Source organism: Mustela lutreola, chromosome 6 (assembly GCF_030435805.1).
Source record: "Mustela lutreola isolate mMusLut2 chromosome 6, mMusLut2.pri, whole genome shotgun sequence".
Taxonomy (NCBI): Eukaryota; Metazoa; Chordata; class Mammalia; order Carnivora; family Mustelidae; genus Mustela; species Mustela lutreola.
The window spans coordinates 73,924,607-74,068,785 of record NC_081295.1 but is presented as its reverse complement, the minus strand read 5'-3'; the positions used below and the strand labels follow the sequence as shown (position 1 = coordinate 74,068,785).

The 144,179-nt window shown below is 38.2% G+C and overlaps 1 protein-coding gene across 1 annotated transcript; it reads left to right on the top strand.

The window, feature by feature from the left end:
* Positions 1-26,704: 26,704 nt before the first annotated feature.
* Positions 26,705-116,921, top strand: RSPO3 (R-spondin 3). Its single transcript, XM_059177628.1, has 5 exons — positions 26,705-27,322; positions 60,810-61,001; positions 62,542-62,688; positions 68,303-68,500; positions 114,565-116,921. The coding sequence occupies exons 1-5, from the start codon at positions 27,226-27,228 to the stop codon at positions 114,756-114,758; spliced, it is 828 nt and encodes a 275-aa protein (XP_059033611.1). The 5' UTR covers positions 26,705-27,225; the 3' UTR covers positions 114,759-116,921.
* Positions 116,922-144,179: the final 27,258 nt, after the last annotated feature.

Below are 144,179 nucleotides of genomic sequence, written 5' to 3'. Positions count from 1 at the left end.
ATATTTTTCACTCTCTCCTATTCATGAAATAAAAGTCATTGATCACCTACTCTCCCTATATGTAAATAGTTTTTTAAAATATTTTATTTATTTATTTGACAGAGCGAGAGAAGGAGCAAGCAAGAGGAGTGGGAGACGGAGAAGAAGGCTTCCCAGCAAGCCGGGAACTGGATGTGGGGCTCCCTCCCAGGATCCTGGGATCATGGCCTGAGCTAAAGGCAGACACTTAATGACTGAGCCACCCAGGCACCCCGATCACCTATTATATTTAAGGCACTTTACTCACCACAGAGTACCAAATGATGAATAAAACAAAATCCCTGCCCTAAAGGAACTTAAAGCAGGCAGTTATCTTTGGAAACAGACCATCATAGAAGCACACTCAGATTGCCACTCCAACAAAAATATTTAGGTTGTTAATTGGTTTAACTTACTACATTTATTAAATGATTTGACCTATCAAAATAAAGTTTATAAATATTATATTTACATAAAATATATTTATATGTATTTACATATATATGTGTTACTATACTTCTGCAAAGTTGAAAGTGAAGCAGAATTACAAGTGGCCAGACTCATTCTTGTAATCTACTTTTATTAAATTGTAAGGTACCAGAAATTTTTAAGAACTAGCCTATATTAAAAAATAATAGCAGTAATAACTTAAAGTTTTTCTATAACCACCATGATCCTCATTCTCCAGTTAAGCATCCAGCACTTTGACTTGGTCACTCTTTTCTGCCTGCGTAGAGGTGCTGCTAAGTTACTCCCATCTGTGAATATACTGCCATCATAAGGTTTGTATTTTTGAGAAACTGAATCCAGGGAAAGTAATCCAAGGGAAGTTTCAGATAGCATGGTCAAGGTAGACAATATACATGTAGAAGACTCTTCCTACAGCTCTCAAACAGCATCAGGCACTCCTCTGATTTATTTATTATTGGGGTTCATTCTCATGAAAGCCGCTTCTGCTACTGCACACAGGATAATTAGGACATTGCTCTATCAGGTCCTAGGCAAACAGCAACCAAGAAATATGCATAGATCTATTTGGTGATCCCAGGCCACATGGATAAAAATGGAAATATCACATTCTAGAGTATACCACTATCCTATTGTTCTCTGCTTCAGACAGTAAAACCACCGTATATCATTCATATGTGGTCTGCACTTATTATCTGGCATTGCCCTCGATAGAAAGAAACTGAGTGAATGAGATCTAAATACAAACATCTAATTTTTACCATTCATTGCAACTCTAGCCCCCTCCAAATTTTTGTGAGAACTAAGACACATAGTCTTTAACCAAATTAGGTCTCTGATCCCTTTACCTAACTTTCCTCTCCTAGAATGTTAGCTACCTCCCCCCACCGCCAACATACATTGTTTCAGTTGCTTCCGTACACAACTTGCACCCCTACCGTGTCATATTTTCATTATGTTTTTTCCATTTCATGGTCCCTGGTCCTTTCGTAGTGCCTGTCTAGAAGGTATCCAAACTTTTATCAAGGCAACAAGTCTACCTTTTTCCTTCTTAACAACCAAGAGATAGAAAGGAAATCACTTATTGTAAAAATTGTGACCCCCTACAAATTTCTGGTTTCTGGCCTCAGTGGGGCTTGTAATGTCTCATTTGAGCCCGAGTCTTTATTCTTGCTTCCTATTCTCTCCTGTTGGAGATTCCAAGTTTTCAGTTCTTTCCTCAAGCTCTATGCTCTGTTGCACTTGCCACAGCCCAAACAGAAGCTTTCTTCCAGTTAGGCAGTTAACTTCCCTACCTTGTCCTTAATTGCACATTCAAAGTAAGCCTCCTGAAATATGATCCTTCCCTCTCTTTCCTTCGTTACTGTTCTGGAGAAATCAGTGATAATTTCTTTCCTGGAACACTGCACATTCTAACTGATCTCCCTGCCCATAGTTTCCTGCTTTTCCATATCGTGTGCTCCCTTGCATACAACATTCATTCACTCTAATCCTACTTCCATATGCTGGTAACTTCCAAACCCTGTCCTGACTGATCTCCTAAACCACAGATCCACAGTTACAACTACCTTCTGAATATCTCCAAATGGACATTCAGTGGACTTGGTATGCTTAACATGTCAAAAACTAAAATTTTAAATTTCCTGCCCTATAACCTACTTCTCCCTGAACTGTTACTAAATCAACAGCGCAAGTTAGAATCTGTTAGCCACTGTCAGCCCCTTCTTATTCACCAGTCTCCCCAGACATCACAAATAAATGACTGCTAAGCATTGTCACTGTACCACCCAACTATCTTTTCAATCTTTCTTCTTCTCTTAAATCCTCTTACTAGTTAATGTTCAAATCTTGTTCACTTGGGGTTAAAGTAATGAATGTCGCCTACTAACAACGCTTGTTTCCCCAGCCTGACTCCCTGATACCAAAGCATTATTGCTAAAACATACATACATAATTCAGTATGAAAAGCCTGGAAGTGTCTAATAAATCTTACTATTCACCATCTAAAAGAAAGGAAAAGATGACATAAGCCTGGAAATTAAGACTAACAGTAAACTAATGCCAGAATTTAGGAAGCATTTGGGAAGAATCCTCACTAAATGCAAAGTCAGTGACACTGCCCACCATAAAGAGGAAATGATGTACATTTGTACTTACCATATATCAAGTACTATAGTAGGAGCTTAGGTAAGAAATCAATTCATCACAACTCACTGGATCAGAAGTGTACTCTCCAGAAGCAATATTGCCCTCACCATAGGTATAGGTTCTCAAATCAGGCAGAGGGCTTTTTCCTATTTTCACTTTCCAACGCACCACTTGGAGTTCCCTTTCTACATCTAGTCTAATCCTGAAAACTCTAGGGAACTGGATAGGGAATAGAGTGTGGTCACAGTAGTAATGGCACATTTATTTCTAGAAAGTATACTTCTTACAAGTGAGTCATTACAGTTTAGGTAGAGATTTGTGAAAGCAGGATATATTGAGGATTGTAGTTTTTTAAAGGTAAGTATGTGCTCAAAATGACATAGCAGGCAATAGAATGAAAAGGAAAATCATATCCTAGATAGTGACATTAGATTAACAGTTGCAGATGGTAAAAACTGAGAACAAATTCTCAAAGTGACCAATCAGTCACTACAGCCGTAAGTCTGAGAAGTAAACTCAACCATCACTAAAGTCAACAGGCTCTGAACCCAAAGAGCAAGACACAATCTGTAGGCAAACACCAAGAGTGAATAAATCAAAAACTAAAACAAAACTAAAGAAAGGAAGCTGGACTTCTGGAAAAAGAAGAAATGGCACCTGAGAAAGGTGACACCAAATGTAAGGTCCAAGGGAAGGAAGAGGACTTTGAAAAAAATAATTGAATATGTGTATATTTGGTATTCTAATAAGGAGATGAAGTTAGAACTTTAAGAATAGAAGAGAAAGCCAAAACACCAGCAGAATCACAAATCAAAGATATAGGTCAGATAAGGAAGAATTATTCTTCTCAGGCTAAAAAATTCAGTAACATTTAAAATGTACACTGAAAGATGTGATGATAGTAACACTGTGTGATGTGAAACCAGTGACATAGTGGACATACTTGAAATATCCCAAAATACTGTGGAAAAAGAAAAAAAAACTAAATGGTGGATATTTGAATAAGATAAAAGAAAAATTTAAATATGCAACAATAGTTAACACTTACAAAGCATCTTTTAAAGCACTTTACATGCATTCTACCCACTTAATTCTCTCAATACTCCATCCTCATATTTATAAATACAGAAACTGGGAAAAATAACTAACCTAAGCTCACAAAGCTAATAGGGAGAGAATTACAACCAAGACCATCAGACATCCTCAGCTATTAGTCATTACACTATAATAGCTCTCAAAAAGAGTATCTAGAAGAAAAGAAATAGTCAAATAAAAGAGAGAATTTAACTAATAAAGGATTTGAAAAGTACATTATAGATTTATTATCCATAAAGGTAAAAATAACTAATAAGGGATTTGAAAAGTTACATTATAGATTTATTATCCATAAAAGTCAAAATAACCTAGACAAAAATCTTACATGATGACTATAAAGATAAAGAATCAGGGGCACCTGGGTGGCTCAGTGGGTTAAGCCGCTGCCTTCGGCTCAGGTCATGATCTCAGGGTCCTGGGGTCGAGTCCCGCATCGGGCTCTCTGCTCAGCAGGGAGCCTGCTTCCCCTCTCTCTCTCTGTCTGCCTCTCCAAGTCTACTTGTGATTTCTCTCTATCAAATAAATAAAATCTTTAAAAAAAAAAAAAAAAAAAAAAAAAGAATCACTGACACAGCATATTCCCCCCTGTAATAATAGTTGGCAAAAAGAGTTGAGAGAAAACTTTTTGTCCCAATAGTTTAATATTCAGCCAAGTTATTATTCATCTATGAAGGCAACGGAAGATATTCAAATATTCAGAAACTTCCCTCCTTTACAACACTTTTGAAAAGAACACACATACTCAAGAAATGTTTGCATTACACAGTTAAATGAGGAAAGCAGCTTATAAAACAATAGGCATTTTGTAAGCCATTTTTTGAAAGAAAAAAGTATCTTTGCAAATATATTCATAAAAAAATATTTATAAACTTTCATGGAAAACGTTATCATGTAAGAAAGGGTTTTTTTAATTTTCCATATTTGGAGTATGCAATTGTTTATGCCATAAGAATAATGAAAGTTAAAAAATGTTTTTGGAAACAGATTAATAAAAGTTAGGGAATCATAATATTAAAAATCATGATGAAGCACTGAACTCTGGCTCCATGCTGGTTGGGGAGTCTGCTTGAGATTCTCTCTCTCGCTCTCTGCCCCTCCCTCTGCTCCTTTGTGTGTGTGCTCTTTCTTTCTCTCTAAAAATACATAAATAAATCTTTTACAAAAATAAAAAGAATGAGAATGAACACTATATACTGGCATAGAACACTGTTCAAAATTTATAGTTTTATGAAGAAATCAAATCTCAGGAAAATACATATAAAATTATTCCATTTATTTTAAAAAAAACTTTACAAAGCAAAAAGATACATATTATTATCTGCCTTAAGTACATGAAAGTGTCTATTAAAAATCTTGAAAAGTAGAGAAAGAATGGGAATTATTTTTTTTAATTCCTACATTTTATAGTTCTCTGTGGGATTTATTCTAAAATAAAAATATATCTGCCAAAACCCAGGTTTCCTAAAACAAAGAGGCGAAGGGAAAGCTTGGTTCTTAATGTTTGACTGAAGGGAAGAGTGCAGTCAATGGCTGTAGGAGGGAGAAAAGCCAGAAAATGAGGCCGGGAAGTAAGGAAAGCAAAAACAACATGGGGCAGTAAGGAGCTGGCACAGCTTCCCGGGAAAGCATAGCTGGGGACAGGTCCTGGCAGGCCACATAGAACATCTGCACCTTGGAACAGAGGGAGGTGGGCTGGGGAGTAGACTACAGAATCAGCTCTCTCTCATCTCCTATTCCTCAGTGGTCCACTTTTCCCCCACAAGTTAACTCCCCGGAATTTCTGGGTTGTGTTACTCACTGCATGTGAAGAATCTTTGGGAGAGACAGATCTCATGTGCAGTACTCAGTGCTCATCTGAATGCAGAACCCATGGGAAAGACAGACTGGTCAAATATTTGGTGGACTCGAGCCTGGTATAGATACTGCCACAGGTCTCCCCTCATCAGGTACTGTAAAGACCAACTTTCTGCCAGGGAAACCTGAGACAGTAAGTGTTATTTGGGAATAAGGTGACTCCACGGAGTCATGGAGATCTCCACTGAACAAGTGCCCAAGACCCCAGGAAACAGATGGGGCCACGTGAATACAGGAAGGTATGTGAATGCTTAATTCCACCGTCAGTATATTAAATTACGTAAATGTGCTAATTATAGAATTAAAAATGAGTAAACAGATAAAAGCTATTAATACGTTTTTACATTCTCTGTTAAGGGAAATAAACCAAAGACAGAAGAAAGAAAAGAAGAGAGAAAAGACGATGATGACACAGTCTAAAATCCTGAAATACTGACAGAAGATCAATTCTATGATAAGATTTAAGTCCTCTCTATTAATATTGGCCATATATATGCTATGCTTTACCACCACTTATAATCATTACCATTGGCGTAAGGAGCCAGCCTGAAATTGAAATCAGTTTGGAAGCCAAGAAAAAAGAATGATACCGACTATGCCATAAGGACAGACAGTCAGCTGCTTCTTAGTGTCACACTGGCTTTCCTCTGTAATTTTAAAGGCACACCTCAGACTGTGAGAGAAATTGCCAAAGATACAGAAACTAAGACTCTAAAATCATAGATGATACTAATTATCTCTATTATGAAATTCTGCTCAAAGTTTTCTTGTAAAAAATAAAAATTTTTGTTTTCTGTCCCATCAGGAGCTTAATTTCATATGGAAACATCTTCATTCTACAATGAAGATTTAGAAATTAAGCTGGGAAATTTTTTCAAATTGTCTACAGTCTATGTTTCTGTTAGATTTCACATTCCATACTACTCAGTTCAATGCAACTCAAAAAAAAAAAGCCGTTGAATGGAACATGGATCCAAGGGACAGAGCTAAAATCCAGGCTGCCATAAACTCCTTCCAGAGCTCATCTTTGCAATGACATCTATTCCCTCTCTAACACTGTATTTCTCTTTGACCTTTAACATCAATCTGTTTGACACTTCTCACTCTGTGACTGGTCAATGACCCTACTTTGCTATGCAACCTCTAACAATAAGATTCTATTTTCAGGTATATATTTTGGATAAGGATAAAGACATCTTAGCCCAATCACAGCAGTCCAGAAAGGCATGAAGGGTTAAGGGAAGGAAAAATGAAGCAACCTGGCAAGAGCTCTGCCCCCAGGCCTGAGCTGAGCTGAGAGGTAAGGAAGCCACAACTAAACCAAAAAGATTCAACATCACTGGAAGGAAGAACTCTCTGCCCACACCTGCTGGTAAAACCATATATGTTCATGGCATGATGATATGAAAGACATGATAATGCACAAGGAGTTTCGGCTCAAAAATCTCAACCCTGCTCCTCGGCATTGTATCATCAGGGATTTATGCCTTTGCAATTACCCAAGCTAACACCCAAAAGTACTAGAATGCCAGCCACTTGAAAAAGAAATACAGAAAAGCTAAATATAGTATGAAAAGTTGGCAATAAAAAAGGCCACAGAGAGTGTAAGTAACTGTAAGTAAAAAAAAAAAAAAAAAAAAAAAAACCAAGACAGGGGCACCTGGTTAGCTCAGTCAGATGACTGAGTGTCTGCCTTCAGCTCAAGGGCCCTGGGATTGAGCCCCACATTGGGCTCCCTGCTCAGTGAAAAGCCTACTTCTCCCTCTCCCTCTGCTTCTTCCCATGCTTTCTCTGTCAAACAAACCAATTAAAAAAAAAAAAAAAGACAACTATTTCACATATGTCACTTTTTTCCCTGAATTTTCGGTACTTGGTTAGGAAAAAGGAGCAGTGAGAGTCAAAGGAAACAAAGTATGCATTGGGTACCTCGTCTGCAAATGCCTTGTTGTAGCTGTGAGCTACAAGGAAGAAACAAAATGTAGAAATGCAAGTAGGAAGATAGAAAAAAGGAATAAAAACAAAAATCAAAGTTACTACAATAACTAAGAAAGCATGAGCAAAATCCTAAAACACATTTTGGACTAAATATAAGAATTTTTAATTTCATGTTGACTCTATTTGGAAATTTGATCCTAATGAAATATAGAAATAAATTTGTACCTGATGAGAAAAATGCTGGCTATTACTCATCTCCAAGGGTTATACCTACAGAAGATGATTTGTATAAAAATGTTATGCAAATCTTAAAGACATTCACTCAAAATCTGCTTTGAGTAAATACCAGCTTATCATTGCCACAGACCAGAATCTGAAGTTGTATGATTTCTTAAAATATGTAAAGTACTAAAAAATATATATATAAAATATTTTTTCCTCCCTCAATTCCTAAAGAGCAAATGTCCTAAAACTAATTTCCTCATAAACACAGGAGCTGTCTCACCGTTCAAGTATGAAGCAGTTAGTGGCACTAAAATAGAGTCCATGTCTCCTTCAATCAGTTTTTCTTTTATTATTTCTAGTTATTCTTTTCCAATAGCTTTCTTTTATATATTCTGTCAGCACATTTTTGTTGAGCATCTCCTATGGGCAAGCCATATTGCTTAAAATAAAAAATGTAAAGCTTAGAGCACTTGATCCCTACACTTAAGGATCTTGAAGATTTGCTGAAGAGGTAAGATGCATCCAGAAAAACAACTATAATGCAAAACAGAAGATATCAGAAGAAAAATTAAATATTAAGGCAAAATCCACGGATAGTTTAGAGGAACACAGAAAACATTTGCACAGTGTTGGGAGAGGCAAGGTGTTTTTCATGGAGCACACACCAGCAGAGCAGAGCCCTGAAGAACATGGAGGATTTCTAGAATTATAGCTAAAAACTGAAGAAATTCCAAATGAAATAATGCAATACTAGGAGCAAACACGAGAAAGCCCAAAATTTGGGGGAAGAGCATGCAGTCTAGCTATGTATGTTTAGTGTATATGTTCAGTATATTAAGAACAAAATGCTAGAATTCCATGATTTTAGAAGCTACTGGCTCATACTCAGATTTACAAGGCATGCTTGTATACAAACCATAAGCTATCTTCTGTTGGAATAATGCCATTACATTTACATCTGATACCTTCTAGATCAACCCTTCATTTTAACTGAATTTTAATTGAATTGAAAACTGAATTTCAAAGAGGATAAATGGCATTTGCAAGTTCACACAGCTAATTAATGGTGGCTTGTAGTGTGGAGTTTATCATTCTGGTCCAGAAGGAAGGATTTATCCAGGCCATAAATGTTCTTTTGCTCCACACCCTATCTCCCACTCTCTCCTTATTCTTGCCAAAATATGCGTTGGTTCACAGGCTTACCCATGCAGTTTATGACCAGGGGAGAGAATATTTTCTCTGTAAGATACTAACTGGTTCATATAGTGAGTCCATCTCCCCCTTGGCCTTGTTAGCTCCCAGGTTCTAACTAACTCCTAGACTACACCTTAACCAAGAAGGTCAAGACAACATTTTCACCAAGAAAATTTCTGAAAGAACCAATAGCAGTTGAAATGCATTAAACATAACTTTCTTAGATTTGACTCCCTCTAGAGTATGTTGGAGGAAAAGACTTGATCCAGTGAATTCTTTTTCAATACACATTTTAAAACATGGAAAGTTCTTGATGCAATACTCCCTCCTCTCCTATGAAATCTATAAGTTTTCTTTAAAATAAAAAAAAATAGGAGAAACAATTCAGTTTTTCTTAATAGATTGAGCTAAAATGCTTCTGCTGAATAAACTACTGATTTATATCTCTAACTCATTCACTTACTGGCACCAGGACCAGAGATCTCTAAAGTACATCATTAAATACTGGCTCTGTGATTTAAAGTATTAAAATTCCAAATTCACAGTAATACCTTTAGTATGGGGCAGGTTGTGTTCTTTTTAATGAGGTAGAATTTAATAACTGCTTATCAAATCAAATAAACTTATTGTGAAAACTTTTTTCTTCCTACAATTTCAACAGAAGTTCATTAACCCAATTCAGTGAGATTAGCTTTTTCACATATATAAAAAACACATATTCATTTGTAAATGTGAAAATGTCATAAGTTCTTTTATGGCATGGCAGGATATGAATGTATTAGTTTCATATTGCAAAAAAGAAACTCAAGAACTTGCTTAATTCTCCTAAAATCTTAATCCTTGAATACATTTAAGAGACTTCTTTCACATGTTTTGCATTCTCTGTTTGAGGTAAGCTTATTCAACATAAAAATTTTCTCAATGTCACTGAAGCATTAAGTATGATACATCAATAATAATGGAAGTATTTATGAAATCCTTCGCAGGGATAACAGTCAAATTACCTCCAGTCTTTCTTGTCCTTTCCCATTCTAGCAAGAAACATACATAAAGCATATACATATACATGCATATACTTTATATATATATATATATATATATATATATACACACAGATGCAGTAGTTATGGACATATATGTATATTAGTGAGCTGCTGCTAGCCTATGTTGGTAGACCCAATTACAGTGTTGTTTTCCTACCTACCACCTCCACATTTAAATAGTGTACTTAGAAACTTGAATATAACATGGGAGAAGAGACCATAAAATCTTCATTTGCAAATACCTTAACATTCATCTGAATTTGTGCAGCAATTCCACTCTGCTGGAAAACACATTCCATTTTAGGCAGCGCTCATGGTCCAAAATTACCCCTTATGTCATTCTTTCACAGTAATGTTCCCTCCAATACAGAAAGCTCTCATTAGGCCTTGGGTCCCCAGCTATTAGTTGATTAGTAAAGTGCTTTTGCTTGTCTACTAATATTAATTATTAACTTGATTGATTAATATACATTAAAGAGGCAGAGGAAAGTCATGCTGGTGGGAACCTGTAACAGATTGGTTATTTATTTGGACACTATGGGGCATTAAGTGTTCATTATGACTTCCTTGAATACTGCAAAGCAGATAACTGCTCACTTTCTGTAGGACTGAGAAAAAAATTCCAGTTTTTCACAAGTTGCAAAATGTAGTGACTAATCCTTATTATGTTGTATTACACAGTTGTATGATGACTTCTGATGTCAATAGACCATTTCCCATCCCACAGACTAGACTCACTTGACTTTCTGTTTATTTAAGTGACACTCTTGTTTGAAATTCTGGGGGCTTCTTATCCCTTTGAGTCACACACTGTGTCTGGGAGCCTCTGCTCTGGCACTTTTAGCACCTCATTAATTACTAACTGTAGCAAAGTCCTGCTGTTTTGCAACTCCTCTGCCTTTGTTGGGAAATCACAACGGCTTGCTAGAATGAGAAGGCCGGACAATAGTTATCTGCCAAATGTCCAGTTGTAAGCATATTACAAAGGCTAATTATCTTAGGGTCTTGTAATTTCCCTAGATATTCAAACTCGATAAGATAACTCAAAGTGTCCCTGAAGTACCTTTAAGTTTAGCACCAGGGGAAATCCAGGAAGCATTTGCATTCAGCTAACTAACATTCAGAGATTTTAAATAATTGTTACAGTTGTAAGTGAGGATAGGTGATGAAACAGAATATAGTCTCCTAGTTAACATGGGCATCTTAGAGGGAGAGTCCAAGGCACAATACCCACAGGCAAGCCAAAAGCCCTCTCAACTTCTTTTGCACAGATGATCTGAATCTCGCATTTGACTTTCAGTCTGTGCTCTGCTACACTGTTGTTTTTTGAGCATACTAGTTCTGACACCAATCCCCACTACCCACGCCAGTAAATTTTAAGTCCTTCAGAGGCAAGGGCTATCTCCTAATGTTTTTTTAAAGATTGATTTATTTGACAGAGAGCAAGAGAGACAGTGAGAGAAGGAATACAAGCCAGGGGGAGTGGGAGAGGGAGAAGCAGACTTCCCGCCAAGCAGGGAAACTGACGTGGGACTCGATCCCAGGACTCTGGGATCGTGACCTGAGTGGAAGGCAGCCACTTAACGACTGAGCCACCCAGGGGCCCCTCTTCTAATATATTTCATCTGTAACACCTAGAAGAATGCTCTACACATTTCTCTATATAGATACTTAAAATACAGGGTATTTTCCTATTGGAAAATATAACAAGTAAAAATATAAATAATTCTATAAATCAATGAAAGATCTTGGATGACAACTGACAATTTTTCTGCAGAAGAAACCCATCAAACCAACCTGGTGTTTTACGTCAAGATGGCAGATATACTGAATATAAGCGTTGTCCACGCCAGTATTAGAAATGGTGTCTTTCCCTTTGTGTCACATTGATCAAGATCACATTGATCTTGAAGTCAGTATTCTTCCACCTGGGGTGTAAATAAGAGTGAAAGGAATCCAAAGGATAGCTTTTCAGTACTGAAGAGTCCTTACCCCTTCCCTTTAGAGTGAATGAATGCTACAACTCAGAGTCAGTTTAACCATTCTGATTTGCTCTCCCTCTTCCGGTAGAAACTGTGGTTATCTTGTCTGCAATGTTCCCAGACAAAGAGACTTAGAGGTGTTGAGAATCGTTTACTGATCTAGGAGGAGCAAAGGCTCTTGATAAGGATAAAGGATGCCTCATTTGAGTCCTACCTGCACCTCTGTTCCCGCCCTATCAGATATTCTGGAATCTCATCCCACATTCTCTCCTTTAAATGCTGATGTCCCCACTTTGTGAGTCCATTCCCTCTTGTCACCTAGAACAAGGATAGAGGGCCTCTGAGACAAAAATTATCTCGCCCAAGGCGACCAGATAAAAGGAATGGAACGTCTTAAGATTACCAATGTTTTCCAGGCCTTCTTGTTAATGTCGCCTGGGTTGCTTATTCAATACACTGAAAATAGACTCTAGACTCTATTTTGTTAATAGGGTCTCTAGGTGATTCTTATCTTTAGGCATATTTGGGAAAGAGAAGGGAATGTATTTTACCCTGTTAGCATGCTAACATGGTAAAGTATTCAAATTATACAGATGCCCCAATCACCAGAGATTGTAATTTAATTGTGTTGAAACAGAGCCCATTCATCAGTATATCTAAAAATACTACAGTATTTCTAAAAATCCCAAATGATTATCTCATGAAGCACTTCTCAAGCTTCAATGTGCATATAAATCACCTGGGAAATGGTTAAAATGATTCAGTAGATTGTTACTCAACACATCTAGGATGGCCCCTAAGAGTCTGGGTTTCTAACAAAGTGATGTCTGTGTCACTGGTTTGTGGACCACATGTGAGTAGCCAGGACTATTCATGGCGATCTTTGGGACTGGAGCCAGAGCTAGAGCTAGTGCTTGCTCACTCACCATCCCTTTCCCTCTCCTTCTCCCACACACATTATTCCTACTTACTTACTTATATTAACATATAATGTATTATTTGCTTCTGGGGTACAGGTCAGTGAATCATCATTCTTAAAAAAATTCACAGCACTCACCACAGCACATACTTTGCCCAGTGTCCATAACCCAGCCACCCTATCCCTCCCCTCCACTCCCAGGAACCCTCAGTTTGTTTCCTGAGATTGAGTCTCTTTCCAGTAGTGAGTGAAGTGAATGTCATGGAAGAAAAGATTGAGAGTAACCCACCACCCTGCCTCCAGGGGAGAATTAGGTGAATGAATGTGACAACATGCCCTAGAACCTGACGTAGGGCCTGGAATGGGAGCTCTCAGAAATGGCCTCTGAATAGGAATCTGAACATTGTGAGGGGGCATATGCACAGAGTGGATCATTCAACTGGTCTCAAGAAAGAGGGAGAAATTTTGAGCCTTAATCTTTCCTTTGAACAGTAATAACTTTAACATCTAAACTTCCCTTTCCCTAGAACCCCCTCAGATTTGCTTCAAAATATGGCTCTCACTCAAGTCTTCAAAGTCTGGTATCCTGACCGAACTGCTCATTTATCTGTAAGCTACAGAGTAATCTTTTTCTGGGAATAATAAAGATACACAACATAAAATCTTCATTTTTAATTTATTTCTCTGTATCTTCTCTTGACTAAATTATGAGCTCCTGGAGACCTATGCCCTTCATTTCTTCAGTGTTACTCTCACAACATTTAATAAATTTGCACTTATTGCCCACACAGTAGACACTCAACACTTTCACTAACTAGCAGTGTGGAAGTGGAGTTCAGGTGATTTTGCACATTGCAGTAACCTGAAAATAAATGAATAAATGTCAACACTGTAAATTAGTTTAATACATGGAATAAACACAGCGCCTTATTTATTTGAGCAGGTTATAACTTTTTCTTCCTTAAATAGGACTGAAAAAATAAAAAACAGGAACACTCGTACAGCAAATTCATGTTGGAGTGCTCTATTGTAAAAACAAATATGGGGGGCGCCTGGGTGGCTCAGTGGGTTAAGCCGCTGCCTTCGGCTCAGGTCATGATCTCAGGGTCCTGGGATCGAGTCCCGCATCGGGCTCTCTGCTCAGCGGGGAGCCTGCTTCCCTCTCTCTCTCTCTGCCTGCCTCTCCGACTACTTGTGATTTCTCTCTGTCAAATAAATAAATAAAATCTTTAAAAAAAAAATATGGGTTTCAGTTCCAAAAGTAAATGCAGAAATATTAGAACTTCCTTGTATTATATCCAGAATTCACTTGACCCTAGACCTTACAAATACAAGTATATCGATATCAATGAAGAATTATTAAAAGAAGAAAAACTAAAGAGTTTAACCCAAGGATATGAATCAATTCATAATTATTTTAAACTCTGTGAAGAATTCTTCATTTGAAAATGGTAGTGATGGACCAGGTCAATGCCCAGAGACAGTACAAAAGGAATACTGAGTAAATGTGAGGGCGCAAATGAATGAACTAGGGAATGAATGGGCTGTTCTGAAACTCCATTGATATGAAACAAAAGGATATGAATTTTTGAAATAGCATAGCATGAGTGATGAAATGGCATTCAGAATTCTGGTGTGGGCAAAAGTATCCTCCTAATGAAAAGGAGAGGGTTTTGGTCTCAGCTCAGCCAGGATGGCCTTGGGCAAGCCACTTAAGTTTTCAGGCCTCAGTTTCCTCATATACAAAATAAAATAATATATACTAGACGATCTCGAAGAGTCCTTACAGTTCTATAATTTGATGAAGTTCACAAGCCAAGTTAAACTGAAACTTCCATTAACAATCGAAGTTTTACCAGCTTCCAGGCAAAGATTCTAGTTTGATTTTGAAATTTCAATTCAGGGGGTGCCTGGTTGGCTCGGCTGAGTGTCAGACTGAGACTTCAGCCCCTCTCAGGGTCATGAGATGAGCCCCTCCTCAGCCTCCAGGCTCAGCAGTCGACTTGAGATTTTTGCCTCTCTCCCTCTGACCCTACCCCCAACTCTGGTGCATACACTCACTCTCTCTCTCTCAAATATAAATCTTTTTAAAAAGAGAAATTTCAATTCAGTACAGAAACTTTATGCTGGCATAGCTTGTATTAGTGGGAAATAAAATTTGTTCTGGAACTTTAAAAGCCTGGAAAGAACATTGAAAATTCCCTCCCCCGAGGTCTTTAAAAACAGTAGACAATTTCCTCTCTCAAAGATGTTTAAACTTCTGCTACCTCAAGTTTAAGTAGCAAACAGGTTTATAAAGGATCCTAAAGCCCCTTAGCCCTTTGTGATTCAGAGTACCGTGATCACATCAATGTTGTGCCCTTCACAGGGAAGGTTCATGGTACCAGAATAAAACATTTGCCAAGCAGGAATGATTAAATTAACTCCCAAATCCTTTGAATTCTCTAAAATACATGTATTTCAACTTAGTATTAAAGGTAATCATTCTTCAACAATGTACATAAAACAAAAGAAGCCATTCTTGTATTTAACTTTTAAATACCAATTAATTCAACAACAGAAAATATATTTTATTCCAGGGGATTCGGATGTTCCATCTTTCAGTCAATCTTGTCCATTATCAGTACAGACTTACTGACTCTTACCCTGTAAATTATCCATTACTTCCCTCTTTGTTACCTTAATGCAAATTGTCTACTTTAATTCCCTCATTTACTCACCTTCTGCCTACTCATTTGGTTTACTTACTCTAGTTACATGCGGATGGAAAGAATCAGAATCTGACTTAAGGGTAATCTCAGAAGCCCAATAACTACAAAGTGTGTTTCTCACTCATGAAATATATCCAGCATAGTCAGGAGGGGCTAGTGAGTGAAAGGGCTGTACACCATAGTTCCACAGTGACCTAAACTGATGAAAACTTAATTTTCTCAGTGCTTCCAGGATTGTCACAGCATTAAAAAGAGAATGTGGTAAACCTGACCCTGACTCTTAAAACTTTTTTTAAAAGCATTTATTTATTTATTTATTTATTTATTTATTTATTTATTCATAGGAAGCCTGGGATCATGAACTGAGCTGAAAACAGATGCTTAACACACTAAGCCACTCAGGCATCCCTGACTCTTAAAAACTTTTCTTCAAGTGACTTAGGATCACTTCTGCTCTCATTCCTTCCATGTATACATTCTAAACCTAACTTTGCTGAATGGCCCCCATGGCTACCACACAAGACTATGTCAGGACCAGCATTATAGAAAAAGCTCTTTTGGTCACTTTTCACCAATACTTGAATGCTGTATGAAAGGTCTTTGGCTCCCATGTAAACCTGTTCTTGAACTATTATACTAGGTCCCACCAGCACGGAGAGGAATTTTGTTCCTGCTCTGACCTTTGATTATAAGTTCCTTATGGACATTGTGCACAAGGTCCTAGGTATCCACAATAGTTCTGCCCCTACTGTACGAAAAGGAACATGAATGATTGTGTCAGAGACTGGACTGTGATTTCTTTGTCCTACTCTCCCTTCCTCTCTCCTTCAGTTCCAGAAAGGTTCTACACGTCCACTTCCTTCTGATAAGGAAACCTTTAAAGTACTGACTTCTTACTATGAATTTCAGTGAAACTCTATATTTAGACCTCCATACAAAGTTATTACAATATTATTGGCTATATTCCCTATGCTATACTTTTCATTTCTGTGACTTACTTATTTTATAACTGAAAGTTTGTACCTCTTCATCCCCTTGGCCTCTTTCACCCATCCCTCCCCCACCTCCCCTTTAGTGACCACCAGTTTGTTCTCTCTATTTAAGAGTATGGCTTTTTGTCTGTTCATTTGTTTTGTTTTTTAGATTTCACATATAAATGAAATCGTCCAGTATTTATCTTTCTTTGTATGATTTATTTCAATTAACATAATACCCTCTAGGTCGACCCATGTTTTCACAAACATTAAGATTTCATTCTTTTCTTATGGTTGTGTATCTATTTTATATATATGTAACATATATAAATATCTCATAATCTTCTTTATCCATTCAACTATCAATGGACATATTTGTGTTGCTCCTATATCTTGGCTATTGTAAATAATACTGAAGTAAACATAAGGGTACATATATATTTTTAAATTAGTATTTTCATTTCCTTTGGTTAAATACCCAGAAGTAGAATTATTGGATCATAGGGTATTTCCATTTTTAACTTTTTGAGGAACCTCCTATTTTTCATAGTACACTAATTTACATGCCCACTAAAGTACACAAGGGTTCTCTCTTCGCCATATCCTTGCAAACACTTGTTACTGATCCTAGTCATTCTGACTGTTGCGAGGTGATAATTCATTATGGTTCTGATGTGCATCCGTACTCACCTACACTAGATCTGCACTACTACTGGATAACCTTCCTGTGTCCTAGGATATCCCTACGCAGGTGAATCTGCATCAGGGAATTTAATTTTTTTTTATAGAAGTGCATTTTATATACTAACAGAATCTCCTCCTACATTAAGGAGACTGCAGTGAAGTGTCTAATCCAAATTTTTATTAATGCTTTACTGGGCCATTCATAGAAAAAACAAGTTCATACTTGAACTCCACCTCCCTTCTACTGTAGCTTTTTCTTGCAGTTTCTGCACTCACTTTTCACCTCCCATAATCATTAAGCATCCTTATTAGATACAAATCTCCCAAATACTCACATTTCATAATGCCCTGCACAGATTGAACCTTCTCCCCTTACCAAATGTTAGAGATCTGTTACAAGGAAAACAATCTAATTAAAATAATTCACTAGTTCTGAACTTCCTTGAGAATATTTGTACTTAAAATAAATTTCTAATTGTGATAACTGCAAGTAGTATACATAAGGATGTGCATATTTTCGTCAATGAGAACCAATAGATGAATAAAAGATATACACATTCATATACGCAGAGGAAAGCAAGCAATATGTATAAGTATCATTATTTGGGGGAACTATCCTCAAGCTCTTACTTACCTATTAGAAGTTAGGCTATGCATTCTTAACAAAAATGTGAAAGACCATATTTCATGTAATTTATAATATTACTCAAAAAAGCAATGATTCTTATGATTACAAATAGGAAAATTCACCTTAGAGTCATGCAAAATCAATGTATCATTCCTAAGAAAGTTAGAGAATTAAATAGCAGTGGAGTAAACCCATTAACTTACTTGCCCCTTTTCCTAAACCCTGAAGGTGTATCTATTTTGTAGTGCACCTATTTCTTTGTATCTAAGAATTATGGAATGTAATGATAGTAACTTCATGTTCATATGCACAAAAATGGTAAGTCTTTCAGTCAATTTTAGTAGACAAAAGAAAGGCCTCCCAGCAAGAAAGCATTTACACAGTGGCTCTTTTTAATGAGGAGACTTCTATGTTGTATTCACAAATCTTAAATAATGCTATCTTAGCTCTTGAGACAAGAGAGAAAGGAAGGAAAATAAAAGGATAAAGTTACCACTACATGAAGGAAGCCCTTATGACTTCCCCTACTATCAGAATGCCCCAGTATTTTTTTTTTCTCTGAGTTCCAAATCATAACAGCTTTCTATTAATGGACTCAAGGCCAAAATTTTATCATGAAAGTAGTCTCAAACTTTGTACTAACTTGATAGTCTGAGGTCTCCAGGCTAGAATTTAAACTTAATCCAGAGAAAGAACTAATCTAGAACCAGAACAATCTTTACAGATAGAATATATGGTAAACTTCATTTTGTTTTATTTCAATTCAGTGTCCGTTTTCTGACCTGCCAATGGGGTTTGAAAGCTTGGCTTTATACAAAGATCAGTAACCTATTCACCAGCTCTTTGATGGGTTAAAAACAAGCCAATAATTCTCATATTAAAGAGGGAGTCTATTGGGTAAACTGTGGAATCTTGGCTAGCCCTGTAACTTGCTTTAACCAACAAAATATATTGGAAATGAGAGTGGAGGACTTTCAAAGGGCCTTGCAGCTTCCCTTTTTTATCCATCTAGAATCCAAAGGGCTCCATGCGCAGAGGATGAAAAAACCACGGGAGGAGAGCTACCTACCTTCCCAAGCATCTCAGATGAACCCAAGTTCAGTGACCAACAGTTAAATTCAGCACAGAAATGGAAGTGTCTGAGCATAGGTAGGGAGACCAGCAGGAGAACCAATCAACTAACAAAATTGTGAGAAGCAATGAATAGTCAATAATTTCAGGCACTAAGTTTTAGGGATCATTACAGCAATATGTAACAGAATACAATCTGCCTGGGAGGAAAGTCCTTTGTTTTCCTTCATTTTCTGGCAGAATACTTCTCACTGAGATAATTGGAAAGCATGGCAAGCCAGTTAGCATGCAAATGTCAGAAGCACCACCCAATGACAACCCTTTCTATTCCACATAATGGTTATAACTCCCTCCCTACATCTGTGTCATATCCCCAGGTCAAGGTGAAATCAAAGTATGTTTCTAGAAAGAAAGAATTATATGGAAGAGAAGAAGAAAGAGAGGAGGGCAGAGCTAGGCCAACCCTTTATCAGTACTACGTGAGTTAAGGCTAAGTTTCAGAGCTGGGATCTCCTAATATGCACAGGGCTAGAGACCCAAATGGATGAGTCTTCCCGGTAAGGTTGGGGCCATAAAGAACTGGGGAGAACAAGTTGCAAAGGAATTGTAGAATGTGCGGCAGGGGTGGGGGTTTGGGGGTAATGGTGATGCATAAGGCTGGGGTTGGAGAACAAAAGCACCTAGAAGACTGACCCTCATTTCTTTGTTACTCTAAATACATTCAAACACTTATAGGAAATAGGAGAAATGAAGTGTCATTTTTCTCACATGAGAAGAATCTACCCACAGAGTATCTACAAATAAACTAGTCAAATCATTAACCTACATAGACCCCCGCACAGGTATCAGCCATTAACAGCACTCCCACATGGTCAATACTGAGCCACATTGAATTGCTGGGGGAGGAGGAGGTCTGATACCACTCCAGGAGCATGGTTGCCTCCCTAGCAAGCAGGCAGCCAACTGTGACCACTGACCTCCAGAAAACAAGACAGAAGAAGAGCTTCTACCTCCACCTCTGAATCAGTAGCACCCTAGAGCAGAGGAAGGAATCCTTCCTTATCCACATTAAGACTCACCATCAAGTCCTTCAAATGCTGTACATCTTAGATACAGAGTTTATCTCCACCCCACCCCACCCCCGCCCCACCTTTGTTTCTCTTTCCTCTTCCCACAAATACCACACATCCTTTATTGCGCAGCATTTATTTCATGTAAGTGTCAGTGGTTTCTGTGCCTGCCTCCCTCCCTGAGGGTATTTTGCTTGAGGGCAAGGCCCTGGTCTTCATGGCTTTGTATCTCTAGAAGTCAGCATGGTGCTTGCCACATGGTCAGTGAATTTTGAAGGAAGAGTAATCAGCTGACAAAAGTGGCAACTCATGTAGCTGTTACTATGTCAGTAGTAACAAATATAAACCATAAATGATAGGTAGTTATGTGGATGGAAAAAAGCATTTTATTTTTTAATATAGATGCTTTAAAGAGATATTTCCTAAATATAAAAAGCCTGTTCTTGAGCATACCCATGATGCCTCTACATGTCATTTTATTTGTCATAGACTGTAACACTGCTTTTCACCAGAACACCAACACAAATGATCACGCCATCTCTTCAGTATTCTTAAGGACCATAAATAGTACTCTGCTTCTTTGTCTAGCCTGGAGTCCCAGCAGCAGGCAGCATCAACAAACATTTGTGGGATGAATGCAAACTGACTTACCTTAGCCGCTACCCTTTACTATGTCCTTTCCAATAAGGTACCCTGTGGATTGCTCAAGACTGGTTTTAGATTTAACAGGAATAAATAAATAAATAAATAAATAAATAAATAAAAATGACTGTCGCGGCCAGTGCAATAAATCAACCAGGAAATGTGAGGGTAAGAGGATAGTGAAAAGAAATTAAGAAACAAAGAGATGGAGGCAGGAGGAGCACTGAGGAGGATGTCCAACAGTGCCGATTTTATTCCACATCTTACAAGCATTTATAAGGCAGACCACAATAGGAGTAATACATCAGTACCTAGTCAGATAACCGCAAGTTTTTGTAACAAGTTTACATTAACTACAAGCAAACCTCGTGATGCCAGGTAGTCTTGGCTAATGCCATTAGCAAGACAATCAACCAAGCAGTGGGTCATGGGAAGTACAGGAACAACAAGGACCAACTAAGAATTCATGACCCCGACCACATTGTTCCCTTCTGTAGGGAGAGCGTGTGGAAGTCACGTAGGCGAGCGCACGACACGTAGCACAGACCCTTTCTCAGTGTTACTCAACTTTCCTGTCCTTGACTCCTTATCAAGATGTCGGGACTTGAAACACAAGTTACACAAGTCAGGACCTGGTTTGATCCACGACTCCAACCATGCCGTAGCCTCCAACAAGTGACTTAGTCAAAACAGCCTTACAATTAATGTCATACATCTTTTATTGATACTGTGTCCTGCCTTACTCCTTCTTTTTCCTGTTTCTCACCTTATTTCTAATGCCTGGTTACAATTTTGAACATGAACTTTGCTCATTGCCATTCTGATTCTAGTTACTCATTCTGGTTTAGGGCATGACCTTAATCTGGTGGCTGTTGTATGCCATCTTCCTTACTTGAAAAGCATTCCTGGCTTGTAACCTTCCAGCCTCCCCTGATCATCCTTCCCTTCACCCAACTCAGTTTTAATCGCAGTGCATTCTCTGGAAAGGCCAGAGAAACATGGCCTAAATCACTGGCTTTAAACCAGACAACCCGGTTGCAAGCCCCAGCTCTGATATTTATGTGTCACTTAAAGACCCAGCAAAAAGTCCTGGAAGGTACTTTTATAAAAGGACTACTTACAATAGTGCGGAGTTAAGGGTTCTAACAGGAGATGCTGAGGAACCCAAGGACTAGGAATAGTGGGAAACCATTTGTACTCCTAGGCCTAAAGAGGCAGGGCGGGTAGATGGTGTTATTGAAAACTGGTTAAGAGCTAGAGCCAGGGAATAGGGCTTGTCAAAGCTACAGTCACCCTGAGTGATACATCAGTCTCCAGAATGATGCCAAAGCAGGGAGCAGAACCTCTCTTCCTTGCATGCTCCCACTGCTGTCCCCATTGACTGAACCTAACCAGAAAGCAGGACAAAATCTCTGATGACTGGTCCACAGAAGTCAACATCCTAGGGTCAGGGAGGACAGAGAAAACAGATGTTGAGGTAATATAAAATAACAAGAATAGCTTCTATATAAGTTTAGGTTAAGTGACTTTACCTTGCTGGCTTGTCTCCTCTATGAAACAAGTGTTTTGAGGCTCTACTGAGATAACATGGGCAAAAACAACTATTAAAAAAATGCTCATTAAAACTATCCCTCACCTAGCCTTGCACACCCAATCTTCCAGTACTTTATATCTTTGATAGTAACCCCTCAACCTAAAGCTGAGGCCTGGATATAAACCCTCAACCCAAAGATGTGGATAGAAAAAAGAATGGAATAACACAAAAGAAAAGGGAAAGTCCTATTCAATGAAATGCCTATTCCTTCCTCACCTAGAATTCCTGAAAACAGGAAATGAGACTGAGTGGGATCTGTAGGAGGTTCAAAAGTCTTTTTCCCTATCCACTCCACGCATCTGCCAGCAATCTGAGGTTTAAAATCTGTTCTTCCTTGTCCCAAAGTCTAGAGACATCTAGAGAGATTAAATCAGCTCTGGACATACTGTACTAGGCCAGAGTCATCTAGGATTTTAATGGATTAGGCATTTCCAGAAAATCAACAAGTTTGTGAGAAGATTTCTAAATTTGGGCCTATTCAATTAATCACAATCCTGTAAGTGAAAGCTGTTGTTGTCACATAACTAGAAATAGCATTGACATTTGCAATTACAAGTCTGCCTTTCTTTCTTGGATATGTTGCCATTATTTTCAGAGCTAAAAGGCACTTTGGAGATCATTCAGTTGAATTTTCTCATTTTTCAGACGAAGGAATCTAAAACACAATGATAAATACAGATCAAGAACTTAACCTTGATCCCTAGATTGCCAGTCAATCTTCTTACCACAACACATAGCCTCTTAATACTAAAGCTCTATAATCAAAAATTTCTGAGGTATTAAATTCTTTACATTAAATACTAGCAGAAACTCAGTTTTAAATGAGCCCAGAAATTAGCTTATTTGTGAAAAAAAGAAGTTTTTAAAAACAGGCACACCAGACAGTGCTCACCACAATTTTCTAAGTGTCCCATAACTTCATCTGGGAGGAAGAACATTCCTTCTTGTTGACAGAAAGTAATCCATCATGGGTCTTGACTTTCTCATTTTCTTAATGCTATATAACCATTTTTTCAATTGCTGTAATAATTCTATCTCCTATATTTCTCACTCTAAAAATAGTAGCTGTCCTTCATCTGCTAATTTCAATGGCTTTTAAATACTGCTGTCTGCTCTATGTTTCAAGGATGACTTCTAGCTGCGTCAGTTGCACAGACCCAGCCAGCAATACCCTGTTTGACTTACTCAGATGCCTCCACATCTGAGTAACTAGAGAGTTGAGCATTTTCAGGATCTGCATGTTAGCTCTGTGGTATAATGACTGATGTCAGCCTGAACTTTGCCAAAGATCTCTCATCACTGCTAGTTATATCCCATTCCAAACGACTGGGCTTGCTCTCTCTTTCTGGAGCACACCCCCTTTCACATATTTGAGTATGGATTCAACAATATGACAATCATTTTCTTTCCTTAAAGTGCCAGTCCTGCAATGGACAAAAATAACTTGTTGTCACTGCCTGCTGGGGGAGGCGGTAAAGGGGAGATGAGAAGTTGTAGTAACTAGTCTGGATGTGTTTAAGCCCCCATCTTTATCCAAAAGTATTCTATTCTCCAGGCCTGACTTTAAGTTCCTGGTTATTCAAACTCCCTGGGATTTTCACGTTTTCTGGGGAAAAACAACAAGCAAATGTTGACTTCTATGCTGAGCCTATGGTTTTTAACTTGCTTTAGGCTTGGGCCCCGTAATCCTCTGGCAGGCACAGGCTTCTATAAGTGTTGTTTTATTGATTAAAAATTTAAAAAGGTCCTATGTTGCACAAAAGTAGGCCATGGCATGCTTTTCTTAAGCTGCTAGAACAGTTGAGGGGATGGGCAATTCAGCCAAGCAAGTAAACACACATTTAATAGTACGGTTACATGGATCAGGAAAAAGTTATTCTAAAGCATAGCGTTAAGAGAGAAAGAATACACTCTTCATTTGTTTAATGTTTTCCTTATGTTTCCTCAGAACCGTGCTTATTCCTTGACAAGCTTTTCCTGCATATTGCATCTAGTACTTCTTTCCTGGGGTGGATCAAGACCTGCAGCTTCTGGCTCTGCTTGTTTATTTATTTACACTGTCATTTCTATTCTCATCCAAACTAACGTATGTCTGCACAATACAGAGTGAAAAGTAAATGTCTTTCTTCATGTTTATTTCCCTGAAGTTGTTCACTAAATTGCTTTTTTTTTACATCCCTTTTGCAATCTCATCCCATCCGGCTCAAGTATCCTGGATTAGAAAGGCAGTCTCTGGAGTCCTTTTCAAAGGGAGCCTCCCACAGCCTTTAAATCCCCCACATTTTATGGTGCAGATATTCAGGATCTGAGGTATTAAGTAAGAAGGAAAGCAAAGCTGACTGGGACAGACACAGAAAAATAGAGTAGCTTCTTTTTTGGGTAATCATTATTGGAATTGTCCTGTTATCTGAAATTTTTCTGGTTCAAAGTGCTAAACTCAGTCATTTGCAACTGGACATTATGCAACAGATAAAGACGGGGAGTGTGTTTATGTGTGTGTGTTGTGTGTATGTGCACGTGAGTGCGCGCTTGTCTGTGCCTGCAACGTACAGAAAATACCATTCTACCACAGAGAAATAATTGCAAATAAAAATTATTAAAAATAAGCCAAAAAATCATATCCTTAATGGGATTGTTGTCTTTCCCATAATATAAACTCTAAGGAAAACTACTCCTACCTTCAAAATTCCAACACAGGTATGCAAAGTAATTAATAATATTTAATTAAAGAATTAGCATGGAAAGGCCAGGTTCTCAGATTCTAATTTTTAGCACTTTAACAAGAAGGTGTATTCATCTTCCTTTTCTTTTGCTTCCAGGCCATTTCATCTCCTCAGTCCTCTCTTCTGGACTGTATAACCACACCACTGAAGACTTCAGAGAAATACAATCTGAAGCATTGCAAGTTTGCAAAATGGGATGGGTAGGAGCGGTGACCTTCTTATTCCAATTATTAATAAAAATAAATAGAAGTTTAGGGATTATAAATGGAGGAGAAAGAGAGAAATACAATCTTACTTGCTTTCCAGCAGGGCTTTGGCTGTCTTCTAAACCTAAATTATTTGAGCATAAGAATTAGCAAGGTGTTTATGAATCAGGGACTTTTTCAAAGTGACTTCTCAGGGGCTGTGTAAAACTGTAATGCTATAAAGTATAGCCCTTCGGATATTGTTAAATACAGCTACCTATTAGTTCATATTAAAATCACTTCGGGGGCTTGTGACTTTCAAATAATACTTTTTCAGTAACGTCTGGAAGCTCATCGACTTCTGCTACTGGAGAAAATTGGTGGGAAGCCTACCACTGCCTAGTCACAGCCAGAGTGTACACCACTCAGAAATGCCGGCCCTCCGTTCTCCCATCCCTGGGTGGACCAGAGGCCTTTATTTCCCACTGCCATGGGGCCCTTACCTGCGCTGGGAACAGAGGAAGTAGTGGACCTCCCCCATCTCCCCTTAGACTGGGAAAAATCTTTCCGAGTATCATTCTCTGCTCCCTAGACGACAAACGAAATTGCACAACAGATCTTTTCAAGACTGGGAGACAGCGGGTGAGAGGGAACGCGCGCGCCGAGCGAGGGCAGTCAGTCTAGGGAGTGCATTGCCTTCGGAGTGGAGGGATCTTCCAGAGCCGCACGCAGCAAAGGCTCAGTTTGGACGAAAGCCGCAGCACAACCGAATTTCCAAAGGGATGGTCCTGAACGCACACACGGCGGGGTCCTTCCCACTCGGGGCAGGTAACCCGCCCGCGAAGTGACCGTCAGCGCCCACTGAGCTCCTCCGGATCAGTCGCCCGGGAACCAACTGCAGCTACCTTTAGTGAAAGGAAGAAAGCAAAGGAGTGGGTGCTCAAGAAAACCGGAAAGAAGCCCGCACACAGAAACCCTCCAGCAATCTGCCTAGGTGGCGAGGGGCGAGCTGCCCTGGGGCCGGCCAGTCGTGGCGCGCCGGTCCTGGGGGTGGAGGCGCGAGGTAGCAGGGGCGCTCAGTGGGGAGAGCCTGGTGCGCCCAGCCTGATGCGGTGGAGACCAGCCGGGCTCAGAAGTGGGGGGCGGGCGTCTCGCGCCCGCGGGACCTTCGGCCTCAACACTCCTGGCACTAGGGCGCCCACCTCTCCCCGCGAAAGCTGCCTTCTGAGGGGCTCTTCTCGCCACGCTCTGCCTCCCCCGCTCCCCCCCGCTCGCGTTCTCCGCCTTCTTTGCAGTGTCCAGAGATGCTCCGTCGCAGACCCGGGACCCCTTAGGCGCCTCTTCCCGTCCGTCTGCCAAATCGCAACGCCTGTACTTTTCCAGCTCCCTCTTTCCCTCTTGAAATTGAAAGTTATTGAGGTCGCTCAGGGTTGTTGCTCCAGCAGTTTCCTTCCCCGCCCCCGAGCTCCCCCCGCCCCCCGCAGCCATCCCCCCTTCCCCCTCCCTCGTCCCGTCCTTCCCTCCCTCCTTCCCTCCCTCCTTCCACCACTGGAGCGGCTCCTACTCGCGAACAGCAGAAGCAGCTCGGGGTCTCTCCGCCAACCCCTTGGCCATGGCCGCGGTGCCGACGGCGCCCGCTCCCCTACGATCCCCGGGCCCCCGCCGTGGTCGCCGAAGCCGCCGCAACCTCTGAATCCCAGGGGCCGCTGCCGCCAGTACCCGCCCGCCCGGATCCCGCCCGCCGCCGCCCCTCACCATGCTACCTGCGGCCGCCCCTGCGAGGCCGCTCGCTGCTCGTGGAACCCTCGCTCGCGGTGTTGACAGCCACCCCTGCGGAACGGCCGCGCTTGAGGGCAATTTGAAAATACAGTAGTTGGTTTCCCTGCACCCGACCCGCTTCTTCGTTTGCCATCTCGGCACGCCTATCGGATCTGAGTGGAGAAGTTGTCCGCTGCTTGGGGTCTCCCTCTCTACACGCCTAACACTTACCTATATTTCTAGAACATTTAATATAATTAACAAAAGAAAAGGAAGAAAGGAAAGGAAACATTACTGGGTTACTATGCACTTGCGACTGATTTCTTGGTTTTTTATCATTCTGAACTTTATGGAATACATCGGCAGCCAAAACGCCTCCAGGGGAAGGCGCCAGCGAAGAAGTAAGTGCAGGGTTTTTTCTACACGTTTGCTCCCTCCCGCCGCGTTCACCTGTAGGGTCTCTCTGCCGGTCCTGCGTCGGCTCCCGGCGTCAGCGGTCCTCCCTCCCTGCACCCCACGCCTCCGAGATCCAACGCGTCTTTCACGCCTGCCTCTGCGCGCCCTTCTCTTCCTCCGCATCCTCGCGGGTGCCAAAGCGGGCGGACCGGCCGTTAACGTGGCTCCCGCCCCCTCGTTACTTAAGGTTCGAGAAAGCGTTCCGGTTTTCGTTAGACTAGCTCTAGCTATTTGTGCTTTCCTTCCGTGACTGGGACGGGAGGCTGGAGCCCCTGGCATCCTAGACACCCGGCCCGCGAGATGTCCCCGAGCGCTGAGGAAGAGCCGGGGGGAGGAGCGGCCGCGGCGCCGGTTCACCTCGCGTGGCTGCCTCGCTCAGGAACACCTCGCTCGGGTTGCGAACTGCCCCCGGGCCGGCCGGGGAGCCAGCGAGCGAGCGCCTGCGCGGCTGCTACTCGCAACCACGCACGGATGGAGCAGGAGGGCACGCGGGGCGCTCAGGGTTCGCGTGTCTACGCGCTTGCAGAGCCGCTCGCGATCCCACTGCGGGGAGGGTCAAAGGACCGCCGAACCCTCCACTGGGAGCCGGAGATGCCCAGTTTCCAGTTAACGATCTTGCCTGTCACGCGTGAGCGCTTGCACCGTCTCAGGCTCTTTCAAGGGTCTCCTGGGGCAGACACAGAGTGAGGGTGGGGTTCCCCCGTAAGCGCTCAGGCTCGCCTCCTCACTGCTTCGTGTCTCCTGTTACTTGGAAGGTTGGCTTGCGAAGTCGCCCTGAAAACAGTGCCCTAGCTGGGATTAAATGGGTGGGTACCCCAGGGCACCCTCAACCCCGGGTTGGTCTCTCTGAAAGGTGGCGTCCTCTAGAGATTCGGAGACAGACGGGACGAGAATGGCACCTTTCCCTGCTCCCGGGGTGCCTGGCGCGCTGGGGTCTGTGCCAGCGTGGGCAGCCTTGTTCGCCAGTAGCAGGGCTGGGGGCGACCCTGGTTCCGATTCGGGGGGCGCTGGTGGGGTCAGGGAGGGAGAACTCTTCCCGGAGTTTGCGGGGCACAGAGAACGAGGCTACTCCCATAGCCCCCCAGACCTCCGCCGCGGGGGAGCCAGTGACGCTTGGAAGCCACGGGTCCCGCGCGCGAACCCAGTCTTGGAGCGCCGGCGGGCTAAGCCCCTCCGGGCTGGCGCGGGTGCAGCTGCGGGGACATAGCCCAGGCTTGAGTGAGATGGAGATTTAGCAATCGCTTCTCCGCCGCTGTTTGTCTCTGCCCTGTCCCTGGACGTGAGGGTCCCCAAAAGCTCCCTTTGTGTCATTAGCCTCTGGCACACAAAGTCTGGTTCACCTGAAAACTGCCTTTAAAAAAACGTAGCTGGGCCCAAGTGCCAGGGGCTCCTGCTGGGTCTCACCACCCCTGGGACCGCGTAGCAGGGGGCAGGAGGGCCCAGGCTAAACATGTCAGGGCATCCGATTTATTATTCTTGGCTTCTGAATGGTTTGTGTTCTTCGTAACTCCTCCATCCACCCTTTCACTCAAGGCGAGAGGCCGCCTCACCGAAGGGGCGGCCTGGGGCTTAAGCCTTGCCCTTGCGCCTTGGTGGTCCCTGCCTCCTCACCTCGCGTGCCCGCGGACACTTCATCTCACGTCGGTGGGGAGAAGGATGCCGAGTGAGTCCAAGGGCAATCTCCTGCTTTGCATTGCTCTGACACACTACTTCTTCACCCCACTGAGGACCCCAGGGCCAGTAGCTACAGAATTCAGGGGAGGGGGGCAGGATCCTGAGCAACAGTGTAGAGGTGCCCCCCGATTGTAGTTGGGGGCCCCTGGTTTTGAAGGAAGACACGCGAAAGAAACCTGGCCATCCCTTCGTTCCCACCAGCCCCAGCTGCCCGGTGATGCTGCCCCAAGGCTGCTGGGACCAGCGGGATGGCCCACCTCTAGTTTCATACTCCAGAGAAATCGCAGTCAAAAGGCGAACTGCTTTTCCACCTGTCTCAAGGCCAAGACAGAGGCGCCCTCTGATTGTATAGTGGGGGTGAGGGAGGGAGTGCGTGGCGCTGGGTTGAAATTCCAATTATTCTGTGGGAGTGGGGCTGGGAGAGAGCTCCCTTAAGGGATGGACGCTCCTTGCTGCTTCGCCCTTGAGTCGCCTTTGCGGCTGGGTTTGCTGGTACAATCCTGGGAGAGGGGCGACCCCTTGCGTCCTTCGAGGAGACAGACTAGGCTCTTGGCAGGTGCAGTTTGGTTTTTGGAGAATGGGAAGGAGAGATCTTTGTTAAATGTCCAGAAACTCAAGGCCAAATTGCATGTGCACATACTTGTCTTTTGGAAATTTCTGAAAGAAACGTATAAGAACTTTGTCCTCCAATGAGGTCTAGGAAAAAAAAAATTAATGAAAGGTAAAGTAGTAGTCAAAGGTATTTCAGAAAATAGTTGTCTTTACTTTTTCCTAAAAGAGACAACTAAAGTGAACATTTAAGAGTACCTCCCTTTGGCCTGTAGTTAAATAGCTTCACTTTCCTAAACTTCTAAAATACAAGAGGTAGAAAATTAAGGTGTAAGAACTGTTTTTTCAAAATTTTTTAAAGTGGTCTCTTGAATGTTTTAGTAGAAATGTTTCTTGCAAAAAAAAAAAAAAGTAATTTGTTTGTGGTGTTCAGTATTGTCAAGTCTAGGGAATCATGGCTAATCCTCAGATGTGGCAAAAGCCACATTACTATTGTCCTGTTTTCCTGAAACAACTTCTATACCATTTGTCTATACTTTGTGAAAACTAGTGATCTTAGAGCATTTTAAAGATTATTTATTTATTTATTTGACAGATAGAGATCACAAGTAGGCAGAGAGGCAGGTAGAGAGAGAGGAGGAAGCAGACTCCCTGCTGAGCAGAGAGCCCGATGCGGGGCTCGATCCCAGAACCCTGAGATCATGACCTGAGCCGAAGGCAGAGGTTTAACCAACTGAGCCACCAAGGTGCCCCTCTTAGAGCATTTTAAACATAAATGTTGCACCTTAAAAATTATCTGTGGAGTTATGGGTGAGTAAATACACAATAACTTTTTACCTATTTGGATTCAAATATAGCTCCTAGAAATGACTAATTTGAACTTATTTATGATAAAAATGATATGCAACCCTTATTCAAAATTCCCCAACCAGCAGTATTTTCAGAAGCAAAGTTTGGCTTTAAGTACAGTGTTGAATCAAGAACCCCCAAATCCAGTTTTTAACTCTCTTCCAGGTCAGTCTTTGCAACTTAGTAGTCAGGTTCTGAATTCCAGGCTATCTGCTAATAAAAGTAAATGTCATACTTGCCATAATGATAATAACCACAGTACCTTACCATTGCACTGAATTTCCCTTGAGTTATACCTTCAGACCCCTAAATAGTAACTTGAAGAGCGGATATTTATATTCCCATTTTGCAGAGGAAGAATCCGAATAACAGAGGCTAAGTAACTTAATTAAAGCCATACAGCTAGTAGGTAGAACTTGTCTCCTGCTGCTTACACTACCTGCTGATCCATCAGAGAGAAGATGTCGGGAATGTTAAGTAATAATAATAAGTCTGATGTCTTCAGACCATCATTTATCCACTTTGTTTGAAAAATAAGCTGTTGTGGTTGACTGGAAATTTTTGAAGTGATACTTATATTATTATATATTAGTGACCAATGTCAAAAAATTAAATATCTGGTAATAACAGCAATAATGAATAGTAATCGTGCAGCTTGCTAAATATAATGATATTATTCAGTTATTCTGAAGACATTATAGGATCATATTATTCCAGAAGATTATTGTTAGAAACATCAGATGTCTTTATAGTATCCTTTTTATCTGATGCCATCTATTAATTGGGTTTTAATTATCTGGGTTCTAGATACATGCAAGTTTTAAAAAGCCATTGTGTGCATTGCAATTACAAAGCTGTCATTGCACAATCTGTGAAACTTCTAAAAATCCTTCATAAAAATGACTGAAATAAAGGAGTAAGAAAATAAGGGAAATAATTTTAATGGTAATAAAATAAAACCATCCTTTTGGAATATATTGTCATTGCTGGACATTGTTTCAGACATTGAGCCATTCTTTGAGATTCTGATACACTCTTGGTAATTGCACTGCCAATTATGGTAAATATCAAGTTAACTATAGGATAAAAAATCTTTCATTCTCCTTCACATTTTGTAATATTTAATTTTGAATGGAAGTATGGTTTGGAAATTGGCTACAGTGCATTTTCTCACCTGTCTACTTCAGTTACCAGTGTATTTTGTTTTTGAAAGGAACATTAATAGATAGAAGATAGGAGTAAAATTTGCTGGAAAAAGAATATTCTGCAACATATCATGTGATGTTTGTATGAATCACATATCATGTAATGTTTGTACTGCATTTACACTCTTAGGCAGTAATGGCAATATCTAAATATAAACAATTGTAAATTCTAATATATTTACTATTACACCTCAATTTTTTTAACAAATCCTGTTATACTATTTTAATTCCTTATTACTTCAATAGAAGGATTTTACTTAGAACATTAAGGATGATAATTTTTAAATATTGTCTTTTTAATCCTCAATTACTCTACGTAAAGTAACTGAGAATATAAGAATGAGTGTGAAACTGACTTAATGTCATCATTTCATTGTTCCTCTAAACATGAAAAATGAACAGTATTTCAACTTACAGGTAGATAGCTTTTGATAAAATCATTCCTTCATTAAATATTTACCCAGAATTTAATATTCCACAAATTAGGTCCCCAGAAAGCAATGACTAGAAATTACATGTAGTTAGATTTGATTTTCAAGTTATGGGGAAACCATACATACCACCATACTACAAAACAAATTTATTAGTCGCTGGATCATTTTAAAATATTTAAATCTGGACAGAGATCTCTGGATTACTATTAAATATCTAAAGAATATTTTCCAATTACATGGTTAATCTTTTTTTTTTTTTTTAATGCAGTTGTTCTTTTAAAGTCTATGTAATGTTGGTGGAATATCGTGTGGGATTGTCAGAACCCTAAATAGAGTTAAGACCAAATGGTCTTCCTGCAATTTTAAGAATGAGGTATCAAAAAATAAGACTGTTTTACGTATAGTGATTTCTTAAATCATCTTTCCCCGCTTTATCTAAATGTTTCATTCTCGATGTTGTCCTAACCCTTTTTCCTACTTCCCCGTTATCCACTCATCCCACCCCCCAAAAATCCTTTTCCAAGTAGTGAATTCTTGAAATGCCATCAGAGTGGGTATTATATTTCATGAAATGTAAGAAGCAACTTTGGTTACCATTAGGAAAACATCATTCAGTTCTGAGAGCATGGAAAGGATCATGCAAGACAGTGTGTTGAAATTACGTGTTTTACTTGGTTAGAACTATTTCTTCTCTGAACAGTGCATGGTACATTGGCATGCTTTGGAGAATGAGCATTTGAGAAGTGTTGCATCATAAATTATATAGGTTTCTTTTTTCACCTTCCTTTTAATTTTGAGGAAAAATGTGGGTTACTTTCTTAATTGTGAATGTTTTCTTCAGGTTTAAAATGATTGGATTATCTTAAATTTACCATCTGTTGGATAACCTAGTAAGTTTGAAATGCTTTGCAGTTACACCTTAACAAAATATGTAAAGCATAAAATACACATCTGCAAGAATTTACTGACCATTTTTTTTTCTATTTAATCCTGTCCACCAGATCTTTCCATTCAGGAGTATTACTAGCATTCTGCTTAAAGTACTTATCCAGCAATACTGAAAAGAGTGGAATGTTCCATTCTCAAGGATTGTGGGGGTGCTGAGGATGCTTACTGTCTAAATGCCATTGAATGCTATGAAATCCCATTTTCTGCTCTAGAGAGTTTTCAACAAGATGAAATTTTAAGCAAATTACCTACATTTTTTTCACATTTGAAAAATTTGAATAATTTCAAAAATTCATTTTTAAAAATATGGTTACAGGTGCCTCTTATCTGATAAAAGCTTTTCTGCCTTATTTGTAATCTTGGCGAGGGACCTAGTTACCATCTGCTGCCACTAAAATTCTTCTGGAAGTTTTATAGAGAAAACTCAATGGTACTAAAGAATATGATTGCCCAATTACATATATATTTAATAGCTTTTAACTGTTGTCATGCCTCGTGCAAGAATCTAATCCAGTCTTCAAAACACTACCTTATTTTAGGGCTTCATCTGACCTTTAAGAATTTGATGAGTAGCAAGCATCAAAAGTTCATGGTAGAAACTGAGACTTAAGGTGCCATTGAGGGAGAATCCCCAGTGTCTGTTGGAAAAAAGTAGATTCCTGTCTCTTCAACTTACCGTCTTTTGGTCTGAGAACATATGTCACGACTGTGACTTAAATAGTCATAGTTAAACAGTTCTTCTAAATTTAATTTTCTTTTTCAACTAAGTTTAGTGGATAAAGATTGAGAATGCAAGAAAATACAAATATTCCTTTATTATAAGGAAATATATATAAAGATTAATTAATAAGAGCTTTATCAAAGTAAAGATGGAATTAATTATGATATTTCTCATTTTTCACAATATCTAGTGCCCCAAAACCATAGCCATTGCACAATGAGCATACTCAGTCTTTAAGCAGGTGCATCTTGTCCTTGGGCTTGGAGTCTCAGGAAGCTGGTTTGGAATCCAGCTAGAGAGAAGCTGTAAGACCCCTCCACATACACCTTACAGGCTGTCAGAAGTGGCCTGTACTAGGGTGGAAGCAGCAACTGTGATGACCCAGGTTTAAGATAATAAGGACCTGTGTGATAATAACAGAGATTGATTGAGCAAGGGAGTATATAGAGCAAGTGATTTATATGGATTCAAGTATTTGAATTAGGTCTTGTCAACTAATTGGATATGAAGGGAAAAGAGACGGAGTCATATTTAGCACCTGATTTTGTAGTGTAAGGACTCAGATCTGGGTGAATGCAAAAACAATGGAAATAAAAAGATGGGAAGTTAGGGAAGCAGACTTGGTAGAAACTTATTTTTCTTTTGAGCTATCTTTACTTTGAGGGCCAGCATCTAGTAAGTCAGAATCAAAATCTCATAGTATCGGGGCTGAAGATAAGTATTTAGGAGTCATATAAGGGAGATAGTTGAATGCATGAGATAAAATCTAGTGGTGCCATATTTATTATTATTAAAAGTGTTTTCATAGCTGACATTGAGACTCTTACTGGTAGTACCAAAATAAGATTAATTACATTAAGTTACTTTGTCTATTTTAAAGAGTCTAATGTACCAATCTCAACTGAAGCCTCTCATTTTTGTAGTACTCTTTGTATTATATGAGACTGGCCCCTAATCATTCCATTTGGATCTAGCATGTACTCATAACAGTGGCATTCTCCTTTCAAGCAGATTTCTCTACAAAGTGTGCTCTCTTACAATGAGAGGTTCTGAGGATGGGATGGCACTTGAAGGAATCCAGTCCATCTGTACAGTGTATATATTCTGTACAGTGTATATACTGTACAGAGGTAATCCGTATTACCTCTGCAACATCCCCACTGAGTAATTATCCAGCCCTAGTAACACCGAGGCCCCACGTCCTCTTTCTCCTCCAATTCAATTTTGGCCTTCCTCATCAGAAGCAGGTAATATTTTCTAGTGTGTTTATCCTCCTAGTTGTCTTCTGAGCACTTTGCACTGGCATGGGATTAGATTCAGTTACCTTAAAACATCTTTCTAGGATGAATGCACAATAATCCAGTACACTATATTCATTCCTAAAATCTGGCCTCAGAAAACTAGCTAGTAAGCATATTTATAATTATACCCCAATACAAAGCACATTCCTGAGAGTAAGTGGTAAAGCAGCCCCCATTTTATAACCACATAATACAAACCACCACCACACAATATAAAATAACAGAATTTGTGAGATGCTTATTTTAGAACACTGTTTTTTTAACATATGCTTGATAAGTTGGTAAGAAAAAAGAAAGAACGTAGTTTCTCATCATTATGTTCTTTTTTCTATACAAAGGGACCGCACAGGTATGAACATAGTAATCATGACAAAGGGTGTCATAAAAGGAAAGGCAGTAGAAGTCACAGGGTGGGATTATGGACATTGGGGAGGGTATGTGCTTTGGTGAGTGCTGTGAAGTGTGTAAACCTGGTGATTCACAGACCTGTACCCCTGGGGATAAAAATATATGTTTACAAAAAATAAAAAATTAAAAAAAAAGAATATAACAAAATTTATATTCATGATTTCAAAAAACAGAAAAAAAAAAAAAAGAAGTCACATTTCACTGATAAGAAAGAGACAAAACTTTTATGCCAAAGTGTGTGTAAGTGCCTCCCGGCAAACTGTAGTTTCATGGTTCTCAGAGCCACTGTTATATTCATATATATGTTATTTTACTCCTCATTTATATTTATTTGTCAAAGTGAATGTTGAGATACTGGTTATTATTTAAATAGCTGCCATGTTTTAAATCACCTGTGAGGGCTAGATCCTGTACTTGATGTTTTCGCAGAAGTTTATCTCATCTAGTCCTCAGACTTACCCTGTAAGGATGGTGTCAGTAGCCCCATGTTAGTCACCTGAGGTCACTCAACAAAGACGTGCTGGGCCTGGGATTTCAGCCCAGGTTAGGCTTCAAAGCCTGTGTCCTTCTCTGATTTCTTCACATCTCCTCAACTACTGGGATTAGTACTTAGGGCAGTCGTAAGTTCATTTTCTCAAACCCCACCTCACCTTTTCTTTCCCTTACTCTCTCTTTGCTCATTCTTTCTTCCTCCTCATTTAATCAACCACAAGTGTTTCCCAAACATTTACTACAGAGGTTACTTCTGGTATTCTAGTACATTCTCCCATTTCTCTTTCTTTTTTTTCTACCCCTTTGCTCTCTTTCCTTAAACTTACCCTATTGATGGTTTTTAAACATAAGAAGTTGCTGATTTTCTTCCTTAGGAGCAATAGAATAGCACATTTTATATGAAATACTGCAAGACTATTCTTCTCATCTGCCTTGTGCATATCCAAGAGAAGATTGACTTAGGCATGAGGATGTGGCAAAGTCTATAATTTCACAGTTAAATATCAAAATCCTTCTATGTAATTTACAACCACAATAGATATTTCACTGGCTAGTTTTTTGTTTTCCAGAAAAGTCATCTTTATGGTGCTTCATAAAATCTGCTATTTATATTACTTTTACCATGAGTATTAAAAGTAACCTCCACTCCAAATTCTTTATTTATAGGCCTTGGCACAGTGATTTTCAACCCTGATTTCAAATTAGAATCACCTGGGGATCTTTAAAACAAAAAATATAAACACACACACACACACACACACACACACCCCAACCAGAAAGACAGACTCCACCCTTGACCAAATGAAACAATCTCTGGGGATGTGGCCTGCACATTTGTGTTTTCCTAGGCAGTCCTGATGATTTTGCACCCAAGACTGAGAACTACTATTGGACCCTTAATTCAAGAATAACTATTACAGCTGGGCAACTGTTAAAAACAATGCCAGTTTCATGGGGGTTAGACAAACAAAATGGACTTGTGTGGGGTGTGGTAAGAGATGAGATATAACATCATCTGAGCAGATAGTGGTTTAAAATATAAAGTAGTCTGATAACCTCGTATTGTTTATCAGTAGAGTATTGTTAAACTTGTGGCACTGACCAGTGCAGACAAGATTGTCTGATAGGGAATTGTCTCAGCCAGAGAGTCTAAGAAAAGAGAGCAAACAAAGTGCACACAGTAAGACATGATACTGAGTTTAACAGACACTGACTTCCTAGGACAAGAACAGTGCGACTGGGCAAGGGGCAACCAGAGGGGGATGTGCTTGCTGCTGAATCCTCCCGTGGCTGAGTGAGGCACTAAATGGATAAAAGATGGGGTATCAGCCATACCAAAATTTTTTTCAAAGCTACTTAATGATAAACAACTGTTCTCAGGTCTTACCAGATGATTGGTAATGTGCCCCAGAGTACTCTTTGTCTTCAGAAAACACGTCATGGTTAGAAAACTGCCTAACAAGAAATAAACATTCTTTTCTTTTATAGTTTCTACGATTCCTGACTAACTCCAGATTGACTACTGTTGATCGGTAAAACTACTATAAATAACGTAGTTTTAACTCCATCTCAGTGGGTTAAGTTTTGTGGTGGGTTGTTTATTTGTGAACTTACTGCTTTTACTCCTCTCCTAATGTGCTCTCCTTTGGATGGTTATCTTCATCACGTCTCATTTATTATTCTTTCCTAGTCCATGAAGGATTTCCAAACCTTGTCATAAACCAGGGAAGTCTCCATGTAAAAGCAAAGTGGAAGTCTGGGCTTCCTGTCAGACTTAATTCTGCTTGTTAAGGGGGCTCCTTGGGAGAATTCGGGTTCTAGTGAGTCACTAGGCCAAATCCCAATAACCACAATTGCCAAAAGTAATTAGACTGAGGAAAGCCAGGCTCCTGGGGAGGAGGGTCATCACAGCACACTTGAGCCACTGCCCCGTGGTCAGACCTAGTTACTTGTCCCTAAGGATTGGGAGCAATCATGAGTTATGGAGAGCTGGAAATCCACCAGAAAACAATGCTTTTCCACCAATTTTTTTCTTCAATAGATTATTCACCTTAAGCAGGCAAGAGATCAAAATATGCCCTATACATGCACAGATCATGTCACCATCATCTTAACAACCACTTTGTCTGCCTGCAGGGGGGCAAATGCACACATGCAAAATTCCTGCTGTCTCCAGTTGCAAGTTCTCTCCTCCCTCCCTCAGTAGATAAAAAGAACCTCAGGAGTTTAGTCTAAGGCTTTGTAAAAGAAGTGTCTGATTAGGATGGGAAGGAAAGAGATCCCCTGTAAACATCCTAAAGTCAGTTCATATGAAGTAACATTTGGAAATAAGAAAATTGTAGTACATTTCCAGGACAGGGGTTCTAAAACCTCCAGAGCTCAGAAAGGGTCAAGAGTGCACTTAGGATTTCTTGTACTGAAAAGAATACCATTTAGAAACATGATGCTGTAAGTAGCTAAGGAGAAGTTATCAGTAAGTGGTGCTCTAATTTTAAACTTTGAATATGTTAGAAATTAGAAGATTGTTAAACCTTTTTATAGGAATATATTCATACAGCACAAATGCCATCTGTGCTTAATAACCTAAGTGCAAGTCCGCCTTGGAAACTACTGGCATTGCCTCAGACATCCAGAAAAGATACGCTGTCTACCTCATGTGATGGATCCCACTGTTCACTGCCCTTAAATGTGGTAGGTTAACATTCCTTTATAATGCAGAATAATTTCAGTATATTTCAATATTCCTATGACTTTGGGTCAGTGGCTCTTTTTGTTTAAACATGTGGCTGGGTGATATTGTTTATCTTAAGTCTACAGAGAGGCAGGCAGGCAGGTTTTTTTTCTGACCAACCTTCTGGGGCAACTAGCAATCTCCAGGTAACATTTGGCTAACAAACCCTGACCTCCTGCGCTGTGCACACTGAAGAGTTACAATGACCAGCAGTCGATATGGTATCACCAGTTTAGTGGCACTATATTTTTTATTTTCTTTGGTCTTGAATTTGACCATGAGACAGACTAAGAAAAGAAGATTCTATTTTTTAAAGACTTAGCAGCAAGACTATAACCTTTAGGGGTGCCTGGGTGGCTCCGTCAGTTAAGCAATTAAGCATCTGCTGCGCAGGTCAGGATTGGAATCAACCCCCCCCCCCGTCTTACTGTCTCATTGTACTCACTGCTCAGTGGGGAGCCTACTTCTCCCTCTGCCCCTGCCCCCTGCTCATGCTCTCTCTCTCTCTCAAATAAATAAGTAAAATCTTAAAAAAAAAAAAAGACTGTAGCCTATATTTACTTGTGTCACTACTTTTTGGTGGCATGTCGTTTCTGCCAGGAAATACAAAAGATACAGACAAATGCTGCTTGGCCACAAACTATGTGAGCACATACTGAGCTGCTGAAGATTTGTTTCTTACAGAATTCAGTCATGCTTTTCCAATTTATGACATATTTGTTGATCTAAGTCCAAATGGACCTTCATTACTGTTTGGTAACAAGAGAAAAAGCCCACAGGTGGCATCTCCAGCTCCTCTGCCCTTCATTTACCCGGTCACTTCCTGTCATCCTCATAACTCGTAAGCCCCTTCTACAAAGAAAGGGCAATCTCTCTTTCCTATAGCACATTTCCAAGACATCCACCCAGCTTTCCAGTTCTGTTCAGTGCTTGATGCAGATCCAAGCTGTAAACATAAATCAATGGGATTCCCTTGGAAGCCATTTACACTTGCAGGATCATGTCGATGCATACTTGACCCTAGTATCAATAATCAGTAGCATGTGCCATTCTACCCAGCACTGCGCTTCCCGGACCCAGCCCTGATTCATGTGTGTTTTCAGACTTGTGAGCATTCTGTGTGCATACCTCAAAGTTTAATTTCTCATAGACTAAAGGAGAGTTCTAGAAGAAGGAGCTCCCAGCCATTTCAGGCTACCACGGCCATTTTCAGCACCCATGTGGACATCTCACTGACATTTCAGAAATTCATTAAAACTGCCTCCGACTTTAATATATTGCCCATACTATAATGGAGAGCTTTTTAATCCCAGAAAGCTTTATGTAATAGTTTTTAACCAAACCTCTTAACAGGCTGAGGGGCACAAGTGCTACCGTTCATCAGGTAAGAACACGTTTCAGATGATACTTGCCAAGATTTTCCAGTGCAGGATGTTTTCTCTACCCTTCCTAGCCCCAAATCACTTCTTCAAATACTCTCCAAATTCCAAACCAATACGAAGATGAGTTGAACAGTCTTAATTTTAGAATCTTCCAAAGAAAAAAATAAATAGACAGCTGAGTTAATTTATAAAACTGCAGCATTTATCTTGGCAGATTTCAGTTCTCTCTTGTCTAAGTCTTGCATGTTAACTCTTACTCAACAGCTCATGGGAGCAACAAGTCATTTCTATATATTAAGCACCTTGGGAGCCATTGAACAAAACAACTTTGGTGTTTCTTCACACTTCGTGTACACATTTCTTTTCTCATACACAATTTATTTGCTGGGTCGCTGAAACCTAAATAATCCCTTTAAATCTGAAGCAAATGGAGAGTCATTTTTACAAGAAGAATAAACAACAGAACAACAGTGGCTGTTGAAATACTTGACTTGAATTGGGCTACACACTGAAGTACCTTTTTGTTAATACAAACCCTTCATATTCTATCAGTGGCTCCCTGAAATTCTAGGACTGCTTAAAATTATAGGACCAGGGACCAGGAATCTCCCTTCCCCCGTGCCAGTTCCCTGCTCCTGGGAGTATGCCAGCAAGTTTGCAGGATTCATTCTGACAACTGTTCTGGTGTAAATATTTAGAGAAATCCTTTCCATTAGAAACTAAACAAAGTGTAAGTAGCTGCTCCTAAATGATAGATCTTATTAATGTTTGCAACAGCAGGCTTTATGCTGTCTGATGTACAGATTCCAATATACTGGAAAAGACTAAGGGTAAAAGAATCAAGACAGGAATTACATTAACTGTACCAAATGTGAATTGCAAAATTTTATTTTAACTTATCACTATAGAGATGTGGTTTCATTTGCACAGAATATAGGGGAAATGAGTTAATTTAAGCTAAAAATAATAAGAATTTGCTACTGGTATTCTCGTGGTTTAAAAAGATGGGGGATCAGTGATTACAGCTCTCTTTATCAACATGTTCAAAAGCTGTTCTTACCTATTTCTCCATGTCCCCTCCCAAATAAAGGAATACATCTGAGATCCTGTCTTATATACGCTCTAGTTTCTCTATTATTATTTAAAGACTATGAAGAGGAGTAATGGCTAGGCTCTGGTGCTTACATCAAATATCACTTGTTAAAATAGGTTGCTACCCTAGGCTCAAGGGGTCAGAGCCCCCCCCCCCCCCGTGTTCCACTCTGCCCTTTCCTGTTTGCATAGTATTTTCAGGTATTTATATGTACTAGGGGATAACATAGCTAAGTAATTGAAAGCTTCAGAGGCTTCATTGACTGAATTTTAAGTTATTTATATACTATTAATGAATACTATGATACTGACTAGAAAAGGTGCATATTCTTTTGACTAGTTATTATTTCTCCCTACTTTTGATGATTTGGAGCCTACACTAAAATCTAAAAAGCTTTGAATTTTAATTCACTTCCTTTATTTATTGTTGTCACTATCTCAGATTTCTCATTAGTATATGCTGTTTCCTTTCTTCATAGGAATAGGATTTTTTTTTTTTACATGGGATTTTTCCCCCCCTGTGGAAAAGCACTCTAGAAAAAAGATGCTATGTAAATAATGCTACTAAAATATCTACAATGAGATTTTACTTTTCCTGTTTTGCTTCAAATGTGTAATGACAATCACTCACTGCTGAGTCTTCACCTGAATCCCATTTGAATCCCAAATTTATCCACAATTTAGCAAAGAAAATAATGAAAGAAATTTAAGGGAGAAGAAATGGAAATTTCATAAACTTAATTGCAGAAGAATAACATCTTTCTGGTTGCCTTTTTCGGATCCAGATCTTCTGAAGTTTGGACTATAGTTCAAAAAATCCCATGTTAGGGGGCAGATGGTTTGATTTCTAATAACATTCTGCTGTATATTTCTAATAACATTCTGCTGTGTACTAAATAAATACCATTTATTTAGTCTATGATTGCATTGCTCCCACTATAAAATGAGAGTCCTGATCTTTTACTTATCCGAAACCAAGAGACTGATCTCAGAGTCACCCCCAGCCCCCCCACCCCCCGCCACCAGGAAAATCAAAGAGCTCTTCCTTTTCCTTCTTGTAGCATGCTGTATCCTTAGATAGTTGTCAGTCAGAACTTCAAGAATGTGGAGTTAGGGCTTCAATTCAGAAGTGTGAGTTTTTCTTTATACTTTCATGGAGTTTTTTACATGATTATTTTTTTAAAGCCAACAAGTGAAAACGAAATTCTTTTGGGAGAAAAATATGAGGAAAAATTGAAATTAAACTTGGTCCTAATTAAAACAGCATAAATTCATTCAGCAGTGATTTACTGAACATTTAGTATGTGCTAAGATTAAGTCAGCACAGCACACATCAAACCTACCTTTGTGGCATGTCACAATGCTTAAAGAAAGAGAATTAAACATTAATTTAAAGAAAAATTTAAAATTTAAAGAAAGAATTAAACATTATTCGGCTGAAGATTAATCAGAGCTGTTAGATATTCTTTCTAAGTTGTATAACATTTCTTTTTAAGGCTTGTTTAAACAGAATTGGAAATTAATGAGAAGGTTTACAAATGAGCCAATGCACACCCAGATTTTTCTCTGGAAAACAAGGATACCAGACAGCACGTGAGGATGAGGCAGGAAGGTGGAAGGAAGATCAACAGAAAACACTGGAATTTATTGGGCCTCCCAGTATTATCTTGTCTGAAAATTTATGACCAATGGATAAGAGTCATCGTTCAGCATGACGTCTGTGACAATCATAGGAAGTATGCTATGCATACTATAAACGTAGTTGGCATTGTTAGGTAAAGCTTGTAAGGGAATGACATAGTTTGGCTGAGCAAATTTCCCTTTTCAGCACATTGACTAATTTCTATAGTTGAACTTTCCATGCTAGTTCATTAACTGGAATTACTTTTACCAAACAAATACTAAAATATTGTGTGTTTAAAAATAGTGCATTTTTGTCCATCTCACGGAGGCATTTTTCAAACCTCTCATGGTCACCCCTTGACATAGGACATGGGACATAGCTTCCAGACTGCTTAAGGCACCACTTTGGCCAACACATATCAACATGTTTTTGGATTTCTTATGTAAGTTTGTTGATGACCTTTCCTAACATCAACTGATAGCTTTAAAGAGGTCAGTTGCCAGAATTCAGAGCCTTGGAAATAGCACGTTCTAGTTCTTTTCTGTATGTTAGTACTAACTTGTGAAAGCCAGGTGCTTTTATGGGTATTATCTCTTGTAAACCTCACAACATATTTTAACTGTTTTAAAAATGAAGAAACTGAGGCCCCAAACCATTAAGCAACTGACCAAAGTGGCAGCAGCCAGCAATGGTAGACATAAGAGTATACCCAGATCTTCTGACTCAAAGGACAGCTTTCTCATTAAGCTCTGCTTTTCATCAAGAAGACAGTGCAGGAGGTTTAAATGAGGGGGAGTTCTCTCTGCACCTGAGAGGGTACTACAAATGGCTCCTTAGACAAGAAATGAGGTTGAGAGAGAGTAAACTGAGCTGGCAGAAGTGGTTACTTGGGAAGAGCAGTGAGAAGCCTTTAAGCCATTTTTAAAGCAGGGGCCTGATAAAATCTTAACGATTGTTCCTAAAAGATCGCTCTAATTGCTAAACGGTAGCAGTAGTCCTGGTGGGAAGTGGAAAGATGGGAGCTCTCTGAGCTAAAGATGTAGACTCCATAGGGAGGAGTGGTTGGAGTTGAGGGTGAGTGGGGCTTCTAGAATCTTAGCTTTGGGAATGGTTTGATGCCATTTGTGTCAATAGAAAATATTAGAGAAAGAGCACGTGTTTAGTAGGTAAGTAAAACAACATGTTTTAGTAGGTAGGAAGATTTTGGTGAGTAGTGTATGCAGCATAATCCCCTCAAATTACTTAAGGAAAAAAGAGTCCAGGGAAGTAGGTAGCTGACTGTAGTCTTTTTGTAGTGGACCCGAGAGTAGAAACAACTCCCTTGGCCATTCTGTAACACCAAAGGCCACAGAGCAGATAGGTTCGCAGGATGGCCTTCCAGAGATGCGTTCTGTGGCTCTTCTGGCAATCTGATTCTTATTTGTTTAATTAATGGTCATTTCAAAGAGAATTATCTGCTCACTGGATCAACACTTACTTCACAGACTCCTTATTTCCTTACTCCATGAGATCCAAATCTAAAAAGTTAACTACAACCTGTTACCCTAGTCTAACATGACTCATATCAGGGCACAGTTTAAAACAACAAACCAGTTACACATATTCTCGTCAAATACACTTGTCAGTTTTCTCATCAAATGTATTCCTAGTCTGTTCTTGGGAATGATTAGATTCCAGTCTGGCCCTAGTTGGTCAAGTATCACTTACGCCCACTGTTAACTATAACATATCAATATAATTTTGCACAGTTTATGAACATTGTCTCATTTGAGTTTTTCAATACCCCCCTGAAATGGGTGAGCAGGTTTTACCATTCTCGTTTTATAGGTCAAGCTTAAAGATGTTAAGTGATTTGTATAGTGTCACAAAGCTAGTAAATTTGAGCAGAACTCAATCTCAAATTTCTGAAAGGGGCATATTTGTTCTGTTTTACTACAGTCCATGGCCTTTCCTTTGTGACCACGATCCCTATTTATCTCCTGTGAAGTTCCTCCTATTAGTATAATTTCCTTGGTGTGTGACAATAAAAGCATGTAAATTAGGGAAATCTCTATTATGGATTTCAGTATTCTTACTGGCTGATAAGGTGAATTGGTGGATCATTAAGGTCCTTTCCTTTAAATATCCATGTGTGAGCCCATCCACGGGAAAATAGATGCTGAGGGAAAAGGCTGCTAAATAAGCCATTTTAAAGACTGAACAAAAATGCTATCAAATCTAAAAATAAAATCTAAGCCCATGGCTCCTCTAATGGTCCTTATAAACTAAAAGAAACTAAAAATAGAGACTTGTAGTAATATACATTTGTCCCTCCTTATCTTCAGGGAACACATTCCAAAACCCCCCAAGTGGATGCCTGAAACCAGGGATGGTACCAAACCCTATATGTACTGTTTTTTTTTCTACACATACCTACCTATGTTAAAATTTGTAAATTAGGCACAGTAAGAAGTTGAACAGCAATAACTAATAATAAAATAGAACAATTATAACGACATACTGTAATAAAAGTAATGTAAATGTGCTCTCCCTCAAAATATTTTATTTTACTCTATGCTCCTGCCTTCTTCTCGTGATGATGTAAGATGACAAAATGTCTACATGATGAGATAAAGTGAGGCGAATAACATAAACATTAGGCTACAATAGACCTTCTGTCACTATGTTAGGAGGCTCGTTTGCTCCCAAAATATGGTTTCCACAGATAATTGAAACTGAAAAGCAAAACTTTGGAGAAGGGAGAGGACTGCCAAAACATTCTGTTAAATGATTTTAAAAAGACCATTCCTATTTTGCTATTTCACCATCTATAATTAGTATTTTTGTTAGATATAGAATAATGAGGGGCGCCTGGATGGTTCAGTGGGTTAAAGCCTCTGCCTTCGGCTCGGGTCATGATCTCAGGGTCCAGGGATAGAGCCCCACATCGGGCTCTCTGTTCTGTGGGGAGCCTGCTTCATTTTCTCTCTCTGCCTACTTGTAATCTCTCTCTCTCTCTCTCTCTATGTTAAATAAATAAATAAAGTCTTTAAAAAAAAAAAAAAAGAATAACGAATTAGGTTCCTGAAATCAGCTCCCTAATAAAAATTGATCAGTGCACTTTCTGGTGGTACGGTGTCCAAACCAGCATGCCTGTCGGGGATATGAAGCAAAATGAGCTATGTTGTGTCTCTTTTGTAACAAAAGGTTTTGGTTCTGTAGTCTCAATGTAGAGTGATTGTTTTTATTTAAGAATTTATTTGAGAAAGAGAGAGAGAGAGAGCATGATATGGGAGAGATCAGAGAAAGAAGCAGCCTCCCGGTGATCAGGGAGCCCAATGTGGGACTCAATCCAGGGGCTCCAGAATCATGACCTAAGCCAAAGGCAGTTTCAGTTGCTTAACCAACTGAGCCACCCAGGCATCTCAAGAGTGATTATTTATAATGGACCATAGGAAAATATGTTTTATCTAGTGAGGTAGGCAGAAAGCCAGAGGAGTATTTGGCAGGTGTCTTTGCTCCTACCCTGGGCAGTTTTCCTGACTGACTTCACAGGTCCTGTCTCCCCAGTGACTGTCACCAGAATTGAACATCAGGGATCTCAAACTCTGGAAAATGTAATTGGATATTGATGCCGTAAGAAACTAAGCTTAGCTCCAGCATTTGGCTCTCTGGCTTTGGAAAGCACTCAGATTCCACACCTAAATTCATGCATACTCAGGTGCGGTGGCTGAAATGCTGGGTTAGAAGAATCCCCCCAACTTTGTTTTCTGAATTCCTATAATGTATGAACGTTCCCTAAAATTCCATCTTTCAAAACCGTAATGTTTCCTTGTTATCTTCACAGTAAACTCCATAGCCTACTATTCATGATCCTGATGTTTGGTCTTAACTTTTGCTCCCCTTTATTTCTGTCCATAAATTTTATGTTTTAGTGAAATCAAAAAACCTCTGAAGAGTGCCACCAAGGCTAGGTGATCCTTTCTTGTGAGGGCACCAAATTTCTATAAGTCTCAGTTCTTGATTTTGGATGGGTTTATTTTTTATAAAACTAAGGGATTTATTTGTTCTATATGATTTATTATGAACGCATCAATATGCATAGTCCTGGGCTATCTCTTTGGGATAAAAAAGGAGAAAAGACAAGTCCAGCCCTTAGGACCTCAATATAGTCATTTTTACCTGCTTTTTTCCCTCCTTCAGGCCCCTGCCCTTCTAATTGGATATTTCTGAATCCCTGTATCTCAGTCAATTACATCATTTTGTTCCTCATCTCCCCACTTAGAAACACAGTCAACATTTGTTATTCCTTTGTTTATCCATTTATTAGTTTTTTTTTCATTTGTCTGTTTAAAATTGATTGTCAAATCCTGTCAACCTTGCCCATTCTTCTTTGGAGATAACTTTAAAATCCATCCCCTCTTCTCACATTACTCCCATTAGTGCTGTTCTAATTCAGCCAACAGCAGTGCCAGTTATCAAACATAACATAACATCCCATTAACTTTTTTTTAAATTTATTTTTTATTTATTTTCAGCATAACAGTATTCATTATTTTTGCACTACACCCAGTGCTCCATGCAATCTGTGCCCTCTCTAATACCCACCACCTGGTACTGCAACCTCCCACCCGCCCCCCGCCAATTCAAACCCCTCAGATTGTTTTTCAGAGTCCATAGTCTCTCATGGGTCACTCCCCCTCCAATTTCCCCCAACTCCCTTCTCATTTCCATCTCCCCTTGTCCTCAATGCTATTTGTTATGCTCCACAAATAAGTAAAACCATATGATAATTGACTCACTCTGCTTGAATTATTTCACTCAGCATCATCTCTTCCAGTCCCATCCATGTTGCTACAAAAGTTGGGTATTCATCCTTTCTGATGGAGGCATAAATCTCCGTAATGTATATGGACCACATCTTCCTTATCCATTCATCCATTGAAGGGCATCTTGGTTCTTTCCACAGTTTGGCGACCGTGGCCATTGCTGCTATAAACATTGGGGTACAGATGGCCCTTCTTTTCACTACATCTGTATCTTTGGGGTAAATACCCAGTAGTGCAATTGCAGGGTCATAGGGAAGTTCTATTTTTAATTTCTTGCGGAATCTCCACACTGTTCTCCAAAGAGGCTGCAGCAACTTGCATTCCCACCAACAGTGTAAGAGCGTTCCCCTTTCTCCACATCCCTTCCAACACATGTTTCCTGTCTTGCTAATTTTGGCCATTCTAACTGGTGTAAGGTGATATCTCAATATGGTTTTAATTTGAATCTCCCTGATGGCTAGTGACGATGAACATTTTTTCATATGTCTGATATCCATTTGTATGTCTTCATTGGAGAAGTGTCCGTTCATATCTTCTGCCCTTTTTTTGATATGATTGTCTGTTTTGTGTGTGTTGAGTTTGAGTTTTCCCCTCCCCAGAAATTCTTCTATTTGTCATCAGAGTATTTGCTTAAAACCAAATTAAGTCGTGTTGCTGATTTGTCTATAAACAGTTCCTTCAAGTTCTATGAAAGATTAAATTCAAGCCCCCATCCAGTGTCCCCATATTTCTCAAAATCCAGCTCAAACGTCAGGATTCCCATGTAGGTGGTTCCAGATGGTTAGTTGTCTCCTTTCTGCTGAGGCCTTGTATGTAATATTTGCCACCCTGGCTTTACTCTGTTTATGGTCTCTCACCATACTTCAGACTCAGGTTTTATCCACCTTTCCATCCAAAGCACCAAGCACTATTTAACAAACTCTCTTAAAGAAAAAGGAGAAAATGTATTGGGTGTGCTCTATGGTACTAGAACTTCCTGAAAGGCAGGTTTATGTTCAAAATAGGGAGATGTTTTAAGATGTTCAGTATATAGAGATGCTATAAAATAATTATACTGGATGCCCCCAAAACACAAGATTTGTTTTACTAGACATGATTAAATGGACTCTTCTGGGGAGGCTGTTTGAACTAAATCCCTCTAAACTTCCAAAGTTTTACTATTCTATCACTAGAAGCTAATAAACTATGTGGTCCACAGTGTTCTCATCTGAAACTAGAAAAGGAAGAGCTCTAAAATCCTTTTAAATTCCACAGTTATATTCACCGTTCTCCCAAATCTTCTTTATGTATCCATGCATAACACTCTTGCTCCTAACACTCTCTTCTTCCCTATTTGTCAAAGTTCTTTTCCTTCAAGTCCCATCACTGTTCCTGACTGCTGCCTGGCATCTTCACATACCTTAGCCATCCGCAACTGCCCGTGCCTTGGAATTTCTGCTGTGCTACAATTTCTAGTCTATATATTGATGGGCCTTAAAAAATAAAAAAGACTGTTTTACCAACTGTATTGTAGGCTTCTTGGAGACCATGTTTTGTTTCTGAGTCCCTGTAAGAGTTATCGCTGAATAAATACTTATTCATGAAAATGGCAAGGATGTGATAACTAAAAGTAAGGTATCTGTATCACCTGTGTCACATTCACATGAAGAGCTTCTTATAGGTGCCCCTGGGCCCACCACTTCACTCCTGAATCAGAATTTTTTAGAATGAAACCTATGCATTCACATTAATAAAACGTACTCTGGCTCAGTTTTACACACAGTAAAATTTTAAAACCTCACTGGCAAAGACTGTCAGGTTCTTTATACCATTCTGGTATCATTTCCATGGCACACTGTACCTCTTTCGGTATGTTTGAGCACGTCCTTGTCTTCAGTGGGTTGCTAGAGTCCCAGAGGACTTCTTGCCCAGAATGTGGGGTGAGAGCACCATATCTGATACTCACTAAAAGCTGCATCTGTGATCCTTAAAAAGTAGTCTCTTATTATGACTGTTAGTGAGTCCTTGGCTCTCCAAATTTCCCCAAATCTGTGTTAGAAGCAGCATCAACATCTGCCCTCTCTCCAGTCTCCTTGCTTGAAGGTTTTTGAGTCCTTATTGACTGAAGCTTCACAGCTGCCTTGAAGAAGAGTGGAACTAGTACAAGGTTATACTTAGTACTTCCTGGGTAAAACAAAATGCCTTGCGCATACTGACTTGTTACAAGTGCTTACAAGAGTGCTAGGTGCTTACATGTGATCCCATTTAATCCCTCCAGTACCTATCAAGTAGATATTCCCACATTACAGATAAGAAAGCTTAGGTTCAAAAAGCTACTTGTGTCTAACCAGACTGTGAACTTCTTGATACAGATGATTGGTTTTATTCCTGTTCAGGTGTTCATTCACTGTGTGTGGATGTTGGAGAGTTTAATTGTCTAAATGAGTAGCTGAATAAAGAGATAAATTTTGGCTATTCAGCTAGTAAATCTCAAAACTCTGTTTGAGTCCAAAGCCAGCCCACCACCTCCCAGTCCCTGTGCTCCTCTGGGAAGTGTGTAGGACTCATGAAGTACAAAAATGAATCAAATTCACAAAGGTGTGTATCAGCACCTTCTGCTCTGTCAGCAATTTTGTGACTCTAGGAGAAACATCCACTTATTTTTCCTGCTCAGGATTTTAGATGGGTCGCATAAAGCTGGATTTATTTAATGGTATACCCACTATTTTCACATCTCCTTGTGCCTGTTAAAATACCGCAGGTCTTTCGCCTGCTGTCTGCTTATGCTAAGACCTCAGCCATCAATATGCTACTTCAGCATGCTATGTGGCAAGAATATCCAAGTTGATTCATCATATAACAAAGTCGAGTTTGTTTTTAGCACAAACTGAAGTTTGTTTTGTTCAAGAATGCAAACTTAGTAGTTATGGAATAACACGCATGCAGGTTCATTACCATTAAACTATCACATTTTCTGTTTATGTTGATTTCTAATTAATTCTCTCCTTTAAAAAAAAAAAAAAGGTGGGGGGGAATGGCTCACTCAGCCAGACCAGAGCACATAATGATTCCCACTGTTGGATGAACACTGTTGGATCTGTCTCCTGAAAAATGCTGTTATTACCACCCACTAACTCATCAACAGGTCCTGGCTCTCTATGGAATCTGGGTCTTCATTACCCCTATCCACTCCCTCTTGTCCTCTCTTCACCTCCACTTGGGAACATGGCCACTTGGAAAAAGGGAAGCTTTCCCTCCCTTAGCTACAGCTGGAGATGCTGATTTAGTACCTTACATTTTACACCCGTAGCAGGGTGCATTAACCTTGTGATAAATTTCGACTTGTGGTTAGGAAAAAAAAAACACTATTTTTTGGTTGTACAAAATGCTTTCTGTTGCAGTGTCAACAGCAGAATCAACTATAGCTATCTGGTAGGTCACAGGAAAACTAATATGGTTTTCACTACTTTTGAAGAATCAGCTTTGGAATTAGCCCACAAGCTATTAATCTATTTAATGGAAAAAAGAAATAACATAGACATTCTAAAAGGAAGATTAGAAATAAAAACAGTAATGCTGTTCCTCTCAATTACCTAGACTTTGTCAATGTTCATCACTAATGGCAAGAATTCAGGAAAATACAGAAACGATTATATGTAAGATTGCAAAATGTTTTATTTTTATTCTCCTTATTTGTTCTTATAACCTCTTATATATTTCATAATTTTCCTGTGTGTCTTTTCCACCACCACTATCCCCCCACACACACACACTCCAGGAAAAGAGAACAAAAATGTAAAACTCCGAAGCAAACTAAAATTACTGCTTGAGAAAGGAGAAACAAAGGAGAAATGAACTATTTCCAAGAGCAAAGAACATGTAGATTGATGCACAGTCTCCTCAAAGATTAGAATCTGACTATAAATCTCTATGTTGTCAGGCCAGTCAGAACATTCTCCTCTAATATAAAATTTGATAAAACAACATGTTTTCAAGGAATACAAGATGCTATTTCCATTTCACGATCCATAAAATTAACAAAAATCAAAGTGAATGATTATGTTGGGCAAAATGTGTTCTTTCCTTTCGTTCTGATATTCATTTAGCAATGCAGAATCTATACAGAGTTGGCACGCAATCCCAGCTATTTACCTAGGTCCGCAAGGTTCTGCAGGACCTGGCTCTACCCTCCTTCTCTAAACTCATCTCTTACCATTCACAGTGCTGCAGCTTCATGGGTTCCCCTAGTGCTGTTGCTTTTGCCTGGTTCTTTCCCAAAGGCTTTAAATCCTTTCCCTTGCTGATGCTCCACCTGGAATACTCTCCCTCCCTTAGCTTTTCATAGCTGACTCTTCCTCATTTTCCCAATCTCAGCTAAAGGGTGACATTATAAAAGGCGCCTTCCCTGACCACTGTATTTAAACTAGCTCCCCACAGTTCTTCCCTGTCTTATTCACCTGTTTATTTCGCTCAATATCCATCACAATCTTTAAGCATTTAAATATTTACTTGCTTATTACTGATTGACATCATGAGATCAGGAACTAGATGTCTTATTCACTCCTACATTTACTACATCTTACGTAGGGTTAGGGTACATGGTGAGTTACTAGAAATTTTTGCTGAAAACCTTAATCATGGTTTTCACAACGTGTATACGGTGCAGCCCACTTTCATCTGTCTTTCATTTCTAGTCCTACTTCTGTAGCCTGTGGAGAGACAGAACACAGCCCTTGGCCACCAAGCTGGCATCTAGCTACCAAATATTCATCATAGCTTAGATTTCAGGAATTCTATATCTGCCATCATTTGCTAGCCATTTTTATAATATTTTGAGCTGGCTTGATTTTAGTGGAAAGTCTAGCTAATTGCTATTTAATGTTAGGTCTGTTTTATTGCTGTGGTTTTATTTTAAAATATTTATAGAATATAAATATTAGACTCCCTTCAGGAAATTATTATTCAGTAAGAGAAAGAGAAAGATTTTCCAAGTTCTCAAAGAAATAGTTTCCATTAAAAACAGTATGTTTCCCCACATAATAATGGTGGAGCCCTAACGGGGCTTTATTCAGCAGCTGGTGAATACATTCCTCTCTGAGACTTTAGGAATTTGGTGAAGCCATTGGTGTGGGCAAAAACTTGCAGAATATTCAAGGTTGATTCAGTGGGACAAAAGATGTGGCAGATGCTATTATCCTAATGCTTCAGGTCAGTTAATGTCTGTGCTACTAACTTTGATAAAAGACCAAGTAGAGTGTGTGTATCATGTGTCTAATTATGTATGTGGGCATTTTGTGTACACCCACATGTACAATAAACATGTACACACCATCAGATGCTACACTGCAAAAATAGCAAAATCTGTGTATGTTTGTTTATATAAACATGGCTCTCTCAACAAATTACTAGTCAGAAATAATAGTGAAGGACTATGATAGGCCTCTATTCATCCAGCTATCATCATTTGAGAATGTAAAGGGGCATTGCATGCCAATAGGTAATTATATTCATTCAAACAGCTTTTGATAATTTGCTGTCTGTGCCTAACAAATGGTTGTGGAGATCTGGCCACTGTTTGATCTGCCTTGGCTGCTTTAACTTATAAATAAATAAGAAACAGTGACTCTCAATACTTTCTGGGGTTGACCCAATAGAATTTGAAAGAGATTGCCAAGTAATTCAAATTTTTAACATTAGGTTTTTCTTAAAGTGAATAATTCCAGACACTCCAGAGGACCCATGAAACATCTCTTTCCATGACCATAACACTATATTAAACTTAAAAATTATTCTCTAACAATCAAGACCCAAGGTATGATAGAAATATGTTGTCCTTTCTTAGGCAGTGATAAGTCCACATTTCCTTTAGGTTAACAGAGAACTGTAGTAGATGGTACCTAGAAAAACTTCTTTTTTAAATTTCAAATTATTTATTTCATAATTAAGCATCTCACTGTGTATATGATTTGAAACTTTATTCCTTTGCCAGATATTTATAGGAACGGCCAACTTAAAAATCAGTTATGCTTTCTATTAAGTATTTACCTATCTGGCATCTTTATTACTTTTAAAAACAAATAAGTAGCTTATCTTTCATATTTAGTGCCTTCTGTTCAATAATCAAAACTCTTCATTGAGAACCCATTTAATCCATAGCTGCCCTATGTAGAAGCTGGGAATTATCAAGAAGATTATGAGGACATTATCAAGACCAACTTTCAAGAAGCTTCCAATCAATGTGAACATCCTCATAAAAGGAGGACATGGAAGAAAGGACAGATGCAGAACTAGCTCTGATTACAGAATTCCACTGGCCTCTTATCCCTGCCCTATCACTTACGGTCACTACAGAGAGAAGAGCAGGAAGTTAATGTTGTGAAGACAAGTACGCATTAGGAAGAATCTGGTCTTTAAAATAATATTATTTAAAAAAAACTTTTATCAAATGTGTCAATTTATCTTTTATTCTTTGAATTATAAAATCACTACATTACTTTGATGTATTTATCACTTACTAGAAACTTAAGTTAAACCTTTTATAAACCTAAAGCATACCAAATTTTGTACTTCTGGGAACTCTCTAGCCACAAATAAATGACCACCAGAGGTAATTGGCAACATGCAATATTGGATTTCTTCCACACAGCAATTTACAGTAGATGTGAGTACATTTGCAGTTGGGTTTTAGAAGAGAATTAAACTAAGGCAAATCCTTGAAGCCTACACTAAAATTGTTAACAGGAACGGAGTTTAGATGTCAGTGCTGCAGTTGGTTCAGTATATCATAAGCATTGAAGGGCATAGACAAAGATTGTGTATTTACCAAATGCTCTACCATTTAAAACTCTATGTTCTGGATGTTTTATCAAAGAAGTTAGTTGAGGGGCACCTAAGTAGATCAGTCGGTTAATTGTCCAACTTTTGATTTTTTTTTTTTAAGATTTTATTTATTTGACAGACAGAGACCACAAGTAGGCAGAGAGGCAGGCAGAGAGAGAGAGGAGGAGGAAGCAGGCTCCCCACCCAGCAGAGAGCCCAAGGGGCTCGATCCCAGGACCCTGGGATCATGACCTAAGCCAAAAGCAGAGGCTTTAACCCACTGCCCAGGCAACCCCTAACTCTTGATTTTGGCTCAGGTCATAATCTCAGGGTCATGAGATCAAGCCCCGAGTGGAGCAAGGCCGAACCCTCTTCCCCCTTTAGCTCTGAACTCAGCAGGGAGTGTCCTTGAGGTTCTCTCTCTCCCCCTCTCTTCGCTGTCCCTTCCCCTGACACTGCTCTTTCTCTCTCTATACTAAATAAATAAATATTTTTTAAAAATGGATCCACTCTTATGACTATAGCCTTTATGTTGCATCAGTTATGCATTACAAGATTATCAAATAGAGAAATAGTAGGAAGGCTCAACAGCTAGAGAAATTGAAGTCACTCAGGGAGTATCGACAGTTCTGACACTGAAAATTGGTTTAAATTATGCATTAATATGTACTCTTTTCATACTTAACCTTTGTATACTAGTTAGGAAAAGATGCTTTCCTATTTCCCAATTTTAGGGAAAGGTACACTAATTTTACCATGTATTTGACACATTTGTAGAAAAGAAAGTCCTAACTTAACGTTTCCAAGAATTTTGCTCATTGTTCCACTCATATTTATCCTTGTTACACATCTAAAGTTTGCTTATGTCTAAAGAAATTGTTACCCGATAACAAAGATCTAGATTCTAACCTTTGATGTAAACTTACTATTTGCCTTAAAGTTTTAGCATTTTTTTGAGTCCTAGTTTCAGGTTTCGAAATAAATAATTGTGATGGCTTCTATGTTTACTAACAATAGTTACTATAGTTAATTTAGCTTCTTGTGAGATGTATGCTTTGAAAGCAAAAGTAGTGTAGAAATAGAAAGTATTGTTAAAAATCAGCTGAAAATATGTCTTTTTCTCTGACCAAATGTCCCTTATTTTGGACTATGTTTCCTTCTTCTGGCATTCTTCATGTCCTCTTTCAAGGTGTCTTCTCTAATTAAGTAGCTATAGCCAGAGACTTTCATTTACATCTCTGGCAACCATTATAATATTAAGTTCTATATATTAAGCATCACTTCCGGATATTTAATAAAATCTGTAAAAGCAGTGATCCCAAGCCACGTTTATATTTTTAGACTTTTTTATTCTACGCACTGGCCCTACCACTCTAACCATAGGCTTTCACTCCCCCGCTGTCCCTCACCTTTTCTGTTCACTGACAGGAGCTCAAAACACACCTTCTCAAATCCACTTTCTTGTTCAATCCACATTTTGTTACTCACCATTTTGATTGAGTCTACCTCCTAAATGTCCTTGGGAGTGTTCATAACTTCCGCAACACATTACACTACCTTTACTATATTTTAAGCTATCATCGGTCTTTTACCTTGATCGCTACATGATTCTTCCAGTTTCTGTGCCTTTCATACTGCCAGAGAAACTACCATTCTAATACAAATGTGATCACGTCACTCACCAGATTGAAATCCCCCATATGAACAGAATAATTTCCTTGGCACAGCCCACAAAGTGTTCCGTAATCTAAATCTGTCCTGCGCCTCCGATCTTTTTATAGTCCTCATTTTTCCATTCACCACTATTTAGGCATCAGTTGCACTGAACTCATGCCAGTGTCCTTCCTGATGTGGATAATTGGTGTGTCCCCTCCTCTAGCCCCACCATGGCCACTTACATACTGATAACTTCAACTCATTTTCTTATTTTTATTTAAATTCAGTTAGCCAACATATAGTTCATCATTAGTTTCAGACGTAGAGTTCAGCAGTTCATCATTTGCATATAACACCCAGGGCTCATCACATCACCTGCCCTCCTTAATGCCCATCACCCAGTTACCCCATCCCGTCTACCCCTCCCCTCCAGCAACCCTCAGTATGTTTCCTATAGTTAAGAGTATCTTGTGGTTTCTCTCACTCTCTGATGACCTTCCATTCAGTTTCCCTCTCTTCCCCCTATGGTCCTGTGTACTGTCTCTTACATTCCACATATGTGTGAAACCAAATGATAATTGTCTTTCTCTGATCGACTTATTTCACTTAGCACAAACCCTCCAGTTCCATCCATGTCAATGTAAATGGTAAGTATAGCTGAGTAATATTCCATTGTATATATACACACCACATTCTCTTTATCCATTCATTCTCTATGGACATCTCAGCTCTTTCCACACTTTGGCTATTGTGGACATAATATTAGGGGTGCCATAAATATTAGGGGTGCAGGTGCCCTTTCAGATCAATACATTTGTATCCTTGGAGTAAATACCTAGTAATGCAATTGCTGGGTCACAGGGCAGCTCTAGTTTTAACTTCTTGAGGAATCTCCATACTGTTTTCCAGAGCAACTGTACCAGGTTGCATTTCCACCAATAGTGTAAGGGGGTTCCCCTTTCTCCACATCCTTGCCAACATTTGTTGTTTCCTGAGTTGTTTGTTTTAGCCATTTTGACTGGTGTGAGGTGGTGTCTCATTATGGTTTTGATTTGTAGTTCCCTGATGCCAAGTGATGCGGAGCATTTTTTTCATGTGTCTGTTGGCCATCTGGATGTCTGGAGAAATATCTGTTCAAGTCTTCTGCCCATTTCTTGACTGGATTATTTGTTTTGGGGGTGTTAAGTTTGATAAGTTCTTTTTTTTTTAAGGATTTTATTTATTTATTTGACAGATCACAAGTAGGCAGAAAGGTGGGGGGGTTGCGGGGGAAGCAGGCTCCTTGCTGAGCAGAGAGCCAGATGTGAAGCTCAATCCCAGGACCCTGGGATCATGACCTGAGCGGAAGGCAGAGGCTTTAAGCCACTGAGCCACCCAGGCGCCCCTAATAAGTTCTTTATAGATCTTGGATACTAGCCCCTTATCTGATAGATCACTTGCAAATATCTTCTCCCAGTCTGTAGGTTGCCTTTTAGTTTTGTTCAACTTGTTTTCTAAGATTGGGTTTAAACCTTAAGTATTCTATGAAACCTCATCACTACTAACACCTCCATTGCTCATATGAAATAATAGTCCAAATGCTGTTTGAAAAAAAGGTGATTCAGAAATACAAAATGAAGTTATTATTAGAATGGAAAAGAAGAAGTATGAAAAAAACAGAATTTAAGGGGCACCTGGGTGTCTCAGTCAGTTAAGCATCTGCCTCTGGCTCAGGTCCTGCATCAGGCTCCTTGCTCAGTGGGGAGTCGGCTTCTCTCTCTGCCCCTGCTCCTGCTCCCCACCACCAAATAAATAAATAAAATCTTTTTAAAAAAATAGAATTTAACTAAGTTTAGAATCACAAGATTTTAAGGCTGAAAGAGTTACAGTCAATCCAAACCAAAGTTTTCTGTGGTTTCCATATAAAAAGTAAAAACTTTCCTTAAGATGAAGTTTGGGAAATTTGTACCTAGTTGTGTAATACTGACTGTATAATTTGAGTGACCCTTATACAGCATTCAAGAAATAGTTACTACTCAACTGTAAAAAAAAAAAAAAAAAAAAAAAAAAAACCTAGAATCATAGAATCTGAGCTTCACAGTCTCAATTTTTCCCACTTATCACAGCATAACACTGAAACTTTCCTGAAGAAATAAAGTTTGCCATTATTTGTGCCTGCCCATAACTGGAACTCCCTGATTACACACAAATAGAAATTTTCTTTGCCAATTAGGGCAATTATGTCTTCTTTACTTTTTCAAAAATCGACTTTGCCAAACACTTTTTTCTAAAAAGGCAAAAATTGAAAAAAACAAGCAACAGCCCAACATTATGAGTTGATTATTAGATTTCTTCGGTGAAAGTTTTAAAGAATTGAGTAAAGTACCTTGGCATATCTCATAATTTTGGTGGGAACTGTTACTAACTATGGGTCCTTTTATGGGGCTTTTTCCTGGAGAAGTTTCCAAACACCCAAAACCCAAAATTTATAATGAAATGCATTTTAAGGTACATCCTTTTTGAGGCTTTGCACCTCTAAATCATGTTTCTTTTTGTAACTGATTTAAAGTTATATCATAATTGACAGAAGTTTCGAGGTGCTTGAAATTATAATTTTGTTTCCTTTGCTGCATTTCAGAGTTAAAGATAGGTTGTTGTGGACCAGTCAAACCCATCTGCATTCAAACTCAGAGTCACTGACTGCCCTAGGATTGAAGTGATTTTCTTTCAAAGGGAGGTCCACTTCTCCATAGACAGTTCTTATGAGGTTTTACCTGTATCTCTGGTGTCTTAAAATGGGCCAAACCAGCTTCTGAGCACAGGATGCTTTCTTCATCCCTTTTCTTTTTTAGGGTCTTTCCCTACTTAAAATGTATGTACATTTTCTGTAAGTCTCCAATGCTGACTTACTGGCATGAAAAAATGATCCTGTTACTTGGAAAACAGTTTTCACTTACAAGTCCCCCAGGTCCTATAATGTCTAAACCTCCTGTGCCATTTTATATGTCCGTCCCACCCCATAGAGGAGCATGTACAGGAAAAGCAAACTTCCCTTCCCCCACATATTTCCTCAGTTTATTTACAAAACGTCTTGGAATGAGAATGAGCTGCTTGTGGTTCCTGTGGCTGATTCAGGGATGGTTTCCTCTAGGCAGAGGATGCTGGTCAACCAAATGACCTCTCTGCAGCTAACCCTTGCACCCCTGTGGTAAGGCTGATTGGGCTTATGGGTACCCCCTTCTAACTAAGCCTGGTGGGATTTGTTTTTGTGGTAAAGAACTTAGCAAGAACCAAACATCACTCTGAAGTCAGACCTGATAATGGCAAGGCCCATCAGAGCCCAATCCCACTACCAACAACAAAAGAAACCAGAATACATTGGGATACATTTACACTCCTGTGCATCAACCTTTGTTTCTCAGAAAGGTCACAATTTTTCCCTTCCAGATTCCTGGAAGGACAGTAAAGCTACTTAATTGTATGTGAACACAGAGTACATGAGAAGAAAACATCCCAAACACCAGATATGTGAGAGATGTACTTCAGTCAGCCCTTTTCCCTCGTATGTATGTGCTGATGGCCAGTTAATAGTCATAAGAAGGTTTAAAGTTGTGAAGATCTTTAAACATGAATCTTGCACATGTTTGTTTAAATCTGTTCAGACTTGCTAATGAATAATCTCACCGCCACAGGTGTATGTGTAGTTCTAGTCTTTAGTGTCATGTCCTCACTAAATACATATTTCACTTGAGTAGATGGAAGATTAAGACAAAAGAACTATAAGAATTCTCTCCCCTGGGGGTGCCTGGGTGGCTCCGTCGTTAAACATCTGCCCCCTGCGTTGGGCTCCCTGCTCAGCAGGGAACCTGCTACTCGCTCTCTCACTCCCTCTGCTTGTGTTCCCTCTCTCGCTGCCTCTCTCTCTGTCAAACAAACAAAATCTTTAAAAAAAAAAAAAAAAAGAATTCTCTCCCCAAAGATAAAATGAACATTATAAATGCTATGAATTATAATTAGTAATATAAATAACCACATATGATCATATGGAAATACTGGTAAGATAAATATCACATTTTCTTCATTGTATCAATGTGAACTGATACATGTAAAACTCCTGTGAAAGGAAATTATTTTGAGAAAGCATGGGAGAATGGATTCCAAGGAACTATGTTAGTTTCACAATCAATTTACACGGGAACAAAGGGTAAAACTGTGTTCGCTAACAGACCACAGTTGAAAAAAGATATCCTAAAAGGAAGTATCCTTGCTCAAGTTAAACCTTCATCTATGTTGTCATCCTTGCTTGAAGAGATTAGATGCATGCTTTTCATCCACCACATAAATGACAAGCAAACTAATGTGCATTGCTTTCAGTGCAAAATTACCCAGTCTCCAATCTTCCAGGATCCTGGTTCAATGAGAATATTTTCATTACGTGTGCGTGTGCATGTGTGTGTGTGTGAGAGAGAGAGAGAGAGATCTATAAATAGTTTGAGGCAGTATATTCTTAGTTTCCAAATTCCCAAATTCTAAGAACTTTTAATTAAAAAAAAAAATAAATACTAGTTGTACTAACAAAAAAGAACTTTTAATTAAAAACTATGTATGTATTAAAGGGAAATAGTAGATCATAGAAAAGGGAAACAAAAATTCCAACTCATTCACCCATTACCACCAATTGAAACCTAATGAAAAGTGTACCATCTGCCTAGAGAATGTCATCGAACTTCTGTATTTATAATTTAACATTTGTTTTTATCTTTCTGCATTTGTCCTTTCAGCGCATTCTAACGTCAGTCAAGGCTGCCAAGGAGGCTGTGCAACGTGTTCAGATTACAATGGATGTTTGTCATGTAAGCCCAGACTATTTTTTGTTCTGGAAAGAATTGGCATGAAGCAGATTGGAGTGTGTCTCTCTTCATGCCCAAGTGGATATTATGGAACTCGATATCCAGATATAAATAAGTGTACAAGTAAGTGCTACATGGCATTATGTTTTTATCTCATCCTTGGGGACTTCCCAGATTTATTGGCCTCTAGAGTATTTGTGATATTCAGTGTTCAGGAAATAATGATATTTACCTGATAATTAGGCTAAACCATACTTGGACTTAGCCCTCAGAGCAGGAAAATTTTCACCTCTTGCAAAAAGCACTCAAGTTTTGTGTTATTGTTGTTTTACATTATAAAAGCAAAAACTGAGAACCTGATTATTACTCATGGAATGTATAGAAAAGTACAGTAACCGTTAATGCCATCTGAGTTCCCATTATGATCATAACATCCAAGTATTTAATGACTTAAAGAATAAATTCAGCTGTTTTTGCTTCAAGAAGGATTCCAGTATAACCAGTGAAACACTTATCTATCTGTTGGAAATGAACGCTGAAAACACTGTTATCCCCTCTCCTCTGGACACTGAAAGTCTGCAGACCCACTGCAGACCCAGTAACTTTTTAGAATCTAAATTCAGAAGTATCATTCCTCTGTCATACACCACACGTAGCCCTGCCTTCCTCTCCTACTCCTCTCCTGTGAACGCATCTCAGCCATTTTCCACTGACATCACTGGTCTTCTTGCAAGATCTTGCCACCTCAAGGCTTTACAGTTACTGTTCTGACAGTTTGGAAAGCTCTTTACCTACCTACATCTTTGCTTGGTTGGCTCTCTTCTTTCATTCAAGATTCTGCTCGTATGTCACCTTCTCAGGGAAGCATTCCATGACCTGCTTACTCACAATAATCAACCTTTTCCCCTTATTGGTCATTTGCCATAGTTCTTGTTTCCAGAGCACTTAATCACTCTGGAACCACTTTGTTCTGTGGTCCTGGGTTAGTTACATAATCTTTCTGAGCCTTGGTTTCCTTATCTATAAAATGGAAATTATAATAGGAGCTGTCTCACTAGATTATTGTCCTCATAATAAGTTCCACAACTTAAACCTCTTAAGTGACTTAATATTATAACATACTCGCAGCGATATCTGACTTATAGTAATCACTATATAAGGGTCAGATGTTGTTATTATTTATTGTATCTCCCCTCCTAAAATGTAAACTCTGTGAAGTCTTTATCTCTCTTGTATGCTCTGCTGTCAAGCAATATCTAGAATAGTGCTAGGCACATAGTGGACAATCAAATATTTGTTGAACGAATGAATAGACTGCCAAAACAGCCCAAAAGCAGTATATTTCGTTAAAGCTCTGATCAAACACTTTTTACTGTCATTTAATATAAGTAAATACTTGGTCTTATAAACATTTTTGGCAATAGACACATTGCCAAAAACTTTTCATAGGGCTATCGATACAATAATTTCAAAATCAATGGCTGATGTATGTCAACTGAATGACTGTGGAAGAATTCATAATCCAGTCTGGCAAATTAATTTTGAATCCTAAGCGTGTTTGGCACAAGTCTCCTGTGCGTATAATGTAAGCATACAGACCTGGACCAGCAATAGATAAGTGAAGATAATGAAAGCATATTTCTTTCCTTTTTTTCTATTTCAGAATGCAAAGCTGACTGTGATACCTGTTTCAACAAAAATTTCTGCACAAAGTGTAAAAGTGGATTTTACTTACACCTTGGAAAGTGCCTTGATAATTGCCCAGAAGGGTTGGAAGCCAACAACCATACCATGGAGTGCGTCAATATTGGTGAGAAGGAACTCTAAGGTTTATAGGGGAGGAGAAACACCTCAAATGATAATGTCAGTCTCCATGGAAGTGCTGCTTAAAGTCTTATTTCACAACTACCTGAGAGACTATTTCCAAGAGGCTTTCTCATCCTTCCTTACAAAGATACCATCTTAATGTATCTTTGTAAGGTGTCACAGTTGTGACATGTATCACATGCATGTATCACAGTATAATTTAACACCCCATGGGTGCCCCATTATTTCTGAGAGACTGTTGGCAACTGTTTCAGCTATTCTGATCATTACATATTTATTTTATATCATTATGATACAGTGAAGTTCTACTTAATTTATTATAGACATACTTGCATATGTCATAATATAATACACACACACACACACACACACACACACACATATATTTGGTCTTAAACTAAATTTCCACATTAGGATAAGAGTTTCACAAAACAGGTCTGATGTGAAGCATGAGTAATGTTGTTTTCCAAGAGGAGAAATCACTCTCTGGGTATGGCCTGTTGACACTCAGTAGATGAGCCAAAGATCTACAGAACTGGAGTTGATATAGTTGAAAATATGACTTTTTTCTCTTGCACTGCTTTGCTGAAATGCCCTACTTGCACAGAAACAAGGAGAGGACTTGGGACTCACTCAAACTGACAGGAGGACACAAGTCACAGGGTCTGATTAAATGCATGCTGAATTTCCTGGGAGGGACGTCCCTCAGACCAGTTGTTTGTCTAAATAAATGGATCACTGTCAGGCTCTATTTTCCCTCTTTTGAGTGTTGCACAGCTACTACAGCTATGAGTTTGATGAACAGTTGGGGAACAGATGCTAAGTCAAAAGGGAAAACAGCATACTAAATCTCAAAATCCCCTGGGCAAGAGCTACAAGAACCTTTGATGCTGCACTGATATTGGCGTACGCACGCAAATATTCTCCTGATTCAGTACAAGATAGTCTCCAGGACTCCCCTGCGGTCTGCACAGATAGATCTATTAGAATCAAAAGTGTAGAATAATAACTCTTAATGTGGTGGTTCACCTGTTTCAGGTCCACAAGAAACACTTAGTTCTAAACAAACTTCGTAGAAGAATGAAATGAATAGATGATATTTTAAAGATAATTTCAGAAGCATCTGGAAAACAGCAAGCATGAAACAGTTCATGGCTCATTTTGGTTTAGTTTCCTCCCCCCCCCTCTAGTCAGTAAAGACACAGAGAAACAACTTCGAAATAGGGTAAAACATACATGAGAAAGCACTTCAAGCCCATCTCTTTGTAAGTCCTGAGGACTGATGATTAAAGGTAATAAGTTCCAAACTGTGGAAGAAATAGGAAACAGTTCTGTGGAGTACTCAAGGGCAGAAATTCAGGATGAGTTGCAGAAATTTTGTGGTCTTTCTCAACCCAGAAAAAAAGAGCACATGTTTAGATTCTCTTAGCTGTTGAAAGTTTAGCATTCAGTCCTTGAAAGGCTGTTTATCATAAATGTATTAATGTTTTTCTATCATAAAGAGCATTTAGCACCTGGCATTGTTGGATTAACTAGTAAAGGTGACTGGTAATTTCTCCTACTATTTAGACAAAAACTCTCTCTTTTTTTTTTTCTTTTTTTTTCAAAAACAATCTCTTAACACAGTTAAATTTAAGTAATATATATGTTTAAGAATAGGGGTTAGCAATCTAAAAGCCATTTCGTGAATCTGGCTCATCGAACAGTTAGGTGTAAATGACCTAGACACGGTAATAGTGCAAATCCATGACTTTTGTTCAGGGCTCTCTCTTGTCACTTGCCGTAAGGGATGCCTCCTGTCATTTGCTCTCTAACCAACAAGCAGTAGGTGAGCCATGACTGAGCTTGCCCTGGAATTTCATGAAAAATGATGACCTGCTTGCTTGGCACAAAGAAACATTAAAGCTTATTCCTTTAACAGAGATGCAACTATGACCGAGAGCGAGAAATAATGGTTCCAAGGACACATTGTGAGTTATTGTCAGTTATTAGTATCTTGACTCTAGCTCTCTGGTGCTCACCAAAGATACTGAAGAAGGTGTCCCTCCCTTTGCTGAAATCAATATTGTGTCACTTGTTTCTTACCCAGATTATTATTTAGAGGAAAGGTCATATACGGAGAAAATGCCACCCTGATGTAAAGCTAGGGGGAAAGACTTTAAGTTTCAACATATCCACTCCTCGTGGTTTGTTGTAAATTAGACATAAATGTCCATTGAACCCAATCTTATAGGAGAATATAGTTCTATTCCATGCTCTAGATACTTGTGTCCTTTCTTCACTGTCATCGTGTCATCCTTTTTGCTCCTCTTGGAGAGTTGGCCTTGTTCAAGTATTCACAGAGGAAGATATCCAACTTTGAACAGTGAGTAGCAAGGAACATGCCCTTTGCTATGTTCTTAATGGAACCATGCAATTGGTCAACAAGAATGAGAGCAAACGAGTAATGATGTTATAAGGTCATTACCGGTGGGAGCATCTAGTTCAGCTTTTATCCCAATTCAAGAATCCCTCTTAGAGCATTTAAGACTATAACAAAATGGCCACTTCGAGGAACAGGAAGCTAATTACTTTTTTGAGACCCTTGCTTCATTAGTGAATAGTTAAAGATTTCCATTGTTAATATTGTTTTTAATACAGAAAATAGAAGAAATAGAGAAAATGAGTGATTTGGGTTTTTTTCCTTAGTTTTCTCTTAACCAAATGATGCTCCAGTTCTGTATCATTCATTTAACGACCTGAGTGTAACTTAAATCACAATCCTTTTTGTTATCTTTACATGTTTTCCAAAGTTTCCAATTTTCCAGAAATATTTTTAGAAACTAATATTATAGATTCATTCTACAGTATTTCTCTAGGAAAAACTCTCTTCCTCTCTACCTCTCAAGGCTTTATAACTAGCCCCCCCCCTTTTTTTAGATCTTTTTAATATCTGAACTCATAAGTTTTCAGTATTTTCCCTCCTTCTTCCTCAATGGAATTATCTAAGATTGTCATTAGAATTTCATTTTTCGGGCATCTGGGTGGCTCAGTTGGTTAAAGCCTCTGCCTTTGGCTCGGGTCATGATCCCAGGGTCCTGGGATCCAGGTTTGCATCAGGCTCCCTGCTGAGCCTCCTCTCTCTCTGCCTGCCTTTCTGCCTACTTGTGATCTCTGTCTGTCAAATAAATAAATAAAATCTTTTTAAAAAATTTAATTTATCAGAGCACCTATGTGGCTCAGTCAGTTAAGCATCCAACTCTTGATCTTAGCCGAGGTCTTGACCTCAGGGTTTTGAGTTCAAGCCCCATATTGCGCTCCATGCTGGCTATGGAGCCTACTTCAAAAAAAAAAAAAAGAAAGAAAGAAAGAATGAATGAATTTCATTTTTAGAACCAATTGTCATATGACTAAGGACTCCTAGCTGTAATTTTAAAAATCTTTTTTTCTAAAGTCTAAATACACATTTGCCTAGACCACCTTTGCAACTGTGAAAAAGCACCAATGTTCTGGTCATTTTCACATCAGGTAATTTTTTTTCTAATTTAGTCCTCTTGGTTCTGGCAATAAATGAATATTAGATGAAGTGATAGCTTGCAAACTTTAATTTTTATTTTTCCATTTGCTTTCTTAGAGATGGTTTTTTTTGTTTGTGCTAAAAATTCACTGCTTTTGTATCATTAATACCAGGTTGGGAGATATGTCTTTAATTGGCAAAAGATACAATATCATTAAGTGACTTTGTGCTCTTTTCTTTAAAAAAAAAAAAAGATTTTACTTATTTCTTTGAGAGAGACTGAAAGAGAGTGTAAGAGCAGGGTGAGAAGAAGACTCCCTGCTGAACAGGGAGCCCACTGTGGGGCTTGATCCCAGGATTTTGGGATCATGCCTTGAGCCGAAGGCAGATGCTTAATTGACTGAGCTACCAAGGCACCCCTGTTACTCTGTTCTTTGACTAACATCATTATGTTAGAACTAAACATGAAAACTAAGAGTGGCTCAGTAAGGTTCATTTAAGTTACAGAAACTTAAATTCACTAATTTAGTCATTAGCACTTAACTCTTGTGTTACATTCAGATACCTGATGGCAACTATAAAAGCATGTAAAAGGATGTTGTGGCAAAAGAATTTAAGTTTCTAAAACATTTAGGTTATATTTTTTGAGGTTGCATGAAAGAATTTTGCTCTAAAATAAGGATCCTTTAAATCAGTAGGCAGCAAGAAAGGTTAATGGAAACATGTTTTGTGGAAAGAATCTTATATCATCTAAAGAATTATTGCTGCAAGCTGTTTCAGTTATTGTAAATTAGGAAGTTGTATGAACAAAAATAGAATAATAGCATCTTGCAGATACTTACTTTGGTTAGAAGTGCAGAAATCTGTTACAAGACTCTGGAAAGCCATGATTGAAAAAAAGAGATTAATACATATAAAAAAGGGGGGGAAATCTACAGAAGAAGCTTTAGAAAAATTACATCTGTTCATCTTAGAAATCATTTCTTCACATTGATTCTAGAAGCAGTTTCTCAGCTGAAATTGACCCAGAATCCACTTAAAATAGATGCTGCTATGTCTGAACCATTCCTGTTAATAAATAATATTTAAGTATTCAACTGCACATGAAGTGGAAAAAGCAGTGAATCCAGGTCAATGACCTGGATGCTTTTTTTTTTTTTCTTTTAAGATTTTATTTATTTGGCACAGAGAGAGAGCAGGGGGAGCAGCAGAGGGAGAAGGAGAAGCCGGCTCCCCACCGAGCAGAGAGCCCAACGCAGGGCTCCATCCCATGACCCTGGGATCATGACCTGAGCCGAAGGCAGAATCAGTTGAGCCACCTTGGTATCCCATGGACACCTTTTTTGCTTAACCATTCTCTAGCACACAAGTTCTCCAAGGGTGTTCTTTGTACATGCAAATCGGCACCGTATCTATTGTTAAAAATAAAAATTCTCGGGGTGCCTGGTAGCTCAGTGGGTTAAAGCCTCTGCCTTCGGCTCAGATCATGGTCCCAGGGTCCTGGAATCGAGCCCCACATCGGGCTCTCTGCTCCACAGGGAGCCTGCTTCTTCCTCTCTCTCTCTCTGCCTGCCTCTCTGCCTACTTGTGATCTCTGTCTGACAAATAAATAAATAAAATATTTAAAAAATAAAAATAAAAATTCTGAGACCTGGTCCCAGACAACTGAATAAGAAACCCCAGGGGTGGAGTCCAATGGTCTGTGCTTCAGCGAGCCCTCCAGGTGATTCTGTTGCACGCTGAATTTCGAGAAGCAGATCTGTAGCACATAATAATGACTAGTCTATCACGTTATGGTCAGGATCAATCAATAAAGCCTTGGCCAATTGCGAGTAATTGTATTAGTGCCCAGGTTTATAAATCTAGAGTGAAAAGTAAACCTAATGCAAGAATGAGTTTACCTGATATTTTATAAGCATGAAAATATTATATTTCTACCTTTCCCTTTCTCTTTGTTTTCTTTAAGTCATCTTGCCCAAGTTTGTTCTACAGGATTTCTCAGAATTTGAACAAGTATTGATAGAAGCAAATATTTTTGTTTCTTAAAATTTGTGAAAATATCTGTGAGCCCGCTCAGCCTGCTTCTGCTGTTCTGTTTCAGTGCACTGTGAGGCCAGTGAATGGAGTCCTTGGAGTCCATGCATGAAGAAAGGAAAAACGTGTGGTTTCAAAAGAGGGACTGAAACACGGGTCCGAGAAATAACACAGCATCCATCAGCAAAGGGTAACCTGTGTCCCCCCACCAGTGAGACAAGAAAATGTACAGTGCAAAGAAAGAAGTGTCAGAAGGGAGAACGAGGTACAATCATACTAGCAAAATGTGCTTATTTGAATTCTCACAATTTGATACAATTTATTTCACTTATTTCTTAGGAAACATTTAATACTATTGTTGGTATCTAAAATCCTAAAAGGTACACCAACCAAACTGTATGTTGGCTGTAAATCACAGAATATAGATGTGCAGGGTTTTTTTTTTTTAACATCTTAATTTTATTTTATTTTTTTTCGTGTTCCAAGATTCATTGTTTATGCACCACGCCCAGTGCTCCATGCAATAAGTGCCCTCCTTAATACCAACCACCAGGCTCAACCATAACCTTCAATTCGTTTCTCAGAATCCACAGTCTCTCATCTTTCATCTCCCCCTCCGATTTACCCCAATTCACTTTTCCTTTTTTTCTCCTAATGTCCTCCATGTTATTTATGATGCTCCGCAAGTGAAACCATATGATAATTGACTTTCTCTGCTTGACTTATTTCACTCAGCATAATCTCCTCCAGTCCCATCCATGTTGATACAAAACCTTGATCCCCAAACCAGGCAAAGACCCCAACAAAAAAGAGAATTTCAGACCAATATCCCTGATGAATACGGATGCCAAGATTCTTTACAACATCCTAGCTAATAGGATCCAACAGTACATTAAAAAGATTATCCACCGTTACCAGGTGGGATTTATCCCTGGGATGCAAGAGTGGTACAACATTTGCAAGTCAATCAATGTGATAGAACAAATCAATAAAAGAAGAGAGAAGAACCACATGGTCTGTCAATTGATGCAGAAAAAGTATTTGACAAAATACAGCATCCGTTCCTGATTAAAACTCAAAGTATAAGGATAGAGGGAGCATTCCTCAACTCCATAAAATCTATCTATGAAAAACACACAGCAAATATTCTCAATAGGGAAAAACTTGACAGCCTTCCCATTGAGATCAGGAACACGACAAGGATGTCCATTCTCACCACTCTTGCTCAACATAGTACTAGCAGTCCTAGCAACAGCAATCAGACAACAAAAAGAAATAAAAGGTATCCAGATAGGCAAAGAGGAAGTCAGACTGTCTCTCTTCACAGACGACATGATACTTTATATGGAAAACCCAAAAGACTCCACCCCCAAACTATTAGAACTCCTACAGCCATTCAGTAATGTGACAGGATACAAAATGAGTGCACAGAAATCAGTTGCTTTCTTATACACTAGCAATGAAAATATAGAAAGGGAAATTAAAGAACCAAGTCCATTTACTATAGATGTGCAGTTTTTAAAAATAGAGTCTGATATCAAAACTATAAACTGCTATAGATGTGTGTTAATTTGATCTTGATGGGAAAATGATGCATTTTTTATTTTAGGCCTATGTTTGTCTTTTGGGTCATTATCTTTCTTATCCTTTCCAGTACCTAAAAAACTTTTGAGAAGCCTCATAAACATGAGATTGCATACTATGTGGTACAAGATCATAGTGAAGCAACACCAGCCGTAAACTTATTTTTTTTTCACTGACTACAAATCAAAGTAGTACAATTAGGTTGTAAGCTTTTGTAGCTAAAGCTATTTTAAAGGTTACATAGCATTTTTAAAAATATTTAAATGGATATGTGTTTCTACAGTATTTTTTTAAAGATGTTTCTTATTTATTTGAGAGAGAGAGAGAGAGAGAGAGTGGGAGGGAGAGGGAGAGAGAATCTGAAGCAGACACTGTGCTGAGCACAGAGCCCAGTGCAGAGCTTGATCCTATGACCACAAGATCATGACCTGAGCTGGAGCCAAGAGTCAGACACTTACTTACCTGACTCAGCCACCCAGGCTCCCCAATACATGTTTCTAATGCAATTTCACATTTGAAGTAAACCAATAAGGCTATATTTTATACATATAATTCAAGCATTAATGACATTTGATCCCAAGATTATTTTACTTTTACACTAACTTTATAAACCAGATTATAGAACCTATTAGATCAATAATAAATAACTCTGTTAGAGGGGCACCTAGGTAGCTCAGTTGGTTCAGCATCTGCCTTCGGCTTAGGTCATAATCCTGGGGTCCTGGGATGGAGCCCCATGTTGAGTTCCCTGCTCAGCAGGAAGCCTCCTCCTCCTCCGCTCCCCTTGCTTGTGCTCTCTGTCTCAAATAAATAAATAAAATATTAAAAAATAATAACTCTGTGTTAGAGCTTGTTCTGAAGTCTTATGATTGCCAAGAAATATACCATTTAATATGGTGTTTTAGAGTAATTAAGTTTCCATTTAGGAGACCTGCAATTGTTGTCCTTTAAAATATAATTTTCCATCTTTCTCACTAATGTCCTCTATCCCACTGCCTACAAAGAAAGTTATATAGCTTTGTGTACCTATTGGCAGCTCTGTTGAGCCAATTAATGATCCTCTCAATGAATTGCAGCTTGAAAGGAGTTTGGGTGCCTCTGTAGTTGAACTTCCTATGCTTTATTTAATTCATTCTTTCATTCAGCATTGTTTTATTGAATTTTTACTTTGTGGCCACACACAGTGCTAAGTCTTGGAGATTCACAACTGAATAGGGTACTACTCCTATCCTGAAGGTATAATTAGGATCCAGTAGAAGGTTGAGATATTTATATAGATAATCATAATATCATATAGGAAAGGAAGATTATAGATACTTGAACAAAATTTAGTGGGAATAGAGAGGAGAGTATGCAAACATGAACATTGATCATTTAAGAAACACTGTGGATCACTGGTACTTTGCAAAATGTCTTTCACTATACCAGAAGAATTGGCCATTATCAGAATGTATCAGCCTGCTGTTGCTATTAGTAATCAAGTAGTTAATGTGATAAAATTTTTGAAGACATGGATGATTTTAAAGGGAACTTCAAGCTTTCGTAAATTTGTAAGAGGTTTTCATTAAAATTAGGTTTAAGAAATGAAAATTGGCTAGTGAAAAAGGTCTTTCTGGCATTTGTTACCAATTAATTTAAAACATCTTAAATCTTAAAAGTTGGATTTGGAAATCAAATATTTCATCACTCGGCTTGTTGGTAAACTCCCATAGCTGTATATTTACTTATGTTTGCTACATTTTCTTGAAACTTAATGACTTACAGGTGGTCCTTGCTCATGTTATTTTTCACAAAGATTCTACATTACTAATCAGTATTCAGCATACTTAACTTTTAAAATATAAGTGAAGAAAACCTTATCCAATAGAAAAATTAAATTATGATACTAGTATTTCATTTGAGAATGTGGTCTTCTAGTATATTTTGCTAGGACTTGACTTAAATATTAACATTGAAAATGTCAGTTTTTAAAACTAGCTATAGATAAGATAAATAATGGCACAAGAAGTTTAAAATAATAACCTGTGACATACACTTGGCTTAAAAGTTTCTTCTGGTGTTTTTTCCTCTTCTCTGAGTAGGATATAGTGACATTTACATTTACTAAAAGAACTTCATCCAACTGGAAAAATTTAGGTAGATCACATTTATAATTCCAGATTTAGTTCCACTTTTGTTTAATCTTTATTCATCTTTGTATATGTCTCAAAAAGTTTTTTTCAAGTGGCCCAGAAATTTAACATAGGAAGGAAACCACTTCTCCCTTCATTTCTTACTTCCCTAATTTAATATTTTTTCTTAACTTCTCTTGATGATAACTTACCATACATGCTATCTGAACACAAAGAAACCAAAGAGAAAAATAATAATGAACTCTGGACAGGCCACTATATCAAACATCATATCAAAATAATAATGCCTCCTGGAGTCTTCCCATTTAGATTGTGAGATATGTATCATAAATATTCATGGAGATATATCATGATAAATACAATAAAGTGATAAAAGCTTGATTTCTCCTACTGCTGGAATAGCCGTTATACAAGTGGTTCCTAAATGCTTATAGACTTATAAAATAAGATCCTTCAGGCTCATGGTTTCAGCATTTCTAGAAGAATAAGCTAAAAGATTAGGTTCTTAAAATAAAAGTTAGCCTGAAAATCTTGAATTTAAACTTAAGTATATCATCTCTGTCTAAGAGGCTCAGGAAAGACAGAGGTAGATAACTCATATTTGGAAAAGGTATGGCACATGTGTTCAGGATTTTTTTTTCTGCTACATTGTAATTGCCAAAGGCAAGGTCTCCAGGGAAGAATGATAAGATCCAGAAAGGACTTTCCAAAATGTACACAAAGAAGCTGAATTGATGGAAGTAGTTTTTAGTAACAGAATGAGTTCTTCAAGTCGTGAGATGTATTTTAATAAATATGTTGAAAAAATTGGTTGCAAAATCTTACAAACATGCACTTCTTTTTACTAACATCCTTCTCATGTTTAGAATAGAGTAAATGAATATGAGGTTATAAATGTAATTTTTGTAGCCCCTACATTTTTTATTTGATGTACTATTTGTTTGCATATTTTAGAATTTTTCCCTTACCTTTTAATCAGTCTTAATTGCTCCCTCAATTACCAGTTTTAATAAGAAATTAGTACTATTGCAGTATTTTCTAACTTGAGCCTATCTTAGTAGAACTATATATCTGAGATGTCCAACATATAACATATATTTTAAGAGAGTATAAAGGCTAACATATGGAGTAGTCTCACATGGGCATTAAAACAGAATATTGAAATGGAAGAAAACAAGGAGAAAAATGCATGTTCAACAGTTTTCAACTTATATTTATTGACTCTTTTGATATACTGGACATCACTATCTTATAAAAGGGGTGTGAAACAGGACAAGGGAATACATATGTGCCTGTATTTGATGCAAAAAGGTTGATACTATATGTGTAGAGGTACAGGGGGTCAGAGGAAGGAGAACCACTGAATATGTTTCTCATTCATTTGTACATTTCTTTAACTGGAGAGAATTTCTTGTGGCTATTGGGTTTTGAGGAAATTCACAAAGAATGAAAGAAATGATGTTCTTTAGCTAACTGCGTGAAGAACATACTAATTGATTACATGTAGTGCATGATCTTGGGATAGAGAGGAGAAAGCAGAGCAGAGTCATGGAAGAAATGGGGCAGGGTCTACTTCCTTGATTCAAGAAGAAATAGCATCCCTCCAAGCAGAAAGAGAAAAGGATCCATTAGAATATAAATGCAGGTATACCTCAGAGATACTGAGGGTTTTGTTCCAGACCTCCATAACACAGCAAATATTGCAATAAAAATGAGTCAAATTAATTTTTTTTTGTTTCCCAGGACATATGAAAGTTATGTTTACACTATACTGTAGACTACGAAGTGTGCAATAGCATTATGTCTGAAAAAAAATGTACATACCTTAATTTTAAAATACTTCATTGCTAAAAAATGCTGGCCATCATCATGAGCTTAGTTCTTGTCTTTGCTGGTGGAGGGTCTTGCCTCGATGTTGATGGGCTGCTGACTGAGTAGGGCAGTAGTTGCTGAAGGCTGGGACAGTTGTGGCAATTTCTTAAACTAAGACACAAATGAAGTTTGCCACATTGATCAGTTCTTCCTTCCACAAATGATTTCTCTGTAGTTTGCAATGTCTTTGATAGCAGTCTACCCACATTAGAATTCCTTCAACGCTGGAGTCAGTCCTCTCAAACTCCGCTGCTGTTTTATCAACTACGTTTATAAACTAACCTAAATCCTTTGCTGTCATATCAACAGTCTTCAGACACCTTCACCAGAATTAGATTCCATCTCAAAACACCACTTTCTTGGATCATCCGTTAGAAGCAACTCGTCTGTTCAAGTCCGATCATGAGATTGCAGCAATTCAGTCACATTTTCAGGTTTCATTTCTCATCTCTAGCTCTGAAAGCCCTGTGCCATCATCCTCCAGTGTAAGGCTGTTTGGTCTGCATTGCAAGTCTGTTTTCTGTGTGGTCACCTTCCTTGATGATCTTCGCTAGACCTTCTGGAGAACTTGCTGCAGCTTCTGCGTCCGCACTTGCTGCTTCATCTTGCCCTTTAGACGGCAGCTTTCCCTAAACCTCTGAACCAACCTCTGCTAGCTTCAAACTCTTCCTCGGCAGCTTCCCCACCTCTCTCACCTTCACAGAACTGAGTCAAGTTAGGGTCTCACTCTACATTAGGCTTTGGCTTAAAGGAATGTTCTGGCGGATTTGGGCTTTCTGTCCAGACCAATAAAACTTTATATTGGCAATAAGACTGTTATGCTCTCTTATTATTCATTTGTTCAGTGGAGTAGTACTTTGAGTGTCCTTCAAGAACTTTTCCTTTGCATTCCCAACTTGGCTACCTGGCACAGGAAGCCTGGCTTTCAGTGTGTCTCAGCTTTCAAAATGCTTTCCTCACTCAGCTTAATCATATCTGGGCTTTGATTTAAAGTGAGAGACGTGTGACTCTTCCTTTCACCTGAATGCTTAGAGGCCGCTGTAGGGCTATTAATTGGCCCGATTTCAATACTGTGGTATCTCAGGGTATAAGGAGGCCCAAGAAGAGAGAGAAAGAGGGGGGAACAACCAGTCAGTGGAGCAGTGAGAATACACACATTTATCCATCAAGTTTACCATCTTGTGTGGGTGCCCCAAAACAATTACGATAATAACCTCAAAGGTCACTCACCACAAATCACCATAAAAAAACACAAAAATAATGAAAAAAATTTGAAATATCACAGGGATAAATAGGATACAGAGGCACAAAGTGAGTAAATGTTTTTGGGAAAATGGTGCCAGTAGACTTGCTGGATGCGGGGTTAGCACAAACCTTCAATTTTTAAAAAACAAAAACAAAAAGAGTATCTGTGAAGACAATTAAGAAAAGTGCAATAAAGTGAGGTTTCCTTGTAAATAAAATGTCCAGAAATATTTCTAGGGAAGAGATAAATGTGGAAATTACTGCACTATTGGAATATATTATAGGTCACATTATGTGCTTTCCCCAAATTAAAAGCAAAGTTGTAAAATTTATCTTGGTTTCACATAAGGTAAAGAATTATATGTTAATTAATAATCACTATTAATTATTTTCTCAAATACCGGTATTTGAGAAATAGCTCTCTATTTAAAATTAACAGCATTATCGGTTTTTTAAAAAAATCAAGCAACTAAAAAATGATGAGTCTTCTTTGTTCCTAGGCTTGTTTCTCCTTTAGTTCACTTCTTAAAATCTTTATGACAACTATTCCAGTAAAGGATCATCCCGTTTTCTACAGGAAGGATTTATATTAGATATTCATTCAAATTCAAAACAAGGCATTTAGCAAAGATTCCCAGAACAGCTCATCAGAATCCAGAGAGATGGATTCATTAGCTCAAATTTGTCGTATGCCAGTTGGCTAGATGTCCTCTCCACACCTTCACTTCGTGGAGGAAGACCAGCTGGCCTGCAGACGCTCATCCTGTGTGAGCCCTGGAGGATGTGAGCTTTCTGCTCCTTCCCTGCACCCAATTAATAGACTAGCCCCTTGAGATAGGTCAGAGAAAATTTGAGAAAATACAGAGCAGAAATAATAATGGCATTAGAGATGATTGTTCTCCACTAGGTGTGATTTTGTTCCCCAGGGGACATTTCTGAATATCACAACGTGAGGGAGGGAAATACTATAAGCATCTAGGTAGGGGAGGGGTGCTGCTGAATACACGACCTTGCACAGGGCAGCTGCAGACAACAAAAACTATCTGCTAATAGTGCAAGCAGAACTCAACAGTATCTCTCTGTTACCCCTTCTTGGGACCTACCAGCCCCTACTGAAATGGGTTGTTTGTTCAAATTCTGGGGCGGACCAGTTGCCACCAATGAAAACACTCAAAAGGTATGAATCCTTGGTAAGGACCAGATGGTGGAACAGAGGGGGAAATTTTCCTCCCCAATATAAAGGGAATAATCAACTTTATCAAAAATTAATATTGCTTAATTTAAAATATTGCAGCACAGAAATTTTAGGGTATATTTAAAACTTCCAAGAAAAGTAGTCCATTGCAGTAAATAACATCCTTCACTCTCAGAGAGATGTTTATTAGTATAAATGTATATACCTCCTCTTAAAAGCTAAGGCAAATTTTTCATTTAATGTCCTCAATGGAGAAGCCTGGCAGTTGTTTAACCATGGTTTTCCCATCTTCTCACTTAAACTAAATATGTCGCTATAGCTGTCTCTTGCTTTAAGCCCTCTCCTATCTATCAGGTTGAACTATATGAAACTGCCACTTTTCTAGGTCATAAATGCGGCCAAATATTAGCAGTTTCATATGATTCAACCTAATACTTCAAAATTTTATCTCTCTAAAGAACCAGACCTAGAATGTCATTGTTACTGACTGAAAGATTACAGTCTGTATACACCTCAACCTAATTCAAAGATTAGGCTTTTAAAAATAGTACAGGTGTACTACTGTTTTTGGAGGCTGTCAGCACTGGTGTTCATCTCTCAAGACTCCCATAAATGCACAGTTCATCTTCAGATCTTTCAGTCATGGTCATTCATGGCCTCTTCCCTTAATTTATTTGATCATGTTTTCTTCTCCTTAGCTCTATTACTTCTTTCCCACCAACTCCCATTGAACCCTTGAAGCATCAAATCAGTTTGAAAACTCAGTGGATAAGTGTCCGAATTGGTTATCCATCCAGATAAAAGACAGTTACAGCTGCTGTTACAGGCCCCAACCTTTTTCACTGTTTCTTCTGACATTGACATTACAATGGCAGGACCTTTGTGAGGATCCTCTGCTGCCCAGGTACATGGTTTGAAGACCATGCCACGATCCCCTGTATGCACAGTTTACTCCCTTCGGTAAGTAATGCAGCAGAAAGATCACAGCCAGCACCTAGCTAGAGGTTGAAAAAAAAATGAAATGACAGTTACTAGGTTTCATGCCTCTAACACATTTCGTAATCCCATCGTATGTTCTTAAACTTCTCAGTGTTAAAGGAAAATCTATGCAGAAAATGAGAAGCCTTTTAGTTCATGCCTTGCAATCCTAGGCACTGTACCATTTTTATTCAACCAGGAGTTATGAACTCCTTATAATGCCAAGTTCATATCACTCCATTTTTGCAGGCTGTCTAAGATGTTTGAGACATTATTCATGGGGGTCAAATTCATGTGGACATATTTATGGGGGAAATAGTTAAGTGTTAGCATTATCTGTGTAGTCCCTTCCTTGCTATGGTGATGGCATCATTTTTAGGCTTCTCTGCTGTGTTGGTGTGTACCTCAGCGATCACTGTTCTAAAGAAGTCTTTGTAATAAGTTACCCTTGCAAATGTCTGTATTTTTTGAGATGTTTATAAATAACAAATGCTTTTTAACCCATTGGTATGTGTAACATAACACGTACTGGTCTGTTTATTGAATTGAGTAGTAACTGTGCTATTCAAAGCGCTCCTCAGTCCCTAAGCAAGCAATAGTCTTGCCATTGTTCAGATCCTGTGCACAAGGATGAAGTTGTTTCAGTTAGCTTTTGCTACATAACAAATTAACCCCAAAACATAGAAGCTTAAAACAACAACTGTCTCTTTAAAAATAAATGTGAGTGGGCAATTGAGGCTGAGATCCACTGTGCAGCTCATGGCTGGTCAGGGAACTAAGGAACTTGTGCTAGGTCTCTATCATCAGTAAGGTGGCTAGGAGGTCAACAGGGTTCCAAGAGAGAGAATAGAAGGAATTGCTTTTGAAGCTAGGCTCGGAAGTGGCACAGTTCCACTTTCACTACATTCTTTTTTTTTTTCTTTTTTTTTTTTTTTTTATTTTTTATAAACATAGATTTTTATCCCCAGGGGTACAGGTCTGTGAATCACCAGGTTTACACACTTCACAGCACTCACCAAAGCACACACCCTCCCCAATGTCCATAATCCCACCCCCTTCTCCCAACCCCCCTCCCCCCAGCAACCCTCAGTTTGTTTTGTGAGATTAAGAGTCACTTATGGTTTGTCTCCCTCCCAAATTCATCTTGTTTCATTGATTCTACATTCTTTTAACCTATGCAAGTCATGAGGCCATCCCCAATTCAAGAGTTGGAGAAACAGATTTCACCTTTTGGTGGGAGAAGCTGCAGAATTACTTGGCAAGGTGGTGTGCATACACAGGAGTGTTTGGAGAGCATCAACCATTTTTGCCATTTACCACAAGGTTTTTCTTTTGTTTGCAGTTAGGGGACTGTGATTGTTCATACACCCAATTTTTATTTTTATTTTTATTTTTTACTATCTAAGGTACTGTCTCTTCCCTTATAAAAACACACTCAGTGGTTTCTGCATCTACAATATTTCTATTGTACTTTCCAATTTGTAATGGGAAGAATAGGAAGAATAAATGAAAGTCCAGGCCAAAGTACCTTCATACACTCAACAGATCATTGACTAAAGCGCCAAGTATGTGCTAGGCTGAGGATATAGCAGCAAGCAAGAAAGGCAAAAGCCCCTCCCATCACGGATCTCTTATCCTAGCTGCTGGCATCATAATATGTCATTTCACAAGGTAGTTACGGCCAATGATCAGCCCACTTGTAGCATTTAACTGAGTTGTGTTTTCATCTTCGCGCTTTGCCCCATCAGTAGCTGCAGTCTTAATTGGAGTTCACTGAAACAGTCACAAAGACATTTGTTTATGCTGGCAAAAATGAAATACCTCTGTCTACTTTTGGTGTGGTCTCAAGGCAAATATATGTCTTTCTTCCGTGACCACCATACTGATGTGCTAATATGTGTTTGTAAGATGGCTTAGTGGGGTTAAAGGTACAACTTGTGGCTATGGAACAGAGCTGAGTTAACGGGCCCTTTGGAGAAATGACCCCAAGACCTTGGCTTCCTTTGCAGCCTGTTCTAGCCAAAGGAGATCCCTGCCAGTTATGGAGGGTTCCCTAGAGAGAGAACTCGGAGAGCATCAGCATAAATTTAAATTCTGGATACCCCCCACCGCCAGGATAGTTTCCAAAAGAGCTTTCTTGTCCTTTGCTAATTACAAAGTAAACATTTCTCCAGCAAAAAGACACTTCTCCTTTCATGCTTCTGTTCTCCTTCCCACCTCCCTAATACAGACACTCCTTGAAACTGCTGTTGTTGCTGAAACCTCTTTGGCAGAGAAGACATCCGACATTTGAAGGCACAAAAGAATGATTCTTTCTGTAGATCATTATCTTGTCCTTTTTTTTTTTTTTTTTTTTATCTACTCCAGCAACTTCTTTATGGAAGCATTACAGAATAACTTTGTAGATTGTTGTAGCCTTGCAGAAAGGACTGAGGCCTCCCAAGGGGTGCGATCAGGCAAATAACGACCAGATTACAATTAAATTCTGTGTCATCACTGAAACAGAAACATTCTCAAACTTGTTTACCTTAGAACCATATCATGTTTAGCATCATGAATGGAAATGCACCCCTCAAATAGTTTGATTTTTGCTGTCAAATCAGACCCCAAATAGGACGAGGTTTAATTTTTAATGCTGAACAAATCCAAGCCTGAAGCTTCTAGCACAGTGCCTGGCACCAGTGGGCTGTTACTATTAACATGTACAAAATGGCTGTAAATGGCAGAGTCATCGAAACATCTTAATCCTCTATGTTTCTGCTCCCTTCCGTGTATATCTCTCTTGCCATTTAATCTTCAGTGTCTTTTGCTTTTTGTGTAAAGTACCCCATTTCTCACATCCTACATTGAAAACGGTTTTCTATGTTTTTTCTTTCAGTTTCTTCAAAAACATTATTTGCTAATATAGGAATTATTTCTCTAACAGAAAAACAATGTATCAGTATTATATCCCCCATTGATAAATCCTTTTTCACAAAATTCACTGTTATCCCATCTGTATTCATCAGGACATTTTAGTTAAAAATGACAGATTTCAAATTAAGCAAAAAGAAAAACTATTGGCTTTAGGCACAGTTTGCTCTAAGTGCTCAAACAATATCTTTTGGGTCTTTCTCATCATTTCAACTCTTGCTGCTTCTGTTTCCCTCTGCTTATTGGCAACACTTCTCTCCACTCAGGGGGAAAGCTGGCTCTGGGCAGTCCTAATTCTATATCCACTCATTTTGCTCTTAGTCCAAAAGCATAATGTGTTCTCCCTCTTGGTGTTCATTCATGCATTCTCATTAAGGGACTCAGGTAGACCCTGCTTGGGTCACATAGCCCATCCTTGTGAACCAATCACTGGCAAAGGAACTGGAGTCCTGTGATTGGTCTGCCTGAGCTGCATGACCATCCTTGAAATCAAGGGACATGTGGGCCATTTTGAGTGATGGTTCTACCTAGAAATAAGGATGCTAGGCTGACAAAACAACAGATAAAAATTACCTCCTTCCGGGGCACCTGGGAGGCTCAGTTGGTTAAGCAGCTGCCTTCGGCTCAGGTCATGATCCCAGCGACCTGGGATCGAGTCCCACATGGGGCTCCTTGCTCGGCAGGGAGCCTGCTTCTCTCGCTGTCTCTGCCTACCACTCTGTCTGCCTATGCTCGCTCTCTCTCCGTCTCTCTCTCTGACAAATAAAAAAAATAATAAAATCTTTAAAAAAATAAATAAATAAATTACCTCCTTCCAAAAAAAAAATTCAAAATTTTAAAAATTGAGTTTATATTCTTGTATAGGGTAATCCCTATCCAATATTATTCATGGGGGGGGGGGATTTAAGTGAAGAAGATTAAGTTCTCCCTTTGTTTTTGTTTCCTTCCTCTATTTTAGACTAGAGAAGCATGATCAGCATAATGCTAATAATATTTTAATTTAACTAATTTTTTTCCTGATTTCTCTGGTTTTCTGGAAACCATTTCTCCAGTTTTATGTGAGTAAAGTGGCTCTGAAATGAATAGAAAATGAACCCACAACTTGTATAAGTAGTTCCTGGGATTGATTTATGCAAGCTTAAGTAAAGACGTGTCCATTTCCATTTCTAGTTGCTGAGTGTTCTGTGTGAAATGTACCAGTATGGGTAATGACCTTTTGCTTGATTATGGACCAGGTCACTGGAACTTTATAATTAACTCAAACCCAATTACTGAACTCTTGTGTTTATACTGTGTATTTACCACCCGGTCATAACTCCAGCCTCTGTGAGCCCAGACTGCCATAATGCCTTGTAAATGGTTGTTTTGTTTATTTGTTGTTTCTGCTGGAGAAGCTTGCTTTTCTTATTTTTGAAGAGGATAAGATTTAGGAAAGAGTTTCTGAATAGAGTCCAGTTACATTTTATATCTCCATGCAAAATATGTACACTTTATTTAAAATAAGATATTCTTTTATTTTTGCGTTTCATGACATTTAATGTCTATGGCATAATGCTACTTATTTTTCACTGATATTTTGAATAATATCACATTTTAGGCAACAAAATATTGACATACTAAATCCACACTTGGGAAACATGAATAATTGCAAATAGTTTCAAAAATAAGACATAAAATATATGCATACTTAGAATCAATAGCTAATATCTAATTAATTGCAACCTTATTATCCTAATTTATAGAAATAATAACCTACTTTTCCATAATTAGTAGAATGCTAATTGGATAGCCAATTATTTTATGAAATATATATATATATTTGAGAGTGAAATATCTTTTTTATCACTCAGAATAATAAATACACACTGTAAACATCTGATACGATGCATGTTATTTCCAACCAACACCCAAATCGTAAAGGGATTTGTTTTCTTTCAAATCTTGTTTGTTTCAATAGCTTAAAACATAGCTTACTAAAGGATTTCATGGGCAGAACTTTGGTGGATTCACACTTGTCCAATTTGTCAAATTTTGTTTTGAATTGTGTAGGAAAGGGGAGTTTTTATATTTGATTTCTCTCCCTTTACCATGTTTGATTCCCTTACTGCCCCTCCCCCGCCTTCCCATCCTTTCCTCCCTGCAGACTTCCTCAGTTTTCCAATTGTTTCTTTTCATGTTCATAGAACTCAGAATATAACATTGAATATTTGCAGTGTCAACTTGGTGGAGTCATCAGGAAGGCAGAACCATCTCGGTTCAACTCTGGACTTACTGTTTATTTGCGTTTTTGTTTATTTTTCACAAATGCATTTTTTTAATACTAGTAATTGTATATATGCTACATTATGTATACATACAATAATGGCATATATACCAACGTACCATAATGGTGTAATAGTAGAATTTGTTCCTGTTTACCCTTCCTACTATAATAAAGAAAGATCTCTGTAATGATAATGAACTGATTCACTCACTTTCCATCAAAGGTAAAAGAGGCAGGATACATCCTAGTATTTACAATACAGGCTCTGAAACCACAGAAATCGTTTTTAAATCTCAGTGGAGTTTTTAACTAACTCTATAATGTTAAGCTAATTATTTAGACTTTGTAGACCCTATTTTCCATATGAGGAAAATGGGGATGATAACTAACCATATTACAAAGTTATCGTGAGGAGTTAGCGAGTGTGTAAAAAGTTCTTAGACTTGTATCTGGCACACAGTAAGCACTCAGTAATTGTGAGGCCCAACATACGATGGAGTTCCAAACACTGAATGGATAAGTCAAAGGATTTCACATTTTAAATATTAATTTATTCTCCCAGGTTATTTTTCAAAAAGGTTTTAACAGTTCACATTTGCAGTACATCAGAAATACCTATTTTTGTTATCCTTGCCATAAGTGGATGTCATTAGTCCTCCAAACTCTTGCCAATCTGGTGGATGAAAAATGAAATCCTGTTGTTTTATTATAGACATTAATTTATTTGGATTTCTGTAGGCACCTATCTGTATATTTTGCCCATTTTTCTAGTAATTTCTGAGTCAGTTGTTGGAACTCTTTGTATAGTAGAGATACTAACCTTTTGTCAGGTGTATAGCAAATATTTTTCTTACCCTATTATTTATTTGAGTGTTTATAGTATGTTTTCTTATATTTTAAATAATTACAACTTTTCCTTCTTGGTTGCTGATGTTTTAAAAACTTGTTAGATACTGTAATCTTAAATGTGTGGGTATTTATTCAATAAACATTTGTTGGGCAGCAGTTGTGTGCGACACATTACTAGAAACACTAGTGTAATGTGTTAGGGTATACATATGGTGAATCATAAATATATATGTAAGCTCTCTCACCCTTTGCCCCTCATAAACTCACTTTTGCCTCTGGCAATTCATTAAACGGATGTGTGTATTAGAACTAGTCTTATTCCCCTTGTTAAGAGCAGTATCATGTGAAACAAGAGAATGAGAGAGCCAAAAGACACCTTAGAGATGAATGGTTCATCAGTCCTTTTTTGGCAATAAATGACACCACGACCTAAAGAGGGTCAGAGGCTTTGCCCAAGTGAAGCCACAAGGCTGGTGATGATAGAAGTGGAATGGGAATCCCGTACATTGCACTTTTTACTATATCATGCTGCTTTATCCACACAGTATTTTCCTATAGTATTATTTTATTACTTTCCATCAACAACTGTCTTGATGTTATTAACCCCATTTGTAGAACTACATAGATATTTTTTTTTTTTTTGGATCACTTAACTTTTTTTTTTTTTTTTTGAGAACAGTTACAATTTATGTTGGATTCTTTTTTTTTTTAATTAATTTTTTATTTTTTATAAACATATATTTTTATCCCCAGGGGTACAGGTCTGTGAATCACCAGGTTTACACACTTCACAGCACTCACCAAAGCACATACCCTCCCCAATGTCCATAATCCCACCCCCTTCTCCCAAACACCCTCCCCCCAGCAACCCTCAGTTTGTTTTGTGAGATTAAGAGTCACTTATGGTTTGTCTCCCTCCCAATCCCATCTTGTTTCATTTATTCTTCTCCTACCCACTTAAGCCCCCATGTTGCATCACCACTTCCTCATATCAGGGAGATCATATGATACTACATAGATATTTAATAATGTATCACTGCACTGACTTTACCTGCTTCTTCTTGTTTGAATCACTTCTTATTAGCACTATTTTTAAACAACCAAAGAAGCCACCTACTTAGTTGCTACAGTGGAAAGAGACTCTCTCTAATGAAATACATATTTCTCAGTGAGTTTATTCTCATTGCCTGAGGTAACTGAGGACCAAGATATTCTGGGAAGTAGATTTGAACACTGAACTGAACACTGAACTGAGTTGTCCTTGGAAATGTGGTGTGCGAAGTGTCACCAAAAGGGACCAAAGGGGGGGGGGGGAAATGAGGAGGCTTCTAATAGGTATCTCATAGGGAGAAGACTGGCCTTTTTAATGAGCATTTTACTGAGTCTCGTTTTGCTCCTTGTAATAGATTGCTGGGCTATTTATAGATGCTTCCAAAATGAGAAGATTGGATTAGAAAAGTAGTTTTATTTATTTTTTAAAACATTTTATTTATTTATTTGACAGAGGGAGAACACGACAGGGGGAGGGCAGAGGCAGAGGGAAAAGTAGATTTCCTGGCTGAGCAGAGAGCCCAATGTGGGACTCGATCTCAGGACCCCAACATCATGACCTGAGCCAAAGGCAGACGCCCAACTGACTGAGCCACCCAAGTGCCCCAGAAAAGTAGTTTTAAAATGGAGTTTAGTAACAGAACCCTCTGCTTTAATGAAATCTTATGCACATTCCAGTATATAAAATAGATAAAAATACAAGTGCTTGTTGTTAGTGAAGATACGGAGAAATTGGAAACTTTGTGCCCTGTTGGTAAAAATGTAAAATGGTAGAGCCACTATGGAAAACAGCATCGCGGTTCTGCAGAAACTAAGAATAGAATTACTAAATGATCCACCAGCTCCGCATCTAGGTATACACCCCAAATAATTGAAAGTTGGATCTCAAAGATATATTGGTACACCCATGTTTAGAGCAGCATTATTCATAATAGCCAAAAGGTAGAAGCAACCCAAGTGTCCATCAACAGACGAATGGATAAACAAAATGTGATGCATACATATAGAGTAGAATATTATTCAGCCTTTAAAAGGAAGAAAATTCTCCAGAGAATGAAAGAGTGGTTTAACATCTGCAAATTCATTAATGTGATGTACAGCATTAATGAGATGTGGGATAAAAATCATATGATCATCTTAGTAGATGCAAAAGAAGCATTTGACAAAATTCAATATCCATTTATGATAAAACCTCTCAACAGAGTGGGTATAGAGGGTATACTTAATTAAGGCCATATATGACAAGCCCACAGCTAAAACTCAACAGTGAAAATCTGAAAGCTTTTCCTCTAGGGTCAGGAAAAAGACAAGGACGCCCACTGTTCCCACTTTTATTTGTCATAATATTGGAAGTACTTACCAGAGCAGTTAGGCAATAAAAAGAAATAAAAGGCATCTAAATTGGAAAGAAAGAAAGAAAAAAACTGTCACTATTTGTGGATAGGATCATTTTATATATAGAAAATTTTAATGACTACACCAAAAAAACTGCTAGAACTGATAAATGAATTCAGTAAAGTAGCAGAGTACAAAATCAGTATACAAAATTTGGTTGCATCTCTATACACCAACAACAAGCTATCAGAAAGAGAAATTTTAAAATAACCCATTTACAGTTGCATCAAAAAGAATAAGATGCCTAGGAATAACTTTAACCAAGGAGGTCAAAGACTTACACACTGAAAACTAAGTTATTGATGAAAGAAATTGAAGACAGAGAAATGGAAAGACATTTCATGCTCATGGATTGGAAGAATTAATATTGTTAAAATGTCCACATTACCAAAAGTGATCTATATATTCTCTATAAAAATTCCATTGATGTTTTTCACAAAAATAAACTATTCCTAAAATGTATATGGAACCACAAATGACCCTGACTAGCCAAGGCAATCTTGAGAAAAAACAAATATGTAGGGATCAGGCTCCCTGATTGCAAACTTATTACAAAGCTATAGTAATCAAGAGTATGGTATTGGTATTAAAAACAGACACATAGGTCAATGCAACAGAATAGAGAACCCAGAAATAAATCCACACCCATATGTGGTCAATTAATTTATAACAAAGGATGCAAGAATATAGAGTGGGGTAGGACGGTCTTGTCAATTAAATGGTGTTGGGGAAACTGGATAGCCACATGCAAAAGAATGAAATGAGACAACTGTCCTATACCACACACACAAAAACTAACTCAAAATAGATTAAAGACTTGAATGTAATACCCAACACCCCTAGAAGAAAATATAGTTGGTAAACTGGCTGACATCAGTCAGGGCAATAAATTTTCGTATATGAATTCAAAAGCAAAGACAACAAAAGCAAAAATAAACAAGTGGGATTACACCAAACTAAAAATCTTCTGCACAGCAATGGAAACCATCAATCTAAAAGGCAATCTACCAGATGGGAGAAAATATTTTCAAATCATAGATCTGATAAGGGATTCATATCTAAAATGTGTAAGGATCTCATACAACTCAATGTATAAAAATCTCCTACAGCCTTATTAAGGGGATCTGAATAGACATTCTTCCAAAGAAGATATACAGGTAGTCAAAAGGCACATGAAAAGATGCTGAACATCACTATTAGAATGGCTATCAAGATAACAAGAAATAACAAGTATTGGCAAGGATGTGAAGAAAAGGGGACCCTCATGCACTGTTGATGGGAACGTAAATTGGTATAGCCACTATGGAAAACAGTATAGAGTTTCCTCAAAAAAACTAAAAATAGAACTATCGTGATCCAGCAATTCCACTTCTGGGTATTTATCTTAAGAAAATGAAAACACTAACACGAAAAGATATATGCACCCCCATGTTTATTGCAGCATTATTTACAACACACAAACACCCATACACACACACATAGTGGAATACTACTCAGCCATAAGAAAAGAATGAAATTGTGTCATTTGCAACAACAGGGATGATGGATGGAATGTGAGGGAATTATACTAAGTGAAATAAGTCTGACAGAGAAAGATGAATACCATATAATTTCATTTATATGTGGAATATAAAAGCAACTAACTACACCAAACAACAAAAATCATAGATAACAGAGAACAGAATGGTGGTTGCCAAAGGGGTGGGGTTTGGGGAGGAGGCAAGACAGGTGAAAAGGATTAATAGGTACAAAATTCCAGATATAAAATAAATATGTCATGAAGATGTAATGTATAGCATGGTGACTTCATTAATATTTGAGAGCATACTTGAAAGTTGCCAAGAAAGTAAATCCAAGAAGTTCACTTTGTATGGGGACAGATGATAGCTAGGCTTGTTGTGATGATCATTTCACAATGTATACAAATAACAAGTTGTTACGTTGTACACCTGAAACCAATGTAATGTGTCAGTTGTAACTCAATTAAAAAGAAATTTAAAGGAAGGAAATTGTCACATTCTACAACATGGATGAACCTTGAGGACCCAGTGCCAAGTGAAATAAGCGAGTCACGTATGTATGAGTCTACTTATATGAGGTACCCAGAGTAGTCCGAATCATTGAGATAAGAAGTAGAATGGTTGTTGCCAGGGAGCTGGGTAATGGAGAATGGAGAATTATTATTTAATGGGTTCAGAATTTCAGTTTTTCAAGACAAAAAGATTTCTGGAAATCGGTGGCGGTGATGGTTACACAAGTGTGAATGTACCCAATGCCACTGATCTATGCACTTAAACATGATTAAGATGGTAAATATTACATTAGTGCATTTTATGGCATTGTAAGATAATTAAAAAATACAGAAGTGCTTGTATTGAAGTAGGACTAACTAACCAATAGCCATGTGCTAGAGTACTCTATAGGAGGTCAGTAACAAGATGGTTTATGAAATCTCTATTATGTTTTCCAATTAGATTTAGGTAAAATCTGAACTTGGCATTGCTGTGGACACTTTATTAAGCATAGTATTTATTCTTAGGAAAATCGCTCATCTCTCAGAAGGGAAAAGTATGTCAGTGTACCCCCCCAGCATACGTCATGCAGAGGTTATGTCACACATCTTCATATATATTATGCTGTAGCTGTTAAGATGTTGTAGGGTGACAAGAGATAAGTAGCTACAAGCACTAGCTCAGAAAATTTGATATATAAATTTAACATGAGGGGCTTTGAATTTGTCTGTTTTTTGGTTTTTCCTCAAATTCATATTCACTTTTACTAAGATACAGAGCGTAGCTTCCATCTGAAGCAGCAAAACTGTGGAAAAAGAGACATTCCTAATACGTAAACTTGAACACATTACCTTTAACTTGTAATAAGTGTATGGCACTAGATCATTTTGGACATCTTTCCTTACTATTGGTCCCACCCAATCCCCTGGCACAATGTTTTTTTCAGGATTTCTGTCATTTATCTCTCTCTTTTTGATTGCTAAATGCATAATCTAAAATACTAGGTTGCATGTCAGCCTAAACTTGGCTACGAGTTTAGGAGCTTAGGAACACTTTTTATATAAACTCTAAGGAGGTCAACTTTAGAAAAATCTCAGCTGCTGTACTTGGATCCCATAAGCCACTGACCATTTATAATTAATATTAATAAATGGCAGATGACAGATGTTTATTGCTTAACTAAAATTGTGTGTGCAATACTGAACTTTTAAAAAATAAGTTAGTTTAAGACCCAAAGGACTTGAATATACATATGCACATACATATATTTGGAATAATGAGAAGAATAAAACTACCAACATGTGATCCAGAATCCTCTAACTACAAACACTCAAGATTTCATAGGAAACATAAAAATATTCTTAGTTCATCAGATTAAGCATTGATTTGCTATGAAACTCTATTCCTTTGCATATAAATGCCTAGTTTCACAAACATTTCTCTGGAAAGGGTGCTTATGAATCATTAATATGTTCTTAACTATCAATCTCGCTACCCAAAACCAAATTGTTTAACGTGTGGTGCTCTTAAATCAGAAATTTTTTAAAAAGTAATATCAAAATTCTGAGTTGGCTTAAATCTTTATATTCCATGAAATCTCATTAAATAATATGACAACTGAAAGAGAATTTATTCACTTCTGGAGGCTAACAAGGCCACAAGAGTTCAGTTGTCTAGTTATGTTATTTGGGAACCTGATAAGATGATTAAAATAGAGATGAGACTTTTAGTTTGAAGAAGAAGTAAAAATGGCTTTCCATGGGAATTAAAATGGACCAGAAATCATATTACAGAAAGGTAAAGACAGGAAAATAATTTGCTTAAATTGTAGTCCTTACTCAAATCCCATAGCCAAATCCATTTACATGGGTTTTTTCCAGTTGGGCTGTACTTAGTAATGATTTGTCTAAACCTCAGCAGTTTTGCATAATTAGCTCATGTAGTCCTTTAAATATTCTAGGCATCTCTGTATTGTTATCGACTCCATTTTTAAAATGAGGAAGTTAGGATCTGAGTATGAGTAATTGACTTAAAATCACACATAGTAAGTGGAGACACAAGACTCAAACCCAGACCTGATGACAAATCTAGTGAGAGTTCAAGTTACTGAGGTAAAAACTGTTGATAACTACCTTCACAGTGTTAGCTAGTAAGTAAGGGAATCAGGATTAGGACATGGATCTTTTTTCTCTTAATCCAACCTACATCCCATGCTGTCCCTTTCTAACACTCCTGCCCACATGTTTAAGATGATCATATATCTCTATCTGTCCGATCTTTTCTAATTATACCCACCACACATGTGGTTGGCATTAGCCATTATTTCTTATTATTGTCATTTTGTTGCTAATAAAATTAAGAATGTTCTATTTCTACCACCAAATTTTCTAAGTCTTTCTGTTTTACAAACTTTCGGTTGTTCAAAGAACAAGCTTGAACTTGATGAGGAAATTGGCCAATGATTCCCTTTTTGCTTCAAATCACACTAATGTTTTAAAGCCAAATGGCTTTCACAAATTGTCAACATCATACCCAAATGCAGTAAGTGGTTATGTGAGCAGCATCATGTTGTCTAAACAAAGACTCTGTCAGTCAATAGTATCAGTGACATTCAGGCTCTAAGAGCTTTGTGCCATTCACAGGGTTATGTTTAAATATGGATCCTAATAAAGACCCTCATTTGGCTTTTTAAAACATTATGAATATCAATACCGCATTCAAATACACTAAAAGAGCATTGAAAACATAAAATGAGATTCACTAAAAACTATTTCAAAGGTTCAGATTTTTGACTCAATTTACAAAGTGTGTATGGTCTCCCAAGTGTTGTGTGAATCAGTGGATATGCCAGACATGGAGCAAAGTTCCCACCCCAGGAGGCTTCCAAGCCTGAAGCAAGATCTAAGTAGATAGAGTTCCAAGACAGAACACCATGTGCATGTTTGAATAAAGTAGATGCGGCATGACTTTTGGGTGGTTCCTTGAGAACTCATGACTATATGGGAAAATCACATGCTGTTCTCACTTGCACTAGACATCTGTTGAAAGCACGTGAGAGTAGGCACAGGAAGTGGTGCAAGGTTTTTTCTAGAATATGGTAACTTCATTTTGGACACTCGTTGGCAATAGAATGAGAATTTCATGTTTGCATTATAAATGTATAGCATACTCACCCATGCAGGCCAGCAGAGCACAGTAAGCTATTTGTTTGTAAAATGATGGGAGCACTTATTTCCTCCAGTAGTATTATTAATAGCTATTTATAGCCTTTAGTTTGGGCTGTTAAAGAACAGCCCCTTTCTAGTGGTGTGTTTGTGATACCTTGCTTTTGCAAAGGCTTAAAATTCAGAGAGGCTTTTAAATATTTCTTAGACATGAAATTGAACTCACAAAATAAGCTTAATGGCAATCTAGTCAGAAACACATGAATATGTCTCCTTTAAATTATATACAGATTTTTGGAATTAAGATGTGGTAAAAACCTACTAGTGGTCTATTAAGCCATCTAAAGCACCAGAAACATAATTGGAGATTCTCAAATTCAAGGATGTCCTAACAGAAGTAAGAACAAATTGGTGGTTGCCATTTTGGCCTTGCTTGTGCATTTTTACAAACACTTCATTTAGCGTAGTGTTGGAATAGTGGATATGCTTCCATCAGGAATAGACCAAGAGGTGTGAAGAGGGCAAAAGAAACATGAAATGTTAATAAATGAGAGCAATAGATAAACATGAAACTGCATCTATGCTGGATTTTCTTTTGTTGCTGTTGTCCTTATGGGAAGACGTCCTGTGGCTTTTCCACTTGACTGCACTGCCACCATATTCTCTAGAACCATTAGGATGGAACTAGTCTCCATTTTTCTCAAAGTTTAAATTATGTGTGTGCTGCACAGTGATTTAGAATAGTATGTATGGAGTCAGAGAACTGGAAACATAGTCACCAACACATTGCTTAAACAAAGCCTGTTTTATGATCTATTTGTATTTATTCTCGGACATACAATAGATTTCCATATAAAGTATTCAGTAAAATTGTCTTGGGCCAGTTTGCAAGAAAGTCTGATAGAAATAGTGCTTAGATTTATGGAGAAGCTTTCTATCTTTGGGCAGCTTTATCTTGCTCTTTAAACTAGCCACAACATCATATGAGTAAGGAACTGTTAGACTTCACTCATTTATATTCCTGACTTGAACCACAGACGCATGAAAATTTATTTAATCTTAAAAACTTTTTAGTGCCCATTTCAACATGAAAAGGAGTGATTTCCCCCAGCTTATTGAAAGCAATCGATGCTCACCTCACTCTCTTTATATTCTATAATTTATTTGTCCTTTAAAATATACATTTTCCAAGTATTAGACTTATTTCTTGATCTGTGGTCATCTATTGATTTGTGGTGTTAGCCCTCTATTTGTGTTTCTTATCTTCAACTATTCCCATTTGTTTTGTTTATTTTTCTAGCTTCGAAATAAAAATAGACTCCTTTATTGAAGGACCTTTATCAAAGTTCCAAAACACATTATTTAGTTTTTTTCTGGGCAAGGGAGGCTATGTATCTTCCCCGAATATTAAAAACTCCAGAAATTCAAAGAAGTAGGAGCTTTGCTCATGGGAATTAAAGAGTATGTTTGAAAGACATTCAGCTGTATTACTCTCTTGAATTGCATATGGTTAATCTGTTGCTGCCAATTGGAGCTTGGTTAGATGTTTGCTTCAGTTACCAAATAATACTCTTCTGAGAACACTGATTATTTTTGTTAATGAGTACAAAGTGCTGGAAGACTTTATGCTTTCTGATAATGTAAACAACTATTTGGTTCAATATTGAATCATTTAACACACCCTTCTTCTCCCTGACAGTACTGCAAAGGTTAACACCACACACATCACAGTCTAGTCCAAATCATAGTCTCCAAATTCATGAACTTAAACTGATTTTTACATCTCCATATTAGTTTCAGTCTGAAAACCACTAAGAATAGATTTGGTATCAATTCTGGATATTCTTAGATATCTTAAATATCTAAACACTGTATTCTTTAAGATTGGCTCACCAAATTGGCTAATAATGGTGAGGAAACATCACATTGAATGAGGGTATTGTTAACCATACTCTTTCCAAAATTCATCTTAAATTATTTCCTTATAACTATTGTGTATTTATCATCAAAAATCATCACTGTTATTTTAAAACACTTATAAAGTACCCATCGGAAGACGATATGCTCTTGGATTCTTCATAATGTTAAACAGATGCAGACATAAAGACAAAAGCAAATTCCAGAGTATGTTTGCAGCCGTGAAACCACCATTAAAAAAAAAAGTTTTGTGACCCCAGTGTTACCTTGACATTGTCTTGAGCATTTCATATTTAATTATAGTAGATTACTCACCAATATAATAAATACAGATTTATGAGATACTGTAATGTTCTTAAAACAAATGAAAACCACCCAAGAGGAGCCTTACCAACCCTGAGGTTGTCCAGATTGCATTGGCTAAGATTAACTGGAAGATCATTCATCTCTAAGGGTCATGCAATTAATCTCAGAGTGGGAGTTAAAGTGATGACTAAGCAGAAAAGGAAGCTGAGGTACAAGCGTGTAAGTAAAAGGCTGGAAGCTCCAGTATCAAGAAATTTGTTTCCTTTTTTGTGAATAGTCCTAAAATACTTACTCCTTCCTATCAGCTTCATTGGGTCCGAAATTTAGGATAGCTATTATTCATGACCGTTACTGATATGATCAAACACGTGGAAAAAAACAAGCTTTATTTAAAAGAGCACAGTGTGTTTTACTGTCGAGGAAGAAAAGAAGGCATTTTATCTCAGGAGTCACCAGAAAGTATTTTAGAATAAATTTATAATAACCCAGCGTTTGGACAATGAGAAAGCTCAAGACACAGTATAAGAAGAAATATTCTGCACCAGGGTTTAAATATTTATTTAAAAATAAAAGTAGAAATTCATCTTAAATTAGCTCAGGTGACACCTGTTGCAAAATATGAATTCCTTGTAGCCAAATTACTACACTCTTGATAATCCCTACGATTTTCAAGGACAGCAGTAAACACTACTTGCCACCCCCCACCAATCCACAACTGTTCTCAAACCTTACATTATAAGCCAAGACTTCTTTTGAACTTGGTCTTTCCTTAATGGGAGAACCTTTCTCCAACTGGGGAGAATCCTGACCCAAAATTGGCCTGCTGTTGGGGGTTTTATGAGATTGCCATGGCTGTTAGCTCATGAAAAAGTGACTGCTAAGTCGATTGCTCACTTCAGTATTCCCACTGGATATTTTGCTCATTTCTTGGGAATTTAAAAGAATAACAAATAACCAACAAATCATCAAAAACTATAACATGTTACCCAATTCTTGGGACTAAGCCAATGAGACTAGAATCTTAAAGATCACAAATGTGAATTCTCAGTCTTCCAGCTACCAAATTGTCCTAAGTGCTCACCAGTGGCAGTTCCATATCTCAGCTGTACAGAAGGGGCACATTCATCTCATAGCTGTCAGCTTTAAGGCTCTACCGCCTAAACCCAGCTGGCCATTACAGGCGGGAGCCACATATTGGTCTCAAGACCACAGAGTAGTACCCTGTCAGAAAGAGGATGTGGATACAGATATAATCTAGAATTGATTTGAGGTTGACATCAAATGGTCCATGGCAGTAATAAGTGCTTGTCCCAAGAACTTGACTCTGTATTCCATGAAAATTAGTGATAAGGTGTGAATATAGTACACAACACAACTCTAGAAATGAGTAATAAGAGCAGGTTGAAAAAACTGAAATGATGAAACAAAACCCGAAAGTTTTAGAATTCGAAATTGAAAAGATTTGCATCTACGTTCTCTCTTTTTATAGCTTGAAAACAAAGAGAGAACAGACTCACAAGAAGCCAAACTTGTTACAGATGTGTTTGTTTTTTCCTCAAAAGTCAATTATTTAATGGCTGTCCAGGAAAAGAAGTCAGAGAGAGCCAAACAGTGATCTTTTGGTTTTGTTATTGGGGTTCTGTTGTTGTTTGCTTGTTTCATGGAATAAAATAATAAATTTGATCCCAGTAGTATCAGTCTCATAATCTGTGGGATACAGTCCTTTGACTCATTTCTGAAATAACAATGAAGTGTGACATAAACCTGATATTCATTTAATATTAGTAAATATTTACTTAGCTGCTCTCCCAGGATTGCTCATCCTATGAGAAGATCTTTATAGTTATCTTAAATTCAGATCTCAAACTGCTAAATTCTATTTCACTATACAGATTTTAAACAATAGCTCATATATTATAGTTGACAAGTGGAGACACTTTATAGAATTTGGACTGAACAACAACTTTAAGAGTTACAGACAAGTCTCCCTGAGATATACACACAAGCCTCTTAATTACTAACCTCATAACAAAATGTATGCCTTAAATCACTTTTAATTTGAGCCCAATTTTTTCACATAGTCATAAAAATAAAAGATAACTAATATGATTAAACTGGGAGCAACTTAGTTTTAGGTATCTCTTCAAAGATTTCCCTAAAATGATTGAAAACCTGCTAAATAAAAACATGCTGTAAATATGTTTGGTTGTAAGTCAGAATTAGTAGTGTAGAATATCAGTTTCTTAGGAATTTTCAAAGAAAAATATGCTGGGCTAAGAGTCAGCATCCACATGATACAATATTTATTGCTTTCTATTGCATATTATATATAACATAATGTTATATTACATTTTATATAATTTTCAGCATTTCCAAAGGATGTTTATACTTTGTGAACTTTTATAAATGAAATCAATAAAATATGTGGATAAACAAAATACATATTGTTCTAGATTTCAACTAGATTTTTTTCACATTATACTTCAAAAGTATGAAAATATTGCTGAGAAAGAAGCATCTGTGTCTTTTCACATATAACTTTTCTTGATTATTTTTTAGGAAGGCAGACTAAACATGCAGTTCTGACATAGTGCAGCATCCCATTTTGATTTCTGAGGAGCTCAGAAACCTTCACCGGCTGAAAAAAGTCTCTGAAAAGGGCAAAACTTTCTGACCTCAGGAGTTTCTGATAGGAAGAACTGAAGCAGCAAACACCAAGAGTACAGAAAAAATTGGAATAAATTCCCCAAAGTTCTGTAACCACATTGGTGTGGGTGCACGGAGGAAGGCATAATTTCATTCTCAAAGAATCTCCCTGTTTTCACATGCTTTCATTTCTGTACAAGCTGATCCTGCAGATGATACAGTCCAGATGAATTTCTGCTTAATAGGAACTCTTGTTCACAAATTGACACTGAAAATGCAATCCCTTTATATGTACAAAATAAAATGGTACGGACCCATCTTGTTTCACAATTTCGTTTGCAATTTATCAAGTAGTTTTTAGGAAAAGTACACTTTTGGTTCTCAGATGGGTTGGATAAAGAGAGGAGGTATGAACTTTAAAAAAATACTGTTTCTTTTTGACACTTGGCCGCCTTTGACTAATTTATTATTTTGTATCTATTATCAGTAAATTTAATTTCTCCAAATCTCCTAGATTAGAGTTTCCAGAAAGGAATTTAAGGTACTTGTGCTTTCTAAGGGTCTGTGTAGACAAGTTAGGTGCTGTTCATAACCAAGACGATCCATTCAGGTGACCTAGAGCATTTGAATAGTAGTAGCCCGGCAGTCTTTAAAAATGTCTTTGGCATATATTTATGGACTAAATATGAGAAAACCATTACAAAGTTTGGGCCTGTATTAGTTTTCTCTTGCTGCCATAAGTTGCCAAATATTTAGAGTTTTAAACAGCACAAGTGTATTATCTTACAGTTCCACAGGTAGAACTATAGTTCTAACACAGGCTTAATCAGGCTAAATCAAGGTGACCACCAGACTGTGTTTCTTTCTGGCACTTCTAGGTAAGAATTTATTTCCTTGTCTTTTTCAGTTTGTAAAGGCTGCCCACATTTCTTCACCCAAGGCTGCTTCCTCCATCTTCAAAGTAAAAAACTAGCAGATTAAGTCCTTCTCACATAGCATTTCTCTGACCCTCCCTTTTGCCTCTTCCTCCCCTTTTAAGGACTGCACCCACCTGGATGGTCCCAGATAAACTCTCTGAAAGTCAGCTGATTAGCAACCTTAATTCCATCTGCAATCTTCATTCCCTTTTGCCGTGTAAAGTAACATTTTCACAGCTTCCAGGATTAGGACATGGACATCTCCCTACAGAATGATACCACAAGGCTGTTATGGTAAAACAGGTCATACTTCTGAAGGGCCCCCAATTTACATAATACTCTCTTAATGGACTCTAGGTAAGTGGTCACCAAGCCAAGGACAAACATTAACTGACCTTGCTCATCCGTATGAAGCAAACACTCAACAGTGATGATTTCCTTCATGAGAAATTGTTGACAGATTCAGCTAAGTCTGCCCGGTTCTTTCATTATTCTGTCTGTGTGTCCCCTCTGACTACTTCCACTGATTTAAAGAGGAAGTTACTCCTTCTCATAAACAGACTGTAGAAACATATGACTAAATCTGTGACCCTCTTGCTCAGCATGCATGTGTTGTGCATATTAATCAGGACAAATTGGAGCCCAGAATTTGGAAGCTGCCTGCAGGGGTACTGTAAGTCTTGTATCCTCACTGCTCCCAGCTGGAGTGATGCAATGATACCATGACTCATATAGGACGATTTTATTTATTAGATCACAGCATCAGCACTAAGAAAAGATTTCTTTACTGAAAATAGCATAAAGAAACTGAAAAAGCAATATAATCATGACAGAGGAAAAGTAAGTCTAATAAAATACCTTGTCCTACTAGAAAATTCGTGTTTGTGAATAAAATGGTCATTAAACTCCTCAGATTAAGCCTTATGGTGTCACCACTCCTCTTGCTTTGCATGATTCTGGCTCTGAACATTCTGTCTATTCATCCTTTTTTTTTTTTTTTAACTTTTTAAAATTTATTTTCAGCATAACAGTATTCATTGTTTTTGTACCACACCCAGTGCTCCATGCAATCTGTGCCCTCTATAATACCCACCACATGGTACCTGGACCTCCCACCCCCGGCCCCTTCAAAACCCTCAGATTGTTTTTCAGAGTCCCTAGTCTCTCATGGTTCACCTCCCCTTCCAATTTCCCTCAACTCCCTTCTCCTCTCCATCTCCCCTTGTCCTCCATGCTATTTGTTATGCTCCACAAATAAGTGAAACCATATGATAGTTGACTCTCTCTGCTTGACTTCTTTCACTCAGCATAATCGCTATTCATCCTTTGACTTGATTTTATATATTAAGTAACTACTGTATGCCAGGACCTGTGCTAGATGCTTGAAGTAAAAATGCTAAGGGAGATATGCAAGTATGTATGAGACTCATTTGAGAGTTCATAATCTAATGGTAAAGTTAATTATAAGCAAACAATGGCATAGATAGATGGGCCTGATGTTCTGGGAACAAAGGAGGTAAAATGTTATTGGCTGCTATAGAACAATTAGAATTTTTCCAGCTAGAGAGGCTACCCATTGAAGAGGACCAGCTAAGGCAGAAAAGCAAGAAAGAGCATGATGTGACAAGGTAATCATGAGATGTGTAGTGTGGCTGAAGCAATAGGAAATAGGGAAAGAAATAATGCTCTATAAAATTTTGGAGTACAGGCACTAGGGAGATTTAATAGCAAGAGACTAACAGGAACAACAGACCAGCACCCTGTGGTATAAGAAGATAGCCTGTCAGCACGGTGCAAAATAACTGGGAGCAAAGAAAAGCAATGTCCCTAGTTGTGCAAAAATACATTCTAGAGAGCATAAGAGGCTAGAACTAAATGAGAATGAAAAGAGCACATTTGTGAGAGGTAAAATTTTCACAGTTTTACTAAAGCAGATGGATTCAAGTGGGCCATGAAAAGTCTTAAAAAAGTTCAATTCCGTTAAGGTTTTACCCTAGTCAGATTAAGGCTGTTTTATTTTTGAAGGTGAGTTGATTCACTCAGCTGTTTTGTATTTTCACAGAAATCATCATCATCATCATCATTATTTTAGGAGTTACAACTTCATAAATCTTTTCCACTTTCTAAATACTTATGTATCATTTATTCCCCATGCCTACCACAAACAGAGTAATAGGAAAGATCCTCTCTAACGTATAAGTTAGAAGCAACTGAAATACCGAAAGTACTTCATTTAATGTCACATAGCTGAAAAGTAACATAGCCAAATCTATCTAAAATGCACATTTTCTGATACCTATTTCAGATTTTTATATTTAATTTATATTTTTTTATTTTTTATATTTAATTTAATGCTGCACATATTTTTAAGTACACGTTAAAAAAAATGAGAGTTTAAATAACATCAGTCAAGAATAGACAATGGCTCTGTGGTTTGACAGAAAATCAGACTCAGATCCACCTTCGAAGTCCAAGGTCATAGAAGCTATACTTACTGCTTCCCTACTTACCTGCTGGAGAATTATTGGGGAAGACTTCATGGAGAAAGCAGCCTTCAAAATGTATCTTGAAGGATATGTACAAGCAAGGAGGGATTTTCAAAACACTTAACATTGCAAGTACTGTGCAGTGGGTTAATGTATCAATTCATGTATGAATCAAAAATGTTAAATATACAGAAAGAATACAACTGCTTACTATGTGTTGTAAGCAATAGTGAAAATCACCTCTCATCTAAGTGATCTCTGATATTTGATGATTTTTTAAGAAATCACAGGTATCATATTCTGTTTGGACAGAATCACACACCCATACTCAGACATGTTAAAGTCCAGGAAAGCTGTCCAGGAGACATTGTGTGCTGAACTCCTCAAGGCTCTGCTACAGCTAAAAGTACCAACGGAGTTTGCAAGGCCCAAAATGCGTTTGATTAAGGGTGACCCAGGTGTAAGGGAGAAGAGTCTCCTTATCCACAATCCTCCTAACCCTCAGAACAGCAGAATGACAAATCTGCTGATCTTTCTTCTGCCTTCCTTCGGTATTTCTACAGCTCAGTATTTTTAGTCACCTCCTGACTACTACCCCTTTTCTTAAAAAGTCCCTGAAGATAGGAGAAGGATTTATATACAGTCAATGATTACATGTTCCCCTTTCTACTTTGGTATGTCTTCTGGCACACAGGAAGACTGTTCACTTTGCTCAGAAAATAAACACCAAAAACATGGGTTATCAAAAAATATCCCTTTAAAACTCTTTTTCTATTTAAGTTGACCTTTTTATTTCAAAGAGCATCTTATTTGGTTAACTGTTCAAATGAGTACTCATTTTCAAGGCGATTGAGTAAGACAGAGCTCATTCCTTCAAGAACTGTCACAATTTCTTTAATTTTTAGCTCATTTGTTTAAGTCTTCCCTAGAACTTTCTCTCTCCATTAACTGCATTACACATACCATTTGCTGTCCCTGCTACACCCTCTTAAATTGAAAGTTTCCTCATACTACCCAAGGGCACTTCATTTGGGTGGAATTCCACTGAAAGCAAAATTCAGTAAATTACAACAAAAGCCACAGTCATTCAAAATCAAGGGGAAAATCAGGCTTCTGAGACTGTGGGGTTCCATTTCAAAAGCCCCAAGATTGGGTCAAGATGAGCCGGGATCATATTTCATTATTTTAAAGGAAGACTACATTCCCAACTCCTCCAAATAAAGCATCATTTATGCCTGCTAGACAAGATAATATAAGGAAGAAAAGGTTATTTTGCCATCTTTCAACTTTTCACAGTCATCCAGAGTCCCTTCCTCTCTTCCTCTCTTCTCCTTTCCCTCCCTCTTCCTGACTACTTATTCTCCATTCTCAGAAACTTTTTATTAGGCCACTGTTTCCCAGTTTGGAGCTGGGAGATGGTCCACATTCCCCACCTCAGGGAAACGTTAGAACCTTCAAATCTCTGAAACTGTCTCAGAGTTTAAATTCCTTCTCAAAATAGAAGGGAGTAGGATACCTCCCTGTTGCAATCTGGGCTTCTAAGGCCCCTTCTTGAGGCAGCCTTAGGGATATTCTAGTTATTCATCATTGGTTTGGTCCTAAAGATGATCTTCTAGAGCATGGTCAGTCAAGATTATTTCCCTGAGAGCGTGGTGTAGCTCTCTGGAGTGGGCTCTTGCCCCTTGAAGCTGATACTGGAACAGAAGTGACTTACTGGCTGAGTACTGCACAGTAATAAGTGGAACCTGTTAACACAAGTTGTTTGAGGGGCACGTGGGTGGCTCAGTTGGTTAAGCATCCAACTCTTAATTTTGACTTGGTTCATGATCTTAGGGCCATGAGATTGAGCCCTGTGTCAGAGTCTGCACTGGGCTTGGAGCTTGCTTAGGATGCTCTCTCTCTCTCTCTCCCTCTGTCCCTCTCCCCATCACCACCACTCCCAATCTCTCTCTCTAAGAAAAAAAAAGTTGTTTGACTGAAATAGTGAGTAATCATGGCATATTTGCGTATGACAATAACATCAGAAGCATCCTCCTTCCCCAACCTTCCCTCAAATAAAATGATGGCCATAAAATCAGAAAAAGAGAGTATTACTTATTTTCCATTTAAGTTTTTCAACAAATACTTACTGAATAGCTACTGCATACAGGTTCTTGCCAAAAAAAAAAAAAAAAGGCAAACCTACCACACTCTTTGGAGCAATGGTAGTGACGCTTACCTGTGTGCTGGTGTGTGGGCCTCATACACCTCAAGGTTCTCTGTGTACAGAATTATGCAAATGAATCTGAAACCCACTGCTAGAAGCCCCAGTATTATCTACCTACCACCAAAATAACCTGTTCTGTGAACTGTGTTTCATCCTGAAATATTTTTATAGGGAATCAAGATTAAGGTTGCATTTCTACAAAAATAACTCATCATTTTTGCAATTATTACTACATATTCTTCCTAATATTACAAAAAATAGTATAGTTCAGCATCATCATGACATATTACAAAAAGGCTAGGAATATAGCTAAAAATTCAGTGATAATATATTATGATACATTTAGGGACCTGGTCAAAAAACAATGGAAGGAATTGAACAAGTTAGTAAATGAACTAGAAGAAAGAGGTGGGAAATGGGGCTTCTAATGATCTTGTCAGTGTTGAGAGAGAAAGTCCACATACAGAAAGAAGATTGTGTATCTGAAGAATGAGAGTAATTCTTTAATTTCTTCTGCATTAATCAGATGCCTATTAGAGGACCTATATTTCATTTTCCTCACAACATTTTGAAAGTTCGTCAAGAAAAGAAAAGGATGCCAGTGTTAATTTGACATATGGGAAATAACCTTTGATGAGAGAAAGTTAGAAGTCATGCAGCCAGGCAGAGTCTGTTAATTTTAAAGGATCAGTCTTCTAAAGAACATTCCTAAGAGGGTGAGACTTAAGAGGGTGAGACTTAAGGACTCAACTTGTAAGACTGGTTGAAAATTGAATGGCAAAACAAACTTTCTGTCTTTGAGCTTATATTTTAAATCCACCAGAAAAATAGAACTTTTCCATTAATGGTGGGAAGGAACCTATAAAGACATATATGTGTATATATAATTATATATACGCACACAAGCATGCACACACATTTGCTACACATATGGCTACCCTCCTGACTCTCCTCTCCCACCCTAATGCACATGAGTGCAATGACTAAAGGACAGTGAAAGCCATTAAATGAGACATGGTCAGATCTCACTAACCTCACTTAATTATACAACCAGTATTTTTAGGTTAGCAAACATTCCATTCACAATATATTTTAGAGAAATTAAACTTGTTGTATTCCACTCAAGTATATGTAACCAGTATGGATGACATAATTATACGACGCTATCTTGCTGGGTTTGGAAAATGCATGTGGAAAGTATTTCTAATAAAAGAACAGATATTTGCACCAAGAGAGCAGGATAAAAAGTACCTAAAACATTTTGCATCATCTGCCACAAGTGAAATATGCCACTTATGATCTTATTATCGTTATGAATGAAATGTATTTATTGCAAATTTTAATATAGTAGAAGCTAAATGAGATTTTTCTGTTTTCCATCCTTGTTTAAGAAATCAACAGTTTGAGATAGCATGTGTAACTCAAAAAATTTTTTAAATACTGAAGCAAGGTGAAAACATTTGAGAATGTACTGAAGGTCCATTAAAAAGGTGAACTTTACATAGATAATCAATAAATAGCTGAAAATATTAAATTACAGCTATAAATGTTTGTGACATCTCTACTAAAAATATCCTGGAGTAGCACATGCTAAATAGACTTGGTAGTTGTTTTTCCCTCTGTGATATAATTCCAGATTAGAGTTTCATTTTTCCCCCCACAGAACAATAAAAAGCTTCAAAGGAAGGAAGAGTGGGCTGTGATAGAATGAGAATTAGACATCAAGATCAGCTAGTGCATGAAATGATAAAAGAGATTAGAATAATATCAACATTTCTGGTATAATCCATCACTGCAGATGTGTCAGCAAGTATATGAGGCCATCCCCTTCTGTCAATAAAACCGAGTAGACAATTTGAGTAAGGGAGGAAGTAGAGCCCAGTCAAACATGGCTATCAACACTTCTCTTTCTGTCTCAGCAGAACAAAATTCTGAGGCAAGTTCTTGGAACAAACAGAAGTTTATCCAAATGAAAATCACATGATAAATGCCAAGAGAATATTCCTCCTCTGGAATTCTTTCAGTTCTTCGACTTAACCAGCTGGAATGAATTTTCAAGTAGCATTTTGTTCGGCCTTTTGAAATGAAGGACTTTCCTGTTAATTGGAAAGCTATATTTCATCAAAGATAAAGACAGTGCTCTTGGCTTAGTGATTCTCTTTTAAAAAGAAAAAAAAAAAGACATTTGGTGGATATTTAACCTAAACAAATTCCAGAACACTCATTTTAAGTGAGAAGGACTGAACTGTGAGCCTATATACCTAACTAAAGAAAAATGGGGAAAATTCAAATGCCAATGTTATTCTAAGCTCTGCATGAAAACTTGCTATTATACTGTGCTCCCTCCTGAGAGGAATATGTAAGGACGGAAAAAAAAAATTAAAAAACACTAACTTTCAGAATCAAATATTGATACAACTGAGGTTTATGGTTTTCTAAGGTAAATTAATTGGGTAAGCCACAGATTTAAGCATTCTTTATAGTGTTACTTTAAAATGTGTTTTGAGGACAAGGATAACATGATTATCAACTCACAAAGAACAAGAAAATAAAGTTAACCAGGAAAAAAAACATTTAAGACTCAGATTTTTTTTTTTTTTTTTTTAAGATTTTATTTATTTACTTGAGAGAGAGACAGTGAGAGAGAGCATGAATGAGGAGAAGGTCAGAGAGAGAAGCAGACTCCCCATGGAGCTGGGAGTCCGATGCGGGACTCGATCCCGGGACTCCAGGATCATGACCTGAGCCGAAGGCAGTCGTCCAACCAACTGAGCCACCCAGGCGTCCCAAGACTCAGATTTTCAAACCAACCTAAACTTTAGGCAGTACTTTGAACTTAATTGCTGGTTAGTGATATGTTAAATACACATTTGATATTTAAATTGATGCAGAATTAGGCAACCTGATTTATCACAAGAACATGAAAAGTTTTAAAAAGGAATTAATTATAATGTAATACTAAAGAAATACTGTTCCCAGACTTCTTAAGGGAATCACTCAATAGGTAGTCTGGGGGTACCTGGGTGGCTCAGTGGGTTAAAGCCTCTGCCTTCAGCTCAGGTCATAATCCCAGGGTCCTGGGATCTGCTCAGCAGGGAGCCTGTTTCACCATCTCTCTCTGCTTCCCCATCTCTCTCTCCTTGCCTCTCGGCCTACTTGTGATCTCTGTCTGTCAAATAAATAAATAAAATCTTGAAAAAAAAAATAGGTAGTCTGAATGACAGTTATGTATTCTGCTTTAAAATAATGTTATAAGAAAACCTCTTTATGATACTATTTATGTACTTTGAATCCAGCAATATGTGTAGGATAGGAATTTTCTTTTTTTTTTTTTTCTTAATTAACATACAATGTATTATTTGCCCCAGGGGTACAGGTCTGTCAGTCATCAGTCTTACACAATTCACAGCACTCACCATAGCACATGCCCTCCCCAGTAACCCAGACACCTCATCCCTTTGACAGCCCCCCTCTACTCCAGCAATTCTCAAATTGTTTCCTGAGATTAAGAGTCTCTTATGTAGGTTTGTCTCCCTCTCTGTTTTCGTCTTGTTTTATTTTTCCTTCTCTTCCCTTATGTTCATCTGTTTCCTTAAATTACACATATGAGTGAAATCGGGTGGTTTTTGTCTTTCTCAGACTGACATAAGTTTTGCTTAGCATAATACCCTCTATTTCCTTACACATCATTGCAGAGGGCAAGATTTCATTCTTTTTTATGGCTGAGTAATATTCCATTGTATATCTACACCACATCTTTTTTGTCCACTCATCCGTCAATGGACATCTTAGCTCTTTCCATATTTTAGCTATTATGGACTGCAATAGATTTTTTTTTAAGGATAATGTCAAAGAAATATTTGACATAAACATTCCATAGACTCACACATACACATATATTTTGTACCTTGAGATATAAGCTGATGGTCTATAGCAGCAGCCAGCATGAGCCTGAGATGGGCAATAAAAAGATTATGGTGTTATAAAAAAAGATAAACACATCAGTTCGTTTTTTAAATAGTCTTTAATATTTTGAGGAGATTGGTCTAAACTGAAAACTTCAGGGAAGACAAGTAGCAGGGCAACTAGGCAGGCTTCGGTGATTTTTTAAATAATGGAGCCAGCCACATCATTATCTAAATTTCTAAAGAAAAACAATATACATATTAATCCCCCATTATAAGTTCATAAATAGTATATAAAGCAATCAGAATATCATATGCCAAGTTATTTTTTCTTGAGAGAGCAGTTAATACTCATTTCACAAACTAGCTACAAATTTCATGGCTGAATTTGACTGGATTTAATAGTTGAAATTTACCAGCATACCCACTGACAAGTGAAAATCAGAACAAGTTTACAAGCTAATCCAGTAGATACAATTGTATAACACCCAAGGTCTAGCTCAAAACACATTATGCAAATGTGCTTAGACCAAGAAATTTTCCACATATAAATGAATGTGCGTGATTAAGTTTCCAAGGGTTTTGTAATCTAACCTAATGTGGTAGATAGAACTTCAAAGTCAAGAGATTTTGCATTCAAACAAAACACGGAAATTACTAATTTCAAATGAACTTTTAATAAATTGTATTTGATTCAAGAGAAATAAGTTTACATTAAAGAATACTAAACTTAAAATGGTTACCTAAATAAAATAGGTATCTAAATTGTAATGCCCTGCTGTGTTTTTAAAATATTATAAAATACAGGATACTCTTTACTTTTATAATGAGTAGGTTGTAAATATTGCAAATAGTAAAAAAATCTTTGGGCACTTTCTCCTTTGTGCTTTTAACTATTCTTTTAACACTGATGATTTATAACAGGAAGGCATGTTAGTATGCCTAGTATGCAATATCCAGCATCTTTAACAGTTTCTTCTGGACTCTAAAGTCCCTCTTGAGTGCAGAGTCCAGGCTAAGATTCTGGGCAGCAGAAGCAGTGAGATGGAATAGGGTTACCTTGGGTGAAAGGGCCATGGAAATTTCTGTCAGCACAGAGCTAAAATTCAGAATTTCAGGTCCTGAATCTTCAGTGAATGATGAAATTATTTAAACAACAGAGGAAAACATCTGTCAAGGCGTACTGAAAGTAATCCATAAGGAAAGTATGACCTAACAAAAGAAAATTTATTATGCAAAAGCAGATTATGAAAATAGAAGTTCTAAAAATTGGTCATTGTTAATGTTTATGATGTTTGCTATAAAATGAAGTGATTTATAATAGGACTGCATTCATGACTCACTGGGATTTTTAAATCTAAATCAGTACAGTTTTTTCTCTCTTTGGGTGTAAAGTGTAACAAAATATAAAAATCTCTGATAATTTTATGAGGATTTCAGAAATGTAGCAGTGGTAGTTTAAAGTAAAACAAAGTTTCTAAATTTTATATAAATGACACAATAGGTAAATAATTTCCAAAATCACGTATACTACATTCTTCCTCTTTACAACTGGGAAGGGAATGGAAATACTGAAGAATACATGGACTGTAGCAATAAGAAAGAAGAAAGAATGAAGTGACCAGGCTGGTCCTGGCACAAAACATCTCTTGCAAAGTGCTGTTAGGATCTGAGGAGACACTTGCTGCTCAGAATTCAAATTCCAGAGGCGCCTGCGTGGCTCAGTGGGCTAAGCCTCTGCCTTCAACTCAGGTCATGACCCAGGGTCCTGGGGTCAAGGACCTGGGATCCAACCCCACATCAGGTTCTTGACCTGCTTCCCTCTGCCTCTCTGCCTACTTGAGATCTCTCTCTCTCTCTCTCTCTCTATCACATAAATAAAATCTTTAAAAAGTAAAATAAAATAAAAATTCAAATTCCAAGAGGTTAAGAAAGTATATTCTAAACCATAATTTTTAGAAAACTCTCTGTGCTATTAGGTTAGTCCGTGCACTTTCCTTGCCCCCCTCTTTTGACTCAGTAGCTCCAACGTGAACTCAAAGAAGGATGCCTTACCACAGTGCACTCTATTGAGATGTGACACAGAGGCAGAAGGGCATAATGTGGTTAAGAGCCTCATTTCCCCAGTGTTAGGTGTAGGGTATAGTAGAGCTTGTAGACATGGCGCTCTCACTTGGCAGCATACCTGTTACAGGGGCGCCTGTCTGGTGCAGTCATTTGAGCGGGCGACTCTCAGTTCATCTCAGGTCATGATTTCCAGGTTGTGGGATCCAGCCCCTCATTGGACTCTGTGCTCAGCCAGGGGTGGGCTTGAGATTCTTTCATTCTCCCTCTGTCCCTACCCATCCCCACACTTGGTCGCTCAAGCACTCTCTCTCTCAGATAAATAAATCTTTAAAAAAAAAAAAAAAAAAGTAGTAGTATGACTGGTATACCTAAGTGTCCATTAACCTTTAATTACCATTAGTCTTACTATTTTTAGAAGCAGACCACCCTTGTCATCTTCACCAGGATTACCGCAACAGGCTACTAACTGCGAACTTACTGAGCAAAGAGGATAGAAATATAAGTAACCTAATCTAGGAAAAGGTGAGCAAGTGAGGAAGGTCACCCTGAAGGAGTGACACGTGGCAGAGAATTAAACACAAAGGCTGAATTAGAGCAAGGGATGTGAGAGAATGCATTCTAGTGAATGTATCAAACACATGGACTCAGTAAATGTGGTGGGTTGTGGTGAATGAAGTGCAGGGGTGACTAGAAAGAAAAGTATGTGGCCATTGAAGGGAATGATAAAGTGAGTAGGGGCTGGACAGAGGACCAGGACCCTGAGTGCCATGTTAAGACACTTGGGTTTATCTGCTTTCACCTTCTAAAATTTACACTCAGTGTCTTAGAGTCAGGACAGTCTTGTTTCTGAATTCCCAAAGAATGTAACACAAGTAGATTGCATCTCTTCTATTAGTCCTTTTCAACTGGTAGGAAAATGCTATTTTGATCTTAATATGTTTTTTTTTAACAGTAAATCATTTTATTAAGAGCTGCTTTTAGGTACACTATCTGTACATCTTTCAGAACTGAGGAACCATTATATTCTGATACAATTCAAAATATTGTATTTTCAGACACTTGCCATAGAGCAGAGCATTTTTATTCCCATAACAGATTATTTTAATACATTTTGTTTTAAGGATCAAAGCTATCTTTGCAAAAATGGTTCAAGGTACTTTCCCAAATTAAGAGCATTTGGTATAGAGTGTGTAATTTTATGCCAAATTATTTTTCTGCAAATAATTAATCAGAAGCATCTTGGAAGTTAAATAGGAATACAATTAAATCAATTCAGGTATTAAACTACAGAATAAATAATTCAAATAGTTTTAAACTTTAGTTTGGAGAAATTAAATGTCTATTTACAAATCCATTTCTTCATATTTTCACTACATTTATTATAAATTCCTAGGTCAGAGTAATATCATGGAAATAAGTATTTTTATTTTTTTAACAATTTTATTTATTCATTTGACAGAGAAAGAGAGAGAATGAGAAAGAGAGCACAAGCAGAGGGAGAGGGAGAAGAAGCAGGCTTCCCCCTGAGCAGAGAGCCTGACGGAGGGCTCAGTCACAAGACCCCCAGATCATGACCTGAGTGGAAGGCAGACACTTAATCAACTGAGCCACCCAAGCAGCTCTATTTCTATTTTATTTTTTAAAAAACAAAAAAGGTTTGAATGCATTCCTGATTCTACATGGTAATAATACAGCTGAAAAGAAATTTGGCCTTTCCGACTATCAGCTGTGTTCTTTACCACTGGGTCAGGCTGTTCTGTGTTTGTATAGCCCACAATTCAAAAGCCTTTATATATGATATGTATCTATGTACCAGATCATAATTGCTGAAGAAGTTAGACTGTAGCAATTTCCCCTCCTCTGAAAAATTTCCCAAGTGATATATTAACTAAAAGGAATAAAATTTGGAATTTTCATCCTCTATACATTAAAGTCAGGTCAGTTCTAGGTTTAAAAATCATTAGATTAACCCCATTTTCTCATGATTTGTGCTTTTTTGAAGGTATAAAGCGTTTCCAATTGAACTTCATTCCACAACCAATAAAGAGAAAACACCTAGCCATACATTTTGCATTTTAATGGAATATTTATTTAATTGGTCTTAGTTATAGATTCAATAATATTTAGTCCTCCATCTAGAGTGTGGGATACATTTTAGCTTTTTGAGAAAAATTCAGCTTGTCTTGGAAGTGGACCTACTGAAAGCTCAATGGCTCCTCTTAGTGGTGGCATGAAAGAAATTCACCAGGAAGTCCTTCATAAAGACCTCTGCACGGACATTGCTAAACATTGACCAAATTGTGACCTGATATTCACAATTTGAGTAATTCGCAACAAATAAATCCTGTCTGTGATTCTATGGAAGCAACTTTTTTTTATAACCCTCTTACTTTTTAAAATCTAATTTAACATTTTCTATAGTTTTCATTTTTCGCTTGGAACTTAAATACATAATTTAGGAAAAAGAAATTCAGGACTGCTTCCTTCTCTCTTTGTTCATTTTTACATGTTTATTCCTTTCAGTTCATATTTCTATTTGAACCGGTTTTAAAAAGACCCAGGCTGAAACTGATTTTCATTTTGTATCTAGCTGTCTGTTTCAAATGCACCTAGTCAGAAAACTTGCCTTAAACATTAGTAGCTATGGTACCTCAAAAAACATACTTTGTAAATATAAAGAAATTGAATAAGAAACCATATGATGTGAAATAAACTTTGAGAGTATACATTTAAAGAAGTTGGATCTTCTATCGATCTACAGCTATGGTTCTTATTCTTTGATAGAACTCGGGGTGAACTTGTTAACTACAGGTTCCTGGGCCACTCATAAGACCTACTGAATCATAAGCTCCAGGGGTGGGGCCTAAGAATATGTATTTCTCAAAGTCATCTATGTTTGGAAACCTGCCTTCAGAAGGCCCTAGGGGGTGCTTAGATAAATGACCATGTTTCTGTATTAATAGGAAATAATTTCAGTATCTCAAAAATACCACCTATTCAATTATGTGATTCTGGTTTGCAATGAAATCTTAAATAATGTGGCACAAAAATTTTAGCTGCCCTTTTAAAAGTTAAGGCTCAACACTGGGCATTATATAAGACAGATGAATCCCTGACCTCTACCTCTGAAACCAACAATACAGTATATGTTCATTGAATTTAAGTTTTTTTAAAAGTTAAGGCTCAAAAATAAGTACCTATCACTGCATACACTCCCTTTATGGATTCTAATTACAAAAGTGCTCCTGAATCAGAAATAAGATCACATGTCAGCATATCCTATTGGCCTTTTCTAAACTAGTCACAGAAACTGTTATCAGATTCTGTCTGTCCCCTGTTATCAGATTCTGATACTTGCCCTTTTCCGGTTTTCAATATCACTGATCCTCAGGACAAATGCCCAACATGGCAATTGAGTCCTGCACATGGTTCCAGCTTCTCTGAGTAATGTCCTATATTTAGACTCTGATCAAACCAAGGAAGTCTACTTTTCAGTTCCCCAGATTGACCATGTCCTTGCATGCCTTCATTGACATAACTGTTCACGGCCTGACATCCCCTTTTGCCCTCTTTGGCCTGGCAAAAGCTCATTCGTCCTTTTCCATTTCCATTGGCAGAGGTCAATGCTTTCCTTGCTGTGCTCCCATTAGGAGCTTGCACATGCCTCTCTCCATTTTAGCATTTGCTTGTAACTGTAATTATTGCGCCTGTCTCCGTGTCTCATTTGTATCCCCAAGTTTTAGCACACTTTCTGGCATAGAGTAGAAGCTGAATTCATGTTTTTGTAATGAGTTAATAACATTAACTTTAATTTCTTCCATGATTAATGTGTGCCAGGCACTATGCTAAGTGCTTTACAAGCATCTCGTGTAATCTTTACAACATTTAGCAAATAGTAATGATTATCCACATGTTAAATGCCAGCTAATCCTGAGAGATGCCAACAAATTGCCAAAAGTTACACAACTAGTTGTTGGCAGACCTAGAATTTGAGCACTATGTTTTTCTGACTCTAAAAACAGCAATCTTAAACAAATGTTGCACCATAAAGGCTTAGGTCATACTTGATTGCTAATAGTAATTTCTCTTGGATGGTCTCTATCCAACATCAATCTTATACCTGGAACATCGAGGTTTGACAACTATTAGAACACTCTACAACTCAATTCTGGTGCACATATACACATGCATAATCAGTGAATGTTGAAACACAAACATGTATGTAAGATTGTGGTAAGTTTGCTTAGTTTGCAAACTTACCAAAGTATAAAACAACTATTGACCACATCCATAAAAAGTCATCAGAATAGAAAAAAGAAGTCCCCTTTAATGAAAACCTTACAGGATTTCCCAAATTGCACGTGATTTTTAGTGGACTGCAGCCACTCTCCTGCATTTCTATTTTATTTCTTGGACGAGAGGAAAATACATTATTTATACAAAAGGGTAGTTAGTGTTTCCAACCACTAACACATGGTGTGTAAAAGATAATAATCCCATTTTTCTATTGTGCAATAGCCCTCTATTGGGCAACAATCATGTACAATGTGCTAGTTTCCTGTTACTTTACTAGAGCCTCCCCTTACCCTCACCGCCCAGACTAAATAGTTACTCCTTGGGTAATAAAACTATAATACTCAAGTCCATGCTACTTCCAAAAATGTTTCTGCCTGTCTTAAGAAATAATTGTATCAGTTTGCTAATAAACAGAAATGCACTATAAGTTGAATATGTTGTCGCTTGTGGCTAAAAAACATATAAATCAATCTGTGGCCAAGAAAGAAACAGTATATTTCTTATGTGTTCAGAATATTATGGTTAAGATCACAGCTGTAAGATGTTGGACCATCATCAAAAGAACAATGTCAAACACTGAATTTTTGGATAATTTCCATAAAAATGACATTTTGTTTAGGGTCAGTAGTTTTTGTGGAACTTTGGAATAATTTTCACTGATAGTTTTTTTAGAATTGAACTTGAACACCTCCAAAATGCTCCTCAAAATGGAAATACTATGTAATCTAACATTCACAGCCAGGTCCTTCTGAAAACCAAGCACATATCATGAAAACCAGCATTTCTCTCTTTTGCTTTGTACAGTTTCATGAAAATTAAATTGTGCTGCATATTCAGAAAGGTAAATATACTCTTCGGTTTTCTCTGTTTAATTATCAAATTCAAGTCAACACTTCAAATGTGTAATAATTAAAGCCAGAATGAGGAAAAAAACAAAACCTGGATTCCTTCCTCAGAAATTTTATCTATCCAGCAAATTCTTTCAAGTACAAAGAGTTATGGAATCAGTCAGTCAGTGTACAAGTAGTTCAGCTCTACATGTAACAGTCAATCCTAACATTTTTTTGTTCATCACTGCATATCCAAAACAATTTGACTGATATTTGTCTTACAGTGGCCTGAATTCTTATTTTTATTAACTGTCTTTTAGAGTCCAGATTTTGGAGGTGCATTATGTTTAGCCCAAAAAGGCAAGTTTTCAAAAGTAGTTGGAAGATTTTATAAATATAGTCTCAGACAAGCTAGCTGTGGCATAAAATCATTAATCCAAGGAGACTTTGTTGGCCCAGGATACATATGCAGTATTAATAATACTGCTCCCTAGGATTCTGTAACCAGAGCTCAAGAAGAAGAAAGCCAAACCACTGAATTCAATATTTGCATCCTATTTCAAGACATAAAATATTTTGGTTCTCTCATACCAATAAATTCTCCAAAATACTTTGTCTAAAATGATTTTTTTGTAGACAGATACTAATTTCAAATTTTACATGGCTTAGTTTCTGGGGATGCACATTATCAGAATTTGTCCCACACCAAGAAGTAGTAAGTCCTAGTTTTCATCCTATGATACTGATTTAATCAGTAATTTCTCATTGAGATATATATAATCATGGATGTTACTAAAACCATACCCTCAGAAATTATTTCACACTGTAGACTTACATATATATAAATATATAAATATATAAATATATATGACATGATAATAAAATACCTAGTTAATTCATTGTATAGAAATAAAAGAACTAACTAACTAAATAAATAAATAAATAAAAATAGCCCATCCAGTTTGGTGCAAGCCTCATGCACTTTGCTACTTTGCTCAAATTACCCTCTTCCACTAAAACTCTTAGCAATTTTCCAATTTCAGCAGAAGGAAACTCAGTTCATCTCCCTGGCTCTAGTCTACCTTGCAGAATGCCTTTCCACATCAAAACCTTTAAGGTCGGGGCACCTGGGTGGCTCAGTGGGTTAAAGCCTCTGCCTTCAGCTCAGGTCATAATCCCAGGGTCCTGGGATCGAGCCCCACATCAGGCTCTCTGCTCAGAGGGGAGCCTGCTTTCCTCTCTCTCTCTGCCTGCCTCTCTGTCTGCTTGTGATCTCCATCTGTCAAATAAAAAAATAATAATAATTTAAAAATTAAAAAAAAAACCTTTAAGGTCCTATTGATTCCACTTTTTAAAATGCCCCATACTCTATCTGAACTAAATCTGTGCTTCACACCCAGTTCAAGATCAGGGACCTCCATGGAATCCAGTGTATATCCAATAAATATTTGCTCATTTGAGTGAGAGAGACACAATGTTCCTGCCTGCGTAGCTGATACCATAGGGTTATTGATAAGTTATAGTTAGCACCTGGCTGGTGATCACAAAGAAAATCGATTTCAACATACAAACATTTGTGTTGAAATAGAGTACATTTCTCCTGGTATTTGCATATTTGTTATGTAAATCAAGTCTCTTTTAGTATATGACATGCAGTTATAGCAGGACACTGCAAATATCTAACTGTTACTTGGAAAAATTTGAATGCGAAGGAGTGCCTTCAGTAGGAGTTAGATAACATATATACATTAGAAATGTCTTATATGGCACAAAATCTATTCAAAACTTTGTATTAAATATTCTCAAGTAACTATGATGTAAATTTGTAAATTAATTCTCAAACTTATAACTATAGAACCCTCTACTGTCCAAAACTATCATATGTTAATTTCTTCATTATATTTTATGTTCCATGTTCACATTTCTTGAAATGTGATACAGATCTAATCAAAAGTATCTGAGTGAATGATTTAACGAGTAGATACTTGGTATCTATGGTCTGATATGCAACCTAAGAGAAATTTAACTCGTCGTTTAAAACTTAGAATAACCAAATAGAACATGATTGAATGTATTTTTAAAAGGTGTTCTTTCATTTCAGGAAAAAAAGGAAGGGAGAGGAAAAGAAAAAAACCTAATAAAGAAGAAAGTAAGGATGCCATACCTGATAACAAAGGTCTGGAACCCAGCAGAGAAACTCCAGAACAACGAGAAAACAAAGACAAACAGCAGCAGAAGAAGCGAAAGGTCCAAGATAAACAACAGAAATCGGTATCGGTCAGCACTGTACATTAGAGGGTCCCATGAGATCGTTGTAAACTCATGATGCTGCTATCTCAACCAGATGCCCAGGACAGGTGCTCTAGCCATTAGGACCACAAATGGACAACGTGTCAGTTACTGCTCTGTCTCAACAACATTCCAGATAGTTGCTATATTCTTTGTACAAGCATAGCTAACAACAAAGAGCCAAAAGTTCAAAGAAGGGATGTTTTCAAATGGTTATCTAACACGCTTCTGTGCATTTCTAAGAGACAAGAAATTTTGTATATAATTATCAATAGGCTATAAGATGTAACAGCATAATGATGACATCTGGAGAGCGACATCTTTTTCCCTATAAAAATAGTTTTTCAAGCTATTGCTTTAAGAAGCGAAAGATAGTTCTGCAAATTCCAAGAGGCAATATCCCTTCAAAGTCAATAAGAGATCAGAGAAGAGAAACATCTTTCAAAGAACAGTGTTGTTTTGTCCAGGAGATGTAGAGAGTGCTCAGACATTAGGGCCCGGCATTTGGAATCGTAGGAATTACTACCACCGAAACGACCGTTTTCAGATTGGTTCTATTGCCTTCACCCTGTCCTTCGGCAAGAAACATGAGAGTGTACACCAGAGTTAAGCATACTGTGTGGGATTGGAAAAAGGCAAAATGTGGAAGAAACCATAGCGTTGGAGATGACTTCTGTGCTTTACAAAACTGTGAAGGGTTGTGATTACCTGGAACAGGTCTCTAATCGATGTCAGCACTGTGTGGTTCAGCCTCTGCTACCCCTTGGGTTATATAAGTCTGTAAACATGTACTTGTAAGTTCCAAAAGCAAAATCATACTTATTAGAAGAAAATTCTGATTTCACAGAAAAACAAAAACTAGAGCAAGGAGACTAGAACATATTTGCAAAATCATGTGGTTTCTGCAGGAAAAACCATTTTATTACCACCTGGAACTAACAGGGGATACTACTTTCTAACAAGGTGTATCTAGTAGGGGGGAAAGCCACCACAATAAATATATTTGTTGATAGTTTTAAAGTTTTTGTTCATTTTGTTTTATTGGAAAATTGTTACTCTTACAGACTCATGAAGTAGGAAATGGGATTCTGTATCCTATGTAATCTGAACATACTACATTTCTCGATGTTTGCTTTTGGAATCCACCTTTTGTAAGTAGATAGAGATTTACTTATAGCATAGTAGGAGGTATTTATTCAGCTTTTCCCTTAATCAACAAAATTCTAATTCTAGATGCATAGGCCTCCCGAGATGATTTCACAGCTCCCCCTTCACTGCTTAGAAACTAGCATCTTTCCTTGTGTGTCAGCTCCTTCTGCATTTTGAACATTTGGCCTTTTCTTCTCCATGTTTTCTCAGTCTGTGGATCTCTTTTGGGGATTGAAGTCAACCTAGCTGAAGGCCTTCCCAGTGTTTCACAGAGGACACAGCCAGCCCAGGACAGAAGGAGGCATCTTTGAGCAAGCCCACAGAATCTCGCAGCCCACCTTAGCCTTTCTGTCGTAATGGCAAGATGCAAGGCTGCTCTGCCCACCCCCACTTCCTGGCCCTCTAAAGATCAGTGCTTTCAGAAGAATTGGCAGTTGAGTCTGGCTTCTGGCTGCCTATCTCTGGTCACTTTTTTTCCTCCAACTGTACTGTTCATATGGACTGCTTGGCTTAATTCGTTTTTCACTTCTCTTGTTGTCTTCCAAGATATGAAATTTTTGAATGATGCATTTCTGTTTCTTACTTTGGTGTTTTCTTTCCTACTCTGCATGAGATAAGTGTTTCAACTAACTAGATCTATTCCCCATGTACGAAAATAATTCTATTTTCAACTACAGCTTATATCATCAAGGAGAAATAAACCTTTTCCTACAAAACTATATTAAGTGGAAGTATATTCCCATGTTCTAGGACTTTTGGATGTTTTCAGACTTCATCTTTGTCCTCAATCTTATCAGGTCAAGCAGTAGCAGCCAAATTATTTGTCTCTTTCTGTGATGGTCATTGTCTCTATTCTTTCAAAAAGCCAGTTATTGGGAGGGTCATTGCAAATGCAATGCTGAAAAATGGTTAAATCAGCCAAGACACAACAGCTGTGGCAATGACTGTCATGTCTTCCCAGGTGTTTCGACTCAAGACTTTTACCCTGAGATCTTCCAGAAAACAGCAGATAATCTAAATCCTTGATGCAGCACTTAAATAAAAGTAGAATTATTACAAAGGGAAAAAATGACAAGTAGCATTAATATTCATACTTTGGGTGAAACATAAGTGAAGACACAGATAACATCAATTTTAAATGTTCCTGTAATAGATCTTGAGGCATGTGGAAACATTATGATGTTGAAACTGGCAGCCTACTCAACTTTGAGCAAAATCTCATGATCAACTCTGGTAAATTTCCCACACTAGGCACAGAAGGCATTAACTCTCTGCTGTGATTATGTCTCTAAGATCTGGTGAACTATTGTCGGTAATGAGTGGCTGGTAAATTCTTGATTCAAAGAGAATCAAAAGACTGCAGCAACAGAAATCTATGTCTAATCCACACTCCTCATCTTCAAATTCTGCTTTATAACTAAGGAAAGGTCTGTCTTCCATAGTCAAAGTAAGGTTCTAGTCCCAGATATTAACCATTAGCAGATCACCGGGCTTCTCTATGTTCCCCTTTTTTTCCTTTAATTTTGTTTATTTATTCGAAAGCGTAAGTAAGAGGGAGGGAGGGAGAGAGAGCAAGCGTGAGCTCACGCACAAGCAGGGGGAAGAAGCAGAGGAAGAGGGAGAGGCAGACTCCCCAGTGAGCAAGGAGCCCTGTGCAAGACTGGAGACTCTAGACTCGAGCCCAGGATCCTGCGATCATGACCTGAGCCCTGAGCAGAAGACAAACGCTTAACCGACTGAGCCACCCAAGTGCCCCATGGCTTCCCATTTTCTTAAGTACAACATGAGAAAGGTGGGATGAAGATGATTACTGGCAGGGGAGCATGTGACCTCTATGTTGGTTCAGGGTGATGCCCCTACGGAGTTCTCATCAACGGCAGTGTCCTCTGGGCTCCTCAACCCTGCTTTTACCCAAACGTGAAAATGTATTAGTTCATAAAGGATACAGATTGAACTCTGATGTTACTGAATTAAAAGTTGTTCACATTAGTGGTTATTAAAATATTGAAACAAATAGCATTGAGAAGGAAAAAAGGAATATATCAATGCATCTAAGGCCAGGAAGGTTTCAGAATATCCTCACAAAAGGGACACCTCAAAGAAAACCGGAAGTTCTCTATAGCTAAAGTTAGGCAGTCTGGGTTCACATCCCAGTTGTGTTACTTAAATGTCATAACCTGTGTGACCTTGAACCAGTTGTGTGGTCTCTCAGAGCCTCCATTCCTCCCCTGAAAAATGGAAATGGCAACACCTACCTTGGAAAGTTATTAGGAGAATTGAAAGGCTCATCACTCATTATAAGTGATTATTCTGTATACAAATAAGTATCACTAAAAAGTAATGAATCTTTTCATAAGTTACATATATAAATCAATTTTATCTCTTGTAATGATAAGTGAAAATATCCTTATAATTGTACACATGTAATAATTTCAAGGTATATAGTGAGAATCACCAAAATGAAATCAAGAATAGTAACTAAACTGTAAACACTAGTTTTGTCTTAAATCCTCTTACAATTGAGAAATTACTCATTCTTTAAAGTACACCTATGCATTTTACCAATGAACATAAATAAAAATACTCTATCTTTCCCATGGATATATTTTAATAGCAGAGGAACTGACTAGACTCTTTCTCAAAACAATAGCAACTACTGTCTGCAAATTAGGAGGGATAAGTCCTCTTTCTAAGGCTGATTTGTTACTTCGCAGTTCATCTGGAAACCAAATATATCCTCTACTGAAAGAATAAAATTAAATAAAGCTGACGGTCAGATCAGTTGAGACTTTTCCCATTGCAAGAATAACATTTCATCTCACCAATTTTCTAAATTGGGGGAAAAAAGGAAAAATTTTCAAGAGAAAATTGTACCTCCTTTCTGCTAGCCACTCACAATTTGGCTAAGTTATATTGTGTAATTCTCCTAAAAGCAGTCTGAGAGAATTACAGATCTCCTCATTTTAAAAATGAGGAAATTGGGGCACAGGGAAGTATCCGATGTTACACAAGTGGCAACCAGTAGGGCTGAAGGTCCCTCTCACCTCTGGCTGCCTCCAAAGCCCATGCTTCCTCCCCTGCATCATAGCCCTTTAAAATCAAATTTATTACTAATTCCAAGAATGTCCATGACAAACATTATGGAAGTATTCTCCTGTGATCCGAATTAGCACCACATGAAAACGAAGCTAGGAAGTCCAATCACAGAGGCCTTAACCCAGGATAAGACTCAAATCTGAATGTGTGTGCAAATGTGTGTGCGTACCTGCATCTGTTCTCCATAGCTGTGTATGAGCTCCAGTCCTGTGGACTGACTGGTGGGACAGTGGATAGGAGGAGGCAAGTGTGTTCAGAGAGTAAAGGAGAAATGAGAATTATGTGCCATCAGCAGAAAACCGAAGTTGAAACAGAAGAGGAACAGCAGGTATGGCTCCTTGGGAAAGTCCTGGATTGCTACTGTGGACTGGTGCTCAGTTTAGCTCTTCCTCAGTGTAAGCAAGGTATTTACCAACAGGACCACCTTGCCCTTGTGTCCTTGGTCAGAATTAAAACGATATAGGAAGAAACATCAACAAGTCATCCCTCTGGTTGGGACAGCCAAAACAAAATCCTTCAGATAATGCTTCATTTTCTCCCAGCTACTTCAAACATTCCGTATCCATATTTTAATTGTCACAAACCTTTTCTTGCCCATCCTGTCTCTTAAGCATTTCAGAGATCCACATATCTATCATATAAACAGGTTAAAAAAAGAAGAAGAAGAAAGGGAAAGAAGAGACAGGAGGGAGGAAGGCAAAGAAAAAAGCAAAAAATAGTAACCACTTTTATTCACAGTCATTAAAATACAGTTGTAAGAAAACCTCAACTAGTAAAAATATTTCATTAGCTGGAAAATTGGTACATGATAATTTTAGAAGACAGAATTACCTGACCATAAAATAATCTGATATATCGACAGCTTAAAAAATGATCTTGTGCTTTTATAGCTACAGCTGTATGCAATGAAAAATATTATTGAAAACCATGTTGAGGCAATCCAAGATACTGAATCATCTACAAAAGATTATGTTTTACTTTTAAAAATAAAGAACTGGCAGATACATCGTAGAAAAAAGTGTAAGCAAAGATGAATAATTAGTTTAATTACCAAAATCTTCTTGCTAATTAAGGTTTCATTGATATGCTATATTCTATACTGTTAATATCAGTTGCTATTTTAGTTATCCCTATCAAATTTCCATCACAAATAAATTTTAAGCGAGAGATAGATTTTTTTCAGCCAGTTTAATAACTCCGTAAAAATTATACAGGAGCATCTACCTCTATAATAAAATCAAAATAATAAATACATTTATAAGTGCCTTGAAATTGTAAACACAATACATATTATAAGCCACTATTGTTTTTGCCCAATGAAGAGCAGATGGCCTTTCCTTATTTCTCACACTGTTGACTTCAATGGAACTTTATTCTTAGAGAAAATTATACATACCTTTCCAAAGAAGGAGTTAATAAAAGCACTAATGCTTGAGGTGACTATATATAAGAATGCAGCATGCAGCGTTTCCTTCTGTCATAATTTTCTTTGTCTGCTGTCATTGGAGCTACATCAAAAATAAGGCAGGAGACATCACTTCACTTTGTAAATTTTGTCGTGCCCAGACATAATACCATAAGCTACTACTAAATTTTTAATCTACACCAGGGACATTTTTTAATCAGTTGATGCTACTACGCATGCTCTCTCTGCCCAGATCATGCATACCCTTGGTGGTCCCAAGCTCCCAAGAGAGAGGAAGCTCTGTAACAGCCCAGTCAACCATCTGGCCATGACAGTCTCAAGATTTGGGGGGAAAAAAATAAAGTAAGAAGAAGAAGAAGAGAAAAATTTCTGATCCTGAGAAGAATGGGGGCCCTTACTTTTATCCTTTTAGCTACCCTATATTACCATTCACTGCCTCTCCCCTAGAATGCTCTGCCAAAAGAGGGGAGGAAAAAAAAAGCCATATTCCTAGCCTTTAGGGTGGGCAGGGGCTGGGTTTTCCCTGATGGCAATGTCAACCTAGCCTTTGGCCTCTCTCCCTGCTTCGGCCCTGTACTTTGCTTATTTATGTTTTTTGGTTGACTAGTTTGAAAAGAAAAAATAATACCTAATGATTTAAAAATTAATCTAAGAATAAGTTTGAAGGGAAATAATTTAGTAAATTCCTCGACTCTTAATATCAAACTAAGGAAACAATATTATTTACACTTCTTAAAGCAGTAGTTTAGTAAAAAAAAACAAAACATATGGACATGGGGGAAGGTATGTGCTATGATGAGTGCGTGAGTAAACCTAATGATTCACAGACCTGTACACCTGGGACAAATAATACATTATATGTTAATAAAAATAATTTTAAAAAATGAAACAAAAGGAAACTAAGAAAACAAACAAAAATATAAAAGCACTTGCTATTTAACATCCAAGGACATTTCCTTGTATGTTAACTTTTTAGAAGCAGTTCACCGAGTTTGCTCCTACTGATCTTTCTCCCATAATAGAAAAAATGGTTATCACTCACACCAAATATTATGGGAAAACAGATTTTCGTTTTATCCAAACCAGCAGTGATAATAATTTATGATTCCAAAAATACATAGACAAGGAGAATCCACTTAAGAAAGGGAGTCCTTTTCATGCACATGAATTCTAGCTTTCTTGGTTGCCATCCTAGAACCCTTTTAAATGTTGGAGTTTTTAGAATGGGAGAGGGGAAAATGAAGTATTGGAGTAAACCAGGATTCCACTTGTTGATTATGGAATATTTAAAGCATAGCTTTAATATGCAACTTGGGAAAGGGCCAGCTTAATTTGTATATCCATATGACCCAATCAAATTTAGAGCAGTATTATTTATAGAAAAGAGAGATCATTAGAAAGTGCTGTTCTAGGTCTTCAGATTTCTAAATTTATTATGAAAATTGTCCTTTCTGCAATCATGAAAATAGATTGTTTGGTCATAGGTAGCCTTGCAATCCACAGCAATTTGCAATTCTGGCCCAGTATGAGCTTCCTTGCCTCTACTGTTCCACTCTCCAAAGCAACCAGTCAATTAGATCATAAGTAAAGACCAAATTGACAAAGAATAATGAAAAATTAATAAACCTAAAGAGAAATTACTATAGAAGATCAGTATTTGTTTCAGTTTAATGTTTTGGGGACTACATCACTTTGGGAAATGAATATAAAACCAGTCAGGAGAGGTATTTCCTCCCTATCTTAATCTATTTAAGCTCCTACAACAAAATACCAGAGACTGGCTAGTTTGTAGAGAGCACTTATGGGGTCTGGAAGTCCAAGATCAAGGTGCTGGCAGAGCTGGTATCTCATGAGGGCTCACTTTCTGGCTCACAGATGGGACCTGTCTGTGTCCTTGCATGGTGCAAGGAGCTGGGGAGCTTTCTGGAACTTCTTTTATAAAGGCACTCGTCCCATTCATGAGGGCTCCAACCTTGTGATCTACACACCTCCCAAAGGCCCCATTTCCTAATATTCCTCAATGGATTCTTCAATTAGGATTTCAACATACAAATTTTAAGGGGACACATTTAGACCATAGCACCATCCATTAGTGAGCTATCATCTAAATAAATAAATAATCAAAGTATAGATTCTGCCATCCTTCTTGTATAGCTAAATAGCAACAGAGCTACCCAATTAGACTTAGTATTTTCATATGTATACACTCCACAAACACTTTCCTAAAATCCTCTATCAGCTTTCTAGGTAGAGGTTAAAGGCCTTTGTGTTGTTTTGTAACATCGCTTTGCCAACTCTTGCATCCACAGTAAATATTAATGTTTTCCAGTCTGTACAAATTATGAGAAAACAATAGTATTACATTTGTAATTATGTAACTTTATTAGTTTTGAGGTCAGAAATAATGAGAAAATATGAAATTACAGAAGTCTAACTTTGCAGAAATAAAGTGATTTAACTATCAGTTTGAAGAAAAACATCTTTATCTGTAAAGGCAATCATGACTGAACCATGGAACTAGCCAGCAAAACTATACAAAACTCAATCACAAAGTTCAAAATGAATTGAGGAGAACGCTTCAGAAAACAAATTCATTCCCAAATCACTTCTTAAAATGTAAAAAGAAAAATAATACTAAAGGAGAAGAAAATAATTAAAAGTGGAATCCCCTGTTTTGTTTTGTTTTTTTAAAGATTTTATTTATTTGTTTGAGAGAGAGAGCATGAGGAGGGGGATAGAGCAGAGGGAGAAGGAGAAGCAGGTCCCTCACTGAGCAGGGCTTCCCACAGCAGGGCTGGATCCCAGGACCCTGGAATCAGGGCCTGAGCCAAAGGCAGATGCTTAACCAACTGAGCCACCCAGGAACCCCCACTTAAAGGTTTCAATTTGTAAGAGAGGCTTCAATCTCTCAGCAAAGTGCTGCACATACGGTTCTAAAGATGCCACCTCAGCCCTAATCCCAAACTGTCCTCAGTGCTTGCCCAGCCTTCACTGGATACCACTATCCCAGCTTCTGTTTTGCAAGGTCCCCAGTCTGGACTACCACAGACTCAGTGCTGGATTTCCCAGCAGGAAGACTAAGCACGCTCTAAGGGACTCCACAAAGCAGAGGTAAGGAAAACAATTTGGTGGTGGGTGGGGAGCATTGCTGTTTTTCTACTACAAAACAATTTTTGAAAAAAAAAAAATGCTAGTCAATATTACCAAAGTGGTATTGAATTAGTCACAACAGGAAAAACAAGAACATTGTTGAACTTTCTCATACTGGTGTTACAGTTTAATATTGTTTTATTTTGCAACACATAAAGGAAAAGGATAACAGAATCTTTCATTGGTGGGGAGGGGGCTCCAAGACCTTGACAAACACCTAATACCCCGCCCTCCCCTTGCCCAACAGTCAGTACTCAGCCTGGTTTAAGATACCCCAGTGATTCTATCAAAACTCAACTAACTTCTCGGTATCCTGGGAGCCTTGGGAAAATCTCCTTTCACCTTTAACAGGAGGCTGGTTTGTAAGGAGACATATGAGATGCCCAGCCACCCATTCCTCCTTGTGTTTCCTTCATTCCTGTGTAGGGTAATAGCTCCAGGAACTCAACTCTCTCTCACAGGGTAAGTCATGTAAAACCCTGTAAGCGTAAAGGAAAAAGGAAAGGGAAAAGGGTCCTCATAATGAAGGAAATAAAAGGAATCCTGGAGAACACACTAGAAAATCCAGACACACACATTCTTCCTAGTGTTATGTAGCCTCACCCACACTCAAAGGGAAAAAAATTGTTTTTGCTTCAAGAAGCTGTGCCTCTCGAAAACATAAAAGTCTTGGACTATCACAATAAACATTGCAAAATAAATAATAAAATGACATATGGACCCCAAGCTTTGGATGGGGTAGAATGAGACAGAATGCTAATTTTTCTTCATTCTAGTAATAAAGTATAGATTTCATTTTTTCTTTAAGTTAAGAGATGCTTTCCGTTATTAACCAAACACAAACCAAGGACATGCTGATTTCAATCTGAAATCCCAAAAAATGTAATACTTTCTGTCCATAACATCTTTTCACAAGTTGGGCTAATCTTCACAATATTTAATTCTTTTTTTTTTTCTATTTGAAACTAAGATGATAAGTACTCAGTTACCAAGCCAGTACATTTAATATGAAAATGGTTCACTTTTAGCCCTAATTATTATTGGTAATGGTAAACAAGAAAACTACCATCTTTTTGCATTGGAAAACCTCCCATGTAATATAGTAGGAAAATGAAACACTTCTATTGTAGAAGAATATTATTGTAATGATTATGTTTAATTGCTATTCATTCCAATGACAAGGAAAAAGACAATGTTTCCTGTGCTTCTAATATAAATCCAACTTGATGTGGTGATCCCATTCAATTATTTACGGAGACTTTAGAGCAACCGATCAGGCTCTCTTCCTGTGTAAAATAATTACATGGAATGCTTGAATTTCTCCTAATAAATTTAAGGATTTTTAGATAGGTACTTGCCTAGGAGTCACTTTGCTTATCTCCTGTAATGCTCTGATAAAATGTTTGTAGGTGACATAGTAAGTGTTGCATGCCCAATGCCAAAAAAAAAAAAAAAAGCATTAACTCAGTTAAGCGTCTGCCTTCACCTCAGGTCATGATCCCGGAGTCCTGGGATCAAGCCCCTGTGTCCCTGCTGAGCAGGGAGCCTGCTTCTCCGCTTCCCTTTACCTCTTTCCTCTGCTTGTGCTCCTTTGCTCTCTCTCTCAAATAAATAAAATTAAAAAAAAAAAAAGCATTAGAAACTTATGTCTTTGTGAGTTAATTGTAATGCCTCCTAAAAAGTCTTTATGCTTGATTTATAGTAAATAATAATAATAATCAGCTAAATTATTTCAAACTTACATACTCCATTATTTCTTGTTCCCAGCTTATACATAGTGATTTTTAACAAATGAAACAAACCTGGTAATAACTAGTGGGACAATAAATATTCCTCATTTAGTCAAGTAATTATGTAAGAATATTTAATCTCATATAAGCAGTTTTAAAAAGTGTTCTTACTTCTCTTTCCATAAGCAGTAGTGTTTGGCAGAGGAAAATGATGAGACATGGTCCGAGATACAACAGCATCTGCCAACAGTCTGCTCCAGATGACACATATTCATTGTATTTCTTACATGTGACCTACAATATACCAGAAAAATGGGGAACTTTTCCTTTTAAAAATTTATCTTTTGAAAATTAACAGGCTGGGGCGCCTGGGTGGCTCAGTTGGTTAAGCCTCTGGTTTCGGCTCAGGTCATGGTTTCAGGGTCCTGTGATAGAACCCCCATCAGGCTCTCTGCTCAGCAGGGAGCCTGCTTCTCCCTCTCTCTGCCTGCCTCTCTTGACTACTTGTGATCTCTGTCTGTCAAATAAATAAATAAAATCTTTTAAAAAAAGAAAAGAAAAGAAAAAAACAAGCATTTCATTATGGATTTTTTCTTTCTTTTTCTGATTAACCCAGATTCCACTTGTTAAAGGTTTTTCTAAACTCTATTCTGTCTTTTATCAGATACAGTTTTGCAAAGGTTGGAGGTAGGTCAAATTTACCGAGGCTACAAGTTTTAACAAGTTGAATAAATGGAAACACCGAGAACACTAGGAAATGTATCTGGGGTTGACTTACTTTTTAAAAAGATTTTATTTATTTATTTGACACAGATTGAGCAAGAGCAAGAGAGAGAGCAAGCACAAGCAGGGGGAATGGCCGGCAGGGAAGAAGCAGGATCCCTGCTGAGCAAGGAACGCAATGTGGGACTCAATCCCAGGACTCTGGGATCATGACCAAAGCTGAAGGCAAACACTTAACTGACTGAGCCACCCAGGCACCACTGGGTTTGCCTTATTGAATGAAAGGTAGTGAAAAGAGCCCAGGCTTTGGAGATAGGAAGACTTAATTATTTATTTGAGAGTGAGAACAAGCAGGGGGAGGGGCAGAAGGAGAAGGAGAAGCAGGCTCCTGCTGAGCCCAACAGGGGCTCCATCCCAGGGATCTGGGATCATGACCTGAGCCAAAAGCAGATGGTCAACCAACTGAGCTACCCAGGCACCCTGGAAGACTCATAAGTCCTTCCACCACAGATGGGTGGGGAGGCAGGTCAGCATTGGCTCTCTGCTGGGGTCCCGAAAGGTTGGTCGGGAGGGTCTTATAGCCAGCTGGCCACTCTAGCCTCTTGGCGGAGGAAAGGGCCCTGTTGCATCTGGGACCACAGAAGTTGCTCTTCTGCCAACCTCTCAGAGCAAGACCACCAAAGGACTGGAGCCACAATGAGCTTCCTGGAGGGTAAGTAGGATCCCTGAGGCTTGGTGCCTGAAGCCCCTTCCTCACTGTTCCCCCATGGGCCTGTCTGCTGGGGGACACCTCCCTGGTTCCTCATAGTGACCAAACAAGAAGGGATGTCACTCTTTAAAATGGGGTAACAAGGTCGCACCCCTTGCATATGTCCCCTCCAGGTGGTCCCGATGATGATGTGATGAGAAGCATGTGGCTCATTTGCTGTGCTATATGCAGTGAGCTCTGTATTCTCCCCTCCCTGCAACCCACCAAGTGCTCCCATTTTCCAGAGGAGACAGTTGAGGCCCAAAATTGTGGCTGGAGAAGCTAACCGAAGACTACACTCAGCTTCATGTGCAGAGTCAGGATTTGAACACTGAACCGACCCATGTGCCCTAGCTTGGCTTTCTGGGTTTGGACAACCGATGGAATCTAGTAGGGATTCTTCCCATCTTCCAAACCTGGGGAGTACAGCCCGGTCCTAGCACCCTCCAGAGGGCGGTAAGGACATTTGTTGTTCCTTCCTGCCTCACCATCCTCTCCCTCCTAGATGATGGTTGGTATTTCCCTGCTTCCATGTCTGCCCCATGATACCAGTATGTGTCCAGTAGTCAGGGTTTGGATGGGGGAACCATTAAAACGCAAAACCTTATTTCAGAAAATTCTGAACATATAGAAATAAAAGCACAGTACCACCAGATCCCCCCAAAATAAAAATAAACCCTTCCACCATACACTAACTGTACAATGACCTTAGAAAAAAATTTAAGTTCTTTGAATCTTGGTATCCTCTTATATAAAATGAATATTATTACAGGCTATATAACCCAATTCCTCAAATATGAGTAGTTCTTTGCCAGCGAAACAAAGTCGGAGAGGATTCGTGGCATCACAGGCCATGAGAAGAGTCTGGTGTGGAAAGAGCATACGCTGTCTGGGGAACTCTAACTAGCTTTTATGTTCTCTGGCAAGAGATTTGGGAGGTGTGTGGGTTGGACACAGATGTCAAATGGCCTCCTATGCTACGCACAAGACTTGGCACTTTATCTTGAAAACAGTGATGAGTGGTAATGAAAGGACGGAATTTTTTAAAGAATAAGGAAAAGATTCAGATGAGCAGCACTTTTAAGTATACTGGGTATAAAATTATATTATTCAATTTCAAAATAGAGCATAAATTAGCTCAGAGAAAGAGGCAAAGGAGAGGTGGGGACAGACGTCATCTGGGACAGACGTCATTTGTAGCCACAAAATGTGGTGACCAGTAGGAGAAAGCAGGTGAGTGACGAGAATCCCATGTTCGGTGGGTCTGAGAAGGCCAGAGTCACTACCCAGAGACTCCACTGCTGGCAAGAGGATGGCTTGTAGCTTTGTTCTTTTTGAGACATGTGAGACTTTCAGTGGAGATAAACCCAAGGGAGTCTGAAATATAGCTTTGTTCTTGATTAAAATGTATGCATTGTGGAGATACCAACTGAAGAATAATCATCTAATAAATAAATCTGAGGACACGAATGAGAGGGCCTGGGGAGAATGCAGCTAAGGAGAGGAGACTGAACACAACTGACAACATTTAACCAGAGAGCGGAGGACAAGGAAGTGAGGAAGGAAACAGAGACAGACTGGGACATAAATAAAGAAGAGAGAAGGTGACAACACCTAAAGGCAACCCTTGGAAATTGAAATGAGTGATTATACCCAATGCCACAACGAAATCAATCAATCTAAAAACCCTGTGTTCCCGCGATTTGCCAATCTGGTCCTCTTTCAGAGCTTGTTTCAAAAAAGCTGTGAGAACAACGTTCAACCCACCACGCGGAGAACAGAATGGCAGAGAGAGGGAGCTGCCCAGGCAGAACAGGCCGCACACAGCAGAGGAGCGCGCCCTTCTGGCAGGTGCAAGGGGAGGGGCGCCCAGAGCCCAGAGCCGCCCACAATCAAGGCGTGATTGACGTGGGTCTGCTTTATGAAGAAAGAAATTAAACGAGAGCACGTTAACCCACAAAGGAGAAAAAGGAATTTCCCAGCTTGTCAGGCGTGCAATCATGTAAACTGGTAATAAACTCAAAATATAACTAAAAAAAAAAACAAAAAAAAAAAAAAAAAAAAACACCGTATTAAGCACAGTGGACAAATATCGAATTAAACAATTGCCATTCTAACCTGTTTCTCCCAACACATCTTCCAGTTCTCTCTCAAATGCCTGTATCACTTCATAATTCCCAACAAGATCATTTGTTTTTACCTTCTCCTTTATTTTGCTGTCTCTTTTTCTATTAAAATGAATTCACTAATGCGAATTCACTGAAATCAATAAACCTTACGGCACTCCTTAACACCTAGATTAACCTTCTCAATTTTTCGGCAATATTGCCTACTCAACTTTTTGCCCAGAACATACCGATACTTAATGAATCTCCACTTTTGTGTATGTTACTTTAGAAATAAATTACAGATAAAATGAAAATGGGCATAATAGTCCTTTTAAAAATGTATAATACAAAGTACCATAATAAAATACATCAAAGACATATTTAATATAAAGTATAAAAATATAAAGTATAATAATATTACTAATATCAATGTGAGGATGCCTTCTCTCCTCCTCAATCAAGTTGTAAGCCAATGTTTGAATCATGTATACAAATCATTGACAAGAGGGAAAACCGTTTATGGCAATTTACGATGAACTAGGAGAAAAAAAAATGTTTTCCTAAGAAAGATTAAGGTCTATGAACTATTATTTCATATTAAGCATAATTGTTTTTCTTTTTTCTTTTTTTTTTATATTTGCTTTTCTGTTTTCAAACACATGCAGTGGCACACCCTTATATGCAGTCCTATTAAATGAAACCAGTTAGGTTTTGTTACAGTTTATAACTCCATCTTCTACCTATTGGCACACGTTCAGCTCTGCTATTAAAAATTAGATGTTTTATTAATGTATTTAGTTGCTGACGGGAAGCATCTCGTGCTTAGCATATTCAGCAAAAATAGGACTAAATTGTCTCCGTTAACTTATTTAATGTCTACAAACAGAAACTTGGTGTAATGCATATAGTATAGATCCAGTGATCAATATAGAAGTTTTCTGCCCAATAGAAGCTCAGATAACCAGTAAAAAAAAAAAAAATCTTCTATCTTCCCATTTCCTCCTAAATAAAAAAGAAAGAAGTATTTGCTCTCAGGTCAGATCCCAAATTGTAAAATCAGGTATACAAGGATCAGAAAATCAAGCAATTTTCCCATATTTATTGTACATTTTTAAAGCAATGAGTTACTTTTTATCACTATCTCAAAACTGCTCTTTTTTTAAATTCCCTTAGTTTCAAAACTTTTTTTTTTTTTTTGTCTGCATAACAGGGCCTACCCTAATAAAGAAAGGGAGATTCTGAAGACTTCTCTAAAGATGTACGTTTATATCTGACAAAATTCTAAAGCTAGTATTAAGCTATCTTGATAGAGTTGCAAGGCCAGACTTTATAGTCAAAGGAGACTCTACAGGCCACCTGGAATGTCCACAGGTCTCAGACATCAGGCTCTGCCTTCAAAATTGCACTTTTCCTATCATGTTTATTCATTTGTTTGGTTGGTTGGTTTAGAAGATTTTTGTTTTTTCTTTTAAGAGTTTTTGAAGTAATAAATTAGGGGAAATTTCATAGACCACATCTTGAAATTAATAAGGGATTTGACAGAGTTTCTCTGAATATTTTTTATTTAGATTCATTTATTTGTTTGACAGACAGAGACCACAAGTAGGCAGAGAAGCAGGCTCCCCGCTGAGCAGAGAGCCTGATGTGAGGCTCGATCCCAGGACCCTGGGATCATGACCTGAGCAGAAACCAGAGGCTTAAGCCACTGAGCCACCCACGCGCCCCTGACTATTTTTATGAATAAGATTTACAAAAGAAGCTACAATGAGCTGTCTCTGTATCTGGCTGAGCAACTGTGTAAGGAACAGTGATCAAATTTTCTATGTCACCCACAAGTTCTATAAAGGGGCACCAAAGTCTCTGTCCTTTATTCTTCACTGTTACTTCATCTCGGTAGTTTAGATGAAGCTAAGGAAAGCGCACTTACCTAAATTTGAAAAAAAAATAACAGTGATGGGGCGCCTCAGTGGCTCAGACAGTTAAGTGTCTGCCTTGGGCTCAGGTCATGGTCTCCAGGTCCTGCCATCCAGCCCCATGGGGCTCTGCACAGTTGGCAGCGAGTCTGCTTGTCCTTCTGTTCCACACCGCCCCCATCTTATGCAAACTCTCTTTCTCTCTGTCTCTGTCTCAAATGAATAAAAAAATCTTTAAAAAAAAAAAATACAAGACAGTACTAGGAGAATAAAGCTGATACTTTGGATGAGAAAATTAAAAAATGGAAAACAGCCGAACAGTCTAGAATGATAGACTGGGACCAAAATGATAGAATCAATAAGAAAAGAAAGCATCCACCCACATTAAAGTTTTAGGAACTACCCAGAAACTATGGAAATAATGGCTATTGGCATGGGGGGTAAAATACAAGCCCCTGAAGGTTTCACTTGATCACAAGCTGAATGGGAGCTGAGTATCTGATAAGGAGCTTAAAGGAGCTCGTGAAGCCAGGTCCTGTGGACAGCTTGCCAGTCCCTCAAGGCTGCTCTTTTCACCTTGGGCTCAGGTCGTGGGTACAAGCTAATGTGAGTGTCTGGGCATTTTCTCATAAACCCATGATAACATCCCTTTAACAGTTAGTTTGGAATCTTGAAAAGCAACAATTTACTTATATCCTCAGGCCACCGCCTACTCAAGTTTAACCCTGAGCTTTACTGGGAAATGTGAGGCCAGGGAATCCCAGCACATGAGGTGGGATTTTTCACAGGAAGGGAGAGGATTCAGGTTTGCCTAATTACTCACCAGCTCCCCTCTCCTGTCCACCTCCTTCTTGAAAGAATCATTCAAACTTCAGCTAGAGCAAGGAGATGGAGGGCTAACTGACAAGGAGTTTGATAATGTGTTGGCATCTAGTTATGGGGTTGGGAGGGATGAAAGAGTGGAGGAAATTCATACTTGAAGCAACACAGACTAAAGAGGGAAAGGAACACATTTTGGTGGGTGACTGGAGATGGGGAGGACATGTGCATGGAGATGTGCGTGCACGAGAAGAATGAAATTTCTTGTTGTTGTTTTTAAACTTCAATTCTCATTGAAACTCAGGACATCCAGCAGAATCCTTCATTACACTTAAGAGCAACTGCCATTTTCTGACTCCCTACTCACTGGCTATGGGTCTATCAAAGCCTTGAGCAGAGCAATCATCAGCTCAGCTTTTCACCCCTCTTTCTACTGCATCTTGGGTGACTGTCTCCCCTATGCCCATAACATCTCCAGCACTCCAACCTCGTTGTCTAGATCCCTCTATATGGACACCCTGGACCATACCACATTCAAAACTCCACCAGCTTTGGATTTATAATTTCTGGATTGCCACTCTCTATCCACAATGTCCTAAATTTTCTACTTCTGCAACGTGTTGGTTCACAGTGGATATTCTTCAATCTCATTAAGAACTATCATGTTTGGTTCTTTATCTTAATTTCTCATCCTCCTTCTGATTTCCTTCAATTATTCAGCTCAGCTTCATTTTTCTCCTTCATAAATGACAGTAGTCATATTCATGTCATGTAGGGGATGTGAGGTTAAGAAATAAATTACACAAAACACACAACATTTCTCTTTGCTAAGAGTAGGCATTAAATGATCACTAACAATGCTGGTCCCCCTAGAGCTTAAGATTTATTACTAAAGAAACTCTCTTGCCATTACTGTCAATGTTGTTGCCCTTTACTCTTCTTCTGCATCTATTTAGTAAAACTCTGGCCCTGGATCAACCAGTTACTCCTTTTACAGTTTCATATTTGGCTGCCAAGCACTAATGAAAACAAATGCTGCAATCACAAAGCCTGATACCACTACAAACTGAAGGTCTGCCCCATCAACTGAGCTATGAACACTGCACAGTATAACTTTTGGTCCACTTCCCTCATTCCCCGCAATAATATTTTCAAACATTCAATCTGATTTTCTCCACGCTCAGCAAATGAACTTTACTTTAGTAAGAAAATGGAGACCATCATGTAAGAACATTCTACACTCACTATCTCCCCATACAACACAAACAAATGTAAATATAGTTAAAACTAGACTTATGCCTTCTCTTTCTGTGTTGGCCAAATGGTAGTCCTGCATTTTGAATGTCAATCCTTCCATCTGCTATTTGAATCACATCCGTCCATTTCTTTGGGAACCACACTTAAATCAAGTGTATTTCCTCTCTTCTGTACCTTTAATGTCTTTTTTTCTTTTGGCATCTCCCATCTTGTCTCTTTATCTTCTAGTGATAGCCTTATTTTTCCTTTTCTAAGAGCTATGTTGTTCTAAAGACCAATATGTACTTACCTCCACTTTCCTATTTCCCAAGTCTGTCTCAATCACTGTATCTGTGCTCCTTCATCTCCATTAAATCCAAGCCTACAAACATCTTTCTAGTTGCTAAAAACAACAGACATGTTTCAGCTCTTACCTGACAGGACCTCCTTACTACTTATGCTATTTATCATCTTTATTCTTGAAATTCTTTCCTCATGTGATTGCTATGACATCAACTACTCTTAATTTTCCTCCTTTATCCCCCATAGAGAATATCTCATTCATTTACAGGATTTTAACTACAATTTAATGTTAATACTCCAACATCTAAATCTCCAACTCTGGTCCACTGTAGATCCAAGTAGGTAATAAAGAGTTCAAGAAAAATGAACATTCTTGATTTGGATGTCCTATAAAATGTCAAACTATCATGTCCCAAAATAAACTCATCATCTTCCTCCTATTCTTTCTTGAAATTTATTTATCTTTCTTTTATTCTTATCTTGGCAGACTGCCACATCCCATCCATTTTGTCAAGTCATAGATTGCATCCAACTTTCGCATTTATTCAGTGATTAAATTGTCAATTTTTCCCATAATATTCCTTAAATCCATAATTTGGTTATTATTATCCTATGATCACTGTTGTACACTTAGCCTTCCATGTGGTGTTCTACATGACATTCCTTGTTGAGGCTGCTAGATGTCACTGGAGCCGTACTCATACATGGCTGGCCAGGTATCCTCCCAATAGGAATAGCCCCCTAAAACTCTCCATTGCCTTTTAAAAAAAATAGTAAAACTACCATTTATTAAAAACTTACTCTATAAGTACTTATGGGCTTCTTTGCTTAGAAGCCTCTGGACAGTCTCATTCTGTAAGCAATTTCCCCTCTCATGCAGCCCTGTCTAAGAACTGCCCAATAAAGCTTGCTGTGTGTTACTGCTTCTCATGGGCAGATTTTTTTTTTTCCTTGATGAGCCCCAAGGATAAAATCCAAACTTTTTAGCAGATCATATTAGAGAATTCATCATCTGGTCTCTGTTTCTCCACCCTCATTTCTTGTGAACACGTATATACAAATCATACCCAAATATCCATAGAAAAGTTTGAATCAACCAAGGTTAATAGAAGGTCTGATTACTGGGCAAACTGTATTCCTCAGAGAGGGCTCAAGTCAAAAATCATTCATTTATTCCCTAAACAAATATTCAGTACATACTGACTACTCTGTAGCTGGTATTCTTCTCAGTCCTTGAACTACATCATGAATAAAATAAATAAATGCCAAAAAAAAAAAAACCAACAACAACAAAAAAATCCCCCATGCTGTGAAGCTTCATTCTGGAGGGGAATGGGGTGACATTTGAGTTTGGGGAATTTATTCTGAGGTAAATGGGGAGCCACTGGCAGCTTTGAGCAGAGAAGTACTCTGATATGACTAAGATTTCAATAGCATCAACCTGGTTTTTAGGCTGAGAATGGATATTAAGGAAAAAGAAAGAAAGGAAGTACTGAGAAAAAATGTGTCTTCGAATAGAGTGGTAGCAGCAGACATGGTGTAGAAGGTCAGATCTTGGAATTATTTTGAAAACAGAGCTACTAGATTTGCTCCTAAGTTATAGGTTGTTAGTGGTGTGTGGAGGAAAAAAGGAGTTAAGGATGACTCCAGTATTTTTTGATGAGAGCAACTGAAAGAATTGAATGGCTATTGACTGTGGTGGGGAGCACTATGGGTAAGGTCTTAGCATTTATTCTCTCTCCAAGTGAAACCTTTCTCCTCAGTGAACTGTAAGTGTTATTGTACATCGAAGCTTTGAAAAAAAATCTTGATTCCTGGAAAAATATAATTTGAACCAAGCAATCCCATCAATAAATGTGCAATAAAATAATGACAACTTGGGGCGCCTGGGTGGCTCAGGGGGTTAAGGCGCTGCCTTCGGCTCAGGTCATGATCTCAGGGTCTTGGGATCGAGTCCCGCATCGGGCTCTCTGCTCAGCAGGGAGCCTGCTTCCCTCTCTCTCTCTCTCTACCTGCCTCTCCATCTACTTGTGATCTCTCTCTGTCAAATAAATAAATAAAATCTTTAAAAAAAAAATAATGACAACTTGGATGGATCAGTGTGTTCTAGATACTCTGATAGCCCATATGGTCTAAAGGATAGTACAAATCAAACTGCATCCATAATAAATGAGTCACAAACAGGAACTGTTTAGGACTTGCAAAAATACAGTATAAATACAAACGGATCTTAAGATTTACTGTGAAAAAAAAAACCCTGTTTTTCTTTACTTTGTTTTATAACCTTCCTTCTCTCTTCTATTACCTTCTAATTTGTTGTTCTTTTCTCCTTTCTAAAATTGTTTTTTTCTTGACATTAGTTTTATCTTGAAGTTAAAATGTGATTCCCAGAGCATATGGGGATTAAAATTCATCCAAATCCATCATGTTTTATCTTAATTGGCCTCTTATTAGCAAAGCAAAAAGAGCCAAACCTACTACAAAGCCTAATTGGTAACAGGGGTGCGGGTGACTCTTTCACTGAGAGTAGGTGGAATAGGTACTTGACTCGTGATTTGCCCAAGGAAAGTATACACGCTGCTTTAAAAATAGAAAAGTCCCTAGGACTAGGAGAATACAATATTTATGTCAGTCTGAAAAGAACAATGCATGAATTTTAAAGCTGGGAAACTTAGAAACTCTGCATTCTGTCTTGGAAACTGACTTTAAGCAAGTCATTTAACCACTCTGAGTCAGTTTCCCCGGTTGCAAGGCATAATTCTGTACTTTCTTTTTTTCTTCCTGCTTATCTTACTCCTTCTTCCTCTCATCTATACTTTCTTTTCATCTGTCTTTTCACCTCACCTTCACTTTCTCTTTTTCTTCCTTCCTCTTTTTTTTTTTTTAAGATTTTATTTACTTATTATTTGAGAGAGGGGAGGGTTGGGGAGGAGCAGAGGGGGAGGGAGAGGGAGAGCTGACTCCACACTGAGCAGGGAGCCAGTGCAGGGCTGGTCCATCCACCAGAGACCCTCAAATGACTGAGACACCCAGGAGCCCCTCCTTCCTTCCTTTTTGCCCTCCTCTCTTCCTTGTCTCCTTCCATTCTGCCTGTTAACTCTCATGCTGTACAGGACTGGGAGAGATTTCAAAAAAACAAAAAACAAACAAACAAAAAAAAACCTCTTCCAATAAAATAAGGGGAAAATGAGAATAGGAATAGAAATATAAAAGTACAAATAAATACTAATCTGTCAGACTAAAAAGCACAGACAGAGCTGTGATGGTCGATCTCCACACAATTAAAATTTAAAAAGATTTAGCTTAGGTTACTCTTCTTTGATTGGAAAGAGAAAATTCAATTGCCACTGTCATTTGGCTGGGAGCAAACATATCCCCTTGTAGCAGGGTCTGCACTTCTCAGCACCCGCCAGCTCTGTCAATTGTACGCACAAGACAGGTATTTCCATTCCATTCCCATTATGGCCTTTTTCAAACTCTGGATAAACACTGGCAGGGTGTTTAAACTCTCTGAAATGAGTTTCATTATCTGCAGACACTGAGATAAACATAAATCTGTGTATTGCTCTAAGAATAAAATAATATATGTGAAAGTGTTTGTATTCATCTTCCATTGCTGTTTGACAATATTGACACAGCCTTAGAGGAAACAAATTTATGATCTCAAATTCGCCCTGGCCAGGAGTCTAGGCTTGGCTTAGCTGGAGCCTCTGCTTAGGGTCTCATGAATTTGTATTCAAGGAGCTGACCAAGAGGCCATTATCATTTGAAGCTCAGCATTCTCTTCCCAGCTTGTTTAGATTGTTGGAAGAAGTCTGCTCCTTGCAGTTGTAAGACTGGGGTGCCCACTGTTTTTCTGCCTGATGATGAGTGACCAGAGGCCACCTAAAGTTCTTCGCCCATAGTTAGTCCACAACATAGATGTTCACTTTCTTCTGGGCCAGCTGGAGTGAATCTGATTTTTTTTTTTTTAATCTCAAGAGTTCATTCCATTAGGTCAAGCTCACTGAGAATAATTTCCCTTTTGAGATTTATCAGTCATCTAAACATAAAAGTGAAATTCCGGTATAGTCATGGTTTTACCCACTCATAGTGTGTAGGTTATACATGGTTATAGGTCATTCGGGGGTCTCTTAAAATTCTGCCTGTTGAAGGTAAAATATCATGACCCCCACTCCTACAAAAAGGACACTTAAAAGAAGATTTTATCAAAAATGCTGGCTGGTTTAATATTTTTGACACACCTGAATCTTGACTATGTTGAATCATCAGTTCAGTCCACGTGCCATTACAGGAAAATGTTACCCCAAGGATTTCTCAAATTCGTAAACTTTTACCTCCTTCATCAGTCTCTGTAACTTACTTAGAACTTCATTAACTGGGGCGCCTGGGTGGCTCAGTGGGTTAAAGTCTCTGCCTTCAGCTCAGGTCATGATCCCAGGGCCCTGGGATGGAGCCCCACATTGGGTTCTCTGCTTAGCGGGGAGCCTGCTTCGCTTCCTCTCTCTCTCTCTGCCTGCCTCTCTGCCTACTTGTGATTGTGATCTCTGTCTGTCAAGTAAATAAATAAAAATCTTTAAAAATAAAATTTTTTTTAAATTAAAAAAAAAACATTTAATTAACTGTCGGCTGCACACTGTGAGGTGCAAGGCTCTGCTGACAATGAACTCAGAGTGGTTTCAGCCTTCACAGGGCTTGTGGTTAGTACTGGAAGAACAAAACAAACAAAAACCTCGAACAAGTAAGGAAACAAATGGATGCGATCTTTGCTAAATACGGCTAGCACGGTCCATAATTGGGGGCATTTGGCAGATCGGTGGTAGTATTCAGATGGCAATTTTAGAAAAAGATCCTGAACATTACTAAAAAATTAATGTTTGTGGAGAATGACTAGACCCATTTATGAAATTGCATCGTTGGGACTCTTTAGTACACATAAACGTAAATATACTGGTTTTAGGGAGAACTGAAGCATCTTTCATCAGCCTACCTTAAATTCTGCTTACAGTGAAGAAGAATCCTAGTTTAATTTTGTTCAAGGCTTGGAGTACTGTATTGGGCCACGGTCCTACTGGTGCAATTAAGATGTATCTGTGATAGTCTGATCACTGGGGTCCCTTCTCTTTAGGGGACCCTCTTGCCTGTAGATGTGATCTTACTGGAATTTTCTCCAACTGGAATGGTTCATCACTTAGAATTAGTTTGTCTGCGTATAAAAAAGTAATCGTGACTTAAAACAAGAGAGTTTATTTCTATGTCATGTTAAAAAAATAATAATAAAATAAAAGGCATAAAGATACATGTTCTAGGGCTGGTAGGGGCTCCATAATGCCATAAACCCAGGTTCCATGAACCTCAGCTTGTGCCTTCTACCTCATGGTCTGAAGGACCTGGTCAGATTCCAGCTGGACTAGATAACAACAAACCGAAATCCCAGCTGCCCCTTAAGAAGAGTCTTCAGAATCTGTAAAAGCAAAACAAACAAACTCAAAATACCTTCTGCTGACTTTTTAGTCACCTTGATTGCATGACACACCTAGCTGTAAGGAAAATTAGAAAATGAAGACTTTTTTTTTTCCAGGCAGCTTATTTCCAACTAAAATTTAGAGTTTCCATTATAAGGAAGAAAAGGAAAATGGAAACTGGAGTAGGCAACCAGCAGTCTCTGCTGTGTGGTATAAGCCAGGAAACGAATTTGAGTGGAGTAGGCAAAGTCCACAACTTTGGGCCGGTTTTGCTCTAGGCTGCTCAGGCTAACCCAGTCTAGACAAAAGAGGTCCCTCATGTGTGCCGTCCTCATCAACTAGAGTTCCCAGTATAGAATCTGAAATTGGAGCCCCAGTTAGAACTGGTATAGCAGCTTTTTATGCAAAAAAAAAAAAAAAAAAAGAAGAAGAAGAAGAAGAAGAAGAAATGAAAGTCTTGGTGTATTGGATATATGTGACAGAAACCCACATTGCCCTAGGTTAAGCAAAAGGGGATATTTTATTGGAAATTCATTTGATGGACAGAACTTAGAAAAATATCAAACAACGAAAACTTTAGAAGAACGGGTGTTGAACTAGCCTCAGGGATAGACCAGACACTGACAGGATCTTCTAGTTCTAGTAATTTTCTCAGAACATTCTCCCTACTTCGCACCTCTACTCCGGGGTTGGGGGGGAGCGGGGAGGGGGAAATGAGCTTTATTTTCCTGGATTTCTCATTATGGCGAATCTGTGGAATGCATCCCAGCTATTCAATCATGCCTAATAGTTCCTGACCAAAGAGATAGAAAGAGATTCAATTTTTGGAAAGGGACTCTGATTTGCCTAGTTTGTGGACTATTTCTGTGCATGGACCAATCACCGTCAGTCCGCTCTTGAGCCTGGTGGCTGAAAACAAAAACGCATAGGCGCTGTACATGAAAAGGAGGAAAGCTACTGAGTGAGTAAACTCAACAGTGGTCTGCTAGACTTGGAGCTGACATACTTAAGTTTTGGAAGTTCTGAACAGAATAAGAGGCAAAAAGAGAATAGAGGTGTCTGTGTATATTTTAGAATTCTAATATTTCTTCAGGAATAATTTGAGAGTGAGAGCCACCTAAGGAATTTTTCATTTCTTTGTAGGAACTAAGGATGTTCTTGATTAAGAGAAGATATTCAATTTGTTTGGTTTTATGGAAAGAAAACAGTTTGCAGAGACATTATATTTCTGGCCTCATATAATGGAACTGGGCTTTTATCTGATGTTGCATAACCCTGGCTAGTTCTTCCACCCAGCTGTGTAAGAACGGCCAGCGGAGCTCCCTTGAGTTCCTCTCCCAGCCAACCCAAAAAACACAGAGGAAGGGAATCCAACCAGTTCTGCCCTACGCCTTGGGCCAAACACTTTCTTGGTTTTCTCAGCTTCCTTCCATTGCTTGTTGCTAGACGGTGTGATTTCCTTGTCTCAAAGAGTGCTGACATTCTGAATGCAGATTTAAACTTTGAAGCAGAAGCAAAGAAAGCAAGTAAGCCTTCCACAGGAGTTTGATCCTAGGCTCCTTAGGCCCAATTAACCAAATCGAAAGAATCAGTGTACAGTCAAGCCTAGCCCACCCACTGGAGTCCTCCAAAGGAGTTTAAAGCTGACACCCCATAGCAATAAGTGTTCTTTGCTTTTGTTTTTGCTGCATGGTTTTCATTTTTGCTTTATTTGTGGGTTTGGATATCTGTTAAGAATAAAATTAAGGTGCTTATGATGCTGTGTCCTGGCTAGCCATATCTCTTTCCATAAAAATCTTTTGCATTTCATGCATACGTAATACACACATTCACACACTCATATACTTTACTACAACTAAATACATATATATGAGGGGTTCTGATATCCTAGTATAGTGGAGTTCAAAAATTGATTTCTAATTCCTTTCTTACTAAGGCATTTATAAGACCCCCTTAGTCCGTGTAAATGAGGATGTATAGTATTTGTACTGCTTCAGTCCGGAATCCTCTTATATTCTCTTTTATGACTGTGATAGCTTTTAGCAGGCCACCTACATTGGGATTTATGTCTTATTTAAAAGCCCTCATTACTATTTTCAGAGAGTCTTTTTCTTTTATATCTACATGCTCAAATTTCAGTATCAGTTGATTTCTATAGAGAATTGACTTCTCTAATTTGTTCTATAAAATACGTTCAGCCTGCTTTACTTCTTAACCTTGACATGATCTCTCCTCTCCCTCTTCCTCTCTCTCTCTCCCTGTTTCTTTCTTGGATAGAAGGTAGATGGACAGGAAGGAAAGAAGGGAAGGAGGCATGGGAAGGGAGGGAAAAAAAGAAAGAAGGGAAAGGAAAAAAGAAGAAAAAAACAAAAAAAAGGAAAAGAAAAAAGAAAAGAAAGTTCTCAGAGAGCCTTGGTATTATATTCCATAAACATGAGCAAGAGGGGCTATCTCTACCCGAGTTGATAACTTTCATATGAGCTAAATCATGACTATCCAGCATGACATGGCCTGGGTGAACATTGACTACAACACTTGAGAAAGTATCTATTTAACAGTTTCATCCACAATACTGTAGAGGTTAAATCTAGTTAAAATTCAGTTTCCTTCTCTCTTGGCAGGAGCCTAACCACAAAGGCAGTATATTCACAAGTGTCCCAGAGGGGCCAAAAAGAGGATCAGAAGACAGAGACTCAAGCTGCCAGATACAAACCTCTCACTACCCCCTGCTCAGCCTCTTCTGTGCCTTGGGAATGAGTCAGGGAGGGGCTTTGAAAAGCTGGGAATGGGTTTCATAGCCCATGGGGCAGTTCTAAAGTCAAGGAATTGGAAAGAGTGGGCCCTCTCTTAACTCCTCTTCTTTCTTGGTGGACTCAATCATGCCAGAGAGCTCAACACAGTCAGAAGTTAGTTCTTGCCATCTCACGTAGGTCTTCTTGAACTGAAAATGTTAATGAGCCTGTGATACGTGTTAACCTTGGAATGACTCCTCTTCTCTTTCTTATATCATTATTACTTGTGCCAGCTTGTATGTACGATTACAATTTAAGGAAAATAAGTTTGAGTTAAGGCACAGAGAGATTGTAGTTATTAATCTAAAAAAAAATGGAATTAATGTCTAATTCAGTTACACATAAGCTGTGTTGTCGTGACTCAGGACTATGGCAACCAAATGCGGAGGATCCCATCTGCTATGTGTTAAAGCACCAATACCTATGAGTAACTAAAATTTAAGAGTAAATTTGAACTGATTCAGATTTTATTCCTAAAATATTGGCATTCTCGTTTTTGCATTTTCATTTTGTGTAGGGCTGGAGAGACTCAGCATTCCATTTAAACCTCTTTGGATCCCCTTGAGCATCCCCAAGTGGCCCTCAGCCAGTTTCTAGCCAGTGCCTGGGACAATTCTGTAAACCTGCTTGAGGGCAGCAGGAACTGTTTTGCCTACAGACTTGGAGCCAAAGATCTGAAGGTGTCTCTGTACCTCCCATTTCACCAGCCCTTGGCCAGCTACTTACTGACACAAAAACAGGAATGCCCAGCTCTCTCCTTTCCAATCAGGACAAATGTTGAGGTGAATTTTACTTGTCAGAGGACTTGACATTCTCTGGAAGGCAGGCTGAGCCTCCTCCCTGGCTTCCTGTGCTTCCCTCTTCTGCTAGCCCTACTCCCTTCCTGGTGTCTCCCATGAGAACTTCCTTTACAATTCACATGTCTGTGGGTTGGTTTGTTTCTAAGAAGTCTGGCCTAAGACAATATGCTGTCTTGAATAGAAGAGAAAATGATAAACTTGGACATGGTCTATCACAAATGGCACAGGGCTCCAAGTCCACCCACAGAACTGTTCCTCAAAGGAATGTCATCTGTCAGATGTCACCACAAAAACACAATGTTGAAATCCTTCCCAAACTAAGCCTGGATGAAGAATCTTTTTATATAGTCAGTCTTTGTACCAGAGGAGAGAGAGATAAAAAAAAAAATAAGTGAGTGTTCATGTAAGTTTAAAGATTCTTGTATCTAACTGTGGAATTTTTATTTATTATTGAAGTATAGTTGACCAGTGGTGGAATTTTTTAAAAGAGAGAAATGAATTGGAATCAATTCATTTTTAAAATATTAATGGGAATGTTGAATTTTATTGACTTATTCCAAAAAAATTATAAAATTTCCATTTCAGTTACTTTCTAGAGAAAAAAAAAAACAACAGAAGGAAAAGAGGGAATGGAGACAAGGAGACACATTGAAAATAAATTTGCAATCATATCTAATGTTTAGAGAGTGCTTATTTTCAGCCAAATATCATCTGAATACACATATACATGCATATGTACATATACATGTGTACATATAGACATACATGTGTCTGGAGGTGTGTATTTTCCCAACCACCACTCCATGAGTTGGGCACTATTATTTTCATACTTCAGATGGGTTTAAACTATGTGGGTCCACTTACAAGCAAACTTTTTTATAATACACTACTATAAATGTATTTTCCTTATGATTTTCTTAATAACATTTTCTTTTTTCTAGCTTTATTGTTTAGTGTACAGTATATAATACATATACAGAATACATACATGTTAGTCAGCCATTTATGTTATTAGTAAGGCTTCCAGTCAACAGCAGGCTATTAGAAGTTAGGTTTGGGTGGAGTCAAAACTTCTGTGTGGATTATCAACTCCATTGGGTTGAGGAGGTAGTTCCCCCAACTCCTTTGTTATTCAAGGGTTAAATGTACACACATCCACATACAGATATACGTGTGTGTAGGTAGGTATCTACCTACAGTTCTTTGAGTCATGGTCTCCCCAGCAGGGCAGTATGACTTCTAATTTTGTGTCTTGGGACTTTAGGAGCCCAAAGCAGAAGCTGCTACTCTCATAAAAACAAGGTCTAGAACTGTCGTAGTCTCTTTCACATAGTCTCTCTCTACTAGTCAAAATCGCCTCATGCCAGTCCAGATTCAAGAAGAGGAGAAATAGAGCCTGTCTCCTGATAAAAGGAGTATCAAATAATTTGTGGCTATCCTTTATCTTCCATACCCTTCAAACAGAAACAGGCCAGTAATGCACAAATGTCTGAGAAGCCAGCAAGGATTCAAACAATTGAACACTTTCCACAAGGAAGGGCCATGGGAAGCTAACTTAAAGAGCAGGAAATGTCTCTGAGTAACTAGTGATATCTGAGGGTTGGATTATTATGGAAAAGGAAAGAAATAAGAGGACATACTGTGTGGCCAGAGCCCCCAAACACTTTGTTTGGAACTAACTAAACATACTACAATTACTTGGCCCAAAAGGTTTTCTGCATGTTCTTACGTAACATTGTACCTATTGTCTTCACTGCCCACGGGACTTTCTTGTTCAGACTCTACAGCCTTGTTTCTAAGAACCTAAGTTCTAATAATTTTCATTGTTCTTCATGTTCTTGAAGTATCTTCCATCTGTGAATATATTGAGGTTTATATGATTCGTTCATAGTATATAACCCCAGTCAGGAAGACTTTCCTATTTGTTAATCAAGAATCATGCACAAAGGTAGGAGTGGAGACATGAATA

Excerpts from the sequence above, each read along its gene's own strand:
- RSPO3 (XM_059177628.1), top strand. The coding sequence starts at position 27,226 with ATGCACTTGCGACTGATTTCTTGGTTTTTTATCATTCTGAACTTTATG. Across the intron at positions 61,002-62,541 it reads AGATATAAATAAGTGTACAA|AATGCAAAGCTGACTGTGAT; the intron begins GTAAGTGCTACA and ends TTTCTATTTCAG. Across the intron at positions 62,689-68,302 it reads CATGGAGTGCGTCAATATTG|TGCACTGTGAGGCCAGTGAA; the intron begins GTGAGAAGGAAC and ends GTTCTGTTTCAG.